We start from the raw sequence: 132,893 nt of genomic DNA, 5'->3' as shown, positions 1-132,893 counted from the left end.
TCAGGAACAATGGATTTTAGAGAGATGGAGTCAAGTGAAATTGCCCACTTCTAAATTTCTTTTTTCAGCTGACCACTTAATTTCAATATCTCACTTCACCAATTTCTCCAGTCATACTTATAGATTAATGCTCTATTTTTCTGTCACATGTATACCTATTTATATGCACATCAGATAAATCTTTCTGTTAAACACAGCTGTATAAGTTATATTTTTCTTATTAGTCTTAAATGTACTTTCTTAGTGAAGAATAGGCCTTTATTTTTAAAAGTGTTGTCAAAATATTTGTTTGGAATACTATAAAAGCAACTGCCAGGTCAGAAAAAGACTAACTCCAAGGATTTTGTAGATTTGTTTTTCTTCTGTTCTCAGATTTCATTCTTCCAGTTGCATGTTTCTCTGGATACAGGATGTTTTGGGATAATTTATGAACTATCAACATCATACATGAAAAAGGCAGGTTGTGTTATTAAGTTAAAAACCCTAGGATGGAGAAGGAGTGAGTAACTGACAGCTTCAAAAACAGCTGTTTGTCACTAACCTTGCCCAAAATTAGCCTGGAATATTAATGCCAGAAGGAAATCTGATCTTGAATGCCAATGCTTAGTTGACTGGTTATAGTTTAAGGATGTTTTATTATTCTTGCTGTTGGGCAGAAAATGTTGGTTATATCTACATTTCAGATCAGTTCTGGCTTGTGATCTCTCCCGTAAGAAGAGTCAATAAATCTTGGACTGTGCTCATGAGGAGGATGTAATGCTTGCAATTCCTTGTCCTTTGAGGATGCCTAGACTGACCCTGGGTTATGGGCATAGAAATGGTCTCTGCAGAAGTGTGTGCCTGTACATAAGCTGTAAAGAATAGCACAAGGTGATGTCTAAAACCTGCTTGTCAAGGATGTAAATGTGTCCTTTTGAGCTTGGGATGCCTTTCTCTTCTTTGGCTTGGCTGCTTTTATTAAGTATGCAAATTCCTTTGAGTAGCTCCCTTTGAAGATGAGATTATCAATCCTAGTCTTTTTCCATAAAGAAAATAATCAGTATAGTTTTGGATCCATTGTAAGGTAATCTAGTGGTTATGGCATTCACCTGGGAGAAGGTAAGTAAGGACTTAAATTTCTTTTTACACAGTGTGGAAATGCTTTTAAAGAAAGTCTTTCTTGTAAAGAATATTTTCTTGTCTAGAAGGTAGATGGTGGAGATTCAAAGCCTCAGACAAAGCACGGGAATTATGCTAAAGCTTTGATGCCATGGATGTTTTTCAAACTGTCATGGAAACAGACACTATTGCTACTTTAATAAAGGTGTGCTAGGAAGAATGACTGTTAGATTGAGACACAGTATACTGTCATGATCATCTAGCCTTTGGTTTTTTTCATGTATGCTTGAGGTACTTTCTTTAAAGAGCAAAATGCCCCAAAGTTCCTGTGACTTTCAATAGGAAAGAGGAAGAGGTCTCACCTTTAGCCACAAAGGGACACAGCATCTGGGCCTTGAGCTATGTTTAGGACTCTTAAGGTTTTGAGTTTTGATTTTAAAAGATCACTGGTAAAAGTGATGAATAGCTGTCCAAAAGAGTAGGAATTTGACTTTCTGGAAGAATAAAGGGTTAAGGGAGCAGTTCTGAGTCTTGTACTCAGTGGCTGCCATATTCAGAGCCACTAAATGAGCTTAGTCAAAAATGATCCTTGTGCAGAATGCTTCCCTCCAATGTTTATTTCAGCTCTCTGGCAGGGCAAGTGAGCATATTGGCTTATGGCTACAAGATGGTAATTGAAGGAGAGAGCTAACCTTTTCTGTGTGTGAAGCTTCAAGGTTATATGCAGCACCTTCACTTCTTGTACAGCACATTTGTACTTCCTTGTGATGCAGCCTGGCAGACTAGTTCATAGAAATCACAAATTTTAAAGCCCAAGCTGTCAAACTGCACCCTCAAAGCTTTTAAGAGAAAATTGCTTCCTTGTCCAGTAACGTGTCTTCAAAAAGCTTAGTGTATTATCTTTTCTGAAATATTAAAAATAACAAAGACATTTGAACAAAGAAAAAAATAATCTCATCCTACCTGCACTTGTTAGATATTATAATGCTCAAGAAAAAAAAAAGCTCTGCTTTTCCTGTTCATGAAACTGAAAAAAAATAATAACTAAATTGCCATGTCATTATGGTTGATGAATTGAGCAATTTCTCTGCTTGGGAAATTGTACTCAGATTATAGATTATGGAGATATGTAATATGTACCTATAATATGCCTATATATCTATATGCTTATATCTGTATACATGTGGCTAGCATATCTCTATATGGCTATATCTAATCCATAGGGTTAGATGGAGATACAGATATAAATAAAGACATATAGGTCTAAAGATAAATACAGATATTTTATTGATGCACAGCATGGTTCAAGAAACAAGTATTAAGATGGGGCACCTTTCACTGCTCTGAACTCATTCTCATGTTAAGTGGGCAAAAAAAACCTATTACTCCTGGCTGAGTAGTGGAACAGATTGATTTTCTTAGTCAGTATGCCCCCACATTATAAAAAAAGCCTCATCATTCTCTGATGACCTTCTGAAATAGAAGGGTTTCATCCTTCTGAAACCCTTCCTAAGTGTTCCCTGTGCTGCAGGCAAAAGAGCAGAATGACCTCGAAGTTGTTACCTACAGAGTGCACATGCTTCTCTGAAACTGCATATTTCCTATGTAAAAATGTCTTTATATTTTATATTTGACTTTAATATTTGACTTAAACAAGACAAATGGGCTAATTTTTAAAGCATTAAAAGTATTCTCAGGCTTAAACAAGCAATGTCTTCAGAAAGTGGAGAGAGAAATGTCAGTATATGGTACAGAAATAGTAAAAAAGGAAATAAATTTATTAATATTGATGAAACATATAGGTAAAATTATTAGATTATATTGTATTGAATTATATTAAATATATTCAGGTTTTGATATTACCACTGGTTTAATTTGTTATGCTAGTTCTGCTATATTCACTTTGCAGCACTAAAATATTCAAGTAGAAAAGAACACAGTATAGATGGAAATACCTTCCAAGTTGATGTATATCTTCTACCTTCTTCCACAGGTGAGTGCAAAGAAATAAGACAATATGAAATACAGTATCATCCCTTCCCTAGAAACTAAAATAACTGGTACAACTCAATCCACAACTTTTTCATAAAGGAAGATGTGTTCAAGATTTCACATCAAATAGCACTGAAGGTGTTCTAGAATGACCCTGCTTGAGCAGGGAAGCTGGACCAGATGATCCACTGTGGTCCCTCCCAACCTGACCCATTCTGAGACTGTGAAAAGCACAGAATTGTAGCTGTTACCACTGGAGACACTGAAGTGTCAGCTCTGTCATGTATTTTATGTGCAATGCAGTTGCTGAAGTGAACAAACTCCAGATACCTGTTTCTGAAGTTATTGATGTCCTTTAGAACCTTGCACAGCTGGTCTAATTAGTGTCTTTTGAAGTACTGCTTTGATTACCAGGTCAAGTTGGGGTTTTTCAGGTTGGTAGATTGTCATATGTTGAGCAGTTGATCATTGTGTTTATGAACTGCAACCTTGCTGTGAATCACCTTGTGTCTAAATGTGCAAAACCCCATTCACCCAGTTAATGTGGTTCATAAAATATAATGACTATAGTGAAACTGCTTCATATGTTTGAAATATCTGTTCCACTTGTGACATGAGCCTTTGCTATCTCATTTTATGAGAAAGGGAAAAAATTATAGAAAGTCAGGGTGAAAAGACAAGTCTGTGACTCGTGATTCTTCATTGCATAGGTATAAATAAATATTTGTGCTGAAATATTTTCCTGCTGAAGGGAATTGTCCATGAACTAAACAGGAAGTCCCAGCAAACAATTTATACAGGGTGCAATTCAAAGAACCTAAACTAGAATGTGCTCCTTAATCATCCCCTAGAGACGCTTCTCTCTCTCTTGACTCTCTCTTAACCCAAACCAGTACAATTGGTTAGATGAGGGATAGCAATTTCTGGGTTCAAACTGGTGCAATTTATTTGGTGAAATTCAGGGCAACAAATACCCCATTAATTCTCCTTGTGATTAAAACTTGAACACCAAAAATTTATCAGCTGAATCTGCTTCTGGTAATCAGAGTGTATCTCCATATGAGTTTTATACTTCTCCAAATCTGTTATCTTTAGTGAAGATAGTTTTTATGAAATTTCTCTATAACCTGTATAAATCAGATCCACATTTTTTTAAAGTGTTATTTTTGCAAAAAGTGCTGAGCACTGTCTAGGAATTACTGTATATGTACTGTGCCATAAAACTCAAAGCAGTTACTTGGTTTTTTTCCAACTTGAAATAAACTGCTCAGTTCTTTACATTCACTATTACTGTGAAAATATTCAGGAAGCTGGAATATTTACTGAATAGTTTTATATGTCCTAAACAAATAAAAACAGCAGAGGAAAAAAAATCAGTTTTCAGGCAGCAGATGAAAGCAGTAATCTCTAAATATTTTCTGACCTCACAACACATGAACAGCAGTCACTGATGTATTTTAGAGAAACAGAATAATGCTTCAGAGAGCAGCCCCTAAGTATTTAATGGAAGACAGTAAGGAGGGACCATAAAGAGGCTGTGAGGTCTTGGGAAGATGTTGACTGGCCTTTCATGTTGCTGACTTGAAAGCAGGTCTCCTGCAGGCCAAACAGCAATAAAAATATTTTGTTAATAGATTTGCATGCAAGTTTTGCAGAACTACTGTAATTAGGGCTAGGGTTTGCTAAAATGTCATGCTAGAATAAATAAGGCAATTTGTCCTTTGAAAAGTGTCTTCAGGACAGCACAGTACAAGGTGCTGACATTTACATTAATGCCAGATATTTTATGGCCAAAATTTGGTAGAAGAATGCTATTTAGTAAAGGATGTGATTTTTCTATAATATTTCATATGTGAACTTGTTTTTCTTTGAGAAAGTGTCTCAGAGTCCCTGAAAAAGCTGAGTTGGAAGGCACCCTAAAGGATCATAAAATCCAGCTCCTGATCCTACATAGCACCATCCCCAACACACACTATGTGCCCGAGGATATGGAATGTCTGTCTAATTCTCCAGTCCTTGAATACCTACACAAACACACATATACATATATGGAAAGTAAATAGATTTCATCAGATAGATCTATCATTTTCAGCTCTGAAAAACCAGGAAGTTTTAGGGAAGCAACAAAACCAACAGAATTCACAATTGATATGATTCACAGGTAGGTGGCTATGTACATTCAGGTTGCCTTCACGTACTTGGGAGAAAGCTGTGCATGCAGTAGAACCGTGTTTGCAACACTGAAAGAGCAATTTCTGGTTTTAGAAAAGCACAACACTTTTGCTACATATTGAAGAAATTCATTACTATGAAGGCGGCAAGATGCTGGAACTGGTTGCCCAAAGTAGTTGTGGATGCCTCCTCCTTGGGAGTATTGGGGATGGGGCTCTGAGAAACCTGGTCTAGTGGATGGTGTCCATGACCATGGCAGGGGGGTTGGATGATTTTTAAGGTTCCTTCTAGCTCAAACCATTCTGGTTCTGTTTGGAAGTACCATTGCAAAACAACTTACCATCCCTGTCATAATTGGTATTACAATATTCTGTGGACTCTGTATTTGTGGAAGCATAGATAGGCTACTTTAAAGGGAATGACATTTTTCTGTGGCTTTCTTATGCTGAACTGTTTCATAGTCCTAAATGACTGGTCACAAGACTTGGTGGAGAAGGAACATATTCCAGATAGTGAAAAGAGAAAAAAAAAAGTTGATATAAAATTGGACCCACTGCAGCACTAAGTCACCTTTCAGACATGAGGAAAGAAGGCAGAAAACAGGTTTACTCACCAGGGGTCTCTTCTGTTTTCCCCTTCTCTTTGAAACATCTTGGGTTATTTATGGTAATAGCCACCAAATTCCTTCATTATTTGTCTTTTTAAAACCTAGTTGTTTGGCCTGGATCATGGGAATAGCACAAGGAGAGGTCTATCATAAACATTCTTTGAAATGTCCCTTCTTCTGAATTTGCCTTGATGACATTTCTGAGGGGTTTTTGTTTCCTTTTTTGGGGTCTTTTTCTTTTAGTGTTTTGTTCTGAGTTTTTGGGGTTTTTTTGGGGGGGAGGGGGATTCCAGTAAGCACCAGCTTTCCATATATTTCAGATGACTATTCTTTGGTTTTGCTACGATGACTATTTAAGTTCATAGCCTATTTGATATACTCAGATTTTTAATTTCCTGATAGTAAATGTCACCAGGAATGTACAGTATTTTGCCTGTGCTGCCTCACTGGTGAACACAGGCTGGAATTCTTTTGGTTGTCCTCAGAGCTATGAGTTTGCATGAAGACCAGCCAATTCTGATTCCAGTTCATCTCCTGAAACCAGTTGCAAGGCCCACTGTAAAACTCCTGGTTTATTTACAGTAGTTATGGAAATCTTATTTATGGGGTATGTGTGCAGTGTCCAGTGAAGTTTTGAAAAATAATGTGTTTTAAGAGGTTAAGTACAAAAGGCAAGGCCATAATTAAATCATGTAAAAGATATATTTACAATACTCTGCTCTCGTGATTTTAAATTTTTCTCAACCCCTTAATCACCCTAGATCCACCGTGGTTGTTTGGATCTTTGTTTCTATGGGTTGGTTTAATTTTGAATCCTTCTATTTAAAAATACACCCCAGTGCCACCAGGAGGTGTCCGTGTGCCATTTTTTGGTTACTTTCCGGGGTGCTTGCCTCTTATTTTTGTGGGGAGAGCTCCATAATAATGCTATAATAGTAGCAGTTTCTACAGAATCATTATTATTAACATTATTACACACTGCTGTTGTTTGCACTTCCAAACAAATGAGGATGTTGTGTTTGTGTCCAGAGAGTTCTTAATTCTTTCCACGGATGAGAGAATTATAGATGAAAAAGACCTGTTGAGTCATCCATCTTCTTCCCTTCTGGCATGCCCTGTTCTCTGAAATATACTGTATAATGTATTGAGTGAGGATATCAGTCTGTTGCTAGGGAAATGATGACTATAATCAGATGTTACACAGTCTACATTTTGACTGCATTGCAGGATCAAAAATGAGGCTGTGAAAACAAAGATTTTTACTGAAACACTTAAATTGTGCCCTATTTGTGCTTGTGTATAATTTACAGGAAGACTGGAGTGTATACTTCAAAAAGCTAAATATCTCACATTATTTTTATATTGCATATTCCCATTTGGTCTATGATGTTTAATTGGAAAGTATCTAGTGTAGTTTCAGTGCAAATACAGGCATAAAATATATACAGATCCATAGGAAATTACAAATAACTACAAGAAATTCTATTACACTTCAGCCTAAAGTAGAGCCATTTTTACTACCACATGGATATTCAGAACTATACATCAGAGTGAATAGTAAATCTATTTTCATCTGAACATCAGAGTGGGAGAAAAAATTAATTGATCAAATATGCCTGGTGATAGAAGGTATGGTTCAGTTGTACTCCACAAGGTGTCTTGAAAATCCTGGTCCAACCAAGCTAAAATACAGTGTGTTGCAGCAGTCACAAGCATTACCTGTAGATGCTGTGTCTGAGGGAGGGCCATGTGCAGGAGTGCACTTTTTTCATGGCTGTACAGTCAGATTGAGTTCTTCTACTTTTTATTGCATCTTCTAACCAATTTATTTTGACAAAGTGCACACAAGCCTTGTTGAGAAGAAATAGCATGAAAACAATTTCCAAATACAATGCATGTTGTATGGGTTATGGCAAAACTTCTTAAAATGTTAAAAGCTTTTAGTTTGCCAGATCTAATTTAGTAGCCACATTTCTGTGAGAATATGGTTTTCAGGCTACCTGTGTAACACCCAGCTTCAAGCCCCCCTCCCTCCCCAAATTTATGCATAATTTGGTGTTTTATATTCATCTGTAACTATAATATTTCACCAAAAACCTAGCATAGCCTCTTTCAGGACCAATTATTAGATTCCCACAAGTGATGGTAGTCCCAAGACATTTTAAAGTAGATCCTGACCCCAAGAACTCATCTATGTTCTGTTCCATTGATAGAGAGAACTATTAAGGCAGCAGATACATATCATTACAGTACATATGCTCCTGCATCAACAGCCAGCTGCTCTCTGAAGTGGAAAGAACCTGGGTAACAGAGGACATTTTACAGGCAAGTGAGTTGGCTGAACTAGTGGGAAACACAGTGAAATTTCACTGAGACTTAATGATAAGCTTCCCACATCAAAGACATGGCTAATACACATTGGCTAGACACTTGCCATTTGAGGACCCTAATAATAAGTGAATTCTACTAAGAGAAATGCATGGTTTTGCTGGTGTGCACATTCTATACTGGATTTCTTTTCACAATCATGTGTTGTTCTTTTTTTATTGAAAAGAAGAATCTGCAAATAACAATATATGAGTAATGAAATTCACCTGTTAGCATCCTGTGTGGTTAAAAATATGTTTTCCTTGCTGCCTTGGAAGCCTGTTTCTGGTTTCATACTTAAGAACTGTTTTGTGTATCTGTTTGCAATACCCATGTTTGATGAACACAATGAGACATAATTGACATACTAATGCAACAAACCAGATGTAGAATAGATCGACTTACATGCAGAGCTGCTCAAGATTTAATCTCTCCACAAGGATCTCTCATACCTCTTGTAGGTGATATGTCACTATTTCCTATAAATTGCTGCCAAGTTACATTTTTAAAAATTTCATCTCTTATCCTTTTGTACGCAAAAACCTGATTAATTTTTCAGGTTCAAGAGCTTTGGGGTCTTTTTTTTTTTTTTTTTTGGGTTGGTTTTTTTTTTTGATTTTTTTTTTTTTTACAAGACTAGATCTAGGCATTAACTGATTAACCCCTGACAAACTAGGTTTATTATTTAGCAAATACAAAACACTTATCTGTCTTTGCTGTTGAAAGAAGGTGGTGTGGATTTGTTATGAATATTTTTGTGTCAGAAATTTTGGGAGCACTCAAGATCATCTGCCTCAGTCAAACTTTTTGCTATCACACTACACTCATGGATCAGCACCAGAGAATTTCCTAACAGCAAATAGGATTGAAAGTGTATACTGATGGCTAATTTGCTAAAAACTTACCTTAAGAACTCAAGCAAGTCATTATAAGCACTGGTCTGTTTAGAAACATTTTGTTTCAGGGTACTGAAGCATGTGTTGCCTGAAAATACCAAGAGATCATTTATACACACACATCATGTGTTGACAAGCCTGTCCTGTCCTCCATTCTAAAATATCAGCAGCTCCCAAGCCATAATGTAAAAATCAATGCAAAAGGACAGAACATGAAGTCCTGCTGCTTTCAGAAGATGAGGATGCTATTTGTAAGCATGAGTGCACTATATTTTTGTTTAGCTTTACTCTCTGCTTTAAAACCTGTTCATATTTTGTTAACATGCTATTAGATAGTGAGCTAACACTCATCCACATTGATAATTACTCTACTCCCTTGGAGGAAAAAAGTTCAGCCTGAAGAGGTAGAGAACAGTGAGAATGTTCCTGCCACTACCCTTATTTCTACAATTTTCTTATCTGTTAAGTGTTTCTGCTTTTTAAGAGCATTCTGTATTTTATGTTGGAGAACAAATCTTTGATTTCATTAGAACTTGGTGATACTAGGATTGGTCTCAAGGGTATGTGGCACAGATTTATGGATGTTTCTGTTCTAGAGTACTGTTGAGAACTTGAAGTTGGTTCGGAAATCAAAATATCACCTGAAGTTGAACAATTTGTCTTTTTCCCTAGTATCAACACATCCTAACTGTTCATGATATGATGGAGGAAGCTATTTTATGCACTGGGTCCACCTGCCTTATTATTAAGAAGAGATATCCTCCTTATATTGCTGGCCTATCTTCTTGGATTCACACTTTCCTGGCTCTATTGCTTCTCTTGTGGAAAGAACTTTGAAACAAATCCCACTCTGTGCATTGACCAAAAAGATTAAGTGAAACAATCTTTCCACTACAAGACTTTAGTCAGCAATATACAGTAATACAGCATTCCATCTATTTCTAAAGTATTATTTTACATCAGGGAACCACAGGAAAATAAACCAGCCAGAAAGAGATGCAGAGCAAAACATAGTAACAAGTCAGCAAAAATACAGCATTCAGCATAGGAACACTGCTGAGGTAAGGCAAAGTCTGTCAAAACTGAGGTTACTACACTCAGTCTCAGTCTCAACAGCAGCTCTCAGTCTTTCCTCTGAACAAAATTCAGGGATGCTTCTGAAACATAAAATTAAAACATTAAGAACACCTGAAATTCTCCAATTTAGCTGAGAAAGGCATTCATACTGTAGAAATTCCATCTTAACCCCTTTGTTAGTTGCTCCTCCTAGGCACCAGATAATTAATTATCCATTTGCACTCCTATGAGGATAAACCTTTTCCCATTTCAAAATTTTGGAAAAAAATGCAAGAGAAATTACACAGATGCAGACCAACTGTACTGACATTTTTTTCACATTCAGTAATTGTGTTATCAAAGGTTGTGGTGAACTTTTGGCTCTAAAATGATGGCTCGATGAAGTAACAAATGTGTGTGCTTGCTGCTGCCTTACAACACATGCTTTTTGAAGCACATGGCCAACATTAATGGAAATAAGCTGAAGAAAGAAATGCCAGTATCTCTGTCCAATTATAGTGCTAAAGTTCTGTTTGTTTCAAGTGGACAGGGAACCTGAACCCTTTAAGTGCAATGAATATAGTCATAGACTTCATTATGGAAACAAGAATGTGAATATAGAGACTTTTTAAGAGATGTTACTTCAGACTGACCAAAGCACTGAAAACTAGAGACTGTAAAAAAAACCCCAAAAATAAAAAAACAAACCACCACCATCCCACCAAAGCCAAACCTTTTAAAGAAAAGAAGTATTCTATGATGCTGATATTCCAGACCTAACTTTGTTGTGTCTATATAGCTTTTTGGGAAGATCTTCCTAAGATAAGCACGGGTTAAACAGACATTTAACTATCATGAACACAGTAAAATAGAAAGAATATACTGGAAGAGAAGCCAGAGTGTTAGGTGAACTGAAAAAGATAACTAACAAAAGCAAAAATAACCCAGTCAAAGTCTGATTCTGCCATCAGTGTCCCTGTTATATGATGCAATTACACAGAAGTGAAGGTGTGAATATATTTAAAGTACCTCTTCTGTAATTGCTTTGGTAACAATAATACTCAAGATACACTGCTGTAACTTGGCACAGATTAACCACATGTTTACATTAAGCGAGGCCTGCTTGTAGATGCTACAGAAATATCCAAAATTAAGACAGCAAGCACAGTTCAAGTGATAAATCAAGCACTCATACACTTTTGGGGGAAGAGGAACATAAATAGCCTTTTACTCCACTAAAATTAACAATGCTATTTTCCATCACAAAAAGATGGGTTTCAAAAACCAGCAAAAGACACCATAATTTGTTTAAAAACAAGAAAAAAAAGAGGAGAAACAGAAGAAACAGGTACAAAATAGAGAGGAAAGGCTGAAATTAATTTTATTTAACAACACAAAAGAATTAAGAAGGAAAGTATACTGAAATAAAGAAAAGCAGTGAAGGAAAATAAGGAAAACCATCACTTTAATATATTGTAAATACCTATTTCACTACTGCCTTTTTCTGCAACATTTTACTGATGATGTTTCATGCATCATCAATAAAGTAACACTATAAAAAATCCTCTAGAATCCTATTTCCTTCTGGCATTTGTGCTAGATTGACAGTAACTAGTCCATGACAAAGGGCAACCAGTTCAGCTTGAAGACTTGATGCAAGCACAAAAGGGGGAGAAAAAATTTAAAAAAAGGTTAATAATAATGTGTTAAGTTTGAAAGGAACACCAAGTGAAACAAATGAATTAGAATTGTTTAAGGATAACAGTATTTCCAAAGCAAATGGACTACTTCTCTTACCAAGAAGACAGGGCATTTGACAGCTAATAAGACAGCAAGGCATTCAGCTTCCAAACACTAGAGGTGAGAGTTAATATTACACGCATGAGCCACAAGCATACGGCTGGCTTGTTTTTATTAACACTAATAAATGATCTCATAATACTGATCAGAGTGGGTTTTTTCCTCCACATATCTCACAAAAAATTTTCAGGTGACAAGTACTATGATACATATGGTAGAAACAAACAGCTGTGGCCACAAAGATGTTTTGTTAACTGATGATTAATATATTCAGGAAGCAATCACACTATTCATTAGTAAAAGTTTACAAACATTAAAAAGTGCATAACATTTGAAACCAACAACACAAAAATATATATAATATATATATATACTATATATAAAGTGACATCACCTCCTATTAATAAAAGAAAACAAATCTTCTGACCTTGTGATTGGTGCTTGTGTGATTGCCATGGTTTACTATCAGTCACTCTCTTCACTCACCTTAGTCACACAGAGGTGTGGCTGCCCCATTTTGCAGCATTCAGCCTCATGAATGGCCTTGTCTATTGGGGCAGGACGAGGGGGGAAAACAAATCAATCAGCAATAGCTACTGCAGAACAGGTTATTAATTTGTAGGTATTTTAAGTGATGTCCTGGATGGACAAGCTATCCTGGTATTTTGATGAAGGCCCAGTTTGGACTGTCATTTTGGAATAGATGAAATGGGAAAAAATCTAGTCTTTGGGTGCTAGATGCCAAGTCTCCCACCTCCCTTTCCAACTCCAAGCCACCAGGCTACTGTAGCAGATTCTAGCACTTGGCTGTTTGGGTGCATCAGTAGCAGGCTACTGGCTGTGCAAACTCAACAGCCTGATCAACTGAGGCAAAGGCAAGGAACAGTAAAAATCCAACCCTTTGCTGGATCCAGCCCAGAAGCCACTCATTGGACTATACTGCATTCTAAAACTCATTTCAGAATGCATAATTGGCAATAACCTATGCCAGTTATTTTCCCATGTGTAAACAAGGCCTATCTTTTACATTGTGAATCAGGAAAACCTCTAGCACCATGGAATTAGTTTGAATTTTAACCCATATAAGGTTATAAATGTATTCTTAAAACTACCATAACAATACTTGGAATAACATTTTAAAAAAATATCTCAGAGAAAGATTAAGAAATTGGGACCAAAATTAGAAAAATGGGGAAGAATAACATAAAAGATTCAATTTGAGTCTCTGATATGCAACTAACTACAGGCGAGTGGCAAAACTGTACCAAGGACACAACACACGCTCAAGTATTCACATTAACAAATCGTTTTGAAGGCTCATCTAGTAACAAATTAGAGTGTTGCTGAGTCATTTAGGTTTAGGCATATTCAATTGAGCGGTTGACGTTTAGATCTATCATGTGCACATCACCACCTTATGCACAAAACCAGCCCTTTCAAAACGTGTGGTAGAAAAATTCACAGTAACAGAAATATTCTTCATAAGCAGTTGAGAAGGGGCAGTGTGGAGCATCTAAGTTGTACAATACAAAAACCATTGTAAATAACAGAGCTGTAAAACAGATGCAAAGTTCTAAAAACAGTGCTTTCTTTACAGTTCTTATAATGGGCAAACACTTTGGCCAGAGAATTTTAAACTCTGAGGATCACACAAGCCTTCGCTTAAGATACACAATTAGATCCTCTGATGCTTCAAAGGCCATTTGCTACAAGATTTACCTGTTCTACTTTCTAAAAGTGTTCCCATCGAGTAGTCATTATGAAGGGATCCATCTGATGACACTATCCCAAAAAATCAATACATGTTCAACCATTGCTAATGACAGAGGTAGAGAAAATTCTGTCTTCTGTCACAGCTTGTACCCAGATTTTTAGCATTGTGTTGAGTGGGTTCCAGCAGTGAAGACACATGCACTTTCTTTTCTACCAGCTTGCTCATGGAAACAAATTTGTTCCAGCACACTCTTGTAGCCTGAAAACATCCAGCAGCTGCTGCACTCGGTCAAAGTCGGATGTCAGCTTTCTTGCTTTGCTGCCTCCCCTTGGGCCTCCCCGGTTTGCTCACTTGGATTTCGTTGTGCATCTCCTTCTCCTTCTATAAGACAGGAAAAAAAAAGGATGAGTAATCCACCCTAAAAGAAAGAGAACCCCGATTATTCATCCATCAGTTTCAAAAACAAAGTAAAAAGAAATTGAAACTGAAATATGAAACTCTTTACTGCTAAGATAGCTATACTTTGTTTTAGAAAGTGTCTCTTGAGATGCAAATTCCTAGCTGCAATCACAAGTATCACTTTAAATAAATACCAAAGGTAGCTAAAAATTAATAAATTTAACAAAAACAGTAGAGTATTTTTGAAAATTTCTTCACTATGATGCTATAACAGTATAAGAGAAAAAAACCCAACTCATCGCACCAATCTGAATAGTTTGCTACAAAGAGATGCAACTTCAATAAAAACAATAGTTTGCTAAAGCTGCTTTAGTTCTGCGCATCCGTTTTGAGCATCATGTCCACAGCGTTCAGTCCAGCTGTCCCACTGCAAACCACAGAAGGATCTGAGGAACAGATCACATCCTACAGAGACACAGTGAGCAGGCAACTCACAGTCTGTCTAAAGAAGGCCAAGAAAAGCATTGTAAAAAGCTTTTTACTATCTATATGCAAAGTATTGCATTTTACAGAACAATTAAAGACCTCACAGGTTCAGGCAACAGGAAGGTGAGTGCAAGTGAGACACAAGTCCCTGAACACTGGACTGATCAGCTATAGATACATAACAACAAATAATGTTAAGAGTAATGGCTTGATTCTGAAATGGCTTGATAAGGGAAGAAAATTCCATGGCTAGACTATAAGAAGGTTTAGATAGATGTAGCAGTGCCTCTTAATTTTAATCTATAGATCTTTAGAATGAAGGCAGGGTTCTCAATGCAGATATTTATTGTTTCCACATTTCAGATCACATGGTGCATCTGCAGATTTATTTCTGTTTATAGAAATAAGCATCATAAACGCCTTCTCTTTTCTGTGTAGAAGAAAGGGCAGGGGAAAAAAGTTCTTTGCCTTGCAAAGAACATTGCAAACAGCTTAGACATGACAGCTGTGTTTTGTGCATGCACTGAGTAGGCAGGAAAATGCCTCACAGGATACTGTGAATTATCACATTCAACCTGATGAAAAGTTGCATGGAAGTCAGTTACCTATTAAACAGTGAGGTTTGTTCTGTTCTTTATGGGTTGAGTAGTAAATACACAACTGTTTTGCAAGGCACTTTCCCAGAAAAGTCTTCTTTACTTTCACCTCTCAAATTAGAAAGGATTCCATCAGGATGGATCTACATGTGATTATTTGCTACTGGACAGAAATCCCTTTTGCCCCAGTTGTCTAAACGCTTTCTAAAAACCTCCTACATTTGTTCTGATACTGCAGATGATGTGATGAGTGTAATTTCAGGGGGTCATTTCTTTTTTGCCTGCTTTGCCCTCCATTTATTCTGACTACTACTATGTGGGCAAGCCAAACTTTCCTGGTGAAAATCTTATTAACAAAAAGAATAGGGAAAAAAGTCCCAAAACTGAAGAGCAAAATACACTCTTGCAAGCTATTTGTGTTTAAAAAAAAATCACTCTTGGACAAAAAGCCTAAACATTTCACTACCTTAGTGTTAAACACCCATGGAAAAAGCACTAAGGTTCTAATATACCTCTTCTTGAAAGATTCTTCTCAATTTGCTGAAGAAACTCATTAATCTAAACCCATTTAATCTATAATACACTAGCTTGGTACTAGCTTTTTCTTTCTACTGGCAGAGCTCTCTTACCAAAGGCTTTAAAACATATTTACAGACATAATTTTACTTTTAAGTTCCGAGAATCCCAAAGCTACTAAGCACATGGCTGTTCTTTCTTTAAAACCTGATGGCTAGAAGCTCTTGAGGGCACAGCATTTTGAATTTTTACACAGCATTTTGAAACCATCAGGTAGTATTAAAAAAAGAAACAAAACTAAATAATACAGTACTCTAAGGCACAATACAGTTGTGTGAGTATGTCAGCTGGCTAGAGTTACCAGTCCTGCTAATGTACAGCTTTTAACTCAATTTTCTTCCTGTAACATTACTGACTTTACCATGTCTATCACTATTCCCCCTGCTTACACCCAAAACACTTCTACATGGCCTAAAATCAATTACTTTCACTCACTAATTTCTACAGTCAGTTCTTCATTCCGGTTATGTTGGTCTTTAACAACCTATTACCCACATTATTTGTAGATGCTTGGACCACTACAACTTTTACAAGGAAATGTCCTTTTCTGTGTTCTATAGAAACCAGTTTGTTTTAGAGATCAGATCTGCAGAGACTTGTCCTCATTCTTCATTGTACTTTTACCTCACTATTTCATTTAGCTACAAACTGCAAGATCAAATTTTTTGGATTGCATTGGTTACCTTGAGAGTGTTGAGAAGAGAGCTACCTACTGATTTCCCTGCTAAAAATCTTTCTTTTGCTTCTATCCTATGATTGCTCTTCCAGTTTATCTATCAGACGCACAAAGTGTTGTTTTTACTTAATTTAGGTAAAACGTGTTGACACAGTCCTTGGAACCTGTATTTTGGTATTTGGTAAATATATCCATTCCACAGATAATAACAGGTTGTTAGCTTGCTATGGACAAAGAAAACTGGGACAGTTGTTTTGAAGGGAGAGTATCACACAGTAATTATACTTATTATACATAATTATGCAGCAAACTCTTGATTATCTGTCGTTGGCTCATTGATGAGGGGATTAACCAACACTCACTTCAGGTATCAGCTACTGAGTAACAGAAGAATACATTGTCTTTGAACAAGTCTAGTGCTGTTAAAAGCTGTTCTGTTTTTTTACAGGAAACGTATCTGCAGGCTTTTCAAAGTGAATGTACTAAATATGCTTGGGTAGTTTAATTTACATATGTTTTATAACCACCTTGTTTTTCCTTTAACATCTGCATTATCCTACTCTGCCATTACTCCATGCAGTTGAAAGCAAACACGTTTTCAGTTTTGCAAGAAAATGCATGCAGCTCTAATAGGAATAATAGGAAAGAATCAAAACTTGATGTCTATATTTATATAATTAAGTTGTACTTAGCATAAATTGTTTGACATGCACCTTGAAAGAAATAAGATATAGCCTCCAAATGTGTTTTCTTCTTAATCTTGTCAGATGGGATGCATATATGCATCCTACAAGCATTAATATATTCTGAACTGGAATTTTATATAATTTTGCAAAGTATTTTTTAGCCTCTCTTGATTTGGAATGACATCACGTGATAATACACTAATACTCACATGAATGCTAGGTAAGACAATGCCTTTTCTAATAATTTTTGTTTAGAGGCTTTTACTTGGCCCCTAGTTGTACTAATAATACAGAATTTAAATGTATTTTCATTTTATCTAATGGAAACTGAATAACCTTCTGAAGTATGCAGATATTTCTGTGTTTCTACTATCTAAGGTAATTTTATGAACAGCTCTGTATGTTTTTCTGCATTGATTAAGTTACCTGGGCTTCAAAAGGGATCATCAAGAAGAACTAAAGAGACTCCTGAAAACACATTTCTGGCTTATAAGAACTCCAGTGTTCAACTTAAAAATAGGGATTGTTTTTATCTTCTAAATGGACAGGATCAAAAATTATTTTCACAAGTGTAAATCTGAGACTGAAGAAATTAAAGCACAAAGGCATTATGCCTTTCAAATGGCAGCTACTTTTTGTTTTTCCAACATTTTACACCTGTCCCCACTAAAATAAAATCACACACCTACACACATACTTATAAAGCATTTTTTAAACAGAAATAAACTAAAGGCCCTGCCCAGCTAGAATTGCATGCATATAGAATCTCTAGGTCCCAAACTGGCAAAAGGAGTGACTTAGGATGTACATTAGTCCAGAAGCCAAGAAAAGAAGCCCTCCTTCAAAACAGCACTACAACCACCTCAACATCAAGCTGCCCACATGTGACTGTCCTGTGAAGTGACTGCCTCAGAACTCTTGTCCTTATCTCTGAGAAAAGTATGTGCACAAACAGGGCAGCTGCTTATCAACAGTTTCTTTGCTGTGTTTATTTTCTTCTGGTATTATTAAAATAAGCAAACCATGCCTTCCCTAACATCTGGAAAGGTCTTTCTAATATCTGTAAGATCTATTCATTAGCTGCTACTCACCTAACATAAAAATAAATACCTGAACATATTACTATTTTTATTTCATGTAAGGTCCACTCCCCTCCCTTCTCTCAACTGAATGTAAAGAAGCATATAAAAATGTTGGTAATATTAAAGATTTAGGATTGAATTACTGTTCATCACCTTAAAAGAAGGACAAGTATCAGCAGAAAAGAGACAATTTACTCAGAAACAAAGATCCAGGTAAAACAAACATTAATGCATTCCTATTGCCCTGTCCTTTGGCAGCTGAAAAAAGTTAATTTCACAGCAACCCTTCAGCAAACACATGGCTTCTCCTACAGGCTTCAAATCAGAGAGATCCGCTAAAGGATATTATGCAGACATAGGTTTTAATAATGACTTCCTTATTTTCTTCCTTATACTCTAATTTTCATAAAATTTATCCTGTTTTAGACCCTTCCACTAGGCACTCACTGCAGAACAACTTTTCTTTATTCAGGGATGTGTTGTACTTGCAAATAACTACCCTTTCCATTTATGAAATCCGTGATTCTTATTGCAGGCAACTCATGTTGATTAGAGAAAAAAATATTTCTTGTGCTGAGGAACAAGGGAATAATGTGGGCACATAACCATGTTTTGTGTACTAGTTTTCATTTTAGTTTTAAATAAATATAATAAAATCCCAAAACATACTCACCTGTTTTGTTTATATCAAGCTCTGATAACTTTAAGGCTAGTTCACTAGAGTTCCCTCCCGGAGAGGACACAAGGATGTCATGTAATGCATTTCTTCTACCTGTTCTTCCTGAAGCAATAAAGTCTGCATATGTAGATTCCACATCAGTCATTGCTAACAAATATCCACATAGCAGTACCTGGATGGGAGGAGAAAAACAAAAACCACCACTTAGACCACCAGAAAACCAGATGACTTCATGGATTAGGAAGAGAACTAGAAGTTCCCATTACAGGGTAGATTGACACATCTTCTTTTACTGGTTAGCCAGTTTCAAAATTTGGAGAAAATAGAGAAGAAACAGAGCAGAAAGCAAAAACACCATGTGTGTTTTATGCCATCTGTATTCAACCGTATTTTAACCAACTTCATTTTACATGCTTCATAAAGTGATAGTGAGTACTTTATAAAAGCAATGACCTCAGCAACATAATTTCTTTACAGAGTTGTCTCTGCTTTTAATATTAGCTGAGATGTAGGAGGTAGGCAGGGGGTGGAACAAAGTTCTTTTCTACAAAAAGCAGAGTGTAACGAGTAAGAAAGTACAAATTGATAATGCTTTTGTGTGCAGAACCCTGTGCTCATACACAAGACACAGTTATGTTGTATATTTTCTTTCCTGTTAATATTAGTTTTGGCATTGTATACAGACCTCTTCAGGCTCAACTAATTTATTTTGGTGTGGTAGTTTCCCTAATTTAAATGCATTGCTATAATGCTCCTGAAATGAGTGGAGACGTGCTACCAGAGCAAGCAGAATAGCTAAACGAGAATGCAGAGGTTTGAAAGCAGTGCTCTGTAAGCTAGATATAAACTCAGAACTTCTTTTCATTAAAAAACATTTCTTGTGTAATTATGGAATAATGTGATGATGTGCATTAATGCAAGATCTGACAAAGATAACAGGAAATACAATATGCTATTTCAATCTCAGTAACAGAAAGAACTGCCTCTCTGCTGCAATATATGCTACAGACCTACGCTAGTAGAATTTTATTTTCTTAATTTATAAAATGTTAAAGAGTATGGGGAGGAGCACTTTCTCTCACTGATCACATTGCTTTTACTGTAGTTTCATTGGTACATGTCTAAGGTTTCCTGAAAAATGCTAGGCAACCGCACTTTCCTCATGTTTTATGTTTCCATGTCATATGGGAATCAGGGAAGCTTTCTGCTAGAGGAGTACTTTAAAGAAAAGAAACTACAGAACTACCAAACCAAAGCAGCTCCCCCACACTTGTATGCCCCCTTAATTTTAAGTAGAATTTCTCTGCTTGTGCACACTGAAGACAGAGGACATGGCCATGCAGGCAGCAACTCACAGCTTCCTACAGTAAGTGGCTTTAGCTGCTATTACTAAAGTAGCCAAAACTTCACATTTGCATAGAATAGATGAATATTTTTAATCAGCTCCTACTGCAGGTGCTGGACACTGAAGCAGCTCTTGAAGTCATTTTTAATCAGCTCCTACTGCAGGTGCTGGACACTGAAGCAGCTCTTGAAGTCATCACAAACATTAACAGCAGCAAAAGTTCAGCTTTCTCTCTTCAAATAAACAAAAAACCCCTCATTTTTATATACACTTTTTATTTTAAAAATAGATACAAAAAAAAGGCAACAGTCACTCCTTCTCCACCCTTACCTCTGAATAACTTTACAAACCCTGTTCACTCCTCATCTTCATTCCATTCCTCACCTCCCCAAATTCAGTCAGCTGTATGAGGGTGTACATATGATGTGTGTGAGAAGCCAAGGAAAGGGTTCTACACCATATTTTCTTTAGTCTAAATATATCTGCATCAAGTATCATTGCAAGACTGACTGACTTTAAAAGAAGTTCACTGCTAGCAAGCTTTGATATCCCATGCCAAACACTGAATGGCTGACAGGCTAATTTTACTCTTAAGATCAACCACTATGATACAGGAAACTGCTTTAAAAAAACCAAACCAACAAAGAAACAAAAACTCCAACAAACCAACAACCAAAAAACATATCAACCCACAAAACCTAACAACACTACCTAGGGAGGGAATAGAGGTCAGCATTGACTGAAAGACTGTCTGACACACATAAAATAGTGCAGTGCCTCTGTTTAATAACAAAAGCTCTCATCAGAATGAGACCACATGCATTTCTTCCTCTGAAGTGCCCTCTTATTGAAACACTGCAAGAATATTGAAGCAAGTGAGGAGTCTACCATTTGTTCTTTGCCCAAGGTGCAGACACTGGCCAAATATATCAACCATGTAGTAATGCAGCATGTAACTTGCAAAGGTGAAGGGAAACAATGAGGGCACTTTTTATAAGAAAACAGCACAAGTTTTCAGACTTATCTGACCCATTCACTGAATAGCATTCACCAAAATCAGAGACTAAAAGATTTTAAGCCGAAATCCCTTATATTTGTGCACGCTTTTTATTGCAACTGACTTGTAGAAAAGGAAGTGCAAACCATGAAAGCAATCAATAGTATTACAGGCTTGGATTTCATATTAGTGTAGGACCAGTCCAAAGTCTCTGTAGCTATCACCCCTGTGAAGACATTAATTTATTTTTAGCATAGAAAAAACAACGACAGAGTTGTTTACTTTTCTTCTTTGAAAGGTGCATATGAGTGCAGCAGGCCCAGAATAACTAGAGAAGAATATGACTGAAGTGGAAGGAGCTGCAGGGCTGTAAGATTTGCAAAATAATCCAGGTTGTATTCCATGATAAAGTCCCTGGATGTACAAACTACACTCCACAGAATATGCTTCTGTAGGATTATACTGCTCTTGAAACATTCCATTAAAATGGAGAACACCAGAGGAAATGTCAAGTTTATTTAGTTTCAGCTACAAAACAAGCTATAAAGGCAGGGAAAAATGTGCTTCTAGAGAACTTTTTAAATGCTCATTTTCTGTATGCTCAATATGGGATTACTAACAACATTCTGATCAAAAAATAATGTTATCAAACATACATTTATGACACTTCCAAATTTTCCTGTCTGTGTCTCCTACTAAATAACAAATACCATTCTGTTTTGTATTGGCATTATCTTGAGACATTACTGCATAAATAAGGAACTCCACTGACGTCACCAAAGAGCTCCCCTTCCAATGAATGGCTCAGTGCCCAGCAGTTTGTACTAATTCACTGAACCAGTCATTAAGGAATTAACATTCACTTCAAAAAAAATCTTTTTTTCCCCCTTCAGTCTCTGTGGAAGGAGTGGAATTTGCTAATAACTCTGTGAAATACAAGTTGAATTTCCTAAATAATTGCATTAACAGGTACTCCTGCATGAAAGATTGTGGTCACAGTCCCGCTAATTCTACTAATTTAAATTTTTCAAAAAGTTGCAAAACCAGTACTCTGCTATGTGAAATTACACTGAATCAAGAGGACTGCAAACCTCACTGTTTCCACCAACTGAACCAGCAAACTGAAGAAAGAAGCTCTGAGAAAATAAGGATTAATGAAACCTGCTGTTGCAAGATTGGATTCCTTGGTAACTGATAAGATACCATCCCATCAGAAATACCCCCCAGCTGTGCTTTACCTTTCCTCCCACGTAGAGTCACTGTGCCTGGTAATGGGTCAGACTTTGCATCACAGCCCAGGGGATTTTCATACAGCATCTTTTATTTCCTCAGATTCTTAATTTCATAAACATCTAGAAATGTTAGATTTTTTTCTCCTTCTCTTTGCAATTCCTTCCTCACAAAAAGTTGTGCTGAAAATTATTTACTTAAGAAATTACAGAGGATGAGAATGGTAGAGTTGTTACCCTGGATTTTAGCCAGTCTATCAAGACATGCCTGCATTGTTAATGAATATTCAGTATTGAACATAAGGGGTAGAATAAGTATCCAAGGAATGCAGAAGGAGAAAAGGATGCCAAGGATAGGTTCAACAAGGCCAAGTGCTGGGTCCTTAATTTGCATCAGAACAACTTCATGCAATGCTACAGGCTGGAGGAAAAGTGGCTGGACAGCTGCTCAGCGGAAAAGGACCAGGAGATGCTGGTCAATATCTGTTGAACATGGTCCAGAGAGTGCACAGGTGGCCAAGAAGGCCAATGGCATCCTGGCCTGTATCAGAAACATCGTGGCCAGCAGGACCAGGGCAGTGATTGTCACTCTGTACTCAGCACTGGTGAGGCTGCACCCAAACCTGGTGCTCAATTCTAGTTCCCTCATGGCAAGGACACTGAGCTGCTGGAGTGTCCAGAGAAGGGCAACGGAGCTGGGGCTGAGTCTGGAGCACAGGTCCTGTGAGGAGTGGCTGAGGGAGCTGGGGATGCTTAGCCTGGAGAAAAGGAGGCTCAGTTGGGATTTTATCACTCTAAACTGCCTGAAAGGAGGATGTAGCCAGGCAGGGGTCAGCCTCTTCTCCCAAGTAATAAGTGACAGGATGAGAGGAAATGGTCTCAACTTGCACCAGGGGAAGTTTAGATTGGATATTAGGAATACTTCTTTCACTGAAAGGGTGGTCAGGCATTGGAACAGGCTGTCCAGGGAAGTGGTCAATCACCATCTCTGGAAAAGTTCAAAAGATGTGTAGACCTGTCACTTAGGGCCATGTTTTAGTGGTGAACACAGTGATGTTTGGTTAATGGTTGGATTTGATGATTTTAGAGGTCTTTTCCAACCTTAATGATTCTATGATGAGAACATTGTAATTTAACAAGTACAGAAAGAATCAGTATTTGTGTTTTCAGAAATTTACCAGAATACTCCTTTAACTCCTCAATCCAATTTATGTTATATTTTCCATTTCCATGCTATATATAGCAAATGTTATCCCACAATTCTCTGAAAATAACTGTCAAATCTCTGTAACTGAAAAAAAAATCCTAAAAAGTTACTGATGAGTTCACAAATGTAATCCAAATTTCACTGTGTTCTGTAATCATTCAGTGAAACCCAGTAATACACAGTACCACTGCTCTCAAGGGTTTGGGAGGAAAAGAACAGAAATTATGTGGTGTATCATCATGAACTAAAAAGCAGTGTTTCTACTACTTATGGGCCAGAGGTACCCAGGGTTGTTGAACTTAAGTCTGTTTAAGGGATTAGGTACCTAAAAGAAGCCCGAGTGAATCTGAAGTACTGTGCTAATTGGTATTCATAATTATTTCAAAAGGAAAACAAAACAAGAGTGAGCACTTGCCATATATACAGCTTGTCTATGAATTTGGCACATGCTGCTGGCAAACACCAGAGAGCTGCCATTTTCTTGGCAAACCTGCAGTGTAAGGCTAAGAGGTAAAATCCTTCCATGTATGCTCCCGCTTTTTCTCTATCTATGCTTAATGGCAGCATCAAATAAAAGATTTTCAAATAAAACTCTCCCAGGCTTTGGCTGCTAAATGTTGTATCACGATCAGCACATTATTTAAATGTAATTATCTATATTCAGCTTTCACAAGGGAACAAAAAAAAAAAAGAATTTAAGAGAATTTGTCATTTAATAGCATGTCTGATTTAGAGAAGGTGTATAATTATGCTTTTAAAATAAATTTTGGTTCCAAATCTAGCCTAAGAGACAGGGCTACAGGGCTCTTTCAGGGACAATACAGATCTATTCCACAGCAATCTGTACCTAGATTTCTACCTTATGTATAGTCTTCTAAGCTGAAAGCAAAACCAGAGGAACAATTTAACAAAAGCATTTTTCTTCCACAGAGATTGTAGCTACTGTGTTATACAACAATGTGTTTTTGCATAGACACAGATGAACAGGAAAATAGCATTAACTCTTGAAAGCCAATTAAAGAAAATATTAATAACAACGCAAGATACCAAGCTGGGTAGTTATTTTAATCTGCACTTTGAAAATATCTCATGCAGTTTTTTATGTCTGATGTTTCTGAAATGACCAGCTCCTTGAAACAATAATACAGGACAGGCCACTTACATTTCATAATTAGCATACTTTTAGGGTGCATATTCTATACATAGCCATCCTAGTACTACTATGATCTTAATATAAATTAACAGGCCATTCAAGTGGTTAAACAATAAAACAGAACAAAGAAAATCACCAAGATTTTTTCAGGAAAAAAATAAGCTTGTTTAAACTTGCATAAAAAAAAGCACTATGAAGTCAGATATCCTTCAGCTCACAACCTCTACAGGGAGATCATTCACAAAGACAGTTAATAAGTTTTCCTTCTATGCTATCTAAGTTGCAGTTTCCTAAGGAGATGTACAAAACTAAAAGCCAAATAGTTAAGTTCTTACCATGTCCTTGGCCAGGCAAATTTGGTCTTCCATCTACCACTTAATCTAAGTTCACAAATTTAGTTTTAGCTTCCAGTGTTCCATGAAACTGGGCAGTGAAATAGCAGCAGCAAATGAAATAAAAAAAAGCAAACCTAACCAATGAAGCAATACTACAGAGACCTTAGTTGTCTGGAAAGATACAGTGCAGATATCATTGATGGTTTGGGGACTAATTAAAAAATAGCAATAAATATTTCGGTATTTTGAAATTAACACTCTATGGAAGAAAAGAATCACAACATTTAAATACCTACATAGGGACATGATGTTAGGGAGCAGAAGAGGGTGACCTAGAATCTACCATCACCATTCACCTAATCTAAAGAAGACTAATGGCAGGTAACATGTGTTTGTGAGAAAAGGCATCCACTACTGTGTGACTTTTTACCTGCAGTTTCTGAATGAACCTCTTGGCTTGTGAAGGGATGGAGTAAGTTAAAACACTACTTTTCTGGACACTCTGATACACTCTGTGAACAACTAAATCCATTGCAAACACCTTATAATCACAGAGATAGATAAAGGGCTCAAGCCAGGTGAGAGCATTTCAGCTCCTCACATGACACACACCTGGCAGCCCTGCTGAGCATTCACACATCTATCTGAGCTGAAAGGAGGTCGATGTTTTAAGGTTCTGGGAGAATGAGGCCAGGTATGCAGCACCTTAGAATGCTGTGGTGCTCTGAACCAAGGAACACAGGCAGAACGCTGTACTGAACAAATACAGTATTTGTTCCAAAGGATTGATTTCAGCTTTGGAGAAAGCCTGTCTGTTGGGGTCTTTATATGGCAATTGAGAAGCACTTCTTAATGAACAGTGAGATGAAATAAGCCCATGAAGACTATGACACAAAAATCTCTCCTCAACAACAAAAACAGGCTCTTCTTCAACTGCTGGGTTACTGGGAAAGACCAGTCTATTGAGAATTCATAACTGACTGGCATCTTGGAAACACTCTGTGCAGAAAAGACAAGAATTGCTGTAGAAATATGAAGTTGATGTCTGCTTAGGATCAGGATGTTAGAGGGGATGGGGATTAGGGGAGAGGAAAATTTATGTGGGCTTTGCTCATGAAGCTCCTAACCTTGCCTTTAATTCAGGATTCGTGCTGTAATCAAGTTTATTCTCTCAGACACTTCTTTCAGTAGTGCCAGCACTCACAGCCAGTGATTTAAAGGTATTGATCACCAGAGGTCTCATTAGGTGAGACTCTGTTCCTTAGAGAACTTTATATAAGCATTGTAGTGACTATTTTTGTCTCCTTTAGTCACTGCTACATACAACAGGCTGCATATGTCTTCATAGGGGGGAAAAACCCCAAAACATTGAACAGTCATGATCAGTAACCTGCAAATATATTGGGCCAAACTGCTGTGAGCCACTGTCTTCCTTACAGACAACTATCCACAGAAAAAAAACCCCAAAAATACAGGTTTAGCAATCTTTTAACTGAAGCTCAAGTAGCAAGGTAGTTCTGTGAATTACCCACAGACAGGTATGAGCCTTCCAGTCAATGGTATATAGGCAGTGATGTGAAAGCCACCCAGATAAAGGGTTTTCTATGGAACAAATTTCCAATTTTTGGCAGTTTAATGCTGTGGAAGGAGCTAAGAATGAGATCTTTAGACCATAAGAACTGCATTTGTTCAGCCTTAAGGAAAGAAGGTTTTAGGGAACACCTTATCAGCATCTTTCAGTACCTAAGGGGTGGCTAGAAACAAAATGGAGATCCCTTTTTACAAGTCACATGGAAAGATGAGGGGTGATGAGTGCAAGTTACTATTGGAGCGATTCCAGTTGGACACAAGAGGACATTATTCACAATCAGAACACCCACCCACTGGAATAATCTCTCCAGGGCAGTGGTGGATTCCCTAGTATTCCACACCAATAAAATTCAGCTCAACAGGGTGCTGGGCCATCTTGTCTAGAGATGCTTTTGCCAAGAGAAGTTGGACTAGAAGAACCTTGAAGTCCCCTTCTAACCTGGTGTCATATGATTCTATGAATCCTAACTCTAGATGCCCTAAAAGGATTCTGGTCCATTGAATTTTCTAATTCAGCATCCATAAAATGCTTATCCATGTAAGATCTATTTCCTTCACTATCTCTTTTTTTTTTTTACTTTGTAGTTATACATTTTGTTAGATATTATTTTACTAGTACTATGGCTTTTGAGGTCAAAACAATAACACCAGCATGCCCCCAGCCCCCCCAAAATAACCCAAAAAAACCAAAACCACAACAAAACCCAAACAAATAAAAGAAAAAGCCTTCATTCTCATTAAAAACACCAAAAAAACCACAAACCATCCCAACAAAACAAAAAATAACCAAAAAGATCCAACAAACAAAAAAGAAGTGGCATAAAGACTGTATGCAGTACATTGTGGTGCACTTTTCCATTTAAATGGGAACCAGCTGTGTTTCCCAAAAAATAGCTCCATAGCACAAGGCAGACTCCATTCCTTTATAAGGGCTCAAATACTCACCTGAACTATAGATTGGAATGCCTAAACATTCTTAAGTAATTAATTACAGTTGTTGCAATTCCTAACAGCAAACCATGAATTAACATGAAGATTCATGCTCTTTTGTTACAAGCCAAGAAATGTAGCCCATCTCTTCTATATTAACTTATGCCCAATCTGGTAAAATACTTTGTTATGCAAAACACAACTTTTTAATGCAAAGGGTAAGAACTTGCTCTTCATTGTTTTAAAATATCAGTAAAGGTAATGGCAAGCAAAAAGATATTAACTAGCACTGCTAGGACTTATCCATGCAGGTTCTGGGCTAGGGTAATATGATGGCATTATAAAAACATAATATGGATGTGAAGAATCAGATTTCAGGTAGGGAGGTAGCATCCAGAAAGAGTAGTCTGTCTGCAAAACAAGACCAGAAATGAAGAAAAAAGCATATGGAGATGGGGAGGAAGCAGCAATTGCCTTAGATAATTCAAGAGTTCAGTCACAGAAGTCAGTTTACGACCAAAAAGGAAGACTGTGGTGGACTCTTCCAGCTACTCTACCAAAAAGCTCACAGTGGGATAACTTCACTCAAGGACTTGACACAGGGCCACTGATTTGAATGCAGGGCTTGGCTCCCCCACTGCCACGGGTCGCTCCCATCCCCAAGTTAGCTGAAGTTTGCATTTTGTGATGTTCAGCACTCTGTCACTTTGACTGATATGTTTACAGCATCTACAACAGCCGTCTGCAGGTAACAAAGCCTTTGAAAGGGAAAGCAAGCAGTTGGAACAGCAAGAAGAAAATGTCTACATAACAGTACCATGACAGCATTTATAACTTAGCATTTATAACAGGAGGATGCTCCAGCATTTTCATAAGGTTTCTTCCACACCTATTTGCTAGGATTCTTCAATGTATCAGGACAATGTATAGTCTGGCTATCAAATATTCAAGCTATCTAAATGCTCTACAGTTAAGTTGTCCTTAAACTCTTCCTTATTATTAAAACAAACAGCTGTCCTCCCTCCAAGGTACTTTTCCCCAAATCTTTAGGGTAATGTAAGTTACTAACAGAAGCAGCATTTGTTGTATTACATATCTTTTCAGCAATTTCTGGTGAAATAGCTCAACTGTTTGCATGTGATTCCTTTTAAAATCATGCAGTCATGACTCATCAAGAAAGTATGTGTTGCAGCATCCAGAACAGAAAAGCTTGAGCTTATTAGTGTTTCTTTTTGGGCAGTGGCAAACACTGTACTGAAAGGAAAGGATTTGCCTTTTTGATAGCAAGATCAACCACAACCATGTATTTCTAAATATTAAATATTGGCTCCTATTTGCTTTTAATAAAATCAGTTACCTCTCAAAAAAAAAAAAAAATAGAAGTGCTATAGGATAATTTGCTTCTGTGAAGATCTCACATTTCACGTGCAAGTTGCAGTTTCCAAAAATACACCCAATGACATCACATTTTTCAGTATTTGCAGATAAATACCACTGGGCTAGCCTGAAGACCTGTGAACATGAGACATCTAAAGTATATTTTCAATGCCTGGCACAGAAAAAAAAGATGGAAAAGGCAATTTATAAAATATTGATTAATGTATTGTGGCACAAAGACATGCACAATACTGGTTTATCTGGTCAGCTTTTTGATTTGTTGATAACCAATTGTCTTTCCCATCCTTTTTTTTTTGTCCTGTGGCAGGCATTTAAAACCTACTTTACATTTGAATTAGTTTTCTCAGTCATCAGACATTCTGCCTTTTAATTACTATCTAGAAGCTGAAAAAAAAAAAAAGAAGAACAATTTGGCTAACAGCATTTCAGTTTTTTTTTTTACTTAAAAGCAGTTCAATTTATTATACCTCATAAAACAGATTCACATTTTATATTGTATATCATTTCACATTGGTTTCTCCTATTACCAGCCTTAAATTTTTCAAGGTTTCCATCATTTTTGCATTCTGTTCCCATGTGTACACTGACTACTTTAGAGACTAAGGACTGCCTGGCTCTGTTGCTATGCAACAGCATAGCCTACTTAGGGCTTCCTGAAATAATTGTCTCAAATGTGCTTTTTTTAGACTTGTTTCCAGCAGGAATACTTTACAGATTCTTTATAATGGACCACTGATATTACCACAACGCTAGATAGTGGTCAACTGGGAAGTATTGGTAGATACTTAAGATTAAAAAAAAGAATATTACTGCTTGCAAAATTCTGGACATACCTGCTGCATTTTCACAGGGAGGTAAATATCACAAATAACCTTATATTTTTGCCAGATGTTATTCTTATGTCTGAGAGCCACATATTTATCAGAGGGGAAAAAAATTCTTAATTTTGTTCTTTGTTTTACTCTATTTCATTAAAGGGAAAAGAAAAATTCTCTAGAGTATGTCACCCACCACTCAGGAAAAATGAACCCTCTTTATACTCTATTATACAGTTAATAATCTCAACAGAATGAACACATATGCAAATCTTCTTTATTGCAATTTATTATCAAATAAGTTGATGTCAGAATTCTCTAGGGTAAGGTTCCAAATTTTTAAAATCACACTATGGATACCAAAAATTGGATCTGCATTTGCTTTTTGAGGTATCTTCAAGCAGCCCCTGAAAAACTGTCCCATGAAACCTTCAATCTTTCCAGTCTTCAAAAGCATTTTTCTTGTTACAACCTTCTAGTGCTCCTGCTTCAAGAGTGGAAAAATATGTTCTGTTTTCTTATAGCTGGCATAATTAGGAATCTAAGGTTAATTAATCTCTGTAAAAAAACAGAGCAATATAAATACAAGTCTCTTAAAAACAGCATTGATTAATTCCAGAGGGCCAAACATCTTACAATACACCAGGCTGAGGGATCAAAGCAAGGAGGTCTAACAGTACAGAATATTTTAATGAAAGGAAATATTTTACCTCTTTTTCTTTTTTTCCTCTCTTGTTCACCTTAGCATGTTCAGCAGCAGTTGCATCTACAGAGAACAGCGTGTCAGTCCAGAATTGTGATAAAGATATTTGTCAGAGCCAGCAAAAATAAGAGCAAGGTTTGAATTAAGGTCCCTGCAGAGGCAAGTCCACCTGCAGCCTTTTAAAGGAAGAGGGGGAAGAGAGCAGCAATTTCATACTGTTTGCAAGATCCTGAGTCTTAAAGATGACTTTTTCTTAAACGGAGTGGACGGTGTGAGGCTTCTCAAAACCAAATGCAGGAGGTGGTGTAAAGGGGTAATTTTCCATATTCATATGCATAACCACATACATGCATAATAGCCAAGCTATCCAAGAATATGAGTCAGCAAGGTTCAGTGAGTGGGACTCTCCCAGACTTCAAGTCTCTGTTCTTTAAAACCACATAAGTAGTACAGCTCAGACTCAAATCTGTAACGATACTGTTTTAAAAGCTAAGATACCAAGACCTGAAAAGCAGTAACACTTGGAAGGACTGCTTTGTGGCAAATAACCAAACTGAAACCTCAAAAATGACCCAGAATCGGGAGCAGGGGAAGAAAGCATTAATAAAGAACTCTGTAATGGTGAAATCTGTTGTTATTATGTGCAGTTTGTGTTTCATACTTTGCAGTATTTTTGGACATTTCAAAAACAGGCCAAATAATTTCTAACCTAGCCAAAAGAAATCCCTTATATTTGTCACAATATGCTTGAAGATAGGTACCTTTGCAACCTCTTTTGCACTCCTGCATTTAAAAAAGAATTTAATCAAACAAAGAGGAAAAAAGTGAAACAAAGTCCCTTGCTAAATAATCCTTTGTCACCTAGGATCATTTTGGTACACTTTGTATTGAAAACTATGCACAATAGAGTACTTTTCTGACAAATTTCCATGTTCTGGAACTAGATGGAAACAAAAAAAAAATTGGCTTGCATAGACTAATATTTAGTTAGCAATTGTGCTGCGTTACACAATCTGTCCATGAGACTCAGATTTAAGATGCATTTCTAGATGCAAACCCAGGTACCCTGACAAACCCAATACCCAGCCACAATCGAGGAATATACAAGTTCCGCAAACCACAGCTACTTAAAATCACTGTTACAGCTTTGAACGTGATGGTCAAATATTTCTCTTTGCCCCAGTTTCAAGTGAAATTAAAGCTCAAGTATTTAACTCATATTCATCTAATATCCCAGTTCTTCACCTAGAAAAAGAAAATGCCAATTTGGGCAATTTACAAGCCAGTGATGGAAGTTTATAAACAAAGTAGAATTTTCTGGACTCTCACACAGCTCATTGATTTCAGACAACCCTAACAAATTGCTCAATAACTTTAAAAGATGGCCTATTAGAAACCACATACAGTAGACATTTTATATTCATGCCAAGAAAAATTATTCAACCAAACACATATTTCCTGCAGCTCAACTTCTTAATTCTGCCTTGCAACTCTCCCTTTCACAGAAGTTTCTGGCCACTAAGTAATGTCAGAAAAGCCTAAGAAGAATTTGAACATACAATTCCTGCCATATGCATAAACTCAATAAAATATAATAAAGTGTAAGCCATGTTTTCTGATTATGAGCATAGACACACAGGTATAGCAGAAACAGGAGAACTTACAGAAACACTTACAAAATTCCTGAGAGGAATTCATGTTGTCAGACTGCATAATCCATCTGTATTTGAATACCTTACTTGAGCTTCAGGGCCATGCAAATTGCAGATTTCCTCCTTTTTACTACCTGCTGGTGGATAATGAAAGGAAGTACCAGCTGTCTGCTTACAGTAAGAATGCTTATGTGGGCAGAATACTGCTTAAGACTTCCAATTCTTAAATCCTGGCACAGGGAAACACCCTTCAAGAGCAAGAAGCACCCACAGATGTGAATTCCTGGATACCATATTCCCCATAAAAGGTAAGCTACAGGTATAAATTCAGAGGAAAAAGGTAAAAATACAAAAAATGTTGCTCAAAATCTAAGGCAACAAAACCCACATCTCATAGTAACTAAGGGAGTGTCTTGTTTGAGTAAAAGCTAAACTTTAGCAATAAAGAGAATAAAATAATTAAGTAATTGGGAGACAATTAAAAGAAATATGGGCAGAACACAGTAAAAAAGTGCATGAAAACAAACCAAATGGACTCTCAGACTGAGCAGGAAGAAAATCAACTTGAAGTGTCTCCTGATAGCGATGAGACTTATTTGATTTTTATTTCTTTTATAGCTGTCATTCCTCCTGGCAAAAATCTTGGGATGCTGACAGCTATCTGTAAGCCTCTATCCCATCCCAAGTACAACTATCCACCTTTATACCTAGAAAAACATGAAGGACCATAACACCAGAGAAAACTGGTAGAGACCAGTTATGTTCCTATGCAACAGTTTGAGTGTCCAGGGTTAGAGAGCTTTGAATGTGACTTTATCTACCCATGTAAATATATGTATGTGTACCTGCTGAGATGGGTATCATTAAATATTCACTCCATCTGTATAACTACTTTCATCTAGACATATATACTAGTGAATCTGTAAGCTTAGTAGATTTCCCATAAGCTGTAAGAGAACTGCCTTACATCCCACACCTTTGTCTATTTATTTGTGAAATAATTAGCTTTAAAGAACCACTTGTTCTTGGCTGATGTTCACCCTGCTCTCTCATTCCATCTCAACAGGAGGACAAGGGAGATGATGGCAAGATGAAAGAGTAAAGAACCAGGGGGTTGAGATAGAAACAGGGAGATATTGTGGTAATTATGAGTGCTAGCAAAACAGACTCGACTTGGGGAAAACTAACATACTGCCAATTAAAACAGTTTAGACAGTGAGAAACAAAGACAAGTTAAACCAACACCTTCCCTCCACATCAGTCCCCCACCTGCCCTCACCCACCCCATGCCAAAGCTCAGCTTTACTTCTGTAGTTTCTGACTGCTCTAGCCTTCCCCAGCACCCAGCAGCAGCCCAAGGGGAGGGGAATGGAATGTGCAGTCACATCACTCCCCAACAGTTGATGGTCCTGCTGCATCTTCCTCCTCATGCTTTTCCCCTGCTCCAGCATGGTCCTTCCCATGGGCTGTTCCCACAGGCTCCAGTGTGGGTTGGAGCTCTTTCAGGAAACAGCAGGGAGCTCTGGTGTGGCACACACTGGCAGGGAAATACCTGCTTCTGTATCTACCCTGCTGTGGTCTCCTCCAGGGGCCTGGAGCAACACATCCACTTCTTCCTTTTCCAGCAACCTTTGTGTTCCCTCTGCTGTGTCTCACTATCTTTACTTCTCCTCTACCTGGGTGTTTAGTTTTTTTTATTCCCTTGCTTAAATATGTTTTCCCAGACACACCACTGTCCTGGCTGAGGGGCTCAGCTGCATCCTGCAGTAAATCCATGGAGCAGAGTTGATCTGTGTCCAGCATGGGGCAGCCCTGGCCTTTCTCCACAGAGGCTGCCTCTAGGGCACCTCACTGCCAACACCTACCCAGCAACAAAATTCCTATCTGTCAGAAGATACTCAGTGGCTATAAACGACCATAAATACTTACTGTGCTTTCCAGTCTTCCTTAAACTCCACTAACTGCTGAGACTGCCCTTCTGTCACTTTCCCTCACTTAAGACTTAGAAATCACAGCCCCGTCAGGATGTCACCCCTGCTACCTCCCAGCTGAGAGGAGGCAGGCCCTTTCCAAGCAAAGGCTGTGTGGATAAGCACATTAACACCATGAGAGATAGAGAGGAAGGCACTCTTCTCTACTCACCAGCTTCTACCATCACACACCAAGAAAAACTCACTGCTCATGATCACTGTAGCTGTGACTTTTACAGCACCAGAATCAATGTGTTTTTCCCCAAGACTGTAGTCCTGTTTTACATGAGAGAGGACAATGAATCTCTTCTGTTATTTTAAATAATATTAACACAAGATTAACTTTGACATTTTAAGGTTTCTGTTCCAAGAAAGGTAAGAGAGGAGTATATACTTGAAGCTTTTCAAACTTAACAGAAGTTACTTAACTTACTTCCAAGAACGCATTCACTATTGAAACTAAATTACAAGGTTTTTTTCAAGATTACACCATATTATTCAATTGAACTAATGCCTCTCAGAAGAGCCAGAAGTCCCAAGAATGCAAACACACTGCAAGAGGCAACTTGTTTGGTTTTGGGTCTAGTCTAAGCATTGATTAGCTTGTTCATAAAGTAAACACTCCAAAAGAACAATAGGTAAAAAGACAACATTTGCCCATAAGCAAAGTTTGCATGAATAATTAGAGTATATAGAGACTTATCTTCTAAGTTTCAGATGACCAACATGGGATACTATTAAGAACCTTATGCTTCAGAAATTAGTATGAACTAACCTTTGTAAAAGTATTTAGGGTTAAGTAGTGAAATAAATTACCAAATGCAAGCCCTTTTATCACTTCTGAAAATTTGACTTAATGTAACATTGAAATGTAAGACCCTACCCATGAAATTTGAAGATAAAATGCAAATTTCAAGACCAAACGTTGATGAAGAAAAACCCCACTTAGATTTCATCTTCATCAGAAGTTCATCCAGACTGTAAAAAACATTAGGGGAAGAAATATCACGGGGTAGGAGAGAGAAGGCAAAGACCTTTTTTTCTCCTCCTAACCAATTAATGCCCACATTTTCTAACCTGCCTATTTACACCTGGATTAAAAGCTTCACTGAACATGTACTCCACAGGTATCCTTTAGGTAAGCAAATTTTAACTTTTAGTGCAATGAATTTGAAATTTGCTATCTCAACCACCAAGAATCATCTTTTCTACCCTCCCCTTTAACAAAATTTTCCATTGCTACTACATACCTTATACCTACAGCCTCCTCATGATCCAGTAGAAACACTGCCAGTATTTTCAAACAAATAGCACTGATATTTGCACAGCAGATAACATTCCATATTTGTTTTCATCAGACTCCAATGAATTCAGAGCCAAGATAAAAATGGAAAGGCGATGTATCTTCAGTTCAGAAAAGCTTTTCAGCAGTCTGAATGAAATAACATTCTGATAAGACACATCTTAACTATAGCATGCTCAGCCTCAAAGTCTTTTAAATCTTTCTTCACAAAATGCTTCTACCCCCGGTAAGTAACTTGCTTATTAACCCTTTGTGGGGAATATCTTTAAATATGACTTTCAGAACCAAGCAATATTTTCTCCCTTTTCTACGTTGCTGCTTTTCTTGCTCAACTCCCTGTAAGGATTATTCAAACGTTAGCACTCAAATATTAAAATCAATTAATCTAAAAAAAATTGTTGTGAATTATGAAATATAAAAATTTAAACATACAAAGCACTGAAAGGAAAAAAAAAATATATCATGAATCTGTAAGGCTAACTGCAATAGAAGATTTTTTCCCCAGAGATAACTTTTGGATGAAGACTCTCAAACTTTGGGTGCTACATTCCTGTGTGAAGCACTGCTGAATCCACATGTCTTGACATGTGTCCCCTCCTTTCCACAGAGCTATTTTTCATGATGTCATTACAGGATTTACATATTTGTAACTAGACAGAAATTATTTACATGTGACATGATTTTTAGGAATCACTACAAGTCTTTTAGCCATTTGACTTGTATGCCAAAGGAAGCAAACTTATCTGTAAAGTCAAATTTGGTTATTGCCTGAATCTATCACACTACATAACATGATGATTCTTAGGTTCATTGAAGTTATTTTTCATAAGTTCTCCTCTTGCTTGGCCTACTTCAGGATGCCATTTAAGGGACTTCAAAAGTTAATGGGTTCAATAGAAAGTAATATCAAACTTAATTAAAACTTTCCCACAAAAAGAAATACTTAAAAAAGATACAACTGGACTGCTGAGAAAATGTAAACATGCACAAATTCTCTGAGTCTTACAATCAAAAGAGGATATTATATGAAGACAAGAATAAATTAAGTGCTATGCCATCCTCAATAAAAACAGCAGAAGAGGAAAAGGCATTCACCAAATTCATGCTAGGAATATAAGCAGAAAGAAGGGAGGGGTGTTTATCATTAAAAATCAAAACAACTCTCTATAATTCCATGAAACACAAGCCACCTCTTCCACTCATCACACACAAGACCAAACAAATGCTTCCTACCCAATGAAGTTTAGCTGGAACAATTTTAACCAGTTAACTTTCTGGTTAAATGACAAGTTGAAGAAAAAATAACCCAGAGAAGCTAAACAAAACAAACCACCACCTGTAATTTGATTAAATAGAGATTATGATTACACTGCCAACAAAGGCAAACTGGTTTAGTCTGATTATTAAGCAGGTAATCAAAGATTCCACTGAGCTCTAATGTTACTGCATGAAGTTTTAATGAAGCAGCACAGCATCATGTCTTTTAGATGTTACAAGAGTATCAAGCAGGTCTTCTAAAGCAAAACCATACGAGACTCAGGTAATTTTTGCTCTGTTCAGTTTCATATTATGTTATTTTTTCCTGCATTCTTCCTACTAATCTTGGGAACTCTAAAACAACAGTAATAGAGCAGAGGAAGTCCAGAGACACCATGGTAAGGTGTCTTACCTTCATACTAGGTAAGAAGGTTCTTAGAAACAAATTGTGATGAGGTACATCTAGAAGAATAAGTACTTCAAGTCAGCTCACATGCTTCATTAAGAAAATTACTCTCATTATGCCATTATAAGGCTGAATATATTTTTTCTTAAAACACAGATCCAGAAACATGCTATGTCACAAGGGTATTTCTATTTCCTTTGAAGAAGACTGGAAAACATTGTGCTAATCATGGTTAACACCAAATAGATAAGGACAGAATTTAGAAGATAAAATCCAATGACAGTTTTGTTATAAAAAAGCAAGAATTACAAATAGGAAAAAACAAAGTATAAACTATAATAGTGCAGCATGCATAAATAAAAAAGCCCCTGTGCTCTATACAAAGTGCTTTGCTTCATATTATGCCACTAGCAACGTTACTACCAAATATACATTTTTCCCTGAGAATTGGGAAAAAAAGTGTTTTCTCTATCCAGAATAAATATTTCTTACTAGCTTTCCTTAACAGAACTGTACAGAAAGAGTTTGGCAGTTGTTCAAAGTGAATGCACTTCAGGAGAAGAAGCTACAGGGTCTCCTAGAATAATGTTGACATTATTCACAATTAAAAAAAAAAAAAAACAAACCAAAAACCAAAACACAAGAAAAACCCCAAACAGTCTTGAAATTCCATGCTCTTTAATGGATTTATGTGGTTTCTTGTGTCATTCCCTCCCAGTACAACATGAACAATATACTGTTATTAATTTAAATTAATTTACTTCCCAGGGTTCTTTTATGTTTCACAGATTTCAGCATGTGATGGAGCTTTTCTTGAATATCTTCCACGTGGGTGGATTTTATAGAAGGATAAATTTAGTTTGCAAGGCCTGTTGTCACATATCTGTGTTTTTCTGCACCAGAGTAAGGTACATTAAACAATGACAAAGTCATTAATACCTAAATATGGAATTGCTTATTATATTCATATCTCATTGTCTCACTAAGAACTTCATATGGAAAACAGAAGTCATCTCTTCACAAAAAAGGCCGTGGTCATGTCTTGCAGGTTCAGGAGAAAAGCAGCTTGCCACCACTCTCTTCTACACGTAGGAGTTTGAGACCCATTTCATCTTGGCACTTGAGCATTACTCTGCTGCATTTGGACACTCTTAGGTGTCATGATCCTTGATCAGCTTATTCCTGTGAAATAAGCACTGTGTGATGGAAAAGCTCATCTTAAGCATAACAACAAAAGCTAAGAGGACTTCCAGAACTGCTCATGTATTTTACTTCAGCGATCATTAAAATCAATGCACTTAATCTAAGGAGCATGATCCAGAAGTGGAGGTTTCCTGGTCTTCAGCATACAAATCATAAGACTACAGAGTTAGGCATCCTCATCTGCAAAAAGGCACAGGATCAGAAGGAAAACAATTGTGCTGGAAAACCAGTTTCAACATACCTTTTATACTGATGGTTCTGTTCATGGGTTCCTTGAGACTGAGGACAGTCTGGGTTCCAAGTCTTTTCCTTCCATAGAATGAAGCTATTATGTGGAAGATGAACAGTGACATCCACTTCTTCCCTACCTCCACACAGATTTTTGAGTTAAACCCGAACTCTGAGTCAGGACTGATAGGTCTGTATAGGCACACTGAGTGAGCCACCACTCTTTGAATCACAGAAAAACTTTGGAAGGGATATCTGGAGGCCATCAAGTCCAACAACCACTTGAGGTTAGGCAGGCTAACAGTCTGGCTGCTCAAGGACTCAGAAGAATTTTGAGTATCTCCAAGGCTGGAGGTTGCCCAGGCATTATGCCAAGCTGTAACCAGTGCTGTGCCATTTTCCAAGTGAAAGACTTTCCTTCCACGTAGCCGGAATTTCTTATTGCAATTGTGGCCATTGCTGCTTATCCTTTTGTTGCAGAACTCCCAGAAAAGTCTATAACATCTCCACAATGCCTCCATGGGTAGTGCTGTTACACCTTGTACTGTCCTTTTCATGCTGGACAAGCCCAGTTCCTGCAGTCCCTGCTTGCTCATGATGTGCTCCAGTCTCATGTTTTCTGTAGTGTTCTCTACTAAACTTGAGTAGGCATGTCAATATATCCCTGTTGCAGCAGCTGTCCAAATGACTGTGATGGCACACTGGTGCCTCTTAGCAAGTTCAAGATCAGAAAGTCCTCGTTACCAGATCTTAGGTGACACAAATACAAAGAGTCTGGCCAGCAGTTCTAGATACTTACTGTTTTTAAGTAAAATAGGAAAGATTAGAGTCTTGAATTCTGTTTCCTAAAGGCTGTATGCAGTTCTCAGATATTTTCTTGGCTCAGGAATCCAGCATAAAAAGCACTGGAGAAGTGAAGGGTACAGGAACAATCCATGATTAGTGAATTTAAAAAGTTATCACCATGTCACAGGTGAAATACAGCCCTCAACTAAGACACACAACTGTGTCTTGGCAAGACGATTCCCTCACATTAGTACAGCCTGCTCCAGACCTGCTCGTTCCTGACATACAGTACAAGTAACTAAATATTTTCTGTCTAATCACACAACTGCACAGCATTTGTAAAATCAGATTTTAGCTTTCTGCTTACTGGAGCCCAGGTTTACACTGAAGTTGATACTCCTTTGAATCCTGGTACAATGGAAAACGGTAACATTACAGGCCATTAATCTACAAAGGATTAAACTGCAACATTAATCCACAAAGGATGAGACTTCGAACTCTACACAAGAAACCTGTCCTCTCAGCTTGTGGTATCATGCAAAGACTACCTGGGTTTCTGCTTACAGGCCTGTGACTCCAGGAGGCTGCCTGCATGAGCCAGGCTCTGAAAGATCCAACTGTGAGACAAGACAGCATGTTTTAAATTACTGTCTGTGTAATTAGGCACAGTAAAGGCCACCTTCTCATGTGGAGAAAGACCTGTTAATTACTCTGCTGCCTCTCTTCTGCTGCCATTTCTTGTCCTGAAGGACCAGCTGCCCTTTTCGTCTTTCTCTGCTTTCTGCTCACAATCTACTTCCCCTTTAGAAAAGGCGACCAATATCTACCTATCCCTCCCCTCCCACATAACAGTATTCAATTAGCAACATACCCCTTGATATTTTTAAGCCCCAAACTGTGCAATGGATTGACTAACCATTAAAATTTGATTAATTAAGGTTGCAGAAAGTAGAAGTATAATCTGATACAAAATTAATGCAAAGTGTTCTCAGGATACCAGCCTTAATTAACTTTACTGGAGAATTTTCACTGGCTGAATTCTCATCAGATTCTACCAATACAGTCAAAATTATGTAATTTCTCAAGAGAAAATGAGGATTTGCATACTTAACTCCTAAACTTGCAAGAACACATTCTCTGGCCTTCAGCTTGATGATAGCTTAAAGGATGCTATGCATTTTTCTTTTAATATTTATACTATTCTATCTAATAAAGTCTTACATACATACTATACCTACAAGCTCAGTAGCATAGTACAAGAGGCAGAACAACGATCTCCTTTATAAACTGGCTCGCAAGTGAGCCTTTGGAACACACTGGGCAAGCAGGCACTGAAATAAGGTTTTCTTTTTAAAAGAATTTTTGAAGTAGTAAGAAACTGTATCTGTTAACAACATCTGGAAAAAAAAATGACTTAATGATGCAGTTTTGTAGAGAGGTTTCCTCATCAGTATATCACAATTATGAACTTTCAACACCTTTGTTTTCAAACTAGCAATTTGTGAAGGAAGCTAGGAAAAAAAGTAGTAGCTATATAGCACAAAACAATCACTCAGACATATGGATTGAGACCAGAAATGATCTTCATATTTACTCTTAGAGAGAAAACAAGAAGAAAGAGGAGGGATACAAACACAGTAATCTGGAACTGCTAGAGGCTGAAAACAAAGGATTCTGCAAAAGCAACTCTCATATGGTGTTCTGGACACAGCACCGCAAAATACGTATTTTCTAAATTGGGAGGGCTTGGGGACTTTTTGTTTGGTGTTTGGGTATTTTTTAGTGGTTTCTTTTGGTGGTTTTTATTTTTTTAAGCTGCTTCTCAGAGACTCCTTGAAAGATCTTACTCATTATAATTGGTGAGCTTTTTCTTTGCATTTCTTCATCTTGTGTTTCATATGCCCATTTCAAGAACTGATTTGAAAGACCCAGTCAGCATGCTCTGACTGAAAGTAGAAAGAGTCAAGACACACAAAATAATGACAAGAAATTAATGAGGTACAAAACATTTAAATGACGCAAACAAAGTGATGAGTCATATGGAAAGAAACAGAGATGTCCAGTTTCAGTGTTTCAACAGTTTGACAGTTTTACAGCAAGAAAGAGACCATTTTAGTGGATTTATTATATAAGTTTGCAATGAACAATTACATGTAAACAGACAAAAGTGCACTAGTCATGCAGGTCTTTTAGATGGTCAGGGAGAACTCTTAAACTGCTTTGTGCTGCCTTTGAATTCTTCTAACAAACATTCTTAGTGAGCCTTAGGGAGAGGTCTTTTTAAGACACTGTGGAGAAATTTTCTATACTTATATATTCTGAGTACCAACACTTTTGAACAAGTAAACTTAGTATGCATTTCTTTGGTTTCAGAGTTTTATTTCAAAAGAAAGATTTGTGTCAAGGTAAGTTATCAGTAGGAAAACAATTCTTTCCAACTGGTACAAAACAGAAGCTGTATGACATCATGCAGCTCTCCAGATATTCACAGCTCTTTTGAGCACTTCTGAATTCTGTTTCTGCTCTCTGCTGTAGGAAAAACTTCCCTCTTGCTTTTATTTCTTGGCAGGGCAGGTGAGGGAGAGGGTGGTAGTCAGAAGAGACAGAAAGGTAAGGGAACACTCACAAATATTGCAAACCATTGCAGAGACAGAGCAAAAAAGGGAAAAAACCCCATGCATTTGCCTTCAAATAGATAGTCATTGGTATTCTCTGAGGAGGCAAGACTCTTCACTCCATCTTTTAGGAATCCTTTCACAATGGACACAGAAGGAGCTGCTTACACTCTAGGCCAGTACTGATCTAAACAGCACTATGAAGTACTTTTTGGGAAGTTATCACACATATAGAATATAGGACAGCTACAAAAAAGGCTGCAGTGAGTAATTCATAGTTATGAACTGAACACATCTGAATGCTGAACCTACCACTGCGTTTGCCTGGCATAGGGGAAATAACATCAACTTCAGTTTTCATTGGGTAACATAGGCTTAATAGTGTATTTCCTGTAACCTCCAAAATATGCAAAGCCAGCATGTCAGGGTCTCTTTGACAGGATTTTTTTTTTTCATTAACCATAAGTGATTTGCATTAATTATAACCCTGTCTTTCAATATACTTTACACTCACAGTTTTGCTTTTTTTACTGTTTTGCCTGGGATTTATCAGATCAACAGATCTTGGTAACTAAGTCACTACATTCACCCTTTTTTTGTAGAAGATCTTAGATTAACTTTCTTTTGACTTCTGTAATTTCCTTGCTATTCCAAAAAAAATTTAAATGGACAGTACATAAGCATGGAAGAAGGAATGGTGAACAGTTCAATTTAAATTTGAGTGACAGTATTGGGCTTTTTAATCAAATTTATCCAACAATGTGGGACAAATAAATTCCACTCTTTTTGGTAGCATATATACACATAGTGAGAGAAAAAGACTAGAAAATTGGTCACACATGCCATCTGAATAGGAGATGAATACCACAAAAGTTCCATAGAAATAAGCGGACATCATAAAAGGCTTGTAGAAAAATCTCCCTTGAATATAAAAATCCTCTTGCCAATGTCTTCTCCCAGGAAGCTTGAGGAAGGAGTCAAAATTATTTCAGTTATTAGGTGAAAAAAGTGTCTTTTCAAAAAGACACTTCAGCCTCCTCAAAGCACCTGGCAGCAAGTTTGCATGTTGAGGTAAGTCTTGTAACTGCAAATATGTACTTTTTACTCAGCTTCAGATAGATGGGAAAGCATCAAGTACATCCTCTTCCAAGCAATTATGGAAATAGAAAGTACTTGCCAAAACTGGTATTTTCATCAGAAAACTAGGGCTAAGCCACTCTTTCTGATAGATCCTACTAGATCTGCTCCAGCAAATGAAAGGTTTGAATTATTACTCAGTGCAAGTAGCAGACTGGCTTTTGTCATTTTAAAAATGATAAGAAATTGCAAAGAAAAAAAAGTCTGCCCATAGAAAATGCAGCAAAACATAACAGTCAGTAACACCAAACAATAAAGTTGCATGTTTCACAATTACTTTGCAGATTTGCCATGATTAAATGTCAGGATGGGACCTAGGCATTCCTATTCTCTGCATCCCCATTCCAGTTTCCATGGAAAGGACATGCATGTGTGCAGGTAAGTATGCTGTGGATCACCCAGGTGCACATGGTGAGGCACTCAGTTGGTACTTTAGAGCTTATTCCAGTCTTTGTTTATTCCTCTGGTGTTCAGAGACAAAAGGATTTTCAGAGGACAATAAAGGATCCTTCAGGAGTAACTGGCTATTGTCAGATATAGCTGTGTGCAGATTTCCCAAGTGAAATCAAGCAAATAACTACAAAAGTAAGAATTATGTTTTCATCAAGTTTGATGTGAAGCTCGGGAACTAATCAGCAAATAGGGAAGGAGAAATACAAAAAGAAAGTAGCAGGTGTTCTGCTTTGGTTAGGTTTTGAACAATCAAGCGCTTGAATGAATAAAACTTGAATTAAACTGGTAAAAGTTAGCCCTTTCAGTTAGCAGACAAGCCAGCATTCAGCAAGGTCTTGCATGCAATCTTCTTTATTTATAGAACCACATACTGACTTCAATGCTGGCTCACTCTCAGATGTAATTCATTCCACCTTAAATAACCAACAATTTTGGTCAAATGTGTCTAAAACCACCCTCAAGGGTAGGACAGAAGAGACTCTTTTTACAGAGCTGATTGTGAGCAGGTATGTAACAACCACTTCAACAAATTTACTTTATCCCTAATAGGCTTCTTTTCTATCTCTATTCTTGATCACTTTAAACCCAAGAGCCTGATTCAATGCTTTCAGTAGCTGAAAGGATTTGAAAAATCATCTTTTCTGATTCCCATTTTATGTTAACTTCCCACAATTAATGCCTCTTTCTTTAGCTTGCTGTTAAGCTTTCAAAGGCTGCTCCTGCATGGAATAAACCCTTATCCTTTGCTGTTTAATCCTACCGTATCTTTTCAGGTGTCTCTGAATACTTTTCCCTTTAGTGATACATCAGCTGGGTGAGACATATATATATATATATATATATATATATATATATAAAACAGCCTTCAAGACAAATATAAGATTTTGGCTTTTAGTGAGCTGGCTAGTTAGAGAGTATACTAGAAATCTGTATGAAAACCCAATACAAGCCTTTGTTCCTTAGCTTATAAGAGGTGTTTATGCCCAAACTGTAAAAGCACCTAATTAATACCCAAATACACATACAGGAATACATACACATGCAGAAAAGAAAAAAAGGAGAGGAAAAGTTCAGAGCAGAGATCATGGCTACCTTTACTTCGGATTACTCAAATTTTGCTATTACTAATCTTCAAAAAAGAAACTACTCCTTCACTCACATTGGGCTCACAATTGTTCCACAGAGATGGTACTTCATATGGAAGAAGAGAGAAAAAGTCAGCCACTGGACAAAAAACTGACACATCAACATTATTATGTGTACACAATTACAATTTAGATTTTATGTTTTTGACTTATCCAGGAGGACATATATTAGATCCACCCTCCCATTCTTCTGGCGATATTTAACTCCTATTAACAATTTTCCAACCTGTCCACATCTATGTCCTTACTTAAAAAAGGATCTCTTACAATAGAGGAGTGTTGGTGACAAAATTAAAGTCTAGTATTTTGGCCATGGTTATCAGAATGTTAATTACGTTATAAATTAGCATTATATAGGGACAATCCAGAAACTTAAGGTGCTAAATTATGACTTATCATGGATTTTCACATCACTCACAAAAAGACCCACATGTAGAAAGTAAAACTACTGAAAGTATCTACACCTGTTACTATGAAAACCACGATACTCCAAAATATTTCTGCTTTCCTGAACAAGGCTTTCAAATATGCTTAAAGACAGAGATAAAGTAGAACATTTTACTGAAATTACTGCTCCATGAGCAGAGTAGGAATACTTCGGAAAGGGGGATGGGAAGGTGAAATTTCTTCAACAGAACAAATGGCAGATTGATTATGTGTTCAAGAAGAATGTCACAGAAACAACATTAGCTGAAAGACAGGTATCACAGGATGCAGGATGCACAGAAAGCTTCCACTGTTTTCAGCAATTTGAACAGAGAAAAGCCAGACAAATTAGCTAAAAATCTGGCCTGTTTCAACAGCAGCCACATCAAAGGAGAAACAGGTAAACTGTGATGGGAATATCTAAGAGGTTTCTAAAAGGAGAATTTATTTTCTAAACAACATTCAAATCACCTACTGGGAAATGGCATCTAACCCACAACAATTCCAAGAACAAGTTTTGCCTTGTTCAGAAGAACAAGTTGACATAAGTAAAAAATGCACAAAAACCCTTGACAACAGTTTAACAGTCATAAAACTGTCCTAGTCCTCAGCAGAATTCAGAGACATTGTTTATCTCAGAACAGAGTGCCACTCTAATCCTGCTGATAGCCACGCCACACAAAAAAAAATCCCAAAAAAACCCCAAAAAAATCCAACCCAACAAAAACACCCAAACTCAGAAACTCCATCCTTGCCACCAAAATTCATGCAAGAATAGAATTATGAAAGATGACACTGAAGAGCAGCCCTGAGAGTGTAATGAGTCATTATCAAGCACAGAGACACAGGCAACTGCTCCTCTCAAGAGGAGCTGCACAAAAGAGCTCACTTGCCAGAAAGGTGCTTGGACACCAAAATGAAGTGCTCAGGTGCTGCCTGAGGCTCAAAAAATACACAACGTTCAGATTACAAGTCTGGAAAGCAGAGGAAACTCAGGATGCTTTCTGCACTCTTTTTTTCTCCCACTGCAGTAGGAAATTAAAGCAACAAACCACCACAGGAAGATGAACATTTATTAGGACACTGACCTCAGAACACTGCTAAAGTTTTCTTTCTATTCTGCCTTGTAGCTGGCTTAAGAAATCATATGTAGTTATTTAAGGTGTGTAAACTGCTAGTCTCCAAATAAATGTTCAAGACAGTAGTTAAGAAATATGGTGCTACCAAGAGAGGCAGAACTTTAAACACAAAAATTTTACACAAAAAAAAATCAGAAATTTATAGTAGAAAATTATACTTGCAAAATGAGTACCAGTCCCTGCCTTAGCCAAACCAAGAAAGCTAGAGGAGGATGGAGGAACAGAAATGCAAAGAGTGGACCTGGAAGACCTAGAAAACTTACACAAAATGTATTTGCATAGTGTGTTATCCCACTAGAAACACTGCTTAACAAGCAGAGCAGCAGTCTGTAACGGATGAATGGTCTTCAAAAATTGCTTCTATGAGGCACAAAAGTGAAAGGAAAGAGAATTTTCTGCCTGGAAGGAAACAGCACGGGTCAGCGTGCTGCAGCAGTCATTAGAAATCAGTACCTTTCTCTGGAGACTTGCATAAGTAACTCCCTGATCTGCAGCCTTATTGGCTGTAGAACAGTAGGAAAACAACATTTAAATAACAGCTTTCATCCCTTATTTCCAAATATTGTCAATGAAAATGGAAGTGCTGAAAAGTATTTTGAGATGATGAAAGGGGTCACATAAATAATACATTTCTCCAGTATCTGAGAAAAGGAGGATAACAAAAATGTGTTTCTTCTTGCTCTTTGGTCTGTACAGCAATTCCCTAAGTGTGCAGAGTGTACAGCTGAAAAGTATCTTCTAGAGTGACAATTAGCTAATGAATTATACCATGCAAAACACTTTCAATTCCTTCCTTAAATGCTAATGAAGTCATTCCCCATTATTGGCTAATATTAAAAGCCTACTGTTACATGAACATGTAATGAATGCTGAAGTATCAGTGAGGAAGTGATATTACATGCTTAAATTTCTTATATAGTATCTGTGTTCCTCTGGGTGCAGGCTATCATGTTCATCTTCTATAAATACCCATTCAAACTTTATCTGTTCTGGAGATGCTTTGTGCACGAGTTGGGGATGACTGAAGGCTTTGCACCTGTTTTTCACCATGTAGCAGGGATTTTGCTTTTGTAAAACTGAAGACAATGTTGCCATTGCCCCAGTCAGACCTAGTCAAGTAGTACCACATTAGGTATAGAGAGAAAAATTAGACTTTAAAAGGACACGTAGCAGTGGTGGCATTATTTTTGCCTATTGTCACTTAGAGTGAATGACACTAGCATCAATGCAATTCTTACTATCATACAATATTATAGCTGCCATTCAATAAATCAGCACCTATAGTCCCTGCAGGCAACTAAACACACAGGAAAAGGGAGGGGAAAGTGTTCCATAAAACCTAAAACTATTCAGAATAACTTAAGAGAATTCCCTGTTCAGGCCAAATACTTTGCTTGGAAAAAGCTTTGGTGTTTGTAAACATTATTAGCTTAGTATACAAACAAGCATATGATAAAATGGGCTTATTTCACTGACAAAAAGCTGTAGTTCCCTTAGGCTCTAATGGCATGCTGTAATCATTTTGATAAGTTATGTCTCTTTCTCAAGTCATACAGCTTCTATATTTATGCAGACTCCATTCACATCTCTTATCACGCTTTGACTCCACGAGACCTTACAAATAACAGTTACTTAAAATGCAGCAGTCTATTTTTGGTTTTGTGTGGTTTGTTTTTGGAGTTTTTTATATAAAGTGTTTCACATTATGCCTGCCTTTTAGAGTCTGAATTATTTTCACATGCTCCAATTCTTATATGCATTAACAAGTCCTATTCACTTATTTTCTGTTTCTTATGCCTGAGCTCAAAAATGTTAGCCTAACCCAGTAAAGCTGCCATCATCCAACTACTTTAAAACAAGAGTAATACTAAACAAAGAAAGGGTTTATGACTGAATTTCTCTGTAAGGCTACACACTACAGTTTGTACTTTCCTAGATTTAAAATGCATTTTTGATATCCAGCTATCAACTTTTATGCCTCCTGCTAATGGCACCAGTACCTTAATGTCATGCAAACATATTGTTTTATTGATCCTACAATGAAAAGGAACCTCGTAGGGACACAGGAGGTCAGTCCAATTGAAATGTAACGAGTAACTGGACAAAAATATACATAGTGAAAAAAATGGGAAAGGGACATAAATATGAAATTATTGCACTATTAAATAAAGTTTCTAAATCCTGCACGTCAGAAATAAATTGTCAGGAAGTATAAAAACAGTGTCAAAGAATAAATCAAATATGAAATAGAGTTCATATGTACAGAAAGGGTGCATACAGTAAGACAACTCTGTTTTGGAGAAAAAAATGTGACAGACAATCTTGACTCGTGAGAAACTGAAAAGGAAGCAATTGTTTAACATTACTCACATCATGTCAATTAAAAAGGCGCCCAATTAAACCACGAGGCAACAAATTTTAAGGGAAAACAAAGAGACTTTTTTCCTTACACTCCACATGCTCTGAATCATGCCAAAGGATACTGTGGAGCCTGTGAACAGAAATCAGATCAACCAAACACATGCAGCAAGGACAAGATGTCTCCTGCAATTACTTGTAATAGTGCAAACATTGCTTTGTGCCCAGGGAACTCCTAATCAATGCTGAGCACCAAACACTGGGAGACTGTATCAAAAGATGATTACTCCACCTAATTTAGTCATTACTTCTCTAAGCATCCTTTACTGGAATCTTGCCAGCCATCTTTATTTAATAACAGACTTACATTCTTACAAGCTACATTGTAATACACCACAGCTTTTTTTCCTGGAACAAGAAGAGGTTTTTTCCCATCCTATAGAATTGGAATTGGCATCTGACAGTCACCATTCTAGTGTGAGCAACTATTTCTTTAATTTATTAGCAACACTAAACTCAAACAATCAATGCCATCTGTCATGTACCACAGGGAAAAAAGGTTTCAAATTTCATTTAAAAAAAAACCACAAAAAATCCAGAGCTACTCATACTACTAGTTATGAGGAGTTTTTGCGAAACTTGAATGAAACATCTTTTGTTCCTTTTTTATGTTCTGTATTTCTTTCAGTGTATAATAGTGTTGTCTTGGAATTCACTAGCATCAAACAGATATCAAGAACTTTCTGTGCCTCAAGTGGGCACCTTGGTAAGGTTGAAAGTAGCTGAGTCTGTTTAACCTGACTGCACTTTCACATTTACATCTTAGCAAACTGACCCTTTATATCAAAAATTTTTCTTGGTCTGCCTGCAGATACATGGTTTCAAAGATGAAATACATTTTTAACTTCCTCTTTGACTGTGTTAGGCAAAAAAAACCCAAAAAATCCCCCAAAAATAAAAAATCCAAGGCAAATGTAGAGAGCTACAGAGCAGAAATATTAGGCAGAACTCTAGAAATTCTTTGAAATTCAAACTGAGAATACAAGTGACTCATGAGATTGAACAAAGAATACAGGAACTGATGGAACATTTATGTACCTAAACTTAATTTAGTGAGCTTAGAAATTACTTTTCTATGGCAAAAAAATATATACATATTAGGCAACAGTCTTGGTCAAGGTTAAGTTCTGCAATTATTTCCTTTCCCTTGCTTTGTGAAGTGTGAAAGGGCTGCTGAGCTTGGCCTCAAGGAATTCATTTCAGCTGAGCACAAGACTTACGAGTGTATATAATCTGTGTGCTCATGATTTTTGCAGCTCTTGGGGTTGACTACTTATCCACAAGGCAGCAGGCATTTCCACAGAACACCCTGTGAAGGATTCAATGACAGCTCACTTGATGAGCATCACAGTTTTGACTCTTCTGTGGTTTACCCCTCTCCTACCTGCTAATGACCGACAAGTTAAGATGCTGAACAGGAATCAATTTAAGGCTGCTGCTGAAGTAATAATATCCTTTACCAACATGATCCACAGTATTTTAAGTGAGGTTTCACATGTACTATAAACAGCATCATGGAAGGACCATTAATAAGCATCTGTGCTATTTTAAAACAACAGGTGGTGAGATCGTTTCACCAAAGTTATGTGCTCACCATATGTGTAAGTGGAAATACTGTAGGAGGTAGAAGGCAAATGAGTGAATAGTTAGCAAATATATATATTATATAATATATATAATTATATGGATATATTAAGATCTATATGATCTCATTAAAGCTGCAGCACATTTCATGGGCTAGCTAACAGCTGCCAAAATAACTTCAATATACCTTTGAATTTTATGGAATAGTTGCTAGAACAAAAACGTGACAAAAAGAAGCAGAGTAAGAAAAACTAAGACTGTATGTTAGCATAAGACCCATTTGCCTCTAACATGTGATGAGCCATCAGGACATGAGTGCAGACAGGGATACAGAACTGTGCAGAGAGCAGGCAGTTGCCATAAAGGCAAGTTAAATTCCTCATGAGTCCTATAAAGCCAAAGAACAGCAATGCAGCCAATTTTTAAATTTGTTTTAATAAAGGTTAGAAAACACACCAAATTCTGCTAGAGAGTACTACACCCCAGCTGACATGGAAATTCTTCTATTGCAGCTCTTCCTCACAGTTCATGTTTTATCCTTAGTTCAGCCAGGGAAGAAGAGCAGAGATGCCCTGGAATCACTTTACAATCACAGAAATGCAGCTACAATCACAGAAATTCAGTATTTTAGGGAAGACAAAACCCACTATCATATCTTATTGGTTTTACCATACGAATTAAAGGAAAAATAAAAGAATTTTTGATCTGGCATTTGGCTGGGACATTTGCACCAACTGTCCTATAAGAGTCCATTTTGTGTTACTTTCTCCTCCTATATGATTATATTTTGAGACTGGGATATATACTAGAAACATACAGTTCTTGTACAACCAGATCATTTATTTTATAATGTTGTCTTAATAAAGTAATTTTCTAAGAGTAGACAATATTGAAGTTTTCTCAAAGCCAGTCTCTTGATGCATCATGAAAGCAATACATATAAACAGATCCATGCTTTTGCTGCTGTTTACATGCAGTCCCCTTCAAGGGAAAGGCTTCAACCAGCTTTCTTTTGCAAGAAGCATACATGAACTCAGCATTTCTATCTCCACATTTCATATTAAACTCAGGGGCTCATTATCCAGTGACTTACTTGAATGTGTCAAATTCAAAATAAGATTATCAATACCTGTCTTGTTGCCACCACTAATATACTATAAATGGATAAAACACTTAGGTCTCTTTAATGATTGCTACCTTTGCAGTTTACTGAGCACTCACATAAAGATCCTCTATTGACAGTTAGTCCAACAAGGAATCCATTTGCATAGTAGGAGAAAGTTTCAGTTTGTGCCTGGCATTTATTTTCAGAAATAATTTTTTTCTCTCCCAGAAACATGAACTATTGCACATGAAGGACATGCATTTTGAAAGTGTGAATGCATTTCTTCAAAATAAAAATGGTATCACTACTGTTGAAATACTCTTGATTGTTTGCACATGCTAAAGTTTTAAGTTAATTGTGTAATATCTGTCCCCTTCTACCCTGCTCAAGCCTTTTTAAATAGAATTCTTAAATTGGAAAAAATAATCCAACTGAAAGTCTAGTAACAACATAAGTGAAAAATGACCTGCTTGCTCTGAGACATAGTTATTTCAGTTAGTTCAAACAGCGCTTGGTAACATCACCTTTAAATTCTCATAATAATAGAAAATAAATTCAACTGAAGTGTTTCATCTCAGCCCTTGGAAAGGACCAGAAGTGAAATCAAACCTCTGCAACTTCAAGTGCATTCAAGGTCACTGGGGTTTCCAGTTTGTTCTACTAAGGTAACAAGCCTTTTGCAAACATTCCCATCTGGTCCCCACTAATAAAATTGGGTAAATGAACCTGCCGGTTCAAAGGCTGACAGCAGCCTAGAAACCTCAAAGATAATTAAGCTCTTACATATCTGAAGAACAAACCCAGATGAAGTATTCCAAAATAGCAGAACCTCTGAGGAAAAAGACAACTAAAATCTCAGCTGCTACCCAGTCTGTCTGGCACCAACCAGCTGGCCAACTAGGCTGTTCTTCCAGTCACTGGCGCTGCTGCCCCAGATCAACTGCAATAAAGATGCTTTCCTTTGGCTGGCAGAAATATGGAAAGTTACAGTAACAGAAGGAGCAAGAAGAGTTTGGGAAAGAAATCTGTAGGCAGTGGATTTACACCAGTTACACCATTGAACTACACTCACATTGATAATTACATATACTTTTTCTTCTGTGGACACGTGCGCATTACACCACCTGCCTTTAGAGTACACAAGATAACAACAAAAGCAAATCAAGTTTGCAGTGGGGTTCTTGATCAACCACTGCTTCATCTCTGCTACCATATTGTTTAAAAAAAAAGTTAATTTTTTAAGAATAAAGAGTCTTGAAAAATTAGGTTTGCCAGGAAGCATGAAGAGCTAAATTTGCTGTGACAACATTGTGTCAACATTAGTGAGTAGTCATAGTACCCCAGCTTGCAACAACTGCCTGGGGTGCCATTACTTGATTTCTTCACTCTGGTGAAGAAACTGACTTTTTATAGATTGGATGGGCTAATATGTGAAGCATCTGAACCCAGCTACATGGTTTCTTTTTCAAACCAAATGCAACTAGGGAAGAACATTGCTGAAACCGTCTGCCATGCTTAATTCTAGAAAGAAAAAACCATAGAAATGTCCTAACTAATGCTTCACAGTTTTTACAGGAACAACATAAATGTATGGTCGATGAAAGACACAAGTTTGACAAAACTTTGTTTGTTTCTTTTTCCTAGTTTGAAATACATACATTACATGTGCCACAACTTAAAGCAACAAGGATCATAGTTAATGACTGTGCTTCGGAGAAAAGATTTGTCTGTTGGACTGATTTCTGACTCTGCAGTTCATCACTCGCTCTTTGTTTCAGCCTTGTGAAAGCTCAATTGTTTTTTATACACATTTTCTGTCTCTGTAGCTGTCATTTGTCTTCTGCGTACCCAGCAACAGTACAGACTGCATTTAAATATCTTCCCAGAAATAATGACAACAAATAAAGCAACTCCCTGTTACCTCCCTAAGGATTACTAGGTGCCACTCTAGCACCATGACCAGAGGCTTCAACCACAACCACAACCGTCTGAGCTTCTGTGAACCCTTGGGTAACAGGATCCTCGAAGATGAGCTATAGGTAAATAGACATTGAATAAAACAACCTTCAGCTTTCAGTATCCTGCTTCCTTTTTCATTAAGAACAGATTAATTCCCAATTCTTTACTTCCCAGAGACACAGTCATTGCTTTCATTTCCAAACCACACAGAGCCATTAACCATTACATACGCAGATAGTTTCTATTCTAATGAGCTGTTGTCTGCACACCTCCTGTATTGCTATACCTGCTTTAGGGCAAGTTTTCTTTTTTAAACCAGAACAAACTTCAAAAATAAAACCAAACTAATCAACAAAAAATAAAACCAAACCAAAACAACCCAACAAAAACCACCAGTGTATCAGGCACAGAAATAGGTCAGACAAATTTTTTTGCCTTCTCAATTCCAAAATACCACTCATTTGATGTTAAGACCTATGCACGTACCACAATGTGCAATGTTAACAGCCAAGCTACAATATGCATACATTCTTGTTTTTTCCGCTTCTACAGGTGACATGATAGCAAAGCAATTCACTAATTCTTCCATTAACAAACACACGCATTTGAATTTTGCTGCTATTTTGTTTGTCGTGAGCCTTAGGCTAGATAAAAACGTATAAAGAGAAAAAACCACGCAAGTCTTGATAGAAGACGACAGAATCCATTTTGGTGTAAGGGCCGGTTCCCCAACTTCTACACTCTTTAGTTTCCTGTGAAGCGACTTCCAAATCCAGGATGTGCATGAAATGACATATTTTTTATTTTTTTTTTTGCTTCTGTTTCCCTGAAGCCCTTCTGCCCTAAGATGTCTTCCCCGTCACTTGAGGAACGCGCATCGGACCCGAGAGAGCGCGGGCTCAGCCCCGCACCTGTCGCATCCCTCCCGCTCTCGCTCCCACCGCCAGGCTGCCCCGGCGCGGGCACGGAGAGCAGCCCGAGCGGCAGCTGGCACCGAGCCACCGCACATCCTGGCCACGGAAGATAAAACGCACCACTGTGGCGCTTCAGAGAGCGCAGCCTTGCCGCTTTTGGAGGGAACCATGGCAGATGGGAGGAGAGGGAAAGAGGAGGAAGCTACGAGCCGCAGCCCCGCTCCAGAGGCTGCCCGGGCAGGGCAGCGGGCAGGGCCGCGCCGGGGGCTCGCAGCGGCAGCGCCGCGCTCCTCCGGCCGGGCAGCGCCGCAGCGCCCGCCCCCGCACCCGGCAGCTCCCGCTCACCTTTCAGCGACCGGCTCAGCGCATCTTCCTCCCTCCCTCCTTCTCTCCCGCAGCGGCTGCTGGTAGCGGCCCAGAGCCCTCGGGCTCGGCGGGTGCCCGGCGCTGTTCCTCCCTCAGCCGGCGGCAGCTCCCGCTGTCACTTCACCCCCACATCCCGCCGCCGGCGGCGGCAGCTGCTGCTCCTAAATTCACGGCGCTCCGGCGGCATGAAGTCATCCTCCCCGCCCCCTCCGCGGGCCGCCGCACTCCGCTCCCGCCGCGGAGGGGGAGACGGCCCGGCCGCCCGGCGGCCCGAGCCCCGCGGGGCCCCGCCGCTCCACCCGCCCCGGAGGGAACGCCGCTCCCGCGGAAACACCCGTGCCCGACTGCCCGGGAGCCTGCGAGGGGCGGTACCGTCTCCCGGGTGCGGTGGCGGTCCGGGGGACCCTCCCCAGGCACGGCGGCGGGATGGGCCGCTCCGCCCCGCGCCAGCCGTGCCCTCCCGGGGCTCCCCTCCGCGGGCAGCGCGGCGCTCCCGCCCGGCCGCACCGCGCTGAGGGCAGCATCGCGGGAGGGCAGCTCCCGCCGCGCTGCGAGGCCGGAGCCAAGGGAGAGCGTCCCCGGGGAAGGTTGTGTGCCTGGGTCTCGCTGTTTGAAGGAAAATTGGCTGTAATCCCTGGTGCTCGTGGGCGGGCTCCCTGCTCCCGCTCTCACCTCCCGGCCTCAGGACGCTCCTGAGCTCGTGCCCCTAAAAAAAATGCAGCGCTCCCTGGGATGCTGCAGGAGAGCTCCTCTGGCAGTGGCTCCTGATCTGCGCGGAAGGGGAGGGCAGAGCACAGGCACTGTGCTGTGCTCAAGGTCACCTGGGCAAACTTCCCCCTTACCAAGGGCGTCCTGATATTTGTGAGACCCAGCAGTAGGCAGCATGTCTATTTTTGTTACTTACAGAGTGCTGTGCACATACTGAGTGACCGACAGGCTTGTAAAGAAGGCCGGATTGCTATCACAGTTTACTATCCCATGACCCATCCCATACGCACGACAAGCACAGCTATATTGCTACATAAACAACACCAGGCAGTCTAGTTTGGATGTCACCAAATGCGTGTCACTGATGCATGCCAAATCATTGTAGTCTGAGAGCTCTTCATATCTTAAGAGCAAGTCAGGGTTGTGTCTGGTCGAGAGAAGCTATGCTGGATGAGCTGCCAGGAAAAACAAACACAAGTTTCCCAGGTGCTGTGCCTGCTCAGTTGACCCAGTGGTCAAGTGGTGCCTTAGCAAGGGTTTGGAGTAGACTCGTGCTGGAAATGTTGATGGTCTCCGTTGTGGTAAGGTCTGAAACATGAAGAGCTGCCTCAGTGGCCTGGGTAGCGGTAGGAAGACTGTATGTAGTGGTAGAGGAAAACAGCAAAGGGAAATCTCATAAAGTTCTTAGTCTCTCAGATAAAATATAAAAACTCTAAACCTAAGTTCCCTTTTGGAAATTAATTGTGTTTATTTTTATGGAGGTTTATGGTACGGCTTTTCACCTGTGCAGTCCTACAGTTGCTCTATTTTGGGCTGCTCCTGTTTACTCCCTGCCTTGAACATCTGCTGATTGGCATTGCAGACCTGAATGTGCAGCACCAGCAGCATCTCAACAGTATTACTTAATCTCAGTGATTTGACAGTGTGTTAGGTTAGGTGATTGAAGGTTCTTCTCCACATGCACAGAGGAGTTTAGGAGCACTTGGGCAGGTGGGGGAGCCAGGTCGGGCAAAGGCAGCCCATGCCCAGCCTCTCCCAGGGAAGCCTCAATTCCCATGGAGGTGGGGGACACACCCAGCAGTCAGCCAAAACTTTCTGTGTGGGTGTTACTGCCTAGGGTTACGCGACACGTCGTGGAATGGATAATGGAACGCTTTGGGATTAAGATTTATGAGATGTTTAGGGAAAGAACCAAAGACGGGGAAAGGAAGGGATCAAGGTGATATGAGAATGAGCACGTGTGAGAAAATAGTGGGATGAGGAGGTAAATAGGGCAGGTCTGGTGTAAACAAACTGCTGGTCAGACTGCTTGTCTGGCTATGCCCTGCACCTGGTGAGCTCAGTCTCTCCTGGACGAGTCTCCCAGACTAGACTCTGTTTCTAAACCTCACTGTGTGAGAGGTCTCCCTGTGCTATATGTGTGCCTCTGCATGGCTGTAAGTGCCAGCAGCAGGAGTCACACCTCAGGTTACAGGGACTCGTGCCAGAGAGGAGGACAGGACTTCACCATTCATGCCATCTGTGTTTGAGTGTTTCTGTCTATGTTGATCTGTGTAGCTGTCCTTGTGCTTATTTTTATATATATATATATTCGTGTGTACACACTTTCTGTGCGTGTATGCCTGTTCGGAATATGTGTTCAGACTTGCTGCTGACTAGGCCTAGGAAAACGTTGCTATGGCAGCCTCTCTTCTATTGGGCTGTATGGTTCAGCAACTCATAATTCACTACATGATTAGCATACTAGAAAATCCTAGATCTGTGCAAAAGCAGGAATTATTAGTATTTAATTTGTATTATTTCTTTGGTAGCAGTAAATTCCAGAGTCAAGAGAAGTAAATGCTCTTGGCCCAAGGGTTTTAATTAGTATTATTCAATATACATGATTGCAAAAGCAAGGCAATGAGTGAGACACATAGGATTTTATTTTAGTAGAAAAAATATATAGATATTCGTCATTTAGCAACATTCAAAAAGCCTGTTTTCGTCAGAGGATATAATCTTTGATTTAGCAATCATGGGTTCAATCAGTTTTAAATGAATGTCAGTATAAATTGATTGAAATCTAAGCATTTCAGCTTTAAAAAGTATGCTGTAGGGAAGCTAAATATAGCTCTTGAATATCTGAATATAGGGAAAGTCTGGAAATGTCTTTAGTAAGTGAGAATATTGTATAAGGAAGACTGCTTATTTGCAAAGGGAGTGACTTCAAACAGGATTACAGAAGTAGTAGGAGGAGAAAGTTGTGTCGTAGAGGTTAGAAACAGAAAGGATGAGGTGAGATTTGCCAACATTCAAATTAAATTAGATTGTTAAAATAACTAATAAATAGCAAAAGGTGCATCACTTGTAAAAATGTAAAGAAATCCTGAAATGAAGAAGTTGAGCTTTTTTTTTAGTGAGGAAGGGGTGAAAAGTCAAGGCTCTCTTACTCAAACTGAGTACTGGCTTTCCTGATAATTGCTGACTGGCGTAAAAGGTGAAGCAAAAGACAAACAATGAAGGGGAATAAATGAATCTGTACAAATGAATGTTACTGTTTTCACAGGGAGATTAAAATCAAGAGAGTGTTCAGAGGAGTAAAGCTCCATCTAAATTTGTGAAGTCAGAGGTGCTGCCCCATTCTTGGAGATTGTCAGGTAGTACTGGTATTTATGAAATAAAAAGAGACCTAGGAATTCACAGTTAGGTGGCCTAATTGGTGATAGCATGCAACACCACAGAGCCAGTAGTACAAGAACATAAGAAGAGACAAAGACCACTGCACACAGGCTTCTTTAAAGTTTATACTACTGAAACTAGAGAAAATTGGTTGTACTGCGTATAAGAAAAGAACTGTAATCTCCCATGCACTTTTTTTTCTGCCTAAATAGCCTACTTCTTATGGACCTGCTTATGTGGCAATTATTTGTGTTACTTTCATGTCTTCCAAAATGCAGATTATTTGGTAGTTTCTGCAGTGCAAGCCAGTGTGCTGGGTCCTGAAGAGCAATAGATTATATTGCAACTGTTATAAACAGTTATTATAACTGTTATAACCAGTTTATTTCTCAGTTTGCTGCAAGCTTTTTTTTTTTAATATTAAACTGAGTACTAATGTACACTTTAATAACAGAGTTCTTCTGCATATCCTCAGACTGCATTTAAATGAAAGCAAGACAATAAATAAACAGTTCTTGTGAATTTTTGCCAATTTTTTTAAGAGATGTGGGCAAAAATTTTACATAAACATTCAAAAAATGACTGAAAAAAACAATTGTCACATGTCAGCAGCAGTGCAGCTTAAGATACTGAGCATTATTTTACGGTTCCCATGGAGAATATAGTAGAGTATAGTAGAGTACAGTAATATTCCTACTGGATATCAAAACAGTCTTACTCATGTTGAAATACGATGTAGGAGTGCACCATAAGAACCCGTAGTTACACCCCGTAATAAGTTAATATCCAGCTGATCTATATGTTTATTTGAAGTAATTTCAGATCCCACAAATAAAATTATTCACAAAATAAAAATTGCAATAGGCTTTCTACTGAGAAAAGACAATATTTAAAAAAATTGATTTTGAAAGAATGGTGTCTGTAAATATTTTTTAAAAGCAAGTAGATTAAGCTGGTTTCCCATGACCACTGTTTCACTTCCTTACTCTTCTTTTCTTTCTTTATTCTTTCCGTTATGGCTTTATAAGCTTTTAAGTAAATTAGGTAAATTAACACATTTTATTCAGTTGGTTGGAGTGTAATATATATGCCAAAAACAGGACTCAAATGTACTGTGATGAAGAAGAATATTGCAAGATGAACTGCAATGTCAGCAATACTCAAATAGACTTCTTTATAACTGAACCAATATCAGGAAAACATTTTTAAAGTTGTCATATATTTCTCCAATAATTTCCAAACCATGTGAGGGAATAATTCTTAAAGTAAATTCTGGTTGATCATTTAACAATAAAAGAATATGAATTCAAAAGCATTCAGTATATTATTTTCTCATCTTCAGCAATAGTAAATTGCTGAAGTAATATGATCTGGTTGTACATGGTTTAGAATAACCAAACTCTGGATGCAGACAATCTGCCAGTGATTCTCAGTATCCTCCTCTTAGTGCTAGTTGCTTATTTTCTTAGACTCAAATTTTTAAGGCAGGGACTGTTAAAGATTCAGTTTGTACAACATTGTTAGGCACGAGCAAAATGCATTGATAATAATTTATGGCACTTAACAATACTGTGAACTTTTGACTTCTGTGCACAGGGCTCGGCTGCACCCTAAGTTACAAGTTTCTTCAGCTGACAGTCATGGGAGTTGTGTGTGCACAGGGGCAGAGCCTGGCCCTTAGCCTCCTTGAACGTCAGTAGGAACAGATGTGTTCTCCTTTCTTTTCTCTTGGAGCTTCCAGCATTGTCTTATTACAAAGGAGTCTGACTTTTTTGATGCTTTAAATTGAAACCTGCTTGGGTTTTCTAATTTTCCACTGTCAGCTTCATTGCTTGCTTATATGTTTTCTGAAGTTGGTAGGAATAATAGTCCCATCATAGCGTTTTCTATGCTTAAAAATCCATTACTAGAATTGTAACATAAAGCATCCCTCCAAGTGGGAACAATAACTTTTAACAATATAATGTTGCTATAATGCATATGCCATAAGGGGAGAAATTAAGACATTAAGCAATCTCAATTCTGGTATTGGCCACAATGTTTTCTGAGTTCTTGACTTGTCACCTTCTGTTTTCTCACATTTTTCAAAGTAGTATGTGAAATCTGTTACTTTTTAAAGAAAAAAAAATACTGTCATGACAATTCTAATACCTGCACAGGTCTTCAGTATGTTTACTTATGTGAATGGATATCTAGTGACCTGGTGTAAAGTTGTCCCTGCCCGTGGCAGGGCGTGTGGATTAGGTGATCTATAAAGGCCCATTGCAACCCAAACAATTCTGTGATGTTAAAGTAAGATGTAATATTTTACCTTTTGCTTCCATAACTGTTTGTCAACAGTACAAAAACAAAAATGGGAGAATAGTGACATTTGTTGCTCATGCCCTCTTCTAACTCAGTCTTTGCATCCTACTGGATCTTCTACTTAATTCCCATCTGCAGGTTTCTTATATCAGCCTATTTCTTTGACTGTCATTAATGCAAATTTTAAATTCTGTAAAGTTTTAATCCTGATTTCAGATTTGTTCTCTTACACCTGTTTGTTTTAGTGGAGGAACCCATTTAATATGAGTCAGTGAGTCCAGGTGCTTATTGTTATGTAAAAAAAAATGTCTTTAAAAAGATATTTGTACAAAAGATTGTCTTCTCTTCATTTACTATGCAGTAGAGAGCCTCTTGCAAGACATATCTTTCATTAAAATAAGAAAAAGATTGCTACCAAAATTTGCAGTGCACAACAAGAAAAGACCATGAGAGCTGCCAAAACTCAGTGCCTTAGCAGATGCAGAAAATTTGACAGCAAAAATGTGTCACAGTGTTTCTGTATATCTTTGATTATTATTCACTGCCAAAACAATAAAACCAGCCAAGAAACATGAGAATCCTGTCCATCTGACCAGAGAAAATATATATTTTCCTAATTCCAGATCTAGCACATCCCATTTGGCAGTAATGTCTCAGCACCCATAAACTTTGCCTAAAGCAATTTCTAAAACTGAGGACTGCCTGTTTTCATTCTGTATGTTAGGTTTCCTTCCCATTTCCCTTTCTGTATCCCTTTCTGTTTAATATTCTTGGGCACAAAAAATTCAGTTCAGAATTAAATTTAAAAACCCAGTGATTTTGGATGGTAACTAATCTTAGTTTGCTAAATAAAAGAAGCTTGTGGGTTGCTTGTAGTTTTTCAAATGTTGGTGAGTAGGTGGCATTTAAACATATCCAGTTCTCCTGATTTTCAAGGCATTTATAGTTCTCAGTTGATTCTTTGGGTACCACCTTTTGAAACTTTTGATTAGGTCCCTCCTCCTGCCTTTTCTTGTACGGGTGTAATTGTTCCTGACTTCAGTGCAGTCAGGACAAAATTGGACATTTGGAGTTCAAGCTGATTGATAGTCATCATTAGAAATGTATTTTATCAGTTAAGTTAGCTGCCTGTTTCGTGAGAAATCTTCTCTCAGTTGTACAGGTGTGTATATTTTGTGATTTTTTTTCCCTATAGACTAAAAAGAAAAAAAATTGCTGTGCCAAAAGCTGTTTGATGGTTTTGCTAAAGCAGTCAGGGTGTTGGGTCTTTCTTCTTAAAAATAATTATTTCCCAAATCAAGTACTCTAGTGGTTTTGTATCAGTGCTAGTAAACATTCTTTTCCAAAATATAATTGTATAAAAATTAATTGACTTGTAATTTGTTTTGGTATAATTTTGTTGTTTCATTTCTGAGTGTATGTTAGAGAATTCTATAACTGCTACTTGTGCCTGCCCACTCACAGCCTTCCTGCCTATATAGGAATCCCACTTTCAAATCACTCTTCTGTTATGATTGTGGATTTCTTTGAGTCTGTTTATGTTCCTAGAGCAAACTGTGTCAGATGTGAAAGAGGAGAAACAATAGTCTTTTGGAGACTACTTTCTCAACAGTGGGCTAGTGGGATATTGTTTTGTGTTATGAGGGGAGAAACAGATGCTGGAAAAGCCGACCATTTCAGCAAGAGCTGTATGGAAGGTACAGCTGTCACAAAATTCTTCTGCAAGGACATTTTTTCCCAATCAAGAAAGAAAGGATTACCAAGGAACAACTTGTAAGAGATGTGGTAGGTGTTTTAATGAACTCAGATATTAGTATTGTGATAAACAGGGGAATAAAATGGTACTATCAGTGGAGCATTGACATTTTATAATGTGTGGAATTTCATTGTACTTGTAGAGCTATGAACACTCAGACAGATAAAATTATATTAAATGAACCTTGGATCCAGAGGTAATATCAAATTGCATGACAGTGGAACAGGAGAGCATGCTCCACCTGAGATGTGCTGTTGGACAGTGTATGCCAGCTATCTCAAGGCAATAAAAGATTAATTAAGTGGATAAGTAGCTGACTAGAACAGACTTGTAACTTTCAATTTGCAGGCCAAATACATATATATTTCCTAATTTGACCTCTGGTGCTGATGCCCAAAGTTACAGTTTTATTTATTTCAGTTTATGAGCAACAACAATTTTTATCATCCTTTGCTTATGAAACTACAGATGTAGGAATGCACAGAAATGCATATCCCAAAGTTATGGGATAGAATGTTCATTGTTGTAACAGTGTTAGGACTTTGTAGGGCATGTGGCAAAGCCAAAAAAAAGATGTTGTGGTAATTCATAAGAACATAAATGAGATTTCTGGTTGCATAGAAAAATAGAAAAAAGAAACCTGAAGCACATTTTAGAAATGTTTTGAAGACAGACCATGGCTGAAATAAAATCTGAAGAAGAGTAAGGACAGAACTCTGAGAAGGCAAAGGCAGGAGCTAAGAAAGCTACTTTGAAGGCCAGCTACTTTGAAGAGACCAAGGATGCTGTTTCACACAAATGAAGGAAGGACAGGATTCCACAATCAACAAGTTGAAAATCAGTGGGAAGGAGTACTCCTGATTCTGATATTTTGGTAGAATGGTGGTAGGAAAGAGGAGAAGCTTGTTTTTTCTTGCCTTTCCCTTCCTCCCCTCTGTAAAAATTACCTTTTTTTTTTTTTTAATACAGCTAATGCATAAATCAATAATACTGTATTTTCTTTTAGTTTTCTCTAGAATATGAGTTTTCAGTATTGCTCTATATTGCAGCGCTTTCCAGCTGAAAGTTGTCCTTAGACTCTCCATTTTTGCAGTTATTTACATTTCAAATGTCTCTAAGATACTTTGGATTATGGTCTTCCATTTAATTATTGTAAAAAACATTTTCTAAGTGAAAACTACATACAAAATGTAACATACATATGTAGTATGGGCTTGGTGATCTTATGAAATGTCAAAGATAATTATCAGGCAATGAGACTTAAAATCTTTTACAAACAGCTACAGCAACATTTCTGTGTCCTAAGTGTTTGATGCTGCTTATCTGTGAATGTTCTGCACAGATAATGTTCTTTTGTTAATTTTGCAGCAAAGAGAATCTTCATTAAGCTAGCTGATTAAATGTAGTTTCATGTCTTAAAAGAGACAAAATTTAAAAACTTGTCTGTCAACTTGTTTATTCATAGATTTGTCATTATTGCTGCATTTTCATTGAGAAGGAACTCTGCTGGGCAAACTGTGAGATACTGTCTAAAACTCTTAAGTAGGCAATGTGAGTAGCAAATCTATAGAAACAAAACTGCTACTTTCATTCCCTGGTATGCAATAAAATTCTCAAAGGAAGTCTGAACCCCACAATGTTTTGGAAGTTGTACATACATATAATGATAAAAATGACATCCATGTCACCTAGATTCTGCCTTGCCTTGACTCAGTATTTTAAATTTTTCTCAAGTCCAGGTTGGAGTGGCTCTCCAGAGAATACTTAATCTCTTTTACTGTCCTTAAAATTCCTTGTATATCTAAAATTAGGGTATGTATATACTGAGGGTATGGATAGATTGAGCATGGAAATCCTTGCTTTTTGCCTAAGCCCTATGCAGTCTACAATTTGTGCCTGCTTACTTAAGCCCTGGAGTAATTCTGCCTTGCAGCCTGGAGAGCAGTTAACTGGTGCTGACAGCACAGACGTCCCTAAAAAGCCTGGCATGGAACTCACCTCATGTAGCTCTACCAAGGCATTAGTGTATAAATGGTGTCTGTAGGGGTGTATGTCTCAGATATCTTATAGTCTGAATCATTAATTCACAGAGGGGTAGAAGAAGGAAAAGGAGTCTTTAATTTCTGCTTTACCAATGGAGAAATGGAGCACGTTAAAATTTGAGCAAGGTTTGGAATCTGCTGAATAAGTCTGCTGCAGCTTGCCATTCTGGGTAGGTATGATGTCTACAGGGGAATTTAAAGCTTTTCCTAATGCTTCCTCAAAGCTTCACCAAATAGAAAATAATGACAGTGCCAAAATTTATCCGTGTGTGTGCCTGTCGCTGTCAGGCCACTATTGACCTTTCATTATTCCAGTTCTAAATTGAATACAGCCTCAGGGAAGGAAATATTTATGTAAGAGGGTGACAGTGAAAGAATCTCTGTCCTAATCCTGCACATGAAAAACAGGCCTTGGAACCAGCATGTCTTCAGCTATTTAAATGTAGCCATTCTTCCCCTTCAGGAGATGTTTTTCCCTGCAAGCTACCAGGGAGATTTATCATCTTTTTCCTTTGTCACAGAATAACTTTGGATGAGGAAACTAAAACTTAGCAAGTAAAAGAAGTCTTGATAGAGCTAATGTTATGCAGTATTTGTGTGCTTGTATAGGAGAAAAAATCTGTAAAGCAAATTTGTGTAGGGAGCATTCTCTGACAAAGTCAGTTCTCCTGTGTTGCTTGCTTTCTATTTTTTCATTTCTCTCTTTATTTAGTGTTTGGAGAAGTAGTCTTTCGAGAAGGGTGTTTATACTGATTTTATATGGAAGACTTAGGCTCTTTTGATGATGCTAATAACATGAAATAAAGATATTCAGAGGACTATTATTTTTAGGCTATGTTGAATTAATTTATCATTATTAATTTAATAATTTATAATTTATTTAATAATTAATTTAATTTCATTGATGTCTGATACCTCAAATTATGTTGATTTGAAGCAGCACAACATTTAAGACCTCTCACTGGTTCTAGAATACGTAGCTGCTGGATGTGGCTGTTATCTGAAAGTACATCATGGAAGAATTAATGTTTAATTACAAAGGTTACTGAAAATCATCCAGTTGACTGTTAAAAATCAGAAATACAGCTTGTGCACTTAATCACACAAAAGCTAAGTTCATCACTTATTCAGCATTCTTTGTGTCTAACAATGTCATGGGAAAACAAAGGCATGTTTTTTCTCCTTGAATGGACTGGGCAGCTCTGTTTCTTGCCTCCCTTGTTTGATTTACAATGTATGTATTGTCTGAACACTTTGCATGAATATTTTTTGCAGTGGATGCCTTGTCTGTCTTGGAACTCTCCAGATCCAGTGCTTTAATATTCTGAAGTTTTTATATGCATCCAAATCTATATTTTATTGGTACCCTTCATATCTAAGCCTCAGGAGAACAAGCAAAATAATTCTGAAAACCAGACCTTGTTGTCTGTGAGAAACATGCACTATAAATTCTCACACACACACACACACACGTAGATAAATGCGGGGTATGAATTTTATGGCTAAAGATTTGGTTTTTTCCCTGGGACATCTAGAAAAGTAAGAAAAGCTGCATTATCCATCTGTTTAAAAAAGAATAAGGTCTAACTGTTGTAAATAAAGTATCAAGAGTAGTCATAATTATGAGATAGCTAAAAGGTTTTTATTAATGATCATATGATAATCAAATGGTAGTTAATTGATGATTGAATGGAAAAATGGTGATAAAAAATAGCCTAATATTAAACCATTAGTTAAATTGATAGAGAATTATTTAAATGTTCATTGAAATGATAATTTAGATGGTGAATAGACATTGATTTGGACAACAATTTAGACAGTAGTCAAACATTGCTACTTACCACACTGCTAATAATTAAGTTACAGCTGGATATATGTAGAGGACTTTAGCCTACAATATATGTGAGGCCTAACATGATATCTTACTTACCTTGTTATAGCTATCAGATGCTGGGACCTTGAGCAGTAACCTTCAGCAGTGGTCCTGCTGATGGAAGGTTGAGATGGCTGCTGTGCCACCAGCAGTGCTGCAGGAGAACGCAGAGGGCTTGGGTGGGCCACGTGCTTTTACAGTGTAAAGTGATGGACTCCAGGCAGCCCCTTTCCCTTGGCGTAGGCACAGCTGCGTGGCTGTAGCAGTTTTAGTTCTGTCCAGCCCCAGCTCGGGCTCCTGATGAGACAAGGCCTGGCCTCCTTTGTTCCTGAGAAGATGCAGCCCAGCACAGAGCTCACAGCCTGCCCGGCAGGGCTGGTTCCAGTCCAGGCACAGGGCTGATGGTGCTTGAGCCATGGTGCTTTTCACCCCTGCAAGGAATGCATTCATCACACCAACTTGTGCTTCAGAGAACACAATGAGAAACAGCAGGAAAGAGAATGAGGAAAGAGGCTGTGGGGTCTTCTCTGGAGTTACTAAATCCTGCCTGGACGCAATCTTGCTTCAGGTGACTGTGCTTTAGCAGGGAGTGTAACCAGACAACCTCCACATCTCTCTTTCTGCCCCAGCCATTCTGTGATACTCTAAGTTTTGACTCCTCTGGAAATGCCTACTATGAGCGCAGCAAAACATTTTGTATGCACTTTGGGTTTGGTTCCTTCTTCCTTTTTGTTTTCAGTAAGTTGAAAAACTAGAATGGCATACATAAATTGAACACTTTTAAAGACTTTATAAAAGCAAGATAAAGACTACAGCTGACCTAGCAATGCAAGAATGCTGGGGGTTTTATAAAAGATCAGGTTATGACTTGTCCTAGGTCTCAAACACAAAGAACTGATTTTTATTGAAGTCATTTAAATTTGCCAAGCAAAGTAAATTTGTCAACCCACATGAAAACTTACTGAATAAAGTTAAATTCTTGGCAGCATGAGCGAATACAAAAAAGAAAGAAAAAAAAAAAAGGCAACCCAAAACAAACTCCAAGCCAATTTCCAATTCAGAAAATAGAATCTGAAACAAAAAGAAGCAAAGGCCAAAATTGTAATCCATGGGAGCTGTGTTGCCAAAATCACACCAGTCAAAATGAGATCATCCAATGCTGATGTCTGTAATATGGTAGTGTAACTACAAAGGATTGCAAGAGTCAGTAGAATATATCTATATACCATACACAAAAGAGAATCCTCCAGCTCAGAAGAGACCATGGAAACAATAACATCAGTACAGCAAAATTTTGAGTTATTCCTAGTCAATTATTGATGCATATATTTGCAAACTATACTCACCAGTTCTATTTCTTGCACTGTGTTTAATAATCTGTAATCTGTTGATAAAATTTAGTTTTGTCTTTCTTTGTCTATATATACATATGCATACCTAATATACACCATGTGAAAATTATAGAAAACACAGCCAAAGTTCATTAATGTGGAAAAGTGATGCTAAGACATCCTTAGTAGTTTGCTTGCAAATGTATTAAATAAAAATTTATAAATGTTATAAAGCTTATATTACATAGTATTAACTGTTTTTATTTCTTAATTAATTATTACTTAATTATTTATTAATTCATTATTAATTAACAAGAAAAACCATTAATTATTTTGTGGTGAAACATATATATTAACTTTAGTATTATGCTTCTGGTCTTTATGCCTGTGTGTCTGTAACAGAAAGTAAGAAACATTTATTTGGACTCTCTAAACCTTGGCTGCTATTTGATTATATTTTTTGCAAAGAGATTTATCAAGAGCAGTGTAGTTGACTTGCTGTGAAAATGCTGTTTGCACAGAGTGCAGTTGTTGGAATTCAGCCACACTCCAGTTCTTGCTCTCAGGAACTGACAGTTTTTTTCAGGACCTGAATTTTTTTGATGCAGAAAGTAATGGATTGATGTTATGAAGCCTTTAGTATTCAAAGGAGTGTTAAAATGGAAGAATTAGAGTGTACCCAAGATAATGTCAGAAACAAGAAAAAGTGCCTATTTTTGTATAAACCCAAAAGCACTCGGCAGGGTCTAAGCCCATATCGACATTTTAAGATCTTTTTATTGTCAGCAATTTTGTTGAAAAGTGCAATCCTGGACCCTCCCTTCACTTTTATAAGAAAGTGTATGAGATTATACTTTTGTAACATTATCAAAGATTGAGAAATATAATATTGTATGGTTGTTGTGACATCAAATGGACCATGATATTAAAGCAGCTGTCAGAGGCCTATGCATATGTAAAAAACTAAGGCAAAGTCTGCAGCTGATAGTGATGGCACCTTGGAAAAACTGAACTCAAATTGGTTGTTTTGTATTGGCTGAAAGGAGCAATGAACTTGTTTGTGGTAAAGTCAGTCAAAGTTTGGACTTGATGATCTTTTCCAACATAAATAATTTTGTGAAAATTCTCTCCCCTATTACATATAACTGAGTAGGCTGGTGGATGATGATATAAAAGAAGAAAACAAGTTTGAAATCAGATTTCGGGTCTATAAGTAACTTTGCTAAGTTACAATATTGCAAAAACAATGTGTCATTGCCTCATTCATCCTTCATGGAACACTGAACACCTGTGTCTGCATGGTAAGGAATTACTGTCAGAGCTACTGGGATCTTGCAGAGGTCTCAGAGAATCTTCCAGAGATGGGGAAAAAGCAGAGAGATACAAGGAAAATTGAAGAATATGAAGATGATGTTTTAAAAGGTCATTATGGAAAAAACTGCCATTTCTTCCAGAGTATTAGGGCCTTTTCTCTCAAATATATTTTTTTCTTGCTCCTATATACACAATTCAGCATGTGTTAAACTGGTGTTTAAATGGTTTCCAGTTAAATGTATTTCAAAGCATCACACCCCCAAAAAATTTAGTATATAAATATGTAGTTTAAATCAGTTTGAAATTCAGCCTGAAGAGAATTAATATTTAACAAGATTCTGCAGTCTTCCCAAGACTGTTTACTTGAGAAAATCTGATATAAAGATAGTAACATTCCTAATTTCCTAATTTTCATACTCTGTTGACTCTGAATTAAAATGTTCCTTATTCAAACAATCTATAGTGTATCTTCTTTCAGATTCTAACCTTATAATAATTGTAACAGTTTTGTGAGAAGTAAACCAGTTACTTTATACTGGAGTTTGGGGTTTGGTTTGTATTTTTTTTTCTGACATATTAATGTTAAGTTTGAAAGCTATATTGAGCTACATTAAGTTTGAGAGTATATTGCTAATATAAATTTCTTTATGTTTTGTTGTTGTTGTTGAAATATGTGTTACTTAAGGTGTATTAAATTTGTGAAAAAATAATTTGCCATCAACTTTCTTTTGGTGCTTAATCATCAATGCATTATGTCATTAAATAAATGGGAATGGTTCTCAGTCATGGAAAATTTCTTCCAATCCCTCTTATTCATCTTTAGAGAGACTAAAAATTGCAGTTTCTTCTCAAGGGATATATTTAATATTGGAAAGTAACAAAACATTTTATGCTGCTTTCAGCTGTAAAGATAAAGGGATGCACATAACTTTTCTAAGTGTTTAAAACTAGAAAAATGACATAGCTCCCATTATCCTGAAATTTTGGAAGATGAGAAAGAAATATGAAATGTATTATTACATCACTGGCAGGATCATTTTATGACTTATAGTGCATTTTGTTCTGTAGGAAATGGACAATTAGCTAGAAGTGAATATTTGTTTTTATTCTCCATTAATTTGAAGACAGAGTAATATCTCACAAAGCTGATGGCTGCCCCAGGAGAGCCCCAGTATCCAGGCATAAAATCTATTATCATGACTCACTGGGAGTAGGTCTCCACCTTTCAGGCTAAGAGGGGTCAGTGCCTTGTGATGGGACACGTGATGGGATGCAGAGGAAGAACATCTTGGGCTGAGACAATAGTCACGGGATTCCAACCAGGAACCAAAGATGAAAACGGAGGAATTTAGGAGATCTGGGGAGGAGCACATGTGGAAAATAGGGAGATAAGGGAATGAAAAAGACTGGTAAAATATAAATGTTTGGGTGGCTGGTGCATTTGTCCGGTTGTGCCTTTTGCCTTAGTAGTGCAATCTGAAATTCTGAATCCTTTCTAAAATCAGTGTTTTGATCAACTTTCCATAAAAGGAATGTGGTCTTCTTTAGATACTGTAAACTAGACATTTCTTTGAACAATGGATAATTTGCCCACATTTTCTTGATGTTAGACCATGCATAACTCCACTGCAGAATTGCTGAATCCCATCCAAATATAATGTAGATTTACATTAGCTAACAACCTAAAGCAATCATACAAGATTTCTTGGGGTATCCTGGAGAGGAAGAATGCTTTCAAACTACTGATGCTCATGTATCTGTTTTACTAAAAACAGTAGCACCTTTCTATCACAAGGCTTGCAGTTAGCTGTATTTCTCCTACATAGATATGCAAGACCATGCATGCTGCCAATAACCCAAATACAGTAGGAACTTGTGATTAAGTATTTGATGTCAAAAAGCACCATAATTTACATCAAATGTAACTGCAAATTACGTCGTGATGAAAATTAGAAAGGTGATAAAACAGCCCTTTATCAATACTGGAGGCTGGCTAATGTTCTGGTTTTCAAGAAGGGCAAGGAGGACCCCAGAAACTACAGGCCTGTCAGTCTCACTTAAGTGCCTGGTAAAATCATGGAAGAGATTATTCTGGGAGGTATTGAAAAACACCTGAAGGACAACACAGTCATTGGTCACAGCCAGCACAACCTCATGAGGGGAAAGTCCTGCTTGTTGAATTTCCTTCTATGACAACCCACCCAGCTGATCAAGGAAAGCCAGTAGTTTTGATATTTTTGGATTTCAGCAAAGCTTTTGATACCATCTCTTACAGTGTCTTACTGAACAAAATGGGATGGGTGGGCAACTGGCTCACAGGTCGGGCACAAAGGGGCACAAAGGGTTACAGTGAAAGTGGTGGCATCAGACTGACCTGTCTCTGGTGGGGTTCTGCAGGGCTCCACAGTCAGCCCTGAGCTCTTCAATGTCTTCATAAATGACATGGAGGCAGGACTTAAAGGACTAAGTTTTCCAACAACACCAAATTTGAAGGAGTTGTCAACACACTTGAGAGCAGAGAGGCCCAGCAGTGAGGCCACGAAAAATTAAAGAAATGGATGATCACCAGTTGTATGAAGTTTAACAAGAGCGAGTGCCCGATTCTGCATCTAGGACAAGGCAGCCCTGATTGTGTGTACAGACTGGGGAATGAGAGGCTGGAGAGCAGCACCGTGGAAAAGGACCTGGCCATCCTGGTTGATGGTGAGTTGAACATGAGCCAGCAGTGCCCTGGCAGGCAGAAGGGTCAGCTGTGTCCTGGGGTACACCAGACACAGCATCACCAGAGCAAGGGATGGGATTGTCCTGCTCTACTCTGCATTGGGACAGCCTCACCTCAAGTTCTGGGGGCACCACAATATAAAAACATTAACATTAAACTGTTAGAGAGTGTCCAAAAGAGGGCAATGAGGATGGTGAAGGGTCTTGAGGAGAAGCCACATGAGGAGTAGCTGGGTCACTTGGTCTGTTCAGCCTGGAGGAGAGTGAGGGGAGACCTCACTGCAGTAAGAACTTCCTCATATGAGGAAGTGGAGGGGCAGGCACTGATCTCTTTTCTCTGGTGACCAGTGACAGGACCTGAGAGAATAGTCTGAAGTTATGTCAGGCTGAATATTAGAACACATACAGTGCACAGAGTTGTTGTGCCCTGGAACAGGCTCCCCAGGGAAGTGGGCACAGCACCAGGTGGCAGAGGTCGTGAAGTGTTTGGGCAGTGTTGTCAGGCACATGGTGTGACTCTGGGGATGTTCTGTGCAGGGGCAGGAGCTGGTGTCAATGATCCTGATGGATCCTCCCAACTCAGTATATTCTGTTTCTATGATTTTAATGCTGTGGAAACAGTATTGCCTTTAAAGTTTTGAACACAATTTTTAACTATTCCTGTTAATAGAAGAGTACAGCAAAGATTTATTTTAGCAAGTGTTGGAGAATCAGATTCATAACTTGTAAGGAAGAGGCAGTACACTGAGGCAGTACAACTGGGTCAGCTCAGAAAGTATAATTCTTTAAAACAGCAGTGTAAAGTCTTTCCTGGGTATGGCAGTAATTGCCTTAAAACCCCATTGCTGGGTTGGTTTGCCTTCTGGTGTCCTGCTAAAACCATGTAGCCCTCAGTCATATGGCTAGATCATATGAAATTATTTTGGTGTGGGATAACAAGATGAAAACCAAACAATTCGTCTCCTCTCCCATGCTCCTTCCCTGCCTCCCTCCTTCCTTGCCTTCCAATGTTCTGGATAACCTCGATAGTCTACCATTGCAAAAAAAAATGCAGATTTTAATAATATCCCTACTTCATATGAAATGGAAGTTCCAAATACGAGTCAAATCAGCTTGGCTGCATTTCGTAAGATCTCTGAGTCCTTTTGAAGAGGTGATATCTGCAGTGTCAATAAATGTCATGCTGCCTTCAATCAAGATCTGCACAGCCTTTCAGATGCTTATGGCACTCACACTGTCACAAGCTTTCTTTTGTTCTTTCAAGAGATTTTGTGAAGGTCATTTCAGAACTAAAAATCAGAACATCTTCACTATAGTCTGATTCATATTGTAGAATCTGGATTCTGTTTAGTAAGAAAAACATTTGTCTTTTCAGCACCATATTAATATTTTAGTAAAATTTATTACTACTCTTCTTTCGAAATAGTAGTTTTGCCATCAGTGGAGCTGAATTCTTACTTTTTAAGCTACAGTAAGAATCAAAGTTCCGAGCGGTTTTTGACACTGACATGAAGCAGTCTGTCATCCATTCACCTCCTATTGCTGCCTTCTTGTGGGCAATAGGAGGTTTCAATAGGGCCTTTACAGTAGCTTCAGTATAGAGAAAATGATGGAATCCAAGCACTATCCTCACTGGACACACATGTAGTTTGCATTTGTCACAGAGCACATACAAGAGTTTCACACTCATGGTGTGAAGAAGTTTGTGCAAAGAGAGCAGTCCATTAATAGCGGCAAAACCTGAGTTTGCTTAAAAATTACTTTGGCTGTCTTGCAAAACAATCTATGTTTCTACTGAAAATTTTAAAAAAATAGAGAACAGAAAGAAGCCTTTTAATTTAAATGTGTATCTCAATGTAAAAGTATACAGAACTTAAATTACATAACATGGGTTCATAGCAAATGGCATGTGTTCAACTCTCTGGCAAGATATGCAAGATTTGTAGGGATTGTAATGCAGAGAGAGCAAGAGCATCTAGGCAAAAAGGAGGATTATTTTGTGTGGATGAATGAGTCTAAGAATATGCAGAAAGGCATTTTGAAAAAGAAGCTGGGAGCGTAGAGTGTGGGCCTTGCAGAGTAATTCAGGACAATCGTGTGTGAATTAACTCCATGAGACAGTGGCTGGAGGGGACTTTTAAACATGAGCAGAGCAGGAGTGTTGGTTGAATGCAGTGGCAGAATCAATGAGAAATCCAAAACATGCCCTACTGTTGAAACTGTAAATTATTTGATAACGTTTCTTTATGCACATATTTTCAGGCATGTTTTTTCTAGACTATGGCTTTAGGTAAATAATGATTTTACATGTTTTCACTAAAGCTATCTGAGCTATTGTTGGTATGAAAAAGGCCAAGATACGGGTTAGACTCAGTTCTCCTTTCTTGTTTCATAAGACCCTGTATTCTATCATGGAAGACTATTAAGTTGGTGGGACAAGGTTTTTATCTAGGCAGTCTAGGTGGCATTTCCTCCTTTCCTTTGTGCTTTTCAAGAGCTTACAAATTTCTTTATTGCTTGTCAATATTTTATAGTTCTGAATTGAGATGGCTAATCTACAATAATCTGGCATCTCCTTATTCTCCTTTTTTTTTTTTTTTTTTTTTTTTTTTTTTTTTTTTTTTTTTTTTTTAGGAATGTCAACCATTTTCTATTCATTTTGCTCTACCACAACTACTAACAATGCTGAGGTTGCTTCAGGGCAAATCCTTCACGATTTGCTTGCAGAGTAAGTGTGAGATAAGGCACTTATATTTGCTTTTAAGTGCATTACATACTTCAGGACAAATCTTTTTAAGGCCCAGTTGACTGAAACCATTGAATTTGTCTTAGCACCCTTTAAATTGTTCCTTTTTTGCATTCTCATTTGAGCTCTTATCCCATGATTGTGGATTTTGCCATAGCTTATTAGCTTTCTCTCCCAAAGTGAATTTCAGATTAAATTAGCTATTCAGAAGAGGTAATTTGTGTTTGTTTTCAGTTTCTGTGTATCAATGGCAGAGTTTGCCCCAGAACAGCCCGAGTGCCAACATGGGAAATTGCTGCTAAATTACCATTTTATTGCAGGACACGAAATGACTGCCCTCAAGTGGCAAAGTTGGAGTAATACCACTTGTGGTACGTTTGTCTCTTTATTTGCTCCAAACACATTTTTATTAGTAGCGAGGATCAGAGGATTTAACTAAAACATTAATCAGAGTCTGACATCTTAAACTTCTGTTTCAAAGATTGCCGAATGCAATTCGAATTGCATGCAGTCCTGAATGGGCAGGTTCTTTGTAAAAGCTGCTGTGTCTCACTCAGGCAGGACTTCTTACAGTTTTTCTGTGCTGTTTAGTTTCCTTTTATATAATTTATTACAGCATTTTAAAACTAATGATGAATAAAATTATTAAGAACTGTAACAAAATGCCTAAGACTGGTAAATAGATGAATATCATTATGAAATTGGTCTTCTAAAAATGTAAATACTGTTTGCCACTGGAAATTTAGAGCAAGGGGAAAACATTAAAATTTTATAATCTTTTCTGATTTTTTTTCCTACAAAGTGTAAAGGCCTTATGCTGTTAAAAAGAAAATAATCTTCTAACTGTAACAGCACTTCAGCCTCATTCTCAGAACCACAGCCCTTCATCCAGAGAAATTTGAAACACTGAACAGCAAGTGCACAAAAAGCCACAGAGAAACTTTTAAAGTGTATTCCTCTGTGGCTACTTCATCCCTTCATTTTGGGCCTTCTGTGACCCACCATTAAGCCATGATCCATGGCTCAGTAGCAAAGAGAACAGAAAATTCTGCCAGGGCACACTGGGAGTCTGGGCTTTACAACTGGTGCTGAGAAGCCAGGAGAGCAGCACTTGTGGAAGTGGTACAGTGTGTCCTCACGAGGTGAGACACAAATAGTGCATCCTGATGGACAACTTCCCTTTTAATTACCTTTCTTCTTGCCCTTTGGAATGAGGTGTTTTGTTTCCATCTCTGTGGGAGTGAGGTTGGGAGGTAAATCCATAAGTTGTGTATTGTCAGGACTTGTTTAGGATGAGGACTGTATGCTACTAAATATTCTTTTTTTGGAGAAATTGTGCATGTGAGGTCATATTAGGAATATATAGTCAAAGTGCTTTAGCCCTACCATTCAATAATTTTCTCCAGTGCAAACATCTGAGCAACATTTTGACCAGCTATATAATGCATGAAATAGGCATTTATTTTCTGTCTATTCAAATGTCAGGTTACAAGTGATAATAACATTTGCCAGTAACTGAAGTTTTCCTTGTAACTCTACAACCCAAACAGGCAAATATTGTTCATTTACTGAATCTGCTATCACTATTTTTCTTGGGCACAAATGGTTTTGGGGCACAGTTTTGTATTGTAGCTCCTTTTTCTATCTTCTTTTCCAACAATTGTTTTTTTTCCACTGAACCTTCAGTCATGTCCTGTCAATCTAGAGCACCTGGCACTTTTCTAGAGGCCTAAGCTGCCTGAAATGACGTTGCATGAGATGATGGAAGGGCATTTCCCATGGAGAGGTAAAGGGTGACTGTTTGCCTGTAATATCTTGAACAGAATTTTTGAGTTAGCAAATCCTGCACAGTGGTTTGACTGCATACTATCTACCCACAGTCAGTCTGAAGAAGCTTTTTTTAACTGATTAGAAGCTTGCTTCAAAGTATATTAAAATTATAGAGGAAAGAGATTTATACACAGGCAGAAAACATAAAGTAACTGATGTGTGGTTAGTTACCTCCAGTATCTTCCTAGTTAGTTAATCAAAGGCAATACTTGGATATTCAGACCATGAAAGATGATGCCAGATCCATCTGAAATTAGACAGAAGCTGGAAAATTCAAAGTGCAGTCTTCCCAAATAGATGGAAATTTAGTTAGGGTCGCCTTATACTGTTGTATTCAGGAGAATTAATCAACAACTAATTTTAACTTTAGAAGATAATATTTTCTGCTTCTTAGATAAGTCTGCTTGAATGCTAAGTGTCTAGTTATAAATAGGTGTGAAGGACAAAAGGTGAAATTGATAATGGTTATGGACATCTAAAAATTACTCAAACACCACTTCAAAATAAGTAACATTAATATTACTTACATCAATAATTAATGCTAATAGCTGTATATTGACTTGGACTGTAAACCTTTGTATTCTTTCTGGAAGCTGAAAAAAGTCTTGTTAATTCTCATTTCTACACCTTGCAAATCATAAAATATTGGATTTCTTGCTTGGTTTGAAGCCAGACCTAAACGCTGTCCATTCTGGGCGATGTTAAGGATAGTTTTGGGACAGAAATGTGATGCTCCTGAACAAGACAGAAAAAAATACATTTATCCATTTTGAACTGTAGGGTAAAAATAAAGGGTTTTTTATATCTTTCATCTTAGAATGATTGAAGTACCCTTGGCTGAGAAGAATTCATTTATGTGTTCCTATTGGAGCAGTTCAGCACAATGATGAAAAGAGCTTTTCATAGTGATAATTATTGCTTCATTTTTTTGACTGTTTGTGCATTTGTCCATGTATCATTACAAAAAATATAATACTGTAATGCTGGCTGTGTAGTCTTGACCACATGGGCTGTAAAAATTAGGATGATATCACCTTAGAAGTAATGATTTCCAAAAAACCTGTCTACCAAGTCAAATCTTAAAAAGGAACACACAGTCAAAATAAAGCATTCTAAATCAAACTGACTTTCTCTAAATTGTCTAGAGACAATCAAAATGCATGAAATTTGATATATGTGGAAAATTATATCTTTATAAAGGACTCTGAGATGCATTTAAGTATCTGTATCATTTTCTCACAATACTCTGTTCAAAAACACACTGGGCCAAATGCATTTGCCTTTCTCTCATGAGAATTTCAATTACAATCCATGAAACTAAGTGCAAAAATAAACTGAACAATCTAGGGTCTAATATATCTTTTTACTGGCATCAAAATGAAAACAGAAAAGCTTTTCAGCCTTTTTTTTTTCACTTGCATTTCCTGATTTTGAATTGTTTCATTTCTGAATGTTAGTGCTGAATTAATTACAGCCTATTTCATGATATGTCCTTGGAAAGAAAGACTATAAAACGTTAATAAGCTTCTAACATACCAGAGCAGGAGAGTACCTCTGTACACATCACAATGCTAGCATCAGTATGCTGCATCCATTTCTGTCTTCTGCCTGAGAAGAAGTACCCTTCACTGACAAATGAAGACCATACTGGTAATACATATGATAGATTTTCCTAATCTTCTTTTCCAAATTCTGACAATCTTATTTTCTTCAAGTCAGGAAAGCTGTCAAGATCAATATGTTATAAAAAACATCTTACTGGAAAATAAACTATGGCTACCTGTGTATTATTCAGGAATTCTGGTAATGTGATGTATGAAAATAAGGCAGTAATCTTAACTAATGGTACTTTTCTGAGGTAATCTGAAGAATGAGGAAATATTTTAATAAACTGAGGTAAAAATAGTATGTGGCAAAAGCTATGAATGAATTCCAGAGGAGTGGAGGGGTACATATGAATGCCATAAAACTATTTTTCTCTGAAAATAATTTTTTTTTCTAGTTCTGAAGATAAGATTTAGCTTTACTTTTATTCCATTAGAATATCTATGTATTGATTTTCACAGTGCTGTGGTGTATTTGCTAGTCTTGTTATGACATGGGCTTCAAAACTAGAAGTTAAATGGATCCAACTTGATCTTTTGAGACATTACTTTTTTATAAATGAGAAGCCCATTTTGAGTCCCGTCTTTAGTTGTGTAGTAAAAAAAAAACCTTTCCCTAGATCAGGTTGCTCAGAGCTCCATCCAGCCTGACCTTGAATATTCATGAAAGTGGGGCATCCACAACTTCTCTGAGCAACCTGTTCCAGTGCCTCACCACCCTCACACTAAAGAATTTCTTCCTAATTTCTAAACCTACTCTCAGTTTAAAGCCATTCTCCCTCTTCCTGTAATCACATGCCCTTGTAAAATCTCCTTCTCCATCTTTCTTGTGGGCTCCCTTTGTACTGGAAGGATGCAATTAGGTCACCCTGAAGCCTTCTCTTTTCTAGGCTTTCAGGCTTTGGTCTCAGCCTTTCCTCATGGAAGGGTCCCTCCAGTCATCTTGGGGTCCGTCACTTGGACTTGCTCCAACAGGTCCTGTGCTGGGGACAGGGTTGGATGCAGTGCTCCACGTGAGGAGATGGTGCTCCTCACCAGAGCAGAGGGGCAGAATCCCCTCCCTGGCCCTGCTGCCTACACTGCTTCGGATGCAGCCCAGGACACGTTTGGCTTTCTGGGCTGGGAGTGCCCCTGGCTGGGTCATGTCCAGATCATCCACCGCACCCCCGAGCCCTTCTCAGCAGGGCAGCTCTTAATTTGTTTATCCAACAGCCTGTGGTGACACCAGGAGTTGCTCCAACCCAGGTGCAAGGGCTGCAAAAACATGAGGCAGCAGAGAGTGAGCAGGGCAGGTGCCCATCTGTGTGAGCAGAAGTTGGCAAATTTGAAGATACTGACTCTTCTCTTTAAAGCAGAACTTCCAAGCAGACACCTTGTGTGTGGGTGCATGTGTGTGAATATGCTGGATTTTAGTTATAAAACTTTGCATGAAAAATAAAATTAATAAAATGAACAGCTTCTTTGAACATAATTTAAAATACTACCCTTCCCTATAAAAACCTTATGTGTTTCCCAGTATAACCTCTCAAATTAGTGTGTACTTTAGCTAATTAAATTAAACGGATACATTACAATGATGTTAAAATTAAAAATTTTCTTCTTTGTTACTTAATTACTAAGAAGTACAAAAATTTAGAAGATAAAAGTTATTAGGTAGCTTTGTATCTTTGTCTTTTGCTCATCCTGTAGCAGCTTGTGAAATGAAGACAGGCGAAAAAAAAAGGTTTCTATTGAGAATCACCATTCAAAGTTTTTACCATTCTGTCATAGATGCCAAAGTCACTTCTACAATGCAGAATAGGCATTAGGCATATGTGATGGGATTCATAACAACTGCTGCCCCTGAGCAAGGGATCAGCTAACCCAGTCAGTCAGGAATTTGCAGAGAAGCAGCATACAAGTGTCTCCCTGAGGCAGCAGTTAGACTAGGATTCACACATTAGGCTTAAGTCTCCTCCAGCTTTCTTATTCAGGAAGGAAAAGCATCTGAAGGTCTCTCTCTCTTTATGACGGCTTAAGGAAATGGCATTCCATTTCTTTTTGTTAGTGGACACATAAAAAATTTGCATTAGAGATATGAGTCCTACAACATAAAATAAATCTCTTATAAGTAGTTTGTTATGTAGTTTGGTCTATATATGTCCATTATTCCTAGTCATATTTTTTTATTTTACTTCTTAAGAAGGATTCATAGGTCTTCCAGGCTGGAAACCACAGGTAAGAGTTAGAGCCCTCACTCAGGGAGTGATGATGTTTCAGCTATATCTACATTTGAGTCCAGTCTCTGTTTTGGAAAATTGACTGCTGCTGCTTCCATGGGCAGACATTTATTGCAACTGGATTGAATCAAGTTTATTAGAATCTTTATTTGGTTACCTGTACAAAGGTATCCACTGCTCTCTGAGGCACATTGGGGATTCATGGCATCTGCATGGACTGGCAGTGATAATACAAAACATGTGGGAAGGTCCATGTCTTCTGGAGAGACACCTGAGATCCATCTGAAGACATCTCAAAAGGATAAATACCTCTGTCTGGCTCTCTAGATGGTCTTGATGCTTTAGGTTTTAGCTTTTATATTTTTCAGATTCTGTACCCCATTAGTGTGTGGGTCTGGGCTTCATATTAGGGGATAGTAAACTTTCTTCACAGAGTAGGGAGACAAAATAATTCCTTCTCTAGCTGGGGACCAAGGACAGCCAATCCAAATTTCAGGCCCAAGAGCATAAACAACAGTGGAATGAAGAGAGAAAAACAAGAAGGATGGGACGTCATTAACTAAAGGTATAACTGGACAATTAACTCCCATATGCAAATAGAACAGAACTTATAAAAGTGTAAGACCTGTGGCTGGTCGTCCATTTTGTGACCATTTTGGGTTCATCTTGGGTGTAGCCCTGGCTGGGTTCTTGTGCTGCCCAAGGTGGATCCACTGAGGCCTCTTAAGAAATCCCTACTTTATTCTCTAAGTCCATCTAGCCGCCTCTATTCTAGGTCAGCCTCCACAAGGCATCAGTCTAGATGGTCTGTCAGGTTGCAAGATCTTCTTACATTTCAGTTCAAACCTTACATATGGGTACTAGTTCTGGACTAGAAGGATGAAATGTAATTTTTTATAGGTAATTGTCTACATGAGTCCTTGATATCAATAGAACCAACTGTTTAGGGAGTGATTTTGGGGCATGATTCTGTTGTTGAAATGTAGATTCCATGTAGACCTTTTGATTCAGCTACAGGTTCCCTGGAGATTCATGCTATATTTGACATCATGCAGGTGTTTCAGAAATCCTGTGGTGTCTCAAAAGTGACTTCCTTTTCAGGGTTCAGGGTTTTGAATTGAGACTTTTTGCCCATATTGTTGATTTGACCTGAAAAATTACTGTCCTCAAAGTAGGTATTTGCACATAGGCAATAACAGTGAGCAACCTTGTATTTGTTTTGATCTGCACGTTCCTTCTTGTGATTTGTGTGGAATGTCCTCCTTATATTATCTTATTACTGTCTGTGCTTTTAAAAATGAGAATGGAATTTGTGTTCTGCCTCATTTCACCTGACTTCTTGCAGGTGTTCTGGGGGACTAGGACATGGGGAAAGCATCAGATGCAGTGTCTGGATCAGCTCTAAGGATGTGGCAGATTATGTCCCCAACAATTCAGGGTGAATGGAAATAACCCAACAAGCCCCACTGCCAGTCCCTGAGTCTGCATAGACTTCCTCATTTTCCTACTTACCTTCACCTTCATCCCAGAGGTGCAGGTTCCACTGACAAGTTTTCCTTTATTTTTTTTTTCTTTCTTTGAGTTGAAGTGACTTAAATCTTTGTTCTCCAAGAGATTACCCTGCATACCAGGGAAATGAGCTGAGGGTGAAAGAATGCTTCTTCTGTTGAACTTGAACCTATGGATCCATAATATGGTAATGGGAGCATCTGGCTGCAAGGGGAAGACCTGAGTTCTGCTCTCTGCTCCCCACTTCCTAAAATTTTTGGTAAACAGTCCCCAATTACAATGTGTAAACAATCTTTCTCCCTCGTTCCTGTCTGCCATTTCCCATTCATTCCTTCCTGCACAGTCCATACTTCACCCTCACTATGTGCCCCTAGATGGTGGGAGTGCTCCTGGACAGTGGATCTATATCCCTTCATGGAGGAAGGAGTCTGAGGAATCTAGTTCCTATTTTTGGGAGGATGCATTAACTGATGCATGTGATATGAAAGCTGAGACCTATAGTTTCACTCCAGTTCCCTGATTCAAGAAGCCACGACCTCTGCTGTGCTTTGTGCTCATCCTAATGCTCATCCTAATGCTCATCCTAATATGTATTAAATGTTTACTGTGAACTTCTGTTTGAGTCCCTTGGGTTCCTCATATAGTTAGAGGTATTTTCTGGGCCCCATATGACACTGATTAATTTAATAGATGCTGAAGGTATTTTAGTTTAATTTGCAAGAGCTGGAAAGAAATTCATGATAATGAAGCTATACCTAATTTGTATAATCCTCTATACTGTTCTTATCCCTCACTCTGTAATTTCTGAAACTCTTGTACATACTGGTAAATACAAAGGATAGAGAAAAAATATCAGTGTGATTTCCAGTGCTTTAACAGAAATTTGTTATTAATTTGGAACAAAAATAGTGTTTTCTCTGGTTGAATTTATGAATTCTTAAATTTCTAAATTTCTAAAGCATATATATATATATATATGCTTATGAAAGCTCTTAATTTTAAAAACATTTTATATCAAAGATACTTGTGTGATTTTAGTGCATTTAGGTTCTCTGGCCTCATGGTGGCACAGTTGGTTAAAAAATGACTCATTCCTGCAGTCACGAGTCGTTCCCTGAGTTTTCAGAAGAGGCGCAGATGTGTGCTGGAAAGCAATCCTGCTGCTTCTTTCTCTATACAGAAAAGGACATTTTTCTGAGTCAGATGCTTTTTAGTTTAGAGAAAGGCTGTGAAACATTACCTTTGAAAACAGAAGTGCAGTGCCAGCCTAAGAAAGCAGCAGCAAACCCATCTGGTTTTTCAGTTTTCCTCAAGGGCAGTTTGAAGAAAGCTTGGTGAATATACTAGTTAGACAGCTAATGTTTACATTGGTTCAGCAACCTGTATTTTGGTCTATTGTTAATTGTAAAGTTTCTGAAACAATGAGTATGCAGGATATTTAATAAGCAACAATGATGCTCTGTTAGCTGTCTTATGTTTCGTAACAGATTGACTTTTGCAAAAACTTAACTTTGAGTCTGTCCTGGAAAAATGCAGGGCAAAGCCCAAAACCCCTCACTAATTATTAAATAACATTTAACTTCTCTTTTGAAAAATTTTTAAAGTACCACAGTTAGTATGAATTTTAATAAGATTTGTCTTGTTTTGTTTAATTGTGAATTTCACTGTTTGCACAGAAAATGCTGACACAGTTATTCAAGTTTTTCTTCTTTCCTGGCTTACAGAAATTCCTGGCAACAATGATGGAGTTTTTGGGAATGAATATTGTTAAGGTCCTACTCTTGAGAAAAAAGCCAGGCCAGCTACTCCTCACTGGCATTATGAGGGACCAACTCTTCTTTTAAAAAGATTCTTTAGTGTGATTAAAATTTTAATATTAAAAAAATCTATAAGAACATGTGAGTAGTGTTTGTGAGACCAGGACACTAAAATAAAAGAAAACTGATTTTTTTAAAAAAATTTATTTTCACCTGCATTAGTTTTCTATTGATCTTGTACCATGCATCTATACAAATTCCAAGAGAGAGGAAGAAATACAGATGCCTGAGAGAGAAGAACCAAGGATTGTTTTTCTTGATGGGCAGCTCTGAACTATCCTAAACAGTCCAAATAGATCTCACAGAGTTTCATAGACTCTTTGTTTCTCCCTTTTTTATGAGTCACTTACTTAAAAGATTTCTGCTTGGTTGCTGCCAGGGAGAGGGTTTTATTCTGAGAAGTGTAACAAGAAAAGCTGGTATGTTTCTATCCACAAGGAGACAAAGAGTTAGTAGGAGGGGAGAATAGGAAGGACATTTTATTAAAAAAAACTTAATTTTCAAAAGAGGGAAGCAATCTTATGTTTTTGTAGTAGACAGAAAAGCTGAGATTTTGATTGAGAGTGCCTCAGGGATTTGTTTTTTAGTAGCTTCACAAAAATTATTTTTCAATTTCTCTGCATCATAATGCACATGTAAACTATATCTTTTCTGAACCAGGTTGTGTTCAAACTCAGTATGTGTGTATGAAGATGGATGCATAAAAATAAAAAGCTTTGAGAAAAATCCTTTACATGCCACACATGATGGTGCATGTAGACTTGGAGTTCTTTCACCAAGATGTATTTTGCTCAGATCAGTACATTTTGCTTTTAAAAGCAAATAACCAATAAACTGCTTTTTGTTTATGCTTTGTCTTTTCTGTTGGGCAGGGAGGAGTCTGTTTTCCACTGGAAATCTATATGACGAGAACGATAAATTTCACCAGGAAATGATTTCACCCTCAGCTGTGCCTGACTGTGTGTCATGCCACCAGCCCTGCCTAAAGCACCATGTTCTGCACTTCCCTGGGACATCCACCTCCTTCAGGTCAAACACAAGAGCAGTGATATGTATAGAAAGATCCTCCCTGACTTGAGCAGGCTCGTGACCAGACTGTCCCACTGCCTGCTAGACACGGAACAAGGCCAAGAACACTGAATTGTGCTGAAGTGCCTGGAGAAGGGCTTTGCCTGTGTGCAGTAAATAAACTATGTGGGTCAAATGGAACATCGAACAACTTGTGCTCCCTGAGCACAGCACACCCTGGCACTGAGTGAGAAAGCACAAGGCTTTTGTTTTAATCAGAAAAAACGTAGTTATGTACTGGGAAGGACAGTGCTCACATGCAGAAAGGGCAGAGTTAAGGTTATCTGGTGCTTTTGTAGTGAATGTTTCCTTTTGCAAACTTAATGCTTTTTAAATTTCTTTGCCATTTGAAAGCTTTGTAAAGGCCTTCGTTGTCATGTTATCAAAAGTTATTGTGACCTCATTTAAAATACACTGAATATTTTGAGTAGTTATCTTAGACCATCTTAACTTGTAAAAGGGGATGAGCTTTATAAATAAAAGGGTAAATTATTAATGCTGTGTCATATGAGTCTAGACACTGGTGTTTGAGTAGGGCACTGTCATAGCAATAAAATTTCATCAGAATCAGGAGATCTACAGATCACGGCAGCGATGTTTTTCAGCTCTGTTCCTGAGCAGGAGAAAAGTGTTGTCTCTGTTAAATATTAAATTGTTGATCTGTGGATATTTTTTCAGGCATTTGATACAGCTGGAAGAATTTTCTTTTGTACTACAAGAACCACCTTTTGTAGTATAAGTACAATTGGAAAATTGTAGAACTGTGTCTTAATAACTCAGCTTTTCATGGCAACTTATAATTAAGATTTCCACTGGGAATGTGGGGAATGAACCTATAGTCCCATAGAATGCTAGGAAATATTAAATGAGATTATTTCCAAGCAAGAGATACTGAATTTCAGTGAGATAAAGACAAAAGAATTTTTTTTCCAGAAAAAATACCCTTAAAAATAAATGTATGAGAACCATCATCCAATATAGCATTTGGGAATTGCTTGTTTATGGTTTCCTTTCTGATTCTTAGTGGCAAAAAAAAAAAAAAAAAAAAAAAAAAAAAAAAAAAAAAAAAAAAAAAGCCTGATCTCATTTTGTTTTAAAATGAGTATTTTTATATAAAGCAGGTATTCTATTCCATTAAATCCCTAGGCATTGTGCACAAATGACAGCAAAGGTGTGGCTATTGGTCCATTTCCAGGCAAATCTTGTATTGGCTGATATTCACTCAACTAATATAAAGCCTTTAAAAATAGGATACAGAATGGAAAAATGTTCAATCAAAGCATGTATAGAATACTCTTCCTAATGCTCACAACTGTCATTACATCTCAGTTATTTGGTTTTGCAGACAGGAGGGAATCATCTGAAAGAAACATATTTCAGCACCAGAAACTGAAGGGAAATAAAAACTAAATAATAATAATAGTAATAATAATAATAATAATAACAACAACAATGGCTATAATAATAATAAACTCTGGGTTTTGGAAAAGGAACATCTTTAAATCCATTCTATTTCAGCTATATTTTCATGTCTTCCCTTTAACTAAATTAATTTCTACATGCTGTTGCAGAGAAATAATGTCACTGAAATCCAGGCAGTCCTTCCTTATCAGTCAACAGCTGTCCCCAGATGCAGCATTTTAATTTTGAAAGGAATATAAGAGCAATACATTTTCACTGACAACCATGCAGCAAACAGCCCTCATTCTGTAATAACTTGTCTACAGTGTTTCTATTCATAGTGGCTTTCTGCCTATTTCATGTAACTGAATTTTATATTCACCTTTTTTACATTGTTTAAAGAGAAGGTTGTCCATTTCTGTTTATAATTTAAAAGTTCATTATTTTTGCTGGCTTCTTTTCTCTTCAGTACTGCTTCTTGTTTGATCTGTTCCTGTTGTCCTACCAGCAGGAATTCCATTGTAACCAGACTGCTGTGCTCAGTGTTCCTGCTGTTTTCCATTTTAATTGCTATTATTATGTTTGCCCCTCTACTATAAGACTTGGTAAATAGAGTAGTTACTGTACACCTTAATCTTTACAAATATATAAACTGTATTAAAAATTCGGCTTATAAACTTTCATAGATTCATAAGATATCTTCAGAGCAAACTGTAGGTCTTTTAAAACTCAGAATAATAAGACATATTCAGTTCATTCCTAAGAATTTACATATCTTTTAACAAAATACTGTAAATCAATTAAAGTTACAGGAGTGTTTTCCAGAGGAAGTTTTCATGATTATTATTAAAGATTCTCTAACTGTCATTCCTTGTCATTCATGCACTGATATAAATGCAATTGGTGTTTCTAATTCTTTGTATGCCAAACTCTCAGGAATGCATCTCATTAGCAAAGATAATACTGCTAGCTACGTCTTTACAGGAGACTGTAAGGAATTTCAGTTAAATAATATCTAATTTTGTAAGATATTATATCCAATGTTTCTTTATGTTAGAATATGCTTGGAAGAGAAAGACTTTCTTTTGCATAATTCAAACTAAATTTAGTTTTGTTTGTCTGGGCCTGAAATATAGAATATTATTGAAAACTAGAACCACCGAGCCCTGTCTTGTACCTCCAAAGCTAGAGAAAGCATTAAGGGTGAGCCAGAACTGTCACTGTAAATGCCAGCTGGGAATTTGCCCAAATGTCAGGTCATGATTTGACTTAGCCCAGTGTAGATTGGTACCAGACATAAAATTTGGGTCAAAATTCAATTTCTCTCCACGGGCCTGATGTGTTTCTAGTCAAGCTTTCCTATTTATATTACAGTCACTTGTCTGAGTTTAATGGTGAAATCCATATCAAGAATAACACTAGGAATACGGGCTGTTGGATTATTCATGTCTGTGGAATTTGGGAATTCCTGCTGTCATGTCACAATGACATCCCTGGAAAACCAATGTACCTGATTGATTTTGTGTAATTAATCTGATCGTGGATTTTGTGTTTCAAAGCATTCCAGATCTGGAGGAAAGAAAGTGTGCCAGACAAAGAGAGAGTTCCTTGTAAATGCAGCTGTCTCATTCTAAAGAACGGAGGCAGGGCTGCAAAAATAGTCTAAGAATCAGGGGCTGATTCATCTAGTTTTTTCTGGGTATTGACTCTGTGCTCTGCTGAAGCAACCATAAGACAGCAGTTAAGGTTTTCATGAAGATTTTCAGTTTCATAGCATAAGGATTTATTTTCACATTCCATATTGTTTGAAAATATTGCATACAAGGATTATTATTTTGAAGGTACTTGTATTTCTGTGCTAGATTTCTTTTTCTTTCTGTTTACAGCCCATGCAGGCGATGATAGATGATAGATGTTTTCTGATGAAATATTTTCCTGAAAACATCATGAGAAATTTGAGGCCCCAAGTGCTCAGCTAATTAGATATTGTTTATAGCGTTCCTGTAATTAAATACACTGGAATGATGAAATCCTGAAATGCTGTGTTTATGTTTAAAATGCTTTACCTCATCCCATTTTAAAACCTATTTTTTTTCATAGCTTTTTCTTTGTGCAATTGCTTGTGCAGAATGCATGAACGCAGAGACATCTGATTCATGCAGAGATGCAGGCACTGAATTTAAGGATTATAATAAGCTACCCAATGGAAAAGGACATAGGGATACTAGCCAATAGCTGGCTGAACATAAGCCAGTGTGTGCCCAGGTAGCCAGGAAGGTCAAATGGCATCCTGGCTTGGATCAGCAATGCAGTGGCCAGAAGGATAAGGGCAGTGATCTTCCCCCTGTACTCAGCACTGGTGAGACCACACCTCAAATCCTGTGTTCAGTTTTCTAAAGAAAGACATTGAGGTGCTGGAACAAGTCCAGAGAAGGGCAATGGGACTGGGGAAGGGTCCAGAGAGTAAATGATGTGAGGAGAGGCTGAGGGAGCTGGAGGTGTTTATCCTGGAGAGAAGGAGGCTCAGAGAAAGTCTTCTCACTCTCTACAATTACTTGAAAGAAGGTTGTAGCAAGGTCAGGGCCAGTCTTTTCTAACAAGTAGTAAGTGAGGAAATGGCATAAAATTGTGGCAGGGGAGATGTAGGTCGGATATTAGGAGAAATTTCTTCCATGGAAGAATGGACAGGCATTGGAACAGGCTGCCCAGCTGAGTCACCATCCCTGGAGGTGTTTAAAAGACACAGAGATGTGGCACTTAGGACATAGTTTACTGGTGGCCTTCGCAGTGCTGGGTTAATGGTTGGGCTCAATGATCTTAGAGTGCCTTTCCAATCTAAATGATTTTTTGATTGTCTATGCATAAATATCACTGATCAGTCATTCATATGAGTGCTTCTCCATTAATTTACAAATTTAAAATAATCCTATATGCAGATTAAACACATGTTACAGGCAATGAACACTCCATTCGGGCTGCAACAGAAATGGAGTTTTACTCTGTCATTCACGGCTTTGGTCCATGCTCTGCTTGGTATCTATATTGTTTTACAAGACAAATATATGGAAATCACTGTGTATAGGCAAGTAGTATTGTCAGTGAAAGTGTAGGTAATCCCTGAATGAACAACCACCTTAAGATCAGCTTTTTCAGGATGAGTCATCTCTTTATGGTACAACATACAAAGCTGTAGTGACCAAAAATAATAGTTTCTCTCAAATAAGAAAGTGTAAATGTTTTCTATATTTTAATTCACTGATGAGCTGTGTAATTCAATAAGAATTATAATTCAATAATTCAATAATTCATCTAGGTTTTTATTAACTTGTCTTGTGAAATGAACCACCCATTTTCTGTTCTTTTTCTAAATTTTTTTTGCTCTGACTGACTAGGAGGTTGAACTGGAGGGTTAAGGACAATCAGATCAAGGCATTAATATCAAACCTCTATTAGGCTTTCACCTCGTTTTGCTCCAGTTGTAGGGCCTCTCATGGACCTGGATGCTTCCCAGGAAAGTATAGGTGTTTTCCTGCATCTTTAAGGGTCCATTATCTTTGGGAGTCAAGCAGCATTTCTGAAACGTAATTCCAATATGACAAGGAGAATCTAACGTGAAAAAGATTTTTGCACATGTAATTGAAGAAAATTTCAGCAAATGCGTATTTCTTGGATATGGAGCTGCAAAGAGCCTGGATAAAGTAGTAATAATTCAGAATAATTCTAGATGCATAGTGATTGTAGTGAAGATCCTTTGTTTCACAGCTGTAAGAGAAGAGTAGGTAGGTATAGCAAACTCTGTACTGAGAGACAATTAATGTACACTAGGTATATGCACATATTTGTAGAGAATTATGGCTCCATTCTGCTTCAGCCTTCTATTGTGTTTTGGCGGGTTTTTTTTGGTTTTTTTTTGTTTGTTTTTTTTTTTTTTTTTGTTTTTTTTTTGTTTTGTTTTGTTTTGTTTTGTTGTGTTTTGTTTTTAGGGGATAGAGATGCTCTCAGAGCACCTCCAAATGTCTGTATGGTGTCAAGTTTAGCTTTCTACCACCCAGATATAGAAATGTTCATTGCAAGCTGTAACCTGACTGCATGAAGTTAAATGATCTTTAAAACAGAATAGACTTACAGACCTTAAATAATTCCTTTTCTTCTTTGTCAGCATTCACACAATGAATTTAATACAGGTAATGACATCAGATATGTACAGCATGCTCTGAGTACAGTCACATGCTGTAACCATGTCATGCCTGTGTTCATTTATAGTGTTTTTATAAAGGCCATTGCCACTCTATTCATTTTATACCTGGCTGCATATTCTCACTTAGTCAAAGGAAGCTTGAGGCCTGAATAATTTATAAAGCATGTATTCATGCTTTTGGTCAGTTTCCTTAGATTTCACCAGCTGCCTGTAGTAGCCTGCAATGTATAGCAGTTCAGGAGTTTGTGGTGAATTTATTATACTTGACAATATTCCCAAGCATATTTGGTAGAATGGTCTGAATATTAATGCATCTCCTGAGTCAGTACAATCCCTCACTGTTCTGTTGTTACTGCTTTCTTTGAAATTCAGTCAACAGCATGCAATACCAAAACAACAAAAATATGTGCACTTATCTTCAGGCCATTAAAATCCTACAGCTGTGTTTACCTTCCTTTTTGTGCAAGGAATGAGTAAAAAGCTTTCAATCAAATGCATGTGGTAAAGAGGAAGGACAGGGAAACTCCCTAGCAGGGATTAGAAGCTGCTGCCTTCCTGGCACTTGCTGCAGAACAGAAACATCCTGTATAATGTTAGCTGCCCTTTTCATTTCTGTTGAAGCAGTGACAGAGTTTCTAGCACCCCCTGCTTAATGGCTAAGGGGCCCATGGGTACAATTCTGCAATCTAATCATTCCAGGTAATTTGCCGTATGGATGGTTGGGTTAAGGCAAAGTGGTCCAGAGACCTGAATTCATTTCAACCCCGACTTATTGTCACAACTGGAATGAGATTCATGTTTTAATCTTAAACTTTGTCCATATATATTAATGACTTCTCTCCTACCTCCCACACCACGTGCAAAAGAAAATGACAATTTGTTGTTTTAATTTCAATTTGACTGATGAAAGGAGATGGGGAATCTAATGTATGTATGAGTAGGGAAAGAGCTCTCTAGACTGATTGGCTCTTTGAGTTAATTAATACCTATATAATCTTGCAAAACTATGTGCTTCCCATGCTTGTATTTTTTAAGAGCTATGACTGTCATTCTTGAAGGAACCCTACATTTCCCTTCAATACAGGGACTATTTTGATCTAGACGTGTTTTTTTTATTACCCTGCCTTTTCAGAAAGGAAAGCAGACTGATTCAAACACACATTTTGAAAACTGAAGCAAACAAATTACATCCCTTCCCCCCACTTTCTTACTGGAGTGATCTACTGTGGTAAAATTTTATTTATAAAAAATTATCCAGTCTTTCTGCCTCTCTTTATTTTCTCCACCCCAAAATAACAGAAAGACCTAACTTCTCATGGAGCAATTTTTGGAAGGTAAAAAAGGTCACCCATTTCTCTTTTCGTTTTCAAATCCCAAGAGGAGATTTTCAAGGATACTAAGGGCTGTTAAGCACCCAATTCCCACTGAGCATCAGAGAGAATTGGACGACTGGCTGCCCTTTGTGTCTTTGATTTATTTCCCTCTTTGGTCTTTACTAACAACAATTTTTTCTCATTTGGAACACACTGATTGAAAACATCCAAGGTCAAATTCATTTTGCAGAATTCTACTGAAGTCAACAAAGACACACACCATGATGGAGTTGAGTCTATAGCTGTACTTTTAGCCTCTCATTAGTACCAAATCTTCAGGTTTTTATCTCCATTGGAACCACTTGGACAAAGAGAGGAAAAGACAACTTAATAAATGCTTAAAACTGAAGAGGAATGAAAACTAAATTGAAATAGGTTTTTTTGCAAATTTTATTTTTAAAAGTGTTATCAGGAAAAATATTTTGCTTTTTGCGGGTTTATGTTCCTGAGATAATATTTCATTGGAAAACTTTACAAGAAAAAAGATGGGTTTTTAACTAGGTTTTTTTTTTTTTCTTTTTCTGCATATCTTCCAGTGGTTGTGAAGAGTGGAATTCATCTCACATCACTTTACAAGTCTGCAATCTAGCTGTCTATATTTGAATTACTTTTCCTAGGCTACATTTACAGTCTTAAGAAAGACAAAAGCACTGTGGGGCATAATTAATCTGACCTATCCTAAATAAGATGTGAGGAATAACACCCTATGTGTACTTGTTTTTCTCCACCAGCAAGAAGGGTAATCCAGCTGGCTAGATCAGATTTGCACTGTAGGAGTCTACATTTGATCAGATGAATCCTCCCCTGCTGTCATCCATTTCTTCTTCCTTCCGAGGCTAACCTTGTTCAGTCTGGTGTGATTGCAGTTTGTTTGCAAGATAAATTGCATTTGTGAATTTTCACATGTTTTATTTTTTCTGACGTTTGTACATTAAAAAAGACAAATTCCAAGCTCATGAATATGATGGAGCAGAGCGTGTAAAATTTGGCACATTTCTCTGTCTGACATATTATGTTGGCCTTTGTCACAGAAATATACAAGTACTTTAGCTGTCCCTATCCATTTATTTACTTCATTAAAAATATATATTTTTATTCAAGTGTAGTAGCTTTGTTCTGATGTAGTATAGAATTATCTAGGTCAACCTAAAATACATTTTCATTCCTATCAAGAATATACTGAGAGCTAACTGGAAGAATTATGGTTCAGGAACTTTTAGCATTTGTCATGGTGACGAGTACAAGTTCCAGGTGACTGGAGACTGGTGGTTCACATCACAATCCTGAGATCTCCCTGAACCATTACTTCAGAAATGCTGTTATGTGGGATTTGTTACTTCCTGGGGCAGAGTTTCCAAATTTCCCAGTGAGGTTATTGAAGGTGCTGTCCATCATTATTAGCCACTTCAAGCAAAACTCTGTATTTTCTGATAGCGTGCCATAATGAAATCACACTGCAGCTGATATAATTTCAGTTTAATTCTCCATGATCTGTTGTTGCTGTGCTGTCATTATATTTAAAGTGTTTTCATAATTAATCCTTGCCTTGGTATTTTAAAATACAGTTTTGCTTAGTTAGAGCCATTCTCCTTTGATTGTAATGGTAGGTGCAGAGAGGGTAGAGGAATGGGTTTGTCTGCAGCTCAGATACAACCAGGTTTAGAAAACTTAGTTTTAATGACTTGTGCCTCACTTAAAAAACTATCAGTACTTAAACCACTATGTGTGCTCACTGACTGTAATATCTGAGTTACAGCTGCAAATGAGAACTACCCACCTAGTTTATTTAGTTTTTTGCGAATATCACTACATGTCAGGGTAAATGGAAGATTTACATGACTACTCTGCTGTTTACATGTCTGTTTTAGCTCTACAGTTACTGTCAAGCTGAAATTCAACAAAGCCACAAGGAATACTGAAAAGATCTGAATTGTTTTTGTGGATCAAGAATATATATCTTAAACAATTTCATTTTAGATACTGTCTCAATCTGTTATTAGAATATGTTTCCTAGATAGAATGGTGGGAATCAAAGATTACTTCACTAAACAGTGGTGCTTTAAGGTACTTTGTCAGATTGCCTCATCAATAACTCAAAGATAATCAATTTTACTTACATTGTTCCTTATGGTTCCTTATTTATACAGTATTAAAGATCTCCACTTATGAAGATTCCACATCTTCCTCAGCCCTCCTCTTGCAATGCCTCATTTTCTTTTACTATCATACAGGCTTTTTGTCTTTCAAATCTTCTTTTCTACCCTTTGAATGCAATCCACCATAAGCTGAGAAAACAGATTATTCTGATCTTTGATATTTTTGGGATCATGTCATCATACTCTCACTTTTTACTTTCTCTTTGGTGTAAACTACTAAATGCATTCATTCTTTCCTCCAAGATATTATTTCTCGACAGCTGATGATTATTATGGTTTTTCAATTTCTGCTTCGTCCACACCTTTCTTCAAGTGCACAAAACTAGCTAAGATTTACCAGTATGGTGCTTATAATATTTTGCAGCAGGATGATGCTGTTGACACTTGCAGAATGTGTTACCCACAGTCAAGGCCCCAGTGCTTATTTTTTTATTCACTTTAATCATAGATGAACAGCCAACATACAGAAAGACTATATGGACGTATAATATTTGTTTGGAGCCTACATGAAGGACAAGACAGCTGCTTTGTACATAATCTCATAGGGCCAGGCCGTTTAGTATTCTTATGGTAGCCTTAAAATCTGTATTATTTTTCCATAGAACTTCTGATTAGGTGTTGTTCTAGCATCAGGGACACTCTGTGAAGTTGATTCTTTCTGACACTGTTATTATTGACCGGTTTTCAGGTCAGACCTCCACCTCTGGTTTCTCAAGGTGAGCTTTAATTCCTGGCTGTCCTCCCTATCTTGTTATCTGAAAATGTAATTATCTGCACATTAAATAAGTACCCTCTTTATTCCCTCATCCAGGTCAATGGATACCAGATCTGGAGCAGACTCCCGTGGATACTCACACAGCGTGTTCTTCTCTTTTGACAATGAACCATTGATAACTAGAGTACAGTTACACTATGGAGTACAAAGGAATACATTGAAAATGAGACCAATGAATTAGAAACAATTAATGGTTAATATTTTGACTGGTTCTGTTGCAAGTTAGCTACTTGTTGTCATTCTTACTGTAATTTTTTTTCCTTTTTTATTTACCAAAAACCCCCCAAACCCACCCAACAAAATCCCAAATGAAAGAACTAAACTGCTTGCTCTTTGAAAAGAGGCATTATGAAGAGATGAATCACTGTTATGATATATATTTCTGCTGTTTAAGGCTATTTGCTAATTTCAAGTTGATTTTTAAGTCTGTCAGCAGAAGTTAACATTTTGAGGAAGGCCATACTCCTTGCTCAAGATATAAAGCAAAGGACTCAGAGAAATTCTGAATTAGTAGTAGAATGGTGTATGACGACGATTCTCATGATATTGGTAGACGTCTTTTCTTAATGAAGAACAATGCTACTAAATGTCTTTGGGATACAGCACCGGCCATAAGACACTTTGGTTTGTATTGTGAACTTTTAGTTTTTAACTGAAATTCTGGTTTGGTTCATAGCTTACCTGAGGATCTTCATGTGTATTTATGCACAGACTCAAAAATAAGTGCACATCCACACCCACACCCACATAGAAGGCCCAAATTCTGCCTTTTACTGTGTATTGCATAGAACTGCATTCAAGTCTTTGTTGGGTTACACAATTGTAAAATTAAAGCTGAAATTGACCCTTTAGTGTATAAATAAATATCTTAGTCTACAAATGAATAAAATATAAAGTAATACCTATGAAAAAACTGTTAGCTGAGCAAAGAACCCTCTCTGTCCTATTGCTTATAGAAACCAGAGTGCAGATGTTCAGCCCTGACTGCTTATTTGCAATGTTACTGTTCAGGTCATGGGTGACCATCTGTTTCCTTTCACTTTATGACATAGCACTTGCCCTCCATGAATCTTTCTGAGTTTCCTTCTGATATGATGGCAAAAGAGGAATGAAAGAAACACTTATTTGGACAAGAGGCAGAGGAGCTTGAATGAATAATATTATTGTAGTAAAACAGTGTGATTCTTCTCTTTAGTTATCTAGCATCCCTAACAGTTAACTACTCCTCAAACAAGACAAAGAGAAAGATACAGAGCCCTATAGTTATGTGACTTTAGCCCCTTAGGGCTCTGTTTCTGCCCATTGACTAGATTAGCTTCCTTTGGAAATGATAAACAGAAGAGTAAGTATCTAAATTAGCTGCCATGGTATGACCCCCCCCCTCTAAGGAACTGGATTAATACTTGGAGTAAATGTTTGTCTAAACTTTGTAGCAGTAAAACATTAGCTCTTTCAGAAAGCTGAACTGGCATTCAGTACAGTTTCATGAATCAGAGGTCTTTTCTGTAACACAGATGGGCATTTTTTAGATTAATTCTAACCCTATATTATGAATAGTTCTCTTCATGAGTGGCTCTGGGTTTATTTCTACAGGGAAATAGTATCTTTTCTTTTTTGAACAAGATACTTCTAAGCATAAGGGGAGAGAACAATGAAACAATGTTAAAAAGAAAAAACAAAATGCAAAGTTAACCACAAATTTCCATAATGAGGAAACAAACCACAATGTTCTCTGAGATGGTGCCAGCCAGTCCCTCACTGCTTTTCAATATAAAATAGAGAGTAAAATAAGAAAAGTTAAGGGACTTTCAAATGATTTGCATGTCCTGTTGATTTTAAGTCCCAACTTCTTTTGTCAAATATGTATATGGAATACTGTTGTATGCAATTGTGCACACTTGAATGAAATGACAACAAAATTATGTCCAATACATACGTTGTGTAGGGAAGCTAAATCTTATGGCAGTATTCTGACTTTCAAGAGCTTGCTTAAAACTGAAACACATAAACAGTCTGGAAAGATGGTTCTGTTTTTTGTATCTTGTATCTTCAGTAACTGTATTGCAAAATACTGTGTTTATAGCACAGCCACTGTGCTCAAAAGCTCGGTACCTTTAATGTTTTAAGTCAGATTTAAATCAGTTTAATTATGACTATATGTACATGAGAAGAATTTAGCCTATTCTTTCCCACAAATACTTGTTGTAATTGCCATTTCAGATATGAAATATGCAATTTAAGTAAGTGGCTGAAAACTCTCATATGTCATCTAGCTTACCACAAGCTGTCTTGGGTCATTATTTGACTGTCAACTGAGTGAATGCACTCAGATTTGAAACCATTTCATTCCAAACCAAATCTTTCCTTTTGTAAGCCTTACCATTTTTACTTTGACTCCAGAATCCACAGACTTTTTAAAGCTAATTTTGCCATTCTTCACAAACAGTAGATCTAGGTAAGTGTCAAAATGGACCCTATATAACAGTGGGCTCTATCAGCACTAATTGGGACTTAATATAAATCAATGAGGATTTCTGATGTCTCAACAAGTCCAACAGAGGCTTCTGTACTTCTATACCCAGGTTTTGGCTGCCACATACAACACTGCATTTATAAATAAAAAAATGGAGAAGAATTAACAATTCCTCTGTTTTTCTGAACACTGAAATATTAATTTAATGAAAAAATGTTTGAATTCAAAAAATCCATGAATGCACAGAAAATATACTTTTCAACTGAGATTTTACTCTCATGAGATCCACAAACAACCCCAAAATGTTGGTAAATATTTAACCCCAACAGAAATGGTTGCTGATCAATATTTTCCTTGGAAGAACTAATCTGAAAGAAGTTGATATTTAGTGGAAGGTTCTACAGTTTTCATTGGAAAATTCTGGAACTTTCTCAAACTCCTTGTGTATAGCCCTGAATGTCACTAATTCTGTTCTACTTTTGAACTCATTTACCTAGCAACCTTTTTCTTATTTCCAGAAAACTGTAGAAAACCTGGTATCTGCTAATTAACTTGTGTCTCAAATAGAGAAATTGTCTTGACCTGGGTTTTATTTGTAGTATTTCCATGTAATTTTTGCTTTCACTGAGCCAAGAAATCAATATTAGTATTACACAACTGTGCTTCGAATCACCTTTGAACTGTAATGCTAAGTGCAGTGAAGAACAGAAAACCTTCTGTATTTTTCCAATCTATGTCTACAAATTTAGAGCTGGGGAGGAGGGTCTCAGCACCTTGCAAAATAGGGTACTGAAGTTTATTAAGTCAATACATTTCCTACAGATTTATGTCACTATAAATAAGTTAAGTGAGCTGAGTTATTACTCAAAACACTGAAACAGAAAGTCGATGCATTTGTGGAAAAGTAGTATATTTTCTTCTTTAATCTCAGAACATTTGATATAGAACATTTGCATTTGACTGGACTTTGTGGCAAAACAACCACCTATTACTTCCCATGGGAAATTAGTCAGCAGTCCAACAGTTCTAATGCTCAGGGTGCTTTTTCCACTTCATCTTTCTATTTCTTTATTTCATTTTATTAATTCTCATTGCACTGGTACTGTTTTAAATTATTCTTATATCCCTTTGATATTAATGCTCTCTAGCATTATCATTATCAGCTCTCTAGCCTATTGCCCAGAAGCATCACATTATATTCTTCTTTTGCTGTAGAAGAGACAAGTTGTCAAAAGCTAAGAGTGCAGTTTAGGCTGCCTATGCATCTTTGTGTTAGGTAGGTAGAATAGGTAGGTAGAGTGAAGCACTTACAGACATGTTCACATAAATTTATACCAGATGTACAGTTGCACTGTCAGGGTCCAGTTAAACACATGATCGCAACAATTTTTAACCAGAATTTAGAATTTAAGGCTAGGAAAATCTTATTCTGATGTCCTGGGGTGTATGAGATACCCTAGATATACCTGACATTGTCAGGCAGCAGCGTGTGTCAGAGCCTGGAGATGAACAGCTAATTAGAATCCCTGAGATCATATCTAACTTCACGGGTGCAAGGGGAAGTTGATCCTTCTGGCTGCATTTGCATAAGAGCCTAATAATTCAGCTGTTTGCCAAAGGACCTCTTTGATCTAGCTCCTCACTGTAAGAGGATTTTCACATCCAGCTTTTGTGTTCTAGGAGGGCATCTGTACCGACAGTCCCTGGAGTGATTTGACCATGACTTAGCTTCTCTTCTTATTATCACTGAGATACATTACAACCAGAAAGGGAAAGGCGGTCAGAGCAGATAGTAGGAGCCTTGCCCTGTAAATAGTTGTTTGGGCATTTGGCCAGAAAGGATAATTTGGGGTCAAGTCCTGCACAGTCTCTTTTTTCTCATTTTTGTCAAAGGCCAAATGCTTAAACTATCCTGGGAGCAAACTGGTGTCTAAAAGCAGGAAATTATGTCAGGCCCTCGGAACCTGGAAATCTGAACAGTGATCATGAAGCAGGTGTTTAAAGCAGGAAAGTCATTTTAGGCACACTGAAATTCTCTGATAGAGTGAGATCACACATCTTTATGTTCCACTTACTCTCTGCCTTGAATCCCAGTCTACAGACTTAATTTTTCCTCTAGACAATGTAGGACAAAGTTGGATCTCTGACTCAGCTTTATGAATTCCATTTTTTGAATATGCTGGATGCATGACTTTTAAGCATTGCAGCACTGAACATTATTATGTCAAAAGCCTTTTGTTGAGTGATTACCATGGTGAAAAATACTCTAAAATTATGTTTCCAGAGTGATAGAGAAGTATTTTCATTATTTGGCTTGGTGCATACCTCCAAGTCTCTCATTTCCTGCTCATTATTTGCACCTTCTGCATGTAGGGATCTGTGGTACAGGCTGATAGCAAACTGTTTCCCAGGCTATAGTCCCCACTGTCCAGGTTATTCATACCCATCCTGTGTCCTGTCTTCCATTTTTTCCCAGTTTCCTTCTTAAATAATTTCTAGTTCATTCCAGTATCTATTGTTTTTTTCTCCTTTGCCCTGATTCTTCCTTGATTTTATCTCACTATTTTGTGTTTTATGCTTGTAAGCCAATCTACTTTTTTCAGTACATTTCAAGGTTTAAAGTCAAGTCTCCAGAACACCATTCAATGTCTTAATGATTGCCACCCTTTGTCTCCTCTTTAATTTTTCTTCCTGTGCTTACAACAGTTGGATTATGGACATCCTGTACCAAGAGCACCCTATTTTATGGTGTTTGTCTCTAACTCATGAGAGCAATTCAGCACATCTCTTCCACTCTTCTGATATATATCCACACATTTGCAAAATGCAGGTGTTCCATTCTATTTCATAAGCAATACATGAACAAGGGCTGATGTGTGAACTTCCCTACCTCTGAAACAAAACCCTTTCTTTTTGTTTGAGTGTCATGATATAGGAGAGAAGGGTTTTGACATAAGAAGGGTCATGGCTGTTTCCATAAAAGTCTGTCTACCTCCCCTCCACTTCCAAAGAATGGGCACTGCTGTACGCACTGCTGATGATTCCCCTGAGAGTGATTCCCCTCACCTTGTAATCAGAAATGCTGATGTCTTTTGTTCCTAGTCCTCTAAAAGATACTGTCTAGAATCTGACCAGTGAAGTTAGGTCCAAATGATTGGAATTTATCAAAGTTATAAATATATGTATGAATACAGTATAATTACAAAGACTTACAACTAGAAGGTAGCTTTAGTACTGCATAGATTCTAAGCCAAATTTTGCTTTTTGTGCTTCCTTATAAAAAAATTCCTCTAAATCCCTACATCAACAGCAAATGGACTCTGTTATTTTCCAGGCAAGAATATTAATATTATAAATATGCATACAAAACTTGTGATTCCCTATTGCCAAAGCATGATGCATGATCTTGTTTAACTGTACATTGAAAAATTCTGCTGGAGTATGCATGCACATGTGTGTACTTGAAGAATGAGAGATTGATACTTCCAGGGATGTGTCTATCCATCTTGATTCTGTGAGCATGGGCAATGTGTTTGAGGAGAGCTTCTGACTAGGGAAGTGGTTTGCTTTTGCATTGTCCAGTGTTTTCTAACAGCCTCTTGGGAGCACTTTAAGGACTTGGAGAGATGAATAAAGTCTTTAGTTTTCTTTGAGAGTCTGGCATCTGGTCAGGTCAGAGTTAGTAGGCCAAAAATGACGATTATCTTCCACTTTTCTTATGCATTGCTTCCTACATGTCCAGTGTTTCAGAACTGAGGTTTTTTGCTTCAAACTGGACAATGCAACTGCAGGTAATTAGGATCTACCACTTTGGTGGTCAATAGTATATTCCAGAATTAAGGTTTTACTCTTGTTCATCAAGAAATGCATATTGCAGTATATATAATATTGTCATCCAAATCACCTGCCTTTTTTATTTATTTATTTTTTTTTTTCAAATCTTACTGAGCACATCCTTCTGAATTTTTGTTTCCAATGTTGTTGTATTTTGAATTAGACTCATTCAAACTCCCGAGCAAACAACCTTGAGCAGCCCTATGTAAATAACCTCTACCTGTGTAAAGCAATATTCTGTTTACAGAACCCGTTTTGCTCTTCCCTGGCCAGCGCAGTTCCAGAAGGCAGTGTGCCATCCAGGTAACTATACTACTGTTTATATAACTAGTAAGTGGGCCACCACAGCATCCCAAAGCTCCAGCAGTTACAGCTTTACCATGTCCTTTTTAGGTTCATATTGGGCTTTTCTCACTGTGGTACAAGCTTAGATGACAGCAGCAGCACACAGTTGTGCATGGACAGGCTGAATTAATCTCTCCATTAAAATCAGTGGAATTACTCCTCAGGAGATACACAGGAAGCAGAATGACAGGCACTAGAGGGCTCTAGAGCTGTGTACACCTGATGTATTTTATATGAGCATTTGGTAGAAAACTTAAGTGCCTTCATAAGTGAAACACAGCTAGCTTAGGTAGTAGTCAGAAGTAGAAAATATTGTCTGGAATTCCGGGGAAACCATCCAATCCCTGCAGGAAAACAGAGATTACTGCATGGTAAGCAGCCTCAATAACTTTCTTAGCACTATTCCAGCTCTTGAACAAATAAAAATTCAATTGTGTTGGAAATTCTGGAAAGAGCAAAGAAATAATAATAACAAGAAGAATAAAAATTACGAAGAGCTAGAAATAACCTCATACACAAACTAATTACTCACCTCTTCTTTCCAATCAACTCCTTAAATGAGATTTTATCATTGAAAATAGTTCACCTAAAAATCATAAAATAAGAAAAACCTTATTGAAAAGTTCACCCAAACACCTCCTAGCTAACAACTGGCTATTTATTTTCATCCAGTTACTTTGTAAATTCCCATGGGAACAGAGATCCCTTTTTGATTTCAGGCAGGAAATATCATTCTGTCAATATACTTGTCTAACATACACTAAGTCATTTTTTTCCAAATAGGTGACATTTTAACATCGAATTTCATTTACACAAAGACCACAATATTAAGAAAACTTAATGTAATCATTTTTCTTGTATGAGTAAGAATCCAGATACAAGTCTGGAATGAATTTTTCAGCAGTGTTAAAGGTAATAATGGTTAGCTTCCTAAATGCTGATGTTTGAGTTTTGGCCTTTTCCACTTGTGCTTGTTCACCTTCTCGAGTAGCTGTGAGCAGCTTTATTTTTCTACTCGATATTGTTAGTTTAGTGAAGACACAATCCAACAAAGTTCATAGGTAAATCTTAAAGTAGTAAAAACATTCAGCAAACCATTTATTTCTATGTATTCCTTGCCCTGTTATTTTGGCAGCAGGACCATGTCCTCATTGGGTACCTTGTTTGTCAGCTTCATTGGTCTGACCCAGTGAAAACTGCAAATTCAAGAAAAAAGAGGAACACACTAAGTGTGTTCCTAAGGAAAAGTTGGACATGGGGCAGACGTGCTCTGGTGGTCTGTTATGAGGATGCAGGACTGTGTCCTGCTCTTTACAGCCAATGCAATCACTTTCCTATCCTCCTTACTGGACTATGCTTTGGTGTGGCTGGACAGGGCCCAGGCCAAAGGGGACCTGGGGGTACTGGTGACAGCCAGCTGAACATGAGCCAGCAGTGTGCCCTGGTGGCCAAGAAAGCCAATGGCACCCTGGCCTGTGTCAGGAATAGTGTGGCCAGCAGGAGCAGGGGGGTCATTCTTCCCCTGTACTCGGCACTGGTGAGGCCACACCTTGAGTGCTGTGTCCTGTTCTGGGCCCCTGAGTTTGGGAAGGACCTTGAGACGCTTGAGTGTGTCCAGAGGAGGGGGATGAGGTTGGTAAGAGCTTGGAACACAAGCCCTGTGAGGAATGACTGAGGGAGCTGGGAGTGTTTAGCCTGCAGAAAAGGAGACTCAGGGGTGACCTTATCACTCTCTACAGCTCCCTGAAAGGTGACTGTAGTCAGGGGGGGGTTGATCTCTTTCACCGCACAGCAACTGACAGAACCAGAGGACACAGGCTCAAGCTGCGCCAAGGAAAATATAGGCTGGATATTAGGAAAAAGTTTTTCATGGAAAGCGTGATGAAGTTCTGGACTGGTTAAGCTGGGGAGATGGTAGAGTCACTATCCCTGGACGTGTTTAAAAAAGATTGGATGTGGCACTCGGTGCCATGGTTTAGTTGAGGTGTTAGGGAATGGGTTGGACTCAATGATCTTGAAGGTCTTTTTCAACCTAGTCATTCCGTGAATTCTCTGAATTCAGTCACCATTTCCCAGCTACTTAAAAGTCATTATTAGAACAGAGGAAAATATGAAAATGTAAGACATTATATACTATATATCTGAGAAACAAATGATACAGGAAATACAGTTTATTGTTGCTAGAGACTGGCATAACATTTTGGTAAGGAAAGAGATCAGTTTCTCTGCTCTGATTTTGGGAGTTATTCACATGGGTACTGGTTATGTGACACACATATTCACTTGGTCAGTTTTATTTGTACTGTCTTGATATGCACTCCTAGCATTATGAAATATGTCTGTCATCAACAGTGCACTTTCTTTGGAAAAAATGTCAGTACTTCTTTAGTCCCACTTTCTAGCTAGAAAAGAAAATAAACTCAAAGTTAAAAATTCTACATTTAAGTATCTTCACACAAGTGACTGTATGTGCACTGGGTGTCCAAGCTGCCATTGTAATCAGAGAGATATAGCCAATGTCACCAGCAGACCCTGAAGGCTCCTTCAGCTGACATTAAATGAGGTATCAGTGTTCTGTCAGCTGCTTGGTGCTGTACACTCCATTGGCTAGCAGCTCTGTTCAGCAGCTCTCAGCCCCAAAGGAGAGACCTAGCATGCTCCAATCTCAGGATCTGGACTCCAGCCCATAAAGAATGAGCAGTGTGGCAGGCTCTCTAACATTTGAAATAAATGGGCAGGAGATCTTTCTCCTTTTTAATGCCTTTATTAAGAAGAATCAGCTCAGGTGGGGAGAAATCGACGGGTCGTGCCCACACCGCCATTGCTCCCAGGCGTGGCACGGAGAAGGAGGATGATGCAGTTTTGTCCGCTGGTCTGAGGACAGAGCTGGGGATTCCGTCCTCACGGGAGATTAGCAGATTCCTCGGCTTTTTTGTCTAACACCCCGGGCCGTCTCTTTAATCAACATCTTTTCAGGTTAGGATGAGAAGCAAAAAGGATCCAAGCAGGTACGGGACTACGCTCCCATCCTTAGACGTCACTTAGGTCACTTGTTGTCTCGTAGTTTTAGGGGTTTTCCTGGGAAAAACTGTAAAAATTCGGGGCGCAATGCATTTCTCATCTGCATTCTGGCTCTGATGTCACTGCTATTTTCCTTGTACCTGGAGGGTCTGTCCTATATCCCTCCCTGGCAAGCGGCCAGCATCAGGGGGACAATGGTTAATCACCAGCCATTAACAGGTAATTGAAGAACTCTTCTTTGGCAGTGAAACTAACTTACAACAACTGGTCTGACTTGTTTTTAACTCTGCAACCTAAAAAAAAAATAGATAGCTTTCTATTCATAACAACATTCCCTTTCAGAAACATGTGAGTGTTAAATTAGTTGTTATTTAAAGGGGAATTGAAGGAAGATTTCATGCCATTTTTGTAACATAGATATTTTAGGTCTACAAGCAGTGGACAGAAAGGATTTTTCCCACCTTTCTGACATTCGTTATGATTTGTGGGGTTTATATTTTCCATGTTTTTCTGAAGCACAAAGTGTTACAACAAAGGCAAGAAGGGCTTAAGGTCTTACTGGCATTTGAGAAACTCTCAGAGGTCTGACTGATATGTGTCATTTAGGACTAAACTGATCTCTAGATTTTGAACTAAGAATGCTTTCAAGGTCAAGTTCACACAGACCTTTTGGGTTTTACTTCTCGCTTTAACTGTGGGCCAGAATACACTCATTGAAACTACTGCCCAGTTTCACATAGCAGATTTTTATATGACTGGTGCTTCAGGACAGCAGTGAAGACTGACCAAGAAGGCCATCACAGCTGAATATTTACAATACCTTAATTATTGAAATGGTTTCTGTGTGGATCATAGCATATGTTACTGAAACATGCTGCAATTAAAATACTCTGTGTATAGCACACAGCTCTCACTACTTCCTGAAACTTAGTTCTATCAATATTATATAAATTTGAATAAAAAATATCAAGTATTCAAAATTATTGTTTGTATTTGAAACTCTTGGGTCTTGAGTATTTCCTGTTTCCTATTTGATTCACTTTCTTTACACCTAAAGCAGCAAAATCTTGGAAAATTTACATTTGGATAAAAAATATTAAGTACTCATATAGTGTTTTTGTTACAGAATCATTTTTGTTGTGGTGATAGATTTTTTTAACTCCAGCATCATTTGCACAATATTCTCATACCCAGATGCATGGAAAAGAAGAAGCTGTTAGAATGTTTTGCACAGAAAGGTTTTGTGACAGAAAAACCCCCAACTTATTGCAGCTTTAAATTTAAAATATTTATTTACACTGGAAACCAAAGGAAAAGAAAACTGATTTAGGTAGAGAAGATGTTTTTCTCCAGGACTTGTCATCATAGTCAGACCATGGCCAGTTTATAAATGATGCTACCTTCAAGAGCAGTTAGGTGAAAAATATTTTATTTGTTAATGAAGCTTCACAGCACTATGCAGTACTACATGATGCACTGCATGAGCATTCATTTGTGAATTGTAACATTTAAAAGCATTATAAAAAGATCAACTGCCTCCTTTTGTTCTCTCTTGACTGGTAATTTTGTACTGTCTGCTGAAATGGCAGCATTGGTGGCTGATTACAATACTGATGTCAAAGAAAGAGATGTCAAAGGCATCTTGTTAAAAATGCTACCTTCATTACATATCTGTTTGGTCATGTATATTGCAGATTATTTTTGAACATTAAAAAAACCCTGCATGGCACGGTCTAGGAATTGTGCTTTTTACAGGTAGTGATTTTTTCCCTCAGCTAATTTCTTCTCATATAGAATTATTTAAATATTTCAATGCTAATAATAGTAATAATAATAATAATAATAATAATAGCCATTTGATTCACAAAAACATTGTTATTCCGCCTCTCAACAAAGGGTGATTTATCTTGAGCTTAAACTGTAGGCAACTACATTGGTATATTGCTATTTTTCTCTTACCTTTTCTATTAGAAAGCTACCATTGAAATGAGGTTGGAATTTCAGGGGTCACATTTAACACAACCAGCCTTGAAAACATTAAAACAAGAGAAATGTTGCCAAATGCTTCTTGCTTAGGTAATGTGACTTTGTTGTCCCCAGTAAGTTTGTGCTGGTTATGGATGTTCAGCTGAGCTCACCTGTCATCCAGTGGTAAATGGAGTGAACAGCATTTGAAAAAACCAAAGAACATTGGAACATTCATAGAGAAAAGAAAGAAAGAAAGAAAGAAAGAGAAAGAAAGAAAGAAAGAAAGAAAGAAAGAAAGAAAGAAAGAAAGAAAGAAAGAAAGAAAGAAAGAAAGAAATTATTTTTCTGTACACTTTGTGTGTTAGATCATTCTTCTATTTTGAAGAAACAATTTTAAAAGGAGTCATTATAGCTATGGCCATGCATCCTTTGGAGGTGTTTTATCCTACATGGTTTAGATATGCTTGGAGATGATCAGTCTACAAACACAAGAAGAAGTGTGTGCAGGTGCAGGGGTGAGAATAACCAGACAGAGAGGACAACATAGTCCATTTCCACATTGCTGTAGCAGAGGAAAGACTTGTGTCTTGACCTGTTTTGTCTAATGACCTGTGCTGTGTAACTGTTTCTGAAATTAGGTGTTTAAAGAAAACTAAGACTTTCATTGGGTTTGCTGAATGCCACATCAGAAGTAATTAATGGCTGATACTGTCTTGATTATGATATTTTCAATAATTTCCATGGCCCATCAGTGCCACCAAAACAAAACGAACCCACAAATGCCCTACCCCTGCTACAAACAAATACATGCTTCCCCTATTTTAAATGTAATTTGGGAGTTTCATCAGAAATTGTTTATAGCAGGAAAACACAGGTAATTTTTTACCCTCTTCATATTACAATTTATTTTTCTTAGAGGTGAGACCAAGTTGTAAGGCCAAATACAAAAAAAATGATCATGTCTCCATGGACATCCACAACTCCTTTTCCGTATATAAAAATTAATGTTATTGATACAAATAACTTGTTTGAGAAAGAAAAGAAGTCCTATACCAAAGCAAATTAAAAAAAAAAAGAAGTAAGAAATGCATTCTGTCTAATCATTCCTCTGCAGAGATGTTTTAGATATTAAGTAATAATCACATTATTTAAAGCTTATTCGAGACAAAAGTAAATGCAGTAGATCTATAATTTTAAAGTTAAATTGATCCATCTCTGAAATATGCACATTTCACATATGTGTACATTTTATTAACTACCAGTTTTGGTAAGAATGGGTTTTACACCTATGTCCATTAAAACCAATGGTAAAACCCTTGCTGAGTGTATTGCGATTAGCTTTTCTGTCATCATCACTACTTTGACCCAAGTAAATGATGTCATCTTTTGTCACTGAAATGAAAAAGCATATGCAGCTATGTCCAATGTGTTCCCATTTATATTTTGAAATGCTGGCTGCTGAAAGCTCTGCTGAGGTCTAAACAGGAACATTTATTCCTCCCTTCCCCCATATGCACACACACAATTTCCTACACCTCCTATTTACCACCCAGAGAGAAGGATCACATTTCCACTCCTCCCCTGCTCACAGAGTATTCCAGAATCTTTCTGAAAAACTCTTGACCTCACACATATGTGATATTACTGCAGAAAGCTTCTTTAGTTTTCCTCTGATACCTACTTCTGGGTAATCTCATACAGAACTATAATTAGGATAAATAATGAACACTGTCTTTAGAGAGCTATTATTTTTCTTCAGATATTCTTGTGAATGATTATTAACAAAAGGTTTAAGCAAAGTGCCCTCCTTCCATACCTTGCAGGAGGTCTGACCCTCTCTACTACATCTGAAACACCTTGCTTCTTCACAGTAGCCAAGCTGTTTTGGACACTGCAAGCACCGTCTCAATGTGCTGCATTATAAGTGCAGTACGTTTTATAAGAGTGTGAGTCTTTTGGGGGTACTCATTTTATGAGTACTAGCTATTCTGAAAGGTCACCTGGAGGAGGTAGCTGATGGCAGGACCACCAGCACTGCAAATGCCTGATATTGCTTCAAATTCCACATAAATTCAGGGTAAAAGGCATCCACAAACCCAGGAAGACCTGGGTCTGGAGAGCTTGATGCATATCAGTTTCTGCAGCAACAGCACACCCGGGTAATGTAGCTAAGCAACACAATCTAGTTATGTTCAATGGTCCAGCCCTTGTTTTAGGAACTGTTTAAAATGTTACACGTTAGCGCCGAACTGGTAGGGTGAGGTACATCTTTTACAAACTGGATGCTGCATTGTACAATAAAAGAACAGAAACACCCAAGTTAGTTTATTCCAGATTTCGACATAATGTCCCTTTAAGCCTATGCATATTTTCTTCAGTCCCCCATGTGCTCTACAGAAGTATCCAGATCCCTTGTCCTCCTGAGCTTATGCCTTCAGGAATTTTTGGGTATTTTTGGGGGGAGAAATGTATTCAACTTAATAGCAATTTTCCTTTGTATTGCTCAAGATGAAAAATTTCTTTTGTGACAAGGCCTGAAGAACAATTCCTTCTAAAGAGGATCAGGCCAAGCATTTTTGTTCTTAAAAATGGATGAAACTTCCTATTCTCAGCAGGTCCAAGGCTTCAGGCTACCCTCAGAGAAGTTAGTGACCCCTTTTTCAACATGGTCACCTCACTTCTTATAGTCAGTGCTCTCTATGGAGTAAGCTTGACAGCCCTGGTGTAGGTGGAATTTCCACTAAGCTTCTCAAAGCCCATATACCTCCAGGATGCTGAATGACAGCACACTCATCTGCCTACACACAGAACTGAGGCATTACAGCATTGGACAACTCTGATTGATTGAATAGACCCTGAGGGCAGGACCCTATTACCAAGCCAATGCTCAGAACTGATTAACCCCTTAGCCAGTGTCAAATACAGTACATTGCTGTAAGAAGACTATAAATCATAGGATAACTGTAGGGTCAGGCCTATTGTGGCCCTCCTATATGTCTTGCCTAAAGCCTACTGTTGATTTTTCTAAACAGAGTATGTTAGTGCTATTCAGGCAGAAGGATAACAGTACAGGAGCTTCCCATCCAGGTTTTTATTAATTGTAGCATTGTGTAGGTTGTTTGCTTTTTCCCTTGGTTCTCCTGATCACAGAGGGAAATGCTTTACATGAGAGACAAGGTGTAGTTATGGTGCAATACCAGCCATGCCCACAACACTGTCTTGTAGAATGGAGCCCAGGGTTCTCTGTTTGTTTCTGTTGGCACATTTCCTCAGAATGGGAATCAGAAAGTTGGGCTAATTTAGCGAGGATACACCTGAAGTTAGGAACAGCTGGCAGTAGAAAATGTCAGTGAAAAACATCCTCTTAAAAGAGCACATTTGTGCCTGTATTCAAGGATTAGGAGGCTGGCTCAGATGTCCTGCTTGGACCACATGGGCTGTTATCACCTCTTGAAAACAGATGTTAACTGTGAGAGAAAGAGCATGATCTGCATGTGAAAACAGGAGAGGGACCTGTGACTATGGTAGTGCTAGTGCTGGTGATAATTCTCTTTCATAAGACAGTCCAATGGCTAAGGTACTATCCTGATAGCTCGGAGAAGGTTGCTCCCACATTCACAGCCATACTTGCCATAATACATCACTGGTATACAGGAGGAATGAACTTGAGCAAGGACCAGGATCCATGTTGGCTCTCTTTCTGCAAATGTGTGCCATGTTTCTGCTTGTTTGTTCTCTTTCTGGCCCAGAATCTTAAATTCTCTATTCTTTGTGATAGGGCAGCTGTGTAAAAACCAGCATATAATACATCCTCTCCTGAAGAGTGTAGAATATAGCTTAGCTGAGAGTACTGCTTAGGGCATCCTCTTGGGAGGCAGAAGATGTAATGAGAATATCTTCAGACTTAGGAGAGAGCTGATTCCAAGTCATCACTTCCTGGATGAATGCTTAAAGACAAGTGCCTGCATTATCACCTCCTTATAAAGGAAAATGAAAATGGCCCCTCATCTAACTACACCTATCTTTATCAAGGGAGACATAAAGGGCAAATTTTTTAAAAATGGGTTAGGCCCAGGTCCTCAAAGACATTTAGGCATTTGATTTTCTTTGATTGTAGGGGGAATTAGCTTCCAAAGTGCCTTTGAGGATCTGGACCATGGAGATTTAAGATACTCAATGTCATTTATGAAATGTGGAATCAGTAGGAGTCGGGCATCTAACAAGAACCCCACAGTCTATATGTTTCTAAATTATGTATGCACTTTGAAAATGCTAAGCCCTTTATCATGCAGGAAATCAGGATTGATGACTGATGATCCTTTCTCATCTTAACATCCCTTGTAAAGCTTGCTAAGATCATGTGAGCACTATGATCGACACATCACAGTCATATATATGTCATACATCCTGAGATTTTTTATATCTATATACACTTCTGATGGACAGTCAATTTCCTTCCAATATGGCATGTCTTATGATAGGCTGCTTTTTAATTATTTAAATTATTTCTGCATTTTCTGATGCTTAGATCTTTCAACTATATATTTCATTTTAAAAAGAAAATTCTGCGTAACTTTACCCTGATTGATGTTTTCTAAAAGTGCACTATTTCAGTATTGATTTATCCTAGCAGAACAAATTCCATGAATAATATCTATAAATATTATTGAAATAAAAGGTTTGTGTCATTTACCTTCAGTGTTAACTTCCTAAGGCTGATATATAACTTTCTGTTCTTGTTTTTTGTTGGTTTTTTTTCCTGTTTGTTTGGTTTGTGGTTTTGCTTGTATGTTTGTTTAACAATAACAGAAACCTACTCTTCTGGTCTTCTAACAAAACAAGTTTTAAAACAATCTCCAGCTTTTAAGTTCTTTATGGTAAACATTTGCCTTCTCTGTCACTTAGGCAGTTTAGGCAGAAAGCTACTGCTGTAATTAAGTGCTGAGTTTTTCCGGAAAGGTTAAGGTTGGTTTTTTTCTTTTCTATTTTATTTTAACTAAATTGCTGTTAGAATTTCATGGTAGCCTGGGAATTTTTTGCGATCCTTTGCTCCAAACATTGTCAATGTAACACAGATAACCTTCACCACCTGCTCAATGTTAGTCTACCTTTTAATGACTATTTAAGAGAATTCAGCATCTTAGAAACTCTCAGAGACTCCACATCTGATATCGAAAGCAAGATCATATCTTTGTTATCCTACTCATATTGTTTCCTTATTATTTTTTTTTTCTTTAGGATCGTTTCCTTCTCTAGTGATAAGGTGGTTTGCCACCTTGGGGGCAAGACTAGGTAAGTTCCCTATTGTTAGCATGTGATTCACCTTCTTGGTCTCGGGTCCCTTTCAGACATAATAAGCAGTATAAACTGCCTTTAAATCTTTTCTTATCTTTAACAATTCTGAGACGAATCTTCTTCATGCAGTCACTCTATTCTTAAGTTTCTATAGTGCATCCACTGCTTTATAGTAAATCTATTTTACAATTGAATGTATGTCCTGGCACATTAGTTTAAAATAAGACAGAGGATGAACTATTTATGAAATATGAAGTAATGACTAAGAGGAGAATTATTTTATTTAAGTATCATCAGTGTTATAAAAGGAGCACAAACCACCCCCCAAATGAGGATACAGAAATGATATTATTTGTCTACAGGTGTTAGTATAAATAGGCATGGTCAATACCTAGCTATCTATTAATAATAACAAAACAATGCCTGTAAGTGTGGTTCCTGTAAAAGCAATATGATATCATACACTAAAATGTGTAGCTAAAAGTCAAATAGGATGCCAGAAATTGGAATTTAACATGGGTACAATATTAATAAATTAGAGTTGCACAATGGAGAATGTTGTGAAATATATTTTATTTGAGAATGAAACGAGGAAAAGAACATCCATCGAATACAGGTTTCTCGGAGTTATGAAGAAAGAGGGAAAAACTCTGAAAATTACAGCTGACAGAAATTATTTGACTTTAAACACACTTGGAGGGAATGAGGCTATCAATTATTTTGTTAATAAAATAGATGAACTAAATAAAGGAGAAATAATCTTAAATTTTTCTGTATGTTTTTATAGGAGTACAGCAAAAAGAGAGAATGGTTACCAATGTTGAGTAATTCTCAATTCCAATGAGGTATTAAGCCAATGGATTCTTAAGACAGAGTGTAACACAGCACAGGAATCAAATAATGGGAAAATTAGAAAAACTCTGTTCACATTTCTAAATCTTTATTCAACCTCTAAATCCTTTTTTTTTCCAGTAAGAATTTTATGCAGCTAGGACATGAGTACATGAACATGACTTGTGGTTTTCCTCTAGGAAGAAAAGAGGAAAAAGAATGGTTCAGCTACAACCTGAACAACTACAGACTGCTAGAGTTGTTCAGCTACAGCTTGCAGGTGCACTATTGAAAGTGCCCTCAGCAAGCTGGCTGGCAGCACCAAGCTGTGCCATGCAGTGGATGTGCTGGAGGGAGGGAAGCCATCCAGAGGGACCTTGACAGGCTTGGGAGGTGGGGCCAAGCAAACCTCACCTAGTTTAACAAAGCAAGGGCCTGCACTCAGGGTCCTGCAGTCATGGCAATCCCAGACACACCCACAGGCTGGATGGAGACGTGACAGAGAGCAGCCCTGTGGGGAAGAACTTATGGATGAAGAAAAAAAGGACTTATGGAGGATGAAAAATTCAACATGAGCCAGCAATGAGCACTCACAGCCCAGCAAGCCAGTCGAATCCTGGGCTGCATCAGAAGGAGCATTTCCAGCAGGGCAAAGGAGGTGATTTTCTCACTCTGCTTTACTCTTGTGAAACCCCACCTGGAATACTACATTCATTTCAGGTATCCCCAACATAAGAAGGACATGAAATTGTTGAAACAAGTCCAGAGGAGGGGCATGAAGTTGGTAAGAGGATATGGGAGCATCTCTCCTGTGAAGACAAGGCTGAGCAGGTGGGGCTGTTCAGCCTATGGAGGAGAAGGTTGCATGGAAGCCTCACAGCAACATTCCAGTATCTGAAGGGAGCCTACAGGAGGGCCAGAGGCGGACTCTTGGTTAAGAATCACAATAAGAGGAGAAAGAGCAACACAATAAGAGGAGAAAGAGCAATGGGAAACAGTTGAAAAAGTGGAAATTTAGGCTATCTAATATCTAAATATCTAAAAAGAAATTTTTTATTAAGGTTGATGAGACACTGGGCTGGGTTTCCTAGGGAGGATGTGGGTACCCCAACCCTAGAATTGTTCAAAGCTGGGTTGGAAAAGGCCTTGAGCAAGCTGGTGGAGTGGAAGTTGTCCCACACCTGTCAGGGGTGGTTGGGACTAGATGATGAATAAAGTCCATTCCAACTCTATAACATTCTAAGATTCTATAACTATGCGCTGCAACTTGTTCATTAGGATGCCCTGATATTTTTCAAAGCAGCTCACTTATAGTTTAATTGATAAACATAATAATTAACATTTACTTTCATATTTAGATTTGTAATTTGATTTAGAATTACAAGGAAGAAGAAATGTTCATACCTATAATTTTTAAAAAGATCTGTCAATAGAATGAACAATTTTTATTTCCAGAATGCAAAATTGGGAAAAAGGAATTAAGCAAAATATATGAGAAATACATAATAAAAAATAAATATTGAGTAAGGAAAATAGAGGCAGTAAAAATTAATCTATGTTTGTTCTTGTATTGCAAAATAATTAAGGAAATGAAAAGGATTTAATCTTTCTTTTTGAGGGAAAAAAAGTCATGGAAAAATATATAGATTAGAAAATTAGGAGAAGATGACTTTAGAAATAGTTAAAAATTATTGACATTCAATTATCCTTTGAAAGATCTTTGTTAAGAAAGAGGCATACAAAATGAAGCCTGTATAACTAGTAAATGATGACATTTTCAAATATACATTGATAAAGACTAGACAAAAACTACTTGGAAAAGTGGAAAATTTGCAAATTGTTCAGGCCAACCGCTGGGAAGGCAATTAGGAAATTAATTTACTTTTCCACAGCCAATTATTTTTGGTGAGATGTGGAAATCTGAGTAATTGTCTAAACTATGTAGAGAAAAGGAAACAAATTCAGAAGCAAAAAAATTGCTTTCTGAAGATTCTCTCTACAACCCAGAACAGTACTGGGAAAATATTGAGAGAAAAGAGCTCACTGTGAGTCAGCTTGCTCCCAGAGAGCAGGTCGTCTCTTACTTCTCAAATTAGCTCCATGTAAGAAGGTAGAACTAGTGGGGGAAAAAAAAAAAACACCAAAAAAAAAAAAAAAAACCAAAACCAAACAAAACCCCCCCCACACCCTACAAAAACAAAAAGAAAAAACCCAAACAAAGAACAACAACAACAAAAAAACCAAACAAAAGAAACACCAAAAAACACAAAACCAAAAAACTCAAAACTCCCTTTTTTACTTGTTTGTTTTTCCTGTGTGCTCCAGAAGCAGTGCTTTCCTCACTAGAAATAGAGTAGGGGTGGAATGTTAGTCTCAGGAGCTGGAAAATCTAGAACAGTAGGAAGATTTTTAATACAGTCTCTTGATAAAGATGCTAACATTTTACTGCATGTAAGTTCAATGGATGGAAGAAAAGCAGTGAAGGTTGGATTTCTAATTAAACCTCTGATACTGTGACTCATAAAATATTATCCAAATTATTGCATAGCCTGAAAAGTGACTGCAGAACTATAGATAAGAAAAACATAAACTTCCATCAACAGAAAAGGGAAGAGGTTAAGGAAAGACAAAAATATGCTTAATTTAACATATTCTAGTTCATATGGATGTACAGATCTTGAGCCTGGAGGAATTGATGCTTGAAAATTAAGCAGTTCTCTTCAACCCCCTTCTTTTCTAGAGCCCTAACCTGTGGGATTCCTCTAAGTAGGTCCTTTAGAGTTAGTGCTCCTGAAGTCCAGGGTTATAATCCTATTCACTGCCTTGCTTCCTTCATGCATGATCCTAAACTCCTGGTCATCTGATAGTCATTGACCATCTCATGGTCACTGCAGCCAAGACTGCCCCCAAACATTTAAAATCCTAGCCAGTCCTTCACTGTTTGTTAGGACAGGATCCAGCAGCACACCTCTCCTCCACCACAGATGTCAAAAAATTATCATCAGTGCCCTGCAGGAGCCTCCTGGACTGCACGTACTGAGCAGTGTTGTCTTTCCAAGAGATATCAGAGTGGTTGATTTTCTCCAGAGAACCAGGCCCTTTGTTCATGGGGCTACTTTCAGCTGCCTGTAGGCAGCCTAATCAACTTCTTTTTCCTGACCAGGTGACCATTTTCCTGATCTGTATCAAACTCCCACAAGAGTGTCACCCATATTTGCCCGCCTCTTAATTTTTGTTCATAAGCTCTCAACTCATTTGTGATCCTCTCTGAGGCACAGAAAAATTCCAGTTCCACCCTAACATAAAAAGCAGCTCCAGCACCTCAGTCTGCTGGTCTGTCTTTCCTAAAAGGACATAGCTATCCATGACAGCATCCAAGTCATGTGAACTATCCCACCATGTCTCTGCAATTGCAAGGAGATCGTGGCCCTGATACTGCACATAGATCTCTAATCCTCCAATCCTTCCTGTGTTCCCCATGCTGTGTGCATTTTTGTGCAGGCATTTCAGAGAGGAAATTGTGCATGCAAGTTTCCCAGGAGGGGTGCAAGAGGATCTGCCACAACCACACGCACCCTTGAGGCTCTAGGCCTTCTGGTTCTCATCCTGGGAGGCAGCCAAGGAACATTTGCTGCTGCTCAGGATGTCGAGGCTTGTCCCCAGGTTGGATGCCATGGCCTGAGCATTGCCCCTCTGGACACTGCATTCTGAGCCCTTCAGTTTAAAGCCCAGCAAGTCAGCCAGCCTGCTGCCAAAGATTCTCTTGCCTCTTCTAGACAGGTAGATCCCACTCCTCCCCAGCAGTCTAGAGGTATCAAAATATATATAATTGTTATAAAAACCAAGCCCCTCACAACAGCACCAGCCCCAACTTCAGAATTTGATTGGCATTATATGTCTATTTCTGACTGCAGCCTTTTGTCTATCTGCTAAAATGGAAGAGGAGATATATTAAAACTATATCTATATATCTCATCTAAATATGCATTATAAAATATGATATGAAACATTTCATTTAAATTATGCTTAATTTAAATTCCATTTAAAATACATTCAATACATTATATATTAAATATTGCCTTATGGTGCCACATGCACACTGACGTATCACCTTTCTCCTTGGCCCATTGTTTGCAGGATTGATGTGGAATTATGTAGCCTTTGCCATCTGGCACAACAGAAGTAGACGAGGATGGTTTAAGGAATGTCTTGAACTTCAAGTATTCCCAGTTTCTATCATATTGGTCTGGCTTTACACCATTCCTGGGAGAGAAGGGGAGAGCCAGCTGCCAAGTACCCCTTGGTGCAAGAGGATATGATGCATAGGTGAGAAAGTGTGTTCTTCATAAACAAACCAGCAGCTATTCTATGAAATCTTGAAAAACATTAGTAAGGGCTGAATAGATCATTTATTTCAAGATTCAAAACACTGAGAGTAATTTAAAACAGTATAAAATAGGAAAGAACTAATTTAAAAATAATTTGAAACATATGTATATGTGTGTGATAAATAATTGGTTTGTGTGAAATATGGAAAATATGTGCAATTGTAAGGAAATAACACTCATAACTCATGAGATTTCAGCTAGCCAAAATAGCATTATAAGGCCAGCAAAACCACTCACAAGGGGAAAGTGCAAAATTCCAGTAACAGTTAAATGAACTAGTTTATTCATTTATGATTCAAAAAACCCCTTCTACTAAATACAAGAAACTACACTGTGGTAGTGAAAATAATTCAGTGTACTATGGAAAAAGAAAATTATCCACCCTGTAGGTTAATTTTTTTCTAAGCTTTTTTCCTCTCCAAAAGAAAGAAAAGAAAATGTGAGAGAAAGAAAGAAAGAATAGAAACAGATTAAAAGGAAAATTGAATATTCCTTATCAAAGACATAATATGATTTGTAAACAAGTGCCCCAAAGCAACAAAAGCTATAAATTTGTTCATGCTACTATCCTTTAGAGGCTTTTATAAGTCTCTCAATTGTGAGCCACCCAGTATTTACTAATAAAATATTACTGCTGAAATATCAAAATAAACTTTATTTAATTCAGTATGTCTCTGAATTATGCAAATGACTGACAGTGTAGTTTTCCCATTTCTTTAAAAAACCAAACACAGTTGTTAGACTGTGATTGAGGATGTATTAATTCCGTAGCCACCATTGGGCATGTCTATCACCTGCATTTGGAGACAAAGTCTACATTTCCAAATACAAGCTACAATTTTTAGCTCCCTGTCCCAACCCTGAAGAGCTGGAGCCTGCAGAAAAAGAATATTGTCATGTAAGCTGATTTAATTTATCTGGATATACATATACATATATATAATTCACTACTTAAGGTCTGGTTTAACATCAGAGAGGGAGTGTTCTGGAGACAGAGTTTAACCTCAGTTTTAGCAGTGAGCTCCATTTTAACTCTGTACATTAAAATGGATGACTGAGAAAACTCTGACAGAAAGCATTTTATCATATTCCATATTTTTACTAGCCAGTTACTGTGCTAGTCAAAAGTATAAATCAGTTCAACATCTGCCTCTTTCCAAAATCATCTCAGCAAACCAGACATTCAAGCAGTGTTTCCCAGTACTGATGGCCTTTGAATGGATAGAAGTGCTTGATAGAAAAAAAAAAATTATATGGCACAAAAATAATTAAAAACTTAATAAAAAAAGAGTGGCTGAGAAAATAGCTGTCCTTCTAGATGAATGATGAGGTCAATGTTTTCAAAAAAATCCTTTAGTATTTTACTTTGTGCCAGTCTCACGTTGCTGTAATTCCACTGAAGATAAACATGGCTAAATTTGGGTAAATGCATTAAAATCCCCTGTTTTGATATCATCAAAAATATTTTAGGTAATTTTTTCTGTTTAATCTGGGAAGAAGGATAAGCCTTTATTGTGCACTGAAGTGTAGCAATTTGCAATGCTTTTTTAATTACAGGATATATGCACTAGAAGAATGTTTTATTTTGGACAGAAAATTCTCCTTCAAATATAGCGGGTTCAGTCTTGGATAAGTATTCCTGCATTTTAAAAAGAACTGGAAAAAAGAATGGCTTCCTCTAATTAGGCAGCTTGATCAATGTATGCATTAAAGACACATTTCCTAATGTATTATGAATTCAGATGGGTGAGAGGAAAGCAGGCTTAAACAGCTTTCAAAAATAGCCCAGAATCCTCTGTAATTTCCCCCTACTCATCTCCTCTGCATGCCACTGTTAGCATAATCTAAAATTCTTCAGCTTTTTACCACTAAAAGAAAACCATAGAAAAGGTCATTTAATGAAAAAAAATTTCCAAGCTCCAATTGCATGCAAAATACTGGGGAAAAAGGGTGTCTTAAGCAATGTTTATAGCCATGTTTTCTTCTGCAGTCGACTCTTTCACCTAGGTTTAGTTCAAAGATTAAACCCAGCCATGGAGATGTAAAGAAAGGATTACTGCTCAATCTCAAGGAAGACTGTAATTATTAAAGGAGAGCAGCCACCAGCCTGCAGGCCCTTGGATCTTCTGCAGTATGATATGATATGATGATTGATAACCTGACCTACTCTTCTTGGATCACTTGGCAGGTAGAAATATAGCATCTGCTGTACTGTTAATGCAATAAATTATACCCCTTTCAAACATTATTTCAATAAATTAAATGCATAGATCTGTAATGGTTTGCATAAACTATGTAAATAAGTGCCATGACTTACGTGTTGCGATTTGGGCATAAATTCAGTCTACTTCTTTTAAAGGCAGAAGTTCAGTATGGATATTTAAGATGGCTTGTGCAATCATATTAATCTTTCTACTTCATATTTCACATTTTTATGAGAACTTTATTACTAAATAATATATCTCCATGTTCCCTTTTGTAGCTGTGCTCTCCATTACTTGCCTAAACTACTTGCTGTCATTAGTTATAGCAGTTTTATGCCTCATATACTACACAGCCTCTGATGGCTGTCTCCCTAATAAATTCTTCATCACCTTCAACATGACCATCTGCATTGCAGCTTCATTAATATCCTTTCATTCCAATTTCCAGGTGGGCAATGTCTTGCTTAGTTAAAGCTTTTTGTAAATTATTAATTATTGCAACCAAGAATCCTCCTCCCTGGGCTCTCACTGGTATCATGAAATAGTGATTTCATGGATATTAAAGAAGTGTTGCTCAGTGCTGCCTTTATCTGTTAGGTTAATGAGGATCATTCTGCTTGAACACAATGGATCAAAATCTGGCCTTTGGTGTGCACAGATATTTCCCATTGATTTCACTGAGCTCATTGCATCTGAATCTCAGGCTTAGTAGCCTTTCAAAGTATCATGGAGAGTGCAAAGCTCAGATAGAAAAGTTTACCCTGGTAAATCAGGTGAAGCAGAAACTGAACAACTCTGAGACTTGAAAGAATCTGGACCAGTGCAATCAAAAGGTGAAAAAAACCTTAGACAACTGGGCAGGAGATGCTGGGTGATCTCAATTTCCTGGCTGCATTGAAGGTTAAATTCAGCTCTTCAGTAGTTGGTCTCTATGCTATTTGATTCCTCAGGGAGACACTCTGCTGACTAAAACATTGAGTCAAGTCAAATATGAGAACCAAAATGCTGAATTTTACACCTTTGAAGAGTCTTTGAAATAAAGAAAAAGTCACTAGATTATTTTTATGTTGATGAATCAAATCGTGCTTTTACCTTATGCATAAAAATGCTTGATCAGGTATGACTGGATATTTTCCACTTTATCATTCATTCTCATACCTGTACAGGAAATCATTAAAACCTGGCAAAATTGAAAGCAACACTGAGTTTTTAATGCAAAGTTCCTGGCAGTCTTCTCAGGAAAGGTGCTGCAATGAACCCTACATATATTATGTCTACATTCCTCCTCCTGACTTGGAGATTTTTTAGCACAATTCTGCAAACCCATTTAAAAAAAGTTGCAGATACTCTTAAAAAAACCCAAAAACCAGACCTCCTTTGTTCTGTGGTTTGCATTGTTCCTATTTTCAGTGCATTTGAACTTTCATTTTTTTCCTTCTGCAGTCATTTATTTTGGGAAGCATTTGGGGACTCATTTATACTCAAATTTCAGGACTCAGGCCCATGTCCAAAATGGACACTTTTTCTTGATGTGCTATCTCAAAGCTCTCAAAGTGAGGCTGGCTGTTATGTGAGACCAGAGAGCAAAGCAGGAGTTATGCACAAGCCTCAAAACTGTCTTCTGAAATAAAGTGCATATGGAACAAAGAAATGTGTCTTGATGAGTCAGTCAGAAACCCTCCTTTTGCCTTGGAAATGAAAAGGAGGAGAGAGGTACAGCTTGGTTGGGTCTGAAGAGAAGTTGTTCCTAACATAAGAGCAGCAGGTTTTCCTGAATTAAATGTGAACAAGTGCCTCTGTAAACCAAAAGGACTCTGTCCTTGAAACAGGTCACTGAAACATCATGGTAGGACAGAAGCAGCTTTTGAGCCAGGCAAGCACCTGCCCAGCTCTACTGTCAAAATCTCATATTATTCCTGAAGTAATGAGTATAGTTTTATTTGACCATTAATTAAAGACTACTTCAACTAGGTGGCTGGATCTTGCCAAGCCAGACACTAGCAGATTCATATAAGTTTCACTATGTTGAATGTATTCATTTCCCTTGCCTAATTTATGTAATGAAGTAACCCAGTTCTGTATGCACCCAAGACTAAACCTGCCCTTCTTAAGTGTTCTTTGTTTTTCCCTCTGGTTTTTATTCTTTTTCTATAATGCTAATCCAAGGTTTAGACAGGCTGTGGGGCCCACCTACTGTGGAAACGTTTTCCCCAATATAATTGTTAGTGGAGGCTCCAGCCATTTGAAAGAAATGAAAACAAAACCTTATTATCCAATAAAGGGTCGTTAAAAATTCAGCAGCTAACAGTTTTTGGCTGACAAAATTGTGGAACACACCAAGAAGCAGAAAGCAAAATTGGCTATTTTCTGATCACAGACCTAATTAAAAATGAACGGCTTAACTGCACCATTATGTGCCAATGACTGCGACCTGCATGGTATTTTCATTTCTGAATCTCTTTATATAAAGAATTTCCTGTGAGATTTTGTTACTCTCTAAATGCCTCTGTATGGTATTGACTACAACTGAGGGTCAGGTTTTGTTAAAAGAAAATGTCTGGCTTTAATGGTGTGGAAGTTTAACATATATATATATATATATATATATATATATATATATATATTTTTTTTTTTTTTTTATTGGGTCAGGTAGTAAGACTGGATATCCCAAAGCACTAGTCTTGTGGATTTGGGTTGGTTTTTTTTTTACAAATTCATTTTTACAGCCTACAGCAGCCAGTTGAAAATTAGACAATAAAGGTTATATGAAAATTGCAGGACTATAGGACTTCCTGCAGTCTACCTCAGGAACTGAAATGTCTTGGCAGACTCAGTTGCCTCTCTGTGACCATATTCACTGTAAAACAGGGCAGAATTGGGTTTTATGGGCTAGATTCCTTCTTATGTTTACTCCTCACAAATCAGCATATTTTTTTTTAAGAATAAATTTGAACCAGACTCTTTAGTGCTTCTGCTCTGGAGTCTACATTTACTTGAGTTTTGTGACCCGTTCCCCCATTTCTTTCCCTGTGTGAACCTGAGACAAAGGTCTTGCAGAATTAAGCTTCATTAGATCACAAAGATATCATAAATAATTTAACGGAGTTTATCATAATTGAAGGGTTCTTCTCACAAGGGAATTAAGCTGACCTGAGGGCAGAATTAATTCCCCCTTCTGGAGTCAACTACCAAATAAAGTTGAAGGTCATTGTAAAGTCCCCGTTCTGGAAGTGCATCCTGCTGGACTCTCAGCTACTCTCAGCTACTCTCAGCATTCCAACTTCACTCAGTGTTGAACCATGCCTAGAAGAAGGACTTGTAACACATAGGAATTCAAGGTGTTAGGAAAACTGCATTTTTTCATGACATTTGATCTGGTGGTCTGTTTCTGAAAAAAACCCCAATCTTAAATAGACTTTCAAATACATTGAAATAATTTTTAGCTTATTTCACAATAGATGTTCCATAATTTCTGAAATTACAGGATTGGAGCAACTAAGGAAAAATCACAGAACTTATGAAGAATGAGAAGTACTGTTTCATCAAATTTCAAAAGTAAACTTGTTGAATTCCTCCGCTTGCTTTTTTACGTGTAATCTATGATAAAACCCCTTAAAGTCTACATGCCTTTTTCTGTAACAAAAATAAATTGCAGAATTTCATGATTTCTGACCCAATAATGAAGCTTCTTAATGTAATTATGTGGCATTACACTTATGTACCTCAAGAACACCACATCTTGCTGTATTGTAGTGCCACTGTATCACAAATGGCAAACCCATATATTTTTACCTGATGTAGTATATAGAAAGGCCTAGTTTGGAGCTCCTCTGATACATAAATGATCCAAAGACTAAAGTAATCCCACAATTTTCCCATCAGACAGCTAATATGGCAATGGCAGTTATATAAGCAACTTTTTTTACATGTTAAAATCCCATGTATAGATGTCATTGCTGTCATTGCATTCAGGACAGCATTCCTTTTTACAGATATTATACATGTAGCAGTTGTTCCTTACTTTCTTTTTTCCACAGTGCAGGATTCAAGTTTGTTGTGAGACTATTCTCTACAGTTTAATAGTCAAAAAAAAAAAAAAGGAGAAGAAGTAATGAAATGTTAGGTACCGTTGTTCATGCATACACAAGATGGCATGAAACCACATACATTTCTGATCCCCTGTTTTATTAAGAGCCCCCAACTTCAGATATTTTATGACAAACTAAATTGCAGTACACTTTAACTTTGGTCAAACTCTTGCAGAGATCTGGTGACAAAGTTATTTGTTTCCTTTAAACAACTAAACAGAAATTTTTCTTTTGACCCTATTCTAAAGAAGTACGTTGCTAAAAAATGTGGAGTAAAGAGGGGATAGAAATCTATTGGTTAAAGATCTTGTATCACCAGCTCAGGTGGCTTGGATGTCACCCTTATGGTCTTCTGATGTGACTTCAGAAAGATTGTACTGTCAGCAGGAAAATGGGTCTTTTTGAAAAGATTTTCTCCTTTACCAAAGCATCTTATGAGATGTTAAGCTCATTAGGAAACTAGAAGAAAATCCAGCTGAACTTTTAAGTCTTTTTTCACTTTTTTCTTTCTCTGTTTTTTTTCAACTTTTGGTCATTAAGATTGTGAAAAGGGGCTTAGCTTTTTGAGCAGCTCCAGGGAAAGATGGGGAGGGGGAAAATGTTGAGATCTTATGACTACAGTTGTTAATATACAGTGGTGGTACTATTCAAGCTGCGATACTCAAAGGTCTGTCAGTGCTTCCATTTGAAACACAGTCTTTTTAATGTTTATTTTTCCAAAAAGGAGTCCAGTATTAGTTGAATTTTAGCATGCAAGAATGCATCCTGGGAGAAAATTTTCTTTGTGACATTTCAAATAGCTGGTTTGCATTGTACGTGTTAGAAATAATTCAAAGTGTCCCAGCCTGAGATGTATTTTTGCATTTGTATCCAGCTGTCAGCCATTTTTTTGTGTAAGCATTCATACATAGAGGTCGATGACAATGTGTTTATGTGCATATGTGTGAGTGTCCATTGTGGTACAACCTGCAAGAGGACTACCCTTATGCTTAAATGTTAATACAGGCCTGAACTTTCCACAGGTTAGCAGCACCTTGCAGGATGAAGTCTTTACACCTGCTCAATCAACAGGATGGAGATCCAGCTGTTCTCTTGCCAGGTCGAGAGAGCAGTCCGTGTTTTGCACTGAAGTGCCAGTCTTAAGATTAGGTTTTGCCTTTTGTGGTATAAAATACACTATGCTGTTAGAGAGAGCAAGAATATTTGCATTAAAAGACTGTGTAGGTAAGATAAAGGAGCAAGTTTCCTTTCCTTCAAGAAGAAGGGAAGGAATGGATCAATCCCTATATTTTCAGGTGCAGGCAATGAAAGGGGAGAAGAATACTTAGCATTGCTCTTTGTCATTTTTTGCAGAGCAATTTAATTTACTGACTTTTCACTTACTAAGAATTACACTTAGATATTTAGAAAGCTATTTTTCCCATTTTAGAAAAGCAAATACTGAGACAAGGTTGTCTCAGAACACATTGTGCCAAACAGAAAGCTAGAATCTTGTCACTTATCATCTTATCTTCTTCCATATTTATTGGGTGATTTGTACCGATCTTGAAAAATTAAACAGTTGTTAATGATGTAAATTGATGAAATATTGGAGAGTGTTCCAACTGCATTTTGAGAAAGACACATCTTGAATATTAGGAGGTGTAAGGGAATGCAGAGGATGTGTCTGACTTTTCAAGAGCAAGAGCCTTTATGAAAGGCCTCATGAACTCCATCTACACTTTCTCTTTCTTGAAAAATTATAGAAAATGCAAATAAGTATATGAGACTTGTTACAGAAATCATTGTTTTCTGCTTGTACACAGTAGCTGATCATTGTCAGGGAGTAATGTTATTCAGAGCCCACTGGGACTTTGTCATGTTATTTTCTTTCTTTGCAGTTCCTGTTGTTTCCTTGGCTCTTTGTGGCAAGATAGAAGGGAAGTCCATCTTGTAAGAGAGTGATAGAATATAGCTTAAGAATTAGCCTTATCACTTATTACTTTCATTAGCACCTTCAGGAAAGCACACATATCTGAGACCATGTAGTTCCAAATAAGATTCCTTGGGAATTCAAGCAAGATTAGGGTCAATGTGTTTTCTCAGGAAATAGGTGGTTAAGAGGTTCTCTAGGGAGCACAAGATCATTATTAGATTTGCAAGGTGCCCCTGCTGTCTGGGAACAATGATGTGTAGAGCTCTATGATATCAGAAGGCCAAATAGTTACTTTTTTATTCTATATTATACTATACTACAAAGAATACTCAAAAATACTAAAAGATACCAAAGAAAACTGGTGACTGTCTCCTGACAGTCAAGACACAGCTTGGACCTGATAGGTGAATTGACATAAACAATTCCACCAGAATCCAATCAAGTAATCACCTTGGGTAAATGATCTCCAGAACACATTCCACATGAGCACAAACACAGGAGCAGCAAATGAGATAAGAATTGTTTTGATAATTTTTCTCTGTGCTTCTCTCACAGCTTCTCTCTGTTCAGAGGGCATGTGTATACCACAGATCATATCAGTAATAAGTGCAGATTTCTTGCCAGAAAACAGTATCCTTGAAGCAGGAAAGGGACAGGACAACTCTGTAACCCTGGTGAGTAGTGGAGCATGCAGAACCACAACAGCCACTTACTGCTGAGGGATTTGAAATTACTGATGTGGGATTGAAAGGAGAGTGACCCAAGGGTGAGGTAATGCGTATTGTTTCAACAGTAAAGATTGTTTTCTCCATAGTTTCACAAACTATAGAGACAGGATCTGTTCAAGATAGATCCCTGGGATTTTCTTGTCTGGTGCAAGTCACATGAGTTAGAAGAGATAACATAGTGTGTGTTATTTCCATCACAATGAAAATGACAAGAAGTGAAGGGTAGCTGCTTGCCTCATTATGGTTGGTTAATTTTTATTATGTTTGATGCTGTTTGTTCATTTGAATCTTTTAAATATATACTTGTAAAATTCAAGAACAATATGTATTTATTTAGATTTAAAAAAGATTTAAAATCTTTTAAATATATACTTGTAAAATTTGATCTCTTATATTTTCATTGTTTTTCTATGGCAATTACAATCAGGTCTCACAAATCTCTAGTTTGGATGTCATACACTTTTATTATAATGTCATTGTACATAAAGCTGAAAGAGGTCCTAGATCTTTGAATCTGATCTTACATAAATGCTGTAATTTACTTGCTTTAATCACCTACCCCCGTCTGCAATTTAAATATAGATTTGGCCAAAATTATGTTTCAGAAAGCCATTGAATCTTGATCTGAGGAACTTTAGAAATCATCAATGTCTTATTTCCAAATTTGGTGTTACTAATTCCCATAGTTAAACACTGGTGCCTGATGATGTTAATTTTTTGATGCAGCTTTGCAAAGACCCACTAACAGAGCTAGGAATTTGATGAAGAGGAATTGTTTTGTTCAGTCTTTATGACACTGGTCTCTGGGTTTTCTATAAAAGATGCCATGCCATGTTTTTATGCTGAGGGTAAAAAATAATTTCTGTCAATGCACAAGTGAGACCAAATGGATAAAGCCAAAATTCATGATTAAAACTATCATTCAACTGGAGATACACTTAAAGATGTTCCCAGCCACAAGCCTCTTTTACACTTCTATTAGCAAAGGTTTTAAATGCATGCTAAAATACTAATAGGAATACTACTTAGGGCTTTATCAGTGTCTTCAACAACAGAAATATTTATTATGTAAATGTACTTCAGGCCTTCAGGTGAGATGAAAAGATTTATGCCTGTCTCCTGACTAATAAAATTGCACTTAATATCAGCCTTAAAAGAAACCATTTAGACAACAGATTTTTCTAGTTTACTTATTACTTGATAGAAATACGTTAGAGTTTATCTGATATCATAGTGTGATGGTCCAAAGGGAAATTAATTTTAAATCTTTTAACTAGGAGGTACAGGTAAGAAATAGCTGTCTAATGGTGTTTTCATTTCCAATACCATGATGACCACTTTTCAACCCGTCAGTATTGTTGCCGGTGATCTAATTATCCCCTTAAATGCTCTTTCCTATATTCCCCCTGTATAAAGGAAAAAATAAGGTAGATATATAATTTTTTACTCTCTTGAGAGACTATATCTCTTGGGCAGAGAACATGTGAAAACCCTTGAGCACCAATGTTTTACATATAGCTCTGGCAGCAATAATTGGGTCTTTTATTCTAACAGTTGCTGTTGCAAAGGAGGAAGGAATTGTCTGCATTCCTATAGCAGCTTGAAAACTTGTTCCTCTATCTGCAAGTGACCCGTGGTGTGAGGTAATGGGAAGAGAGCCAAACTTTAAACAGTTTTTATTTGGATTCAGTTGAATGCCAGGTGAAGATTCAGGCTTTTTTTTTTTTTTTTGTCCCAAATATTTCTCTCAGCCCAAGATGAGAAGCAAAATGTCATATTCCATTGTTCCTTTTTCTTCTCCACAGCAGCATATTTTAAAGATGGAAATTCAGCTATCTGTATTTCCCTACTTTTGTCAGTTTGGGTCATAGCCTTAATGTTACTTAAACAGTTTCTTTAAAGTAATGGAGCCCTTAATATAGACTTAATAAAGCAATGTAAGGCGGTATGGATTTCCTTCTGTCTAAGGTTCAGAGGCCTTTATCTGAATAATACATTAGATACTTTTATTCACTGGTGAGGCTTCGTAACAGGAAAAACTTTGAAGGCAACGTCTATCCTGTCATTAAATTGATAATAGACATGTTCTTTACTTTTTATCCCTTTTGTAGCACATCTTTTACCTCTGACAGGTTTCTCTAGGAATTAAACAGGGACCATAGGATACTTTTACCAGCATATAACAATGTGGTCTCCTAACTTGTTGCAAGCATAAATAACTGTGGTGAGGAAAACCTTATCAAAAGGTTCTTTGATACTTGCATGTTACTTGTATTGTTATTATACATACAAAGTTGTAATGAAAAGTAGAATACACTTTTAATATTCTTTTTCAGTGTGAGAAGGATGCATAAACTAGGTCCATTTTAAGGTTTAATTTAAAACTTCCATGAAGTAGATATTGCCATTACATGAAATCGGATTCAGAGATATCTATATAATTAAAATTCTTTTTTCCTTGAGTTGAATATCTGTGTGTCTTCATTTGAAAACAAAAGGATTTTTAAAAGGTTTTAATATGACAAAATACAAAAAATATTTTTAAAATATGTATAACAAATCCCAAATGCAACTGTACACCCAGAATCCCATATTCTAGTTCATGTTTTCCTTTGTGTGTGTTTATAGTCTCAGGGTTGAAGCTCTCACAAATATCCACCAGATTTCCTATCAATTGTTAACAATCCCTGTTAATCAGTTTATGCTGTTGGAGAAAATTAAAAATTATTTTTATTTCCTTCTTTATATTTATAACTCATTTTCCCTATTTAATCTAAGTTCAGCTTTTTTACTTCTCATCAAAACCTCTAGCAAGGGTGTTGCAATGAAGAGTTGCCAAAAATGCATTAAATTCTGGACAAAGTTGTAAATAATGGTTTTGATAACCATTTCCAAATTCTCCACTGGAGCAGACAAAAATGTCTTCAACTCCAGTAAACTGTTTTGTATTTACCATAAAATCTGACCATGAAAGCCCAAAACAAAGTGGGTGTATTGTTCTTCTGGTTGTATCTTAGCACTCTGATGTGCATCAGAGTAAAAAATAACTGAATACGAAGAGTGTAGGAGCTAGTTCAAATTCTCTGTTCAATCTACCCCAAGAGACAAAGAAGACAAGAGAAGAAATGTGGTTATTTCCAGGTTTCACCTGTGATAGAAACAAGTTTTGCATGGCGTTCAGTGAGGAAATGAAATTTTGCATAAATTTCACTCCATGAAATGTCTGATTCATGCTTTTTGACATTCAAATTATAAAGTCTTTATGGCTTGCTGTATTAGTGAAAAGCCAGCATAGCTTGACAAAAAATATATGGAAATATACCTGATTTGCAAGAGGGTAGGTGATTTTGAACAATATTTTGTGTCATTTATAGATGCATATTTTCATCTGAACTGTGATAATATTTTGAGCTAAGTCATATTCTGCTGCAAATCCAAATTAGATTGCACTATGTTTGTGAGAGCTGACATATCTATTTAAAAATAAAAATTCTTATTCAGATTTTAAAAATAACATAATTTGAAATAATTTATGGCTAAAAATTAGCAAAAATACAGTTCTTCTCATAATGAGTAGTAACTCCAGTTATTTGTAACATTGAGCTGAAAAAACCAAGCACAGTTTTTCAAGTAAGGTGTATTAGCTGTCTTAATTCTCTTCTAATTCAGTTACATAATGAAATTAGTGAAATTATTCAGTGGAAACTATCAGATTATATTCACCCCAACATACATAATTTTTGGTTTTGTATTTATTTGTAGCTTTTCTTGGTGGAGTCAACATTTTTTATCAATTGCAGCTTCATACTGAAATGTGATTGACTTATTAAGGAAATTAATATGTCTTATTGCTTCTAGCTAAAGGCTTTGCAAAATCATGATGCATTACTTTGGCATTCCTATAGATATCACATAGTTATAAAAATTCTTCAATTAGAGAGATCCATGAGGAGCAGCTATGAAAATAACTGAGAAGTGAAGAAATAACTCAAAATTTTGGAAAATACATTAGTCTGTAAATCTCTAACATTTCATTTGGAATGAATAATTTCTTTCTGCTTAAAAAAATTATCTTTGAACTTTAAATACAATATTTTAAATACAATTATTTTATTGGATATATTATATTAGTATAATTTAATCAATTCATATTTCAGTTTTGATCAGTCCCTTACTTTTAACTTACTAGAATTTTATAATTCAAAGAGAAGTGTATCTAGAACTGATGTTGACACTACACTTAGCAACTTTTTTCCAAGGAAATTATCAGTGAAGGAAACCGGAGGTGAAATGGGCTATTATTGATTCCAAAGGTAATGAGCTTGATTATTTACTTTAGTCTTAAATTTGAGCCAGCTAACTTAATAATGTCAGCAATTTTATGGCATATTCATAAACATACACTGGGATGGGAAAGTTCACAGTCTTTTATATATTGCATGAATGGACTTCTCAGGTATCTAGAAAACATTATTAACCTTTAGTGATTCATCTGCAAACCTAAAGCTAACAAAATAATATTGTACTGACTGCAACAAAGCAGTTTTGAAATGAGAGGATTAGCTAAGACCAAAAGGGAACTTTTAATGCATGAAGCTATTGCATCCTTGTAGATCTCCATACCTTGTGAATCAGAGGAAGATGAACTCATCAGAGGTATGAAAATGAGATACAAGAAAAACAGCACAGCTATACTGGAGTTTATCACTGAACTCCTCAGTGCTTTCTGATGAATGAGACTATTATTCTGGGAGCTTATAACAAAAGGCCCTTCCTTTGTTGACCATGGGATTTTTGTTGAAAGTTCATATTCAGACAAAAAAAAAAAAAAATTCGGCCAGCTGATACTTGGTGTGTCAGTAGGAAATAACTTTTGATGGTGATGTGGATAAGATCTGGCTGACACCCAGTCCCTCTGGGAAAGAATATACTTATTCAATCAGAACACTGAGCTTTCTGGAAGAATCATTCAGACAAAGCCTTTTAAACATGCCACACCAAGGGACCCTGCTCTCTACTCCCTCGCTCTGCACTGAACTCCAGAGCCCCACTGAACACTGCAATGCTTTGATGATGTGTCAGAGGGGCCAATTTTGCAGCCACTCAGGACCAGGAGTTCTCAATACACTTGAACAGAAAACCACTAAATACATACAGAAATATTGTGGAAACACTGAAATTCCAGAATCTGTTTGTATACTGCAACAGTTGAAGTGAAGATAATACCAAAACCAGGGTGAACCATGTTCCTTCATTGCCATATCAAGGGATATATTTGACTTTTCTGGTATTCTGCTAAGCTTTTGTCAGCTGTATAATCAGCAAAAGGATGTGTCTGTTCTCAGCATGGTAACACTACGAAGTCTTAATGGGGTTCTGGGAGAGAAAAAGAAGGGACTTTCCAGATTTTTCCCTACTTAATGACTAAACATTTACTTTAAGTGATGACAGTGTCTAATGGTTCTGATGGGAAATATGAGATAGTTTAAACACAGCAGGAGTTAATGCCTGTTTTTTCCCTGTTTTTCTGTTTCTAATGCTTAATAAATAATAACTCATCAGTGGAAGTTTCTGCACTGTGAAGTCTCTTCTGAGAGTGTCTTGTGACTAAAACTTTGCAAGTTCTACTCAATCTGAACAACAGAGCATAGTTAAGAATCTTAAATAATGTGAAGCATGTGGGCTCATTTAAACATCATGTTCATTTAAATGGCTGAAGATAGTAACGGCTTTTTATCTTGAAGGAAAACCAAAATAAAAAATAATGATTACTTCAAAAATCTGAGCTATTTGAATTTTTATCTGTTGTTGTTAGCTTGATATACTTTTCTTAGTGTGTTATAAAACCTGTGTTGAAAATACCTTTACACTAGAGAAAGAATGTTTTTGCTGTATTTCTAGTTATGCAGGCAGTTATTAGAAACTCAAGTGGAGAAGCAGTAGTTAGCAATTTAGGTTAGTGACCCTTAAGTTAATACTAACGGGAGTTAATTACATCCATCTTATTAGTAAGTCAACAAGAGTTCCATAAAACTTTGGTATTTAAAGAAAAAATTTTTCCTTTTCTCTTACTCTCCTGTGGACCACAGGGCTTTGATTTGTGTGGCTTTCTGTTTCTCAAAGACATTTGAAATAGGGATAATACTGCAAAAAAGTCACTGTCACTTAGGACAGGTCATTTCTTATCACTGCAACTTTAGCAGCATTTTTTCCTATTTTATTTGCTTTTAGGGAGGAAAAAACCCACTTTTTTCCCCCCTTTTTTCTGGTCCTCCATTCTTTGGCATTATTTAGTGGTCAGTGGAGGTAATTTGTGGGGAATGCAAGATTACCTGTTAAATCCATAACTAGGTGGGATATGAAGCCCCAGTTTTTAGAATTCTTTTGCTATTGAATACCTCATTATTTAATTGTAATGTATATGGCTTTTAGACCATACTCACACATTGTTTTTACTTCCAGATTTCACTCTTCGACCTGGGGCAAATCACTTAACCTCTCTGTGCTCCCACTTACTCATCTACAAAATGGGCAAAATAGAATTAACCTAATAAAGATTCACATTTGTCTTGTGCATTATCGTTAATGGGGATGTGAATCATAATGGTGGAGTGCTTTGATGTCCCCAGATGATGCTGTAATCATGAAACTATTATTTGGTATTTGGGCAAAATAGCTGAAAATGTATCTGCATAAATTATGCAGAAATAAACTATACATCTAAATAATTGCATACAGTTGTTAAGCTGCTAGTGGCCCATAGAGAGATTTGTGAAGCTGTTCCTATGTGTAGCTCCCTCACAGCTTGGTTCTTGCTGAGCCTGGCAGTTCCACCTAACAGTTTTATATTAATAGGGCCTAAATCAGACCTAAGCTTCTTTTGTTCCTCAGGACTGATTTTCTTTAGCAGCATTAAAAAGTTTTCAGTTTATCCCGCTTCGAAATAAACCCATAGTGGAGTAAAGGGCCATGAGGAAAGGCCAGTGGGATTTGAGGGGGAGACAGCAGCAAGAAGGATCATGTGGACATCCTAAGAGGTGTTTGGCACTTGCTGAGGGGCTGGGAAGGACATGGTGACCTCCCCCTGGTGCCAGGTGCTCCGTTCCTCCTTCACACACTGCTGCTGTGCAAAGCCTTCTCCACCTCCACTTTATTCCCATGCAGTCAGACACAAAGGAGGGAGGAGAGATGGGACACAGCCAGGCTTTCAACTTACCCACTTGAGATGAGAAAGGGGCAGCAGCCAACCATCATTAAAAGGATTAGGGCTCAGGTATTGCTAACTTACAATCATACTATGACAATGGAGAGTGATTTTTCTTCCTTTCCCCTACCAGGGCAATAATAAATATTCTCACTTTTTGTTTAAGCAACTACCATTTTTCCACCTTGCCAAACCAAGTCATTTAGCAGTCTATAGACAGAAGGTTAATATTAGTAAAATAATAAATATCCAGATTATCTTGAAGCTTTCCTATGTCTACAGTCCATCACTTTTGCTTTTACGTAAGAAACTTGTTTTCTCTAACTAACCAAGATAATAACCAAACTGAGGCCATTGGTAGAACATAAACAATATGAAGTTAGCACCCTGGCTTGTGCAGTTTTATTTTCATGTGAGTTACGTGCAAACTGCTGGCAATTTTCAGTGGGTAGTTATGGATTAAGATGATAAGTATGAAAGAGAAAATTATTGTGTCAAACTGCTGGATTCAGGACAACAGCAGCAATAGTTCCAGTCTTGAGA

General features: G+C 37.5%; 1 protein-coding gene and 2 long non-coding RNA genes across 10 annotated transcripts; 2 read left to right on the top strand and 1 right to left on the bottom strand.

The window, feature by feature from the left end:
- Positions 1-11,544: 11,544 nt before the first annotated feature.
- PKIA (cAMP-dependent protein kinase inhibitor alpha) lies at positions 11,545-55,432 on the bottom strand. Of its 3 annotated transcripts, none has more exons than XM_064389858.1 (3): positions 55,323-55,432; positions 18,877-19,054; positions 11,545-14,083 (listed from the first exon to the last, which is right to left on the bottom strand). In XM_064389858.1, the coding sequence occupies exons 2-3, from the start codon at positions 19,025-19,027 to the stop codon at positions 14,004-14,006; spliced, it is 231 nt and encodes a 76-aa protein (XP_064245928.1). In that variant the 5' UTR covers positions 19,028-19,054; positions 55,323-55,432; the 3' UTR covers positions 11,545-14,003. The 3 variants fall into 3 exon arrangements, with proteins under 3 accessions (XP_064245928.1, XP_064245918.1, XP_064245937.1); XM_064389848.1 differs by lacking the exon at positions 55,323-55,432 and adding an exon at positions 54,630-55,012; XM_064389867.1 differs by lacking the exon at positions 55,323-55,432 and adding an exon at positions 30,592-30,732.
- On the top strand, positions 55,363-67,032 carry LOC135281203 (uncharacterized). Its single transcript, XR_010347923.1, has 3 exons — positions 55,363-57,997; positions 64,170-64,291; positions 66,062-67,032. It is a non-coding gene; the product is annotated as an uncharacterized LOC135281203 (long non-coding RNA).
- Positions 67,033-124,919: 57,887 nt separating this feature from the next.
- On the top strand, positions 124,920-130,926 carry LOC135289590 (uncharacterized). Of its 6 annotated transcripts, none has more exons than XR_010352355.1 (4): positions 124,920-125,092; positions 126,701-126,789; positions 129,406-129,459; positions 129,760-130,926. It is a non-coding gene; the product is annotated as an uncharacterized LOC135289590 (long non-coding RNA). The 6 variants fall into 6 exon arrangements; XR_010352349.1 differs by having other exon boundaries at positions 129,391-129,459; XR_010352360.1 differs by having other exon boundaries at positions 129,353-129,459.
- Positions 130,927-132,893: the final 1,967 nt, after the last annotated feature.

Source organism: Passer domesticus, chromosome 1, assembly GCF_036417665.1.
Source record: "Passer domesticus isolate bPasDom1 chromosome 1, bPasDom1.hap1, whole genome shotgun sequence".
Classification (NCBI taxonomy): Eukaryota; Metazoa; Chordata; class Aves; order Passeriformes; family Passeridae; genus Passer; species Passer domesticus.
This window is presented reverse-complemented; position numbering and strand designations above follow the sequence as displayed.

Excerpts from the sequence above, each read along its gene's own strand:
- PKIA (XM_064389858.1), bottom strand. The coding sequence starts at position 19,027 with ATGACTGATGTGGAATCTACATATGCAGACTTTATTGCTTCAGGAAGA. Across the intron at positions 14,084-18,876 it reads GCTTGATATAAACAAAACAG|AAGGAGAAGGAGATGCACAA; the intron begins GTGAGTATGTTT and ends CCTGTCTTATAG.